We start from the raw sequence: 144,179 nt of genomic DNA, 5'->3' as shown, positions 1-144,179 counted from the left end.
GACAACTTTGCTACGATCAGTACCTCTGTTTTTGTTGGAAAAAGGTAAACTATATTATTCTTTTACAGTTTTTCCGTTTGGCCTGAGTTCAGCTCCGTTTAGTGCTTAAGGTCTCTTGACTGTCGCATGACGTCATTGTAACATTACGCAATATTTTACCGTTATCGGCTATAATATTAGTGTTCCGTGATGCAGGGTTTTGCCAACATTACTTGTGTTTAACACATTTTAAGCTATGTAAAGTGAAATGACACTAATGTTTAACAATTGAAATTGCTGAATTCAATGAAACACTTATAAAACCGTACATAGGCAAACTTGACAGAGACTACAATTCATTATTTTTTACCTGGCAAGGTAAACATTTGTTTCCAGATTTCGATAGGATATATCATGAACAAGATGTAATTATAATCGGGGCGATTATAAAGTCTCTCAAACGAACGAGGCCATCATTGGGAGTAGGGATGAACCACATGGGTCAAACTTTACAAACAAAAAGATTTAGAACTTGATTATTTTTATTTCTGAATTTTCATGATGTTCCCCAGGGGTCCTTTACTATACATCAGGTGAACCAACATGACCCAAAGAACAAGAATATATATGGTTAAGGGGTGGGGATCTTAACCAATGACCTACATACCATTTGATGCCCCTTAACAAATGGTTTAGGGGTCAGGGTTCTAACAGTTTCTGAGATATATAGTCATTTCCAATTCCTTGGGGGGTGGGGATGACCCAAGGGGTCGGATCAAATAAACCCTATATTTTGCCTGTTATAGTCAATATATGATTCTGAAAACCCTATATTATTATCTTTGTTCGTTTTCAAGTTATAACCATTTACAACAGTCTACAATTTTCCCCATAAGGTTAAATGTTAGGCCCCACGACCTTTTGACCCCCAGAAAAGTGGTTGGCCAACCCCAAATGAGAAAAATAACACCAGTTTGCACATCTAGATATGCAGGTCTATCGTATCCTACAGTTTTGTACAATTCTGTGTAGTCATCTCTTAGAAACGCGGCGGACAAGTTCAGAGCGGGAAAGAAGAAGAACCGTACAAAACAAGAAGTCTCCAATCTTTGTTTGGGAGACTTAATTACAAATGTACCAATTTTCAGTGAGTTTGACCCATTATTTTAAAAGTTATAGACGTTTAATTTATGTTGCAAAACTGTACTTATTCATTGTAGAAAAATTATATCAAAATGCACTTAACATGTGATAGCTTTCATACTAGCAAGTTTATATGGCCTTAAAATTTTTAAATACACAAAATACTAGTAAAGGTTGCAATAAATTTCTTCAAAACATTGCTTTATTATATAGAAATCGGGATATAGCGCAAGGTACAGTCAAGGGACATAATTATTCGCCACTTCAAAATGGCCACCGGACTTCGAATTTGCGCACCTTGATATTTGGGATGTATTAAAAATTTAAATACTAGTACTACGTTTTGTAGATCTAGGAATTTTTAATGTTCTTTCCAACTCTGATGTATTCCTGTTTTCTCTTTAAGCTTTTACAATCATATCTCTGACGTTTCTTACATAATTCTTTTCCAATTCGGCCCATCCTGTTTTCGTATAAATTAACTGGCAAGCAATACAGCATAAGTCAAAAATCGTGTGTATACGTCAACAATTTTAGTATTACATCACAAAGTTAAAATTAGAAAAGGTGCACATTTGAAATTGCGTCATTTTTAACTTGTTTTGACCCAAGAAATAGATAGCAATGTCCAACGGAAAGTACAAGGTCTTATTAAACGGTTCTAAAATGGCATTGTACCGTTCTTATATGCATACTTTTCAAACAAAATGACATGTTGGACTTCATTATTATCGCTTTTATATCTTTAGGCAACAATTTTGGACAGAAACAAACGAGTTCTAGAATTGTTTACATTCTTATACTTAATTGTACATGATGGCCGCACATCCCCCTAAACACAATAAAGTATTATACTTTAGCAACCTGTAAAGTGTTTTCAGGCAAACGATAAAACTTGAGATGTACTCTTATACCATGGCCTTGAAATGTTCCAAGAATATATATATTTTTATGATACACATTATTAAGGTCTTCCGTCTTCAGCGGAAGACCTTACTGTTTTTCTACGCGTTCTCATTCTTCTATATTATTATTTTTTTTCTTGGTAGTCACTCTTAATTTCTCAGCCATTTCTCAATCGATTTTAATGATTTTTACAGGGATGATGTCTTAGTTGAATGTCTCTTTGCATGTCACTTCCTGTCTGAAAATTCACTTCCGTTTCTGAATTATCTCCCTTTTTCATGAATTTTGGAACATGATATTGTCCACGCATCTCCTCAAAAACTGTTATAGTTAGGGACTTGAAATTTATATGCAAGATAGAGTGGGTATGGTAGATTTGCTTGCTTGTTTTAAATTTGACCAGAAGTCATTAACCTTGAAGCTCGCCTGGACCTGAAATTGTTGATGTTAACTTTTTGGACAATTTTTTTGGAAATTTGAGGTTTGATCACGAATATCTTTTTTCTCATCAATATTTTGTAAACACATATAGAGCAACAAAAATTTATCTATACAAGAGCTTTCAACTGACACGAAGCAAAAGGGGCTGACCTCTCATATTAGGGGCCAAGAGGGGTCTAAAGTCTTTTATCTATATCTCTTTAATAAGGAATATTTTGTAATGCAATATAGAAGCAAAAATGTTTATCTTCCAGTGATTTATCTATATATTGTAAACGTTTTCTGATATGTTATATAATTGGGGTTTTGTAGGGGCTAGAAGTCCAATATTTTGATCATTTATATCTTAAAAAAGAGAAATATTTTGATAAGCATTATAGATAAGAAGATGCTCAGAATAACGTCCATAATAACATTTCACCACTAAAGTTTCATTTAATGGCCCCTATAAGGAGATAAAGGGTCGGCCCTTAAAACAATATTTCCCTAGTATCTCAAGAATTTAACAAATTTCGAAATACTTAAGAAGCAAAATTATTTTAGAATAGAAAGTATTTTTATTTGATTTCAAGAAAAAGGGGCTGGTCCCTAAAATTAGGGACCAAGAGGGGTCTTTCACTCCTTGCTCTTTACCACTGTTTACTGCGGAATATCTGGTAATATGAAATAGATGCAAAAAATATTCATGTTCTGAATGATGCTCTTAAGAATATTTTACTAACAAAATATTTTAAAATGGTCTGTAGATGGAATGGCTTTAATGATAGATTATGAATAAAAACGAATTTAGGTGAGGTGACTGCCGTCTAAATACACGATTCCTCTGTATATCCTTATTTAACATGTTTAAAAGCTGTACACATTCTTTAAAATATAGGAACGAAACTTTAATTTAAGGGCAACATCGGCTTCTTTTTTTATAATTTTATTACAATTTATGAATGGTTTTTTTTTTTTTTTACCCCCAAAAAGGATGATCGAATCATTTAAGATGTTGTCGAGTATAGGGGTTTTAGTGTGACCGCATGTTTTGTTTATTTTCTATATATAGCTGTAACTGCACAGGCTTACTGCGTAGATCAAGAAAGATCTCAGAATCTGCTGCTTTTCGGGTCGATATTTGTTTGAAAGCGAGCAATACAGACGGTGACCGGTTGGTGTTTGTACAAACGATATCGTTCTGCACCGTTTGTTTTCAGCGTAAGTCAATTTCAGTCATGTAGGTCCGAAATGAAACAGGCAATATTCACAGAGTCCACGCTGCGCATCACATATGCATGCACAAATTCAGCACAGATTTATCAAATTAGTTAGAAATTCAGCTCATACTTAGAGTATGTCCGCGGTGGTAGTTATATTGAAGATGGCAACGTTATATCCAAATTCACATTGAATAACAACGTTACGGGAATGTGCCCCAATACAGTAGGCTATATTTTATTGTATCTTCAATTCGGAGTACATGTACAGGTTTCGATTTTATCTACACGGGACACCATCTTCCCAATTCAAGAGTGTCTGATCCGTAACTGTTCTGACAATTGGGAGATCAGAAACTGTCTACATGGGAAGATGTCCGTTTATAGATGCTAGCAATATATATCATATTTTTATATAATGCTATATTGAAAAATAATAGAATTTAATTTGAAATTAGCCAAAGGAATTTATGGGTCGTGACATCTTTTATCGGAAACCAAAGTTTTTTCAAAGAAATGTTAACCTTTTGACAGTAGACCTGAATAAGTTAAGTCCAAATATGTCCAGGTTTTTTTAATCAAATTTACATAATATTTCAACCCACTGTTTCTTTTATAAAAATGTCTTGTTTTTTATAAAATATTGACACTATTTGTGTGATCACAGTCTATTGACCGGCTGTCCAATAAATCACAGTTTTTGACCAGCAGTTCAATAGATCACTTTCAAACCTGAAAACGCATACAAAATAGATGAAAATATTTAATTTGTAATAGAACAACAAAATCCCTTTGATTAGATAATAAATATAAATAATACACATTTACTATACTGTCTATGACATTTATATATATATATTTTAAAAATACATGTATACTTCTAATATATATGTCATAGACAACAGAGCAGATAAGATGCCCCTGTGGTCAGAGGTTGCTCACAATTATGTGCTGTTCATGGTACGATTGGTATTTCTGTCATCAAATAGCAAACAGCAATAATCGACTTCCATGACATTGATTACTTCACAACATGCCAATTTTGCTATTTTAATCATGTTCAAACTACTGTAGTAGGAAAGGAGGAATGAGTATATAAATACAACGAAAACATATGGCTGGACCGGGAATCGAACCCGGGACCCCACAACTCTAGTCAGGAGCTCTACCACGGAGCTACCCAGGCCGATATATACGGTCCATATAGCCCCAACTACTACATTACCAACTAAAATATTGACCATTGTGATTTCATAAGCTAACTGAAAGGTCATGACCCTGCAGTCATTATTCTACTTTTTAAAAAAAGGGATCATTTTGGCTGAAGTCTAAGTTTCATTTTCACTCTATGTGAAGAAAAGTGTTTGCTGTAGAATAATGACCCCCATATAAATTATTTAGTATCATTTCATGTTGTATGTGAAATAGTCTCTACAATATTGTCATTTTTATTGATGTAAACAGAAAATAAGTTGACATTATATAATTCATATTATCACATGTTTATCCCAATATACGGTGGATATCACTCATGGGATAAATTTTTGATACGTAACTGTGTGTTCTTACGCCACGTGACGTCATAGTTAATCATTACGTAGGTTTAGACGATTGATTGACGTAGAATGAAAAAGTAAATAATTAATTCAGTTGAGGGGTGTTGAGATATAAATTTGAAACATTTAATGTTGTTTCAGTTATTTGTCATGAATTCATAAAAAAATGTTAGAAAATGAATGTCTGTTTGTTAAACTTCAATGAACTTTTTTTCCATGCGTAACGTTGTTGACGTGTTGTACATAATTTGTTGTGCGGCTCACAATCACAAGTTTTACAGAAAAAGTTGGGATTAACAAAACACTTGCTAAAACATGTGATAAAAAGAATCTCTCATGATTTGCGATGGTATATGATTTTTATCCAACTCGTTGTGTGTTTTCTATCCCCTCGCCAAGGCTCGGGGATAGAAAACACACAACTCGTTGGATAAAAATCATATACCATCGCAAATCATGAGAGATCCTATATTTATAATAGACTGAAACTAAAAAAAGGAGTATATTTTAGGAAATAAAAATTGTTTTGTTATAACAAGGTAAAGACATAATGTGTCAAGGTATATTCAGTTCTCATTACAACGAGGTACATGTTTCTCACTAAATTACGAATGAAAAGACTTTAAAATTATTTTGATACAAGTCACTTTGAAACAAAATTGTGTTTAGTCGTCTGAAAGAGTCGACTGTATATGATCTACCTATCAAATGTTAAGCTCTAAATTTTCTTGTTCGGATTAGACTTTTTTTTTCTGCTTCACTTAAAAATTATATAAAAGTCAGTTAAAATAAATGAAGCCTGATATTGGTCACTGTTTTGTGAAATGAGTTTTTAAGAAATTTTTTCTTTCGATCTACTAGATAAAATATTTGTGTTTCGAGGAACCTTGAATTGAAATATTAAGATCGAGGAATAGATGGATGTAGCCTTTTTTATACTATATAAATGTCCTAAAAAAGAGCTCTGTATATAGATTTAGGAAACTTATATACTAGATGTGCTTACTATCAGTAGGATTTTATCTTTTAGTTTGTATGGAGTTTTCCCTTATTTTTTATCTGAAATTTGCTCTGCATGCTGTCGATATGTTATCTGTCTGTTGACGATCAACTGTCCACGGCATATTCTGTCTCGGTTTGGTTCAAACTGGCTTGTACTTCACCCACATAGTGCTTTAAGGTAATAGGGGTGCAGTGAATTAAACTCTGTTTCTAGGTATATGGTAAAGGTCATAGCAGAATTATATATAAAATTTTTGTCCAGGTCATATCTTGCCTATGCTTGGTCAAATCTAGTTCATATCTTACTTGTTTACTGTTAAAGGTAGTGCAGTGATTTTGAATGATGGTTGTAGGTAAAGGATCAAGATCATAACGAATCACATACAAATCCTTTTTTCAGACCATTTATATTTTCCACTTAGCTCTATTTGGCTCATGCTTCAAACAAACAGAGCTTTTGAGAAAAGGGTGTGTAGTGACCCCTAATTAATTTGTTCTCATATAAAATTCTGTTGTGACAAACTTATTGTGAAATAAGGAAAATTTTGGATAAATTTGTAAATGCGTCATTATTTTTGAGGGTGACAGAATATGATTGTTGACCAATGAATATATATGGAATACGACAATATGCTGATATAATCTAGATGATAGATGTAAGGCATTAGATGATAGACGAATCAATAGACGTATGATGATTTAATACAAAAAAAAATAGAAAAAAAATAATGTAAATAAACTAATTCAAAAACACACACATACTAATTCATCCTAGCAAATATATGTTAACAATGATGAAATGTGTGACTATCAGATATATCAGTATAACCTAATTCAATTAATCATAATAAGATGCATCTAGTCATATAAATCTGAAATGCCCTAGCAAAGAAAATGTAAACAAAGAGGCATAACTCTTGACAACTAAATGATATTATACATGTTGCAAATGGAGTTACCTCCCATAATATATCAATTATAAACCTAACATAATCCAGCGAACTTGCCAATGAAGTTCCACACATGCCTCATAATTACATATAAATTTATCAATGTATCATTAATAATGACCTTGAAATATATATGCATTTGCATAAATAATAACTTTATATCTACACTAAATTATGAAAATTTTCTAATGTACTGTAATATAATTCTACTGCACAATGTACATATGCATTGGAAAACATTTTAACAATATACGTATTATATCATTCACCAATTAAGTAGTTTCCTCCAGTGAAAAGTACATTCAGTACAAAGTGATCTTTGACATGAGCCCGCTTTGAATAAGTTCATGGGCTCTACGTACAAAAATAATGAGCTCAAAAAGTGATGAAATCACAGCATAGATATGATTAACTGCAGTACCAGCATAGATATGACTAATTGCAGTATTGGCGGTAACAACTTGTTATATATTAATCTAAGGCAAGTGTTTTGTTAAGTTTTCATGTATCACAATATTAGTCAATCTGTGTTCTTGGTGATCTCGCTCTCGAAAGTTGTATTTCTCTCTCTCACCAGAGGTTGTGCTTTGCAAGCTAGTTCTATTCATCAAAACTAAAATTGTCCTTGCAATTGCCTTATGTTATTTATTCAACAGTTGTCAACTTAACTTCTACGTGTACTCTAAGTAAATATTCACTCATTGCGTAATTGTTCAATATCATTTGATTATAAGCTTAAATTTCCACTGTCTTGAATCTACCAGAGCGTATCTACTACCCTCACTCTGTTTTTTGAGTCGGCTTGCAAAGCAAGCGAGTCCTTGTTATCATAGTTGTTTCCACGAAATTTATGAACTACATTATTCATACGCTAAAGAGCACAGTGCATGCGTTAACAGCGTTTGTTTGAGTGATTGCCAATTTCAAGTGGTTAAACAATCTAGCTCATCTCTATTTACACATATATTTTTAAAGTATTTCTTTATGTTTAAAAAATAAAACAAATCATGATTAATCGTTGCTCATGAATTCCGCAACTTGCACGAGGCAAACCTTGTTCCTTATTAATGAACGTAACTGTGAGGTTCCGAATGGATATGTGCATAAAATCTATTTTTAGGAAAACCCAGTTTGTTTTTCAATTGAGCTTGCGAAGCAAGAAAAACCTTGTTGTCATTGGATCTCTTGGAGTAGATTTTGTGCACCAACGTGAATTGATAATGTGCAATAAATGCAAATACTCCTTATATCTTTGTCATTGAAATATACTGGTCCTTTGTCTCTATCCTACGATATGTGTATCGCTCGCGCAATTCAGACAGGCATTGCCAGTCCATCATTAAAATATCCACAGAACGTGTTAAAAGAAAGTAAAGAAAGTACTGACATGAGTTGATGATTCAGGAATTAGACATTTATTAATCCTTTTCTGCTTTCAACAAGCAGAATTTGAAAAGAATGATGAATTCAGTATACAAGTACATGTATCTTATTATTCTTGGCTACAACACATCAAAGATAAAAAAAATCATGAATCGTGAAAAATAATTTTTTAAGTAAAAAATTGTATTTAGGAAGATATCTAAATACTATTATCAAATAATATAATATGATAAAGGTGATCTCATAAAGTTGATGTCTGTAACAATGACCTCTGTAATCTTTGTTTACCTATGTTTATTTACAAAAAAAATTCCATCAAAATATTGACATGTTCAGAGCGAGTCGACTCTTAGGCCCTTTATGCCTTTGATTACTATTTCAGTCATATAAAAATATACAGTCAAAATTGCTGAAGCTCTCTTTAGAGCTCAGTTTAAGCAAATTAATGTTTGATCAAACTATTATTTTGCAGAAAAAAGTGGGATCACAAATGGGGATTTTTAAATTGTCAGGATTTTTAAAATTTGATGCTGTAATGATGACATGATCAGAATTATGGGTAATCTTGCTCAGGTGAATGATTTGGACTCTTAGCTTCCTTTTTTGGTAAACATATACATTTTCTTTTTATAGTAAAGATTGCAAATTAATGATTTAATTTCAATTGTTTAATACTAAAATGGTTTCATTACAATTTGTACAAAATTGAAGCCTCTCTGTTATTTATATAAAATAATTGTTTTTGTGCTTTGTGGGTTCAAATTGAGGTTATTTTCCTTGACCAGGGTATATACTGTTTTGAATTAAATATTGGTTTATCACTATCTTAATGTTTTTGAGACTCGGAAAACAATATTTTTAAGAGAGGGTTGAATCCTGGTAACTAAACATGCAAAGTGACAAATAATTTGAATAAATGTAATAAATGTAATCCTTTATTTGGCAATACTTTAAAAGGCTGTCGTTCCCACACTTTGAAAAGAGGGGTATATATGGATTTATCCTTGTATTTGCTGACAACTGTGTTTGTCTGTCCATATTAATTTTTTTTTTTTCAAAGATATCTTAGCAACTATTAATTGCCTAAAATTTTAACTGTCTTTGTTAATTAAGGCATGCATTATGGTGGATTATTTTTGTACCAAACAGACATCAAATTTCTGTGACAACTTTTTGTCCAGATTTCCTAAAATATTTAAGATGATAAAAATGGTAGCAAGTGGCTGCCAAAAGAGTACCCTGTTGTATGTATAACTCTTTGCAGTTTTCAAGATTGGATGTTAATGTTTTGCAGTTGAATTGTATATATATCAGAGATATGTAATTAATTGGATTTTGATATTTCATAATTTCTGAAAAGACTCCCAGGTCTTGAACTAAATCATTTTGTCGTAGAATAATGCAATTAGGGTATGTACTCCATATCTGTAGATAGGTTTATTTGAGATCAGGCTTGACATATGGAATATGTATACTGTCACAGTACATGTCCAAAAAAAGCCATGATTTGTTGTCACATAACAGCTTTTTAGTTGTTTTGTTAGGTCTAAGTTTTTTAACAAAATTTTGTAAAATTTCAAAACAAATAATTGCAGATGCTTGAAAGAGGCATAACATTTACCCCCATTATTTCACTTACAACTGTGTGCTGACAGAAAGTACCTAGTACTGTTACTGAATATAGATTCAAGTACCTGTTACAATATGATTTTCAAAACAGAGATACTGCTTTTGTAATGGTGTCTGTAACAACTGACTTCTCATAAATTTGGGAAACTTGCATGAAGAAATGAATAGAATTCTGTGTATAATGTTAGTTGGTGTTTTGAACTTTGATAAGTTCAAGCAAAATGCAATGAATCTAAGTATACTATTGTATATAGAATACATGTATGGTATTTTTGAAGAAATGTGTTAAATTATATTGGATATACCCATGCTCAGGCTGAATTAAACAAGATAATATGAAAAAAAAAGTCCAGTAGGGTAGATACATTGAAATTAACCAATTATAATCATGATTAATTTAAATGAAAAATAGTTATTTGTTGGTCGAATTGATCCAGCAACCACAAAAATAAAAAAAATGGTCTGCATTACCACTAGGCTTTCATCTAATGATTTTATTGGATGTCTTATATATATATATTTTTACAAATTTCAGTATAAATACCATGTGAAACCAAAATTAATTTAATGTTAATATTTAAAACTACAATATCTAGAACATAACTTTCATCTGATTTCTTTCGTATAAAATGGTTCAAATAGTCAAATATACCATTTTTCATCGCACACTCATTTTTTTCTATGCCTCCCTGACTATTTAATGATGTCGTGTAAGATAAGTAATGCTCTTGGAGAAGGGTAATTGTTTAATTTGTATTCCTTTGAATATATTTTAACTTAATATTGTATAATATTGAAAATGTCTAATATTTCAAAAGTGCCATTTCATAGGAAAAATCGTATATTAAGTGCGCTTTTCCTCTTTTATCTTATCCTGATTTGTCTACATTGCTTTTTTATATATACAGTTGAATTTCAAAATCTCGTACACTGATTTTTTGAATACAATGGATATGAAGAAGTGATTTGTAAGTCCCATCCCTTATTTTTAGGTCACCTGAAGCGTGTGTTCGTCGGTCTGTCTTTAAATTTTTCACATTTTTGACATCTTTTCAAGAACCACTAGGCTAAATTCAACCGAACTTAGTACAAAACATCCTTATGGGATGGGGATTTGAAATTTTAAAAATAAAGGGCAAATCCTTTTTTAAAAGGGAGATAATTGCAAAACAATGACAATAGGGTGCTCGTCTTAAAAAATCTTCTTTTTTAAGAACCACTACACCAGAAATGCCATACTTATACAAAATCTTGTATATATTGTGAAGGTTATAAATTGTTAAAATTGTGACCGCTGGGCCAATACTAGGGCTCCAAGAGAGGTTCAAAGTTTAACATAGAAATATATTGGAAAATGTCTGAAAATCTTCTCAAGAACTACAATGTTGTTATTTGTGATAACACTTTGCAAGCATTGCATTCCTCAAATAATGCAGATTCTAAATTGTTAAAATCCTGACCCCCAGACTAATACTGGGGCAGCAAGAGGGGTTTCAATTTTAACAAATAAAACATTTAAGTTAATATTTTAATTAGATAAAATGTTTTGCCCATTTCTTGACAGGGGGTGATTAAAATTGAACACAGATTGAATTAAATACTTTTAGTTTTGTTAATGAATGGCATTTACATGTATGTGATATTTGAAAAATCATAAATCTGTGCCAGAAACAGTCCATAATAACACTTGCAGATTTCTTTGTATGCACTACAGTATTCATGTTATCATTATTTTTGACGGGTGTCAATTTCAACTGTTGCCCTCCCAAACAGGGACTGTTTATTTTATCATACTTATAATCATTTAATTTTAGAGAAAATTTTACTGCTTTTATTTAGAAATGACATGAATTCTACAACAAACCATAAGCACAAAATTTAAATGCATGTAACAATTCGTTGTACTACCCCTTGCAAAGTTTGTTGGTAAGCTGAGGGTAATAGAACAAATTATCAACAGTCTCTAAACCAATCAGATTTCAGTATTTAAGATGAAACTATAATAATAATGCTTGTTATCTTTTTGATTATTTTTTACTGCATTATTCGAACTGGTGTTCAAAAATAATTCAATTTTGTAAACATGCTTCTATTTTGTGTTGGCCCCATGTTGGGTAAACCATGATTATTTGCCAAAATTAAAAGCAAACCTAAGCATAAATTTTAGCTTTAGATAAACAATGTTGTCAAAAAAACATTTTTTTTCTCCAAAGAATCAATTAGGGAAAGAACAAATAAGTTTGTTTTATTTGAACGAGTACTTAATAAAAATAAATAACTATAAATGAGTTAACCAATAACATGCTAATACAGCAGCTTATCTTATCATTCTGATAGGTTAGATTTGAGATATACATGAATATTAATAGAGTATAAACAAGTTATAAACGGTTTTATAAATGCGGGTTATCAGAATGATTTCTTTGATAATATAAATTAAATTTGTGGCAACTCTGGAACTTACATGTAAACAATGTTTTCTTTGACATCACCCATCTTATCCAACAACAGGAAAAATTATTCAATATAATTAGAATAGTGTGTTTATTAATATATTTTTAGATGCCAAAAAAGAAGTCAAAAAATCTCAGAGTGAAACGTGAGAAAGATAAACAAAGAAAGAGAGAGGAAAGACTCAAGAAAAGCACCTCCAAAGATTCACCACAAGATCAGTCATTGCCAAGTCATAGTCTTTCGTGTGGTTCAGTGGATGAGGCAGTTGCAGTTTCCACAACTATTTTCCCAGTAGAGGTTCCCATGGGGTTTCCTCTATTTGAAAAACCCCTGGCCAGAGTGCAGGCCTCTCTTTGTGAGAAAATGTACTCACCTGCCCCGAGGTTGCCATCTCCTCGGGGAAGTCGTCTGTTTGTCCGTGAACAGGACAAGGCACCGTCCCCTGACTCCCCACCGTGGGTTTGTGCTCCACCGAGGGCACCTGGACCGGACACTGTGCATGTGTCTGGACCAGCAGGTCAGGCGCAGCTGGAAACCTCCATGGATGGAGGGACCAGCAGAAAACTAAAAGATGAGGGCTACAAGAACGATTCTTTATCGGAAACTGAACGAAATATTAACAGGAACATTGTAAGAAAAAAAACAAATATTCATAATAATACAATTTTCAGAGCTATAGGAAATGAGACTGTTCATATAAATGCATCACAATCAAGAGAAGGTCAGCCACACTCGATGTCAATTTGTAACAGGTCAATTCAGGGATCTTTCCATCAGGGAGATATAATGTTTGGGGAAAATGCAGGAACACAATGTGTTGCAAACTGTTTAGGAGCTTTGGCATACCACAAAATTAAGAGTTCAAACTACTGGGATGAATCGGACATGAATAGAGTGTTAATAATGGGAAATGAACTTTATATGTATCTTCAACGTAGTTCTACCATTACCAGCAGATATTTGCTTGTTAGTGAGTTGCCCCAATTTATTGAATGTTTTGACAAAATGTATGAATTCAAATGCAATGAATCTTTGCCGAGTCTTATTGGTATTGGAAACGAGGAACCATGTTATGAAGATTTCAATGCCCATACATTACTAGATGCACTAGAGATTTCACTCTCAAATACAGATGGTTGTTTTGTATGCTTTGGAGGCAATACAATATTGGTGGGAAAAATGAAAGAGAATTATTTTATTTTTGATTCACATTCCAGAACTCAAGAAGGATATCAGACAGCTGATGGAAAGAGTATTCGAATTATACATAACAGTATTCTTGACATCCAGCAGCACATTTGGTCATTAGCCTTATCAATGGGGTATGATACTTTTGTTGACTGTGAAATAACAGGAGTTGATTGTTCAATGATGCACGTTGAACATGCTTCAAACAGAGAACTTGTGATGCAAGATGATGAGAATTATGATAGAGCACCATATGAATTACACAACGACTGCCAAAGAAATCTCATAGAGAATCCTGAAAGCAATGAATCAATTGTCTATATATCAGAGGAAGGAAATAAACTTGCTGATGAAATATCTGTTGAAACCTTAATGACAGAAACGAAGAAAAGTATTTGTCATGAGTTGAATGTAAAATTATTAGAAAAAGAACAGATTTTAAATTCAACCACTGTGGAAATTGCAGGAAAAAAACTGCAGTGTCAACAAATTAAAGGGGATGGCAATTGTTTCTTCAGAGCAGTTTCATACTGTGTCTCTGGTTCAGAAGAAAACCATGAGCAAATAAGGCAAGCAACATGTCGATATTTGTTAAAAAATGAATATCAGTTTAAAAGTTTCCAAAGAAATGTTGGAATATCAATGAATGATTATTTGATAATGTCAAAAATGACAGAAAGTGGAACTTGGGCAACGGAACTTGAAATTTTCGGCGTCGCAAGTTTGCTGAATATTGATTTGTATACCTTTTCATGTGGCCAATGGTTGCTTTATTCAGGAAGACAAGTATACGGGGAAAGTGCAATCAAAAGAGGGTCTATTTTTCTTCACCACTTAAATGATAACCACTACAATGTACTGTCTATGGTTTGCAAGGACAATTTAAATAAGGAAGTGCATTCTGAATGTAGGGGATTTCCCAAGATGGAAAATTACAGACGTCGACTGGTAGAAAGGAAGGAAAAGTACAGACAAAATCCTGAGTACAGAGAGAACGTGTTAGACAGGAAAAGACAAACATATCAGACAGATCCAAGGCTAAAGAAATATGCATTACAAAGTGAAAAGAAAAGATACGGAGTATACAGAACAAGAATATTGAATAAAAGGCGTGAAAAATATAGCACTTGTCTTCAATTCAAGGAAGAAACGATAGAAGCCGGTAAAAGGAATTACATGTTAAATTCATGTCACCGTGAGTCTATGAAGAGAAAAAGCATTTGCAAATACAAATCAAACTCAACTCACAGAAAGTCTGTGAAGGACGCAAGCATTTCCAAGTACAAGATAAACAAACAACATAGGCAGCATGTAAAGGAATTAAGCATGCAAAAATACAAATCTGATCCTGTGCACAAATCAGCAGTCAAGGAAAATAACAGAAACAGATATAAAAATGATACAAAGTATCAAATGCAGAAGAAACAATATGAAACAAATAGATACAAGACGAATGAATATTTCAGGAACGATAAAAAGACTACAAGTGCTAAAAGATATAGGGACGATGATCTAAGGGATGACATGTTAGAAACAAAGAGGGCCAAGTATGCATCTGACGAGCAAATCCGAATAAAAAAAAGAGAGCAGTCAAGGAACAAAAGAGCTGCATACTCGAAGCTTCTCGATGAAACTATGGTTGTGAGATTGTTTCAAGAAAAATCTAAGCATAGCCCTGAGTATATTTGTTGCTGTTGTCATCGTCTATTATTTTTTAACCAAGTTCAGACTTGCGATATAAATATGTATGAGAGCAGAAATAATAACTCGAAGGAAGTTGCAGAAATTTGCATTCAAAAAGACTGCGTCCATTGTTGTTCCACATCATGCCGTCCAGATTGCAACCGATCATCCTTATGGATTTGTAAGACATGTCATCGCAAGATTCTTTCTGGAAAAATTCCTGCAGAAGCTGTTGTAAACAAAATGAAGCTTGAAAGCATGCCAAATGAACTCAAAGACTTGAACAGTTTAGAGCGTCAATTGATTGCCTTGCATATTCCCTTCATGAAAGTCACAAACCTGCCTCAAGGGAAGCAGAAAAACATTCATGGCCCAGTTGTTTGCGTCCCTATAGATTTGAAGAAAACATCAAGTTTACCACGAACAACAGACGAATCAATGGTCTTAAGAGTAAAACTCAAAAGAAAACTTTCTTACAAAGGGTACCAGGAATATCAGTTTGTCAATCCTCACCATGTAGTGACTGCGTTAAATTTCCTGATAAAAAACAATGCGTGGTATAAAGATGTGCAGATAGACACTAACTGGGAATCAAAGACAAAATTTGATGACTGCTTAACTGAAAAAGACATAACAAAAAATATTCCTGAAGAACAGGACCCACCTGAAGATGATTTAAAGGATCTGAACACATCAGTAATTTTGGACTCATGTTTACAACCTGTTGATGTTGTTCAAGAAGTATTTTGTCACTATTTTGACGATGTGTTTAATTTAGCACCAGGCGAAGGAAAAAATCCAGTCAAAATGCTGCAGGATGAAGGAAATGAGGCAAAAACGTTCCCATGTTTATTTCCATCTGGTCATAATTCTTGGAATGAAAGTCGAGACATTAAAATCACACTGAGTAGATATTTCCATAATAGATTGATGAATGCTGACAACAGATTTGCCAAAGACTCGAATTACATCTTTTTTAGTCAGTACATGTCGGAACTTAATCAGGTGATAGAAAAGACACAAATTTCTGTTCGAAAATCATTTCAAAAAACATCAAGTGGTAAAAGTGTTACCCCAGGCATGCTTCAAGACCCAGATTTATTATCCAAGATGATAAATAATAACGAGGCAATACGTTTCATGCAACCAATACGAGGAACACCATCCTACTGGCAGACGGCACAAAAAGATCTTTTCGCCATGCTAAGACAAATAGGAATCCCGACATGGTTTTGTTCCTTCTCTGCCGCCGAATTCAGATGGCATACAACAATTGAAGCAATTTTAAGACAACAATCTGATAATAGGCCAATTGACGAAATGGACTGGACAGAAAAAAGCGAAATTCTGAGGAGCAATCCTGTTACGGTCGCAAGAATGTTTGAGCATAGGTTTCATATATTCATGCGAGATGTAATAATGGGTCCGTCTGAACCTATTGGGAAAGTAGTCGATTATTTTCAGAGAGTTGAATTCCAGCAGAGGGGATCACCGCATATGCACTGCTTGTTTTGGATTGATGGAGCTCCGAAGCTGGAACAAGATGGTGAAATTGCTGTTTGCAATTTTGTTGATAAGTATGTTACATGTGAGATACCATCAGAAAGTGAAGATGCCCACCTAAACAAAATTGTCTTGGATGTTCAGCAACATAGCAAAAAACACTCACAGTCATGTAGGAAAAAAGGAACAGAATGTCGCTTTAATTTCCCAAGACCACCGTCCGAAAAAACCTTCATTACAAAGCCGTTTGACAACCAAGATCTTAATGATGGACAAAACTCTAACTTGGGTGTTGGAAAAAATAATGCAAAAGAGATTTTACAGAAAGTATGGGATGAAATTCAAGACCCAGCAAATGAGATTTTCTCTTGTGAGCATATGTTCGATAAAATTGGATTAACACAGGAAACTTTTGAAGAGGCTTACAATGCTGTAACTTCAAAGCAGGCAATTGTCTTGCAAAGAAATCCAAACGAAATATGGACTAACCAATACAACCCTTGTCTCCTGAAGTGTTGGGATGCTAACCTTGATATTCAGTTTGTTTTAGACCCATTCAGTTGTATTGTATATATCATATCTTATATATCAAAATCAGAACGTGAAATGGGCTTGCTTTTAAAACAGACTGCTGTTGAGGCAGAAGAGGGAAATCTTAGTGCTCGTCAAACACTGAAAAAAGTAGGATCAGCATACCTGCACCACCGAGAAGTCAGTGCACAAGAAGCCGTGTATCGTGTATGCAATTTGAGGATGAAAGAATGCTCCAGGAAAACTGTTTTCATTCCTGTTGGTGAAAATCCTACACGACTCAGTAAACCCTTGCATAACGTAAGAAACAATGTGGAAGAGGATGACGAAGATGAAATGTGGATGACTAACATTGTTGAAAGATATGAGAATCGTCCAAACAAGAAGGAGTTTGCAAATATGTGCTTAGCACAATTTTGTTCAGAGTTTAGGGTTCTTGCAAAATCACAAGTACCAAATACTACCAAAGATGGAGTGTATGAGTTGAAAAATGGGAAAGGGTATGTTCAAAAAAGAGTAAAAACAAATCCTGCCATTATAAGATATCCAAGGTTTTCAAAGGAGAAAATGGCCGAAAAATATTATCAGTCCATACTCCAACTTTTCCTTCCATATTGGAATCAAGAACATTTGAAGCCTCCATCTTATGAACTCTATCAAACATTTTATGAATCTGGCCATGTTTGTTTAAAGTGGGACAAGACAGTTCATCCTGTAAGAGATATTGTCAATTCTAACCGTCAAATTTACTGTCAAAATGAAGACACGATTAAAGAAGCTGAAGAAACATTTGAGCGAATTGGAGAACCTGAGGATGCGTGGGCATTACTTTGTCCTGAAACAGAGACAAACAGAAGATCATGCTTAGAACACAAAATACAAGTGGTAGATGTTGAGGGTGAATCAGATGTCCCAGATTTGACGGAAGATGGACACAATGCCGATATTATATATCAAATTCAGCCTTTGACGCCTTTACGTAAGGATATGTTACCACTTCTTCGATCTCTAAACAAAACACAATCTGAGATATTTTATTTTATTCGTGACTGGTGTCTACAAAAGACAAATGGAGCTAAACCACAGCCGTTTCACATATTTGTAACAGGTGGAGCTGGTACAGGCAAAAGTCATCTAATAAAAACTGTTCATTATGAGGCAGAAAGGGTATTGTCGAAATCAGTACATGAACCAGGACATTTGACTGTTTTGTTGACAGCATTGACGGGCACAGCAGCATTTAATATAGGTGGAACCACAATTCACCATGCATTTGCGCTCAACAAATACATGCCATTTCCCTACGAACCACTTCAGGAACAGCGCCTTAACGCTATCAGGGTTAAGTTACAAAACTTGCAAATTCTTGTTATAGACGAAATATCGATGGTTTACAAGAGGTTGCTTTACTACGTGCATGAACGTCTAGTACAGATTAAGAAAAACAGGTTGCCATTTGGAGGTGTGTCTGTCATTGCGGTTGGAGACTTTTTTCAACTCCCACCAGTAAAGCAGAAAAAGACTGAAAGGCTGTACCATGACAATGTGTCATATCCTGAAGATTTTTGGACAGAATGTTTCAAGCTTGTTGAATTGACCGAAGTAATGCGACAGAGTGAAGATCTAAAGTTTTCTGAAATGCTCAATAGAATTAGAACCAGAACTAAGGAAGAAATATTTGAACCAGCACTAATAGAAGACTTTAGGGAATGCATAAGACAAGGGCCAGATGATGTACTTCATGTCTTTGCGACAAATGATGAAGTAAATGACTACAATTTGTCTATGTTGAAACGCAGCTGTGTCGATTTGATTGAAATAAATGCAAAAGACTATCAGAAGGATAAAACATCTGGAAAACTGCGCTCGCGTGAAAATCCATTGGTCACCAAAAAATCTGAAGGACTTTCTTCCTGCATTTTAATAGGACTAAATGCAAGGATAATGCTTACTCGCAATGTGGATGTAGAAGATGGTTTAGTGAATGGCGTTGTGGGAAGAATTACAAACATTAAATTGTCCACCAACCACACAAATGAAATAACAGGAATTTCAGTAGCATTTGATAACCAAAATGTTGGGAAAAAAAGTCGGAAAAAGAAATGAATCCGGCATTTTGGAGGTCACGATTGAAAGGGTAGAGGAAGAAATTAATGGTAAAGGAAAGCAAAAAATAATAAGACATCAATTTCCTTTACAACTCGCATGGGCATGCACGGCACATAAAGTGCAAGGTATGACAACTAATGAAGTTGTTGTAAATCTTGACAAAGTATTTGCACCTGGACAAGCGTATGTAGCTCTGTCTCGCGTTAAATCCAAAAATGGACTACACATCGAAACGTCATATGACGATATTTGTGATCTTTTTAAGAGAAAAGTTTATGCAGAACAAGATGTGCAATATGCTTTATCTCAAATGGAGAACTTGATTACAAATCAAATTTCGACGAATGATGTGCATTCTAAAACCATAATTTTACACAATATTCAAAGCTTACCAGCACATTTTGATGACCTTAAAACTGAAAGAAGATTTCAAAACGCAAATGTTATCTGTTTGACAGAAACCTGGCTCCAAAAACAAGAAAACAGGGGATTCCAATTAGAAAATTTCAGTTGTACTCGCAAGGATCGATTTGACTCTTATGACACCACTTTGGATATTCATTCAAATCTGAAACAGTCTAAAGGAGGGGGTGTTGTTATATACAGTGAGAAAAAGGAGCAAACAACTGAAATAGCAGTTCCTGTTAGGAATATTGAAATCAGTGCTATTCATTTTGAACAAAAAATTGCTATATTGACCGTCTATAGGCCAAGCTCTCAGCCTTGTGATTTGTTTCTCTCATCGTTGAAAGATGTGATACATTTCGTTAAGGAAAATTATGACAGAGTAATTGTTCTCGGAGATTTCAACGAAAACACAGATACTCTAGGACCCATTCAAAGATATATGTGCAAAAATGGCTTCACCCAATATGTATCCTTTCCTACAACTGAAGGAGGCACCAGTATTGATCATGTTTATGGTTACGGTTTACAACCGGACACAATTGATGTCTCACTCCTGCCCATTTATTACAGTTACCACGAAGCAGTAATTGTGAAGGTAAAATTCGACGATGACCATGTATAACAATGTGCAATAACACGCCTGTAGCGTACCCGTTTTGCAGTTGAGACAAAGGGTACATGTTTTGCAGTGTAAGACTATAATTATTGTTTCAAACAGGAAATTGGGGACAGTAGTTCCACAAATAAGGAATAGAGTGATCTCGGGGGGACAAACAAACAGATTAGAAGATATCTAACATTACAAAAAAAATCATTTTTTCTTTTGCAATGCTAGATTATACTGCAAGCACATACAAATTACCGAAAAAAGTATTTTACTGTTCATGTTTACAATAAACTCTAAAATATGCAATGAAGTATCCATTAAAATTTATTATTTATTGTAGATCACAATTTACACAGAATGCACGACTGATTTTTCACATGTTTAAAGGTTACCGCAGAAAGTTCAACTACTTGGAAGTCTGAGATCAGCCCGCGCACAAGTCTGTTCATTCAAAACTAATCCTCTCCTCGGTGTTTGTCGAGTGAGGATAATGATCAATAACCACTATATTTATTGTTATTTCTTCCCATTTCTCTAAATTTTTATTATGCAGGATCGACCGATAATGAAACAAGTAAATCGGTCAAATGTGTCATTTAAACTTTAGATTGACTGGTTTTATTTACCTTTTTCAGTTTTGTAGTAAATGTCGTGTCTCGTATTTATAGCCTATTTCAGAGAATCTAGGTAGTTGTTATCAAGAATAAAATCTGGACGTTAATTGATTTTAAACTTTAACTTCATTAATTGGTAGATAAAATTAGATCTTAAAAGAAATGTGACAAAAGAAAAAATAAGTTTTTTCCCTGCTGTTGCAAAAATTATCATGTTAAGAAGCGACGCCTCTAACGATTAAAGGGGCGTGGTCACGATTTTGGTCAAAAATTATTTTTTTCGAATTTAATGTTTACAATGCTTCAGTAAGACATTTTTAATAGACAACCAAATATTTGAGTGTGATTTGTTGAGTTACAAGGTATTTGCAGAGCATACAATTCTTCGCTTTTTAAACAAAGCTTATGTTTACATTTTGAATGTTGAAGTAAAAATTCAAGTTTGAGACCTATTATGAATGTGTTATTCGTTATGAACTGTTTACTTATACTTAAAATGAATAAGAAGATCTACAAATTAATTGGTTTGAAAAAGATTTTTTACTGGTATATTGAACCTATGTAATAAAAAAAGAGCACGACCCTTGTTTACATGACAAAAACTTGTGAGCCCTACATGTATCTTGCTAAAGAGTCATCGACAGGCATGCACCCAAATTTCCTTTGATCTTCCGATATCCATTCTTAAAGCATTGTAAATAATCAAAACAAAACATTTGACCAAAATAGTGACCATGCCCATTTACCACCTAGTACTAGTAATAGCACAGACTATACTATTTTATGCAAAACGTTCCTTGAAAATTGCTCGATATTATAAGTTTTTATACAAAACAGACACCTACTTTAAAAAAAAATAAACCATGAAATAAAAAGCCACCACCAAAGTGCTTCTGATTTTATTATGGTACTTCACTACATTGATACTTATACTTTTTAAGACACTACGTCACAAGATGGCGATTTAAATGTTTTGTTAAACTGTTTGTATCATTCGATTCAGATGTATATATTTATAGCTCAGTGGTTAAAGTATCAGGCTTGTGAGCCGCAGGTCATTAGTTCGAATCCGCCTGGTGCTTTTGTTCATGTTTACTGAATGAAATTTTTGAAAATATCATTTTTTATCTAAAATTACACATTTTTTCGCCTATTTGACATTTATACTTCTTATCCACCATACATTCTATCATAATCAAGTTATTTTCTCCTGATTTGAAATAATATTTCAAGGTGTAGTAAGGAACCTTAAGCACCAGCATGTTTCTATTTTCAACCACGTGGAGATTGTTTGAACACGAACGATAACTGAGTTCTGAATATCACCGTATAATTATATAACTAGATTTAGTGCGTACTTAGCACCGATAAAGAAAACATTACGAACACATTCGCACGGGTGATTTGACAACTGCTGAAAACTACAATATATTCGCCATAGTGGGGTCGTGATGGAATATAAGATATAACGAACTCACTAAACCGAACACATCATCAAATTCTTGATTAATTACAAACGGTAGACCAATTCCAGTTCATTTTAACATGAACAGATATAATTATATCAAATAACCCCTCAACACCGCTGAATTTTGTTTGTTGTAACTCTTGTGTTAAAATAAATCAAAACACGTCTTTACAAAATGATTCTGGCTATCTAAAAGACTTTGAACAATTTTTAATTGAAAGACGTAGAAAAAAACCCCCATATTTCTACATGTATAAACAAAATGATTCTAACGAATCTTCACAAGCCCTGCATGTGTTTTGTTTATAGTAAATATTAAAAAATATATGTAATATTATAAAAGACAAACCCCGTAAATAGTTGCGACCAAAAATATTTATAACCGGCCCAAAAATTAATTTATTTATTAATTTTATTGAAATAATTATATTGATTAAAGGACATACATGTATATGTAATTGTATTATAGTCTATATATTTATAAGTAATACAAAAATACCGAACCCGGTCAGAAATTTTCTTCAAGTGGGAATTTTAATAAGATGCAATACGCTGTCTCTTTCAATATATTGCAAACACACGAAATCTTTCTTCATTCCATTCCCTTAAGAAGGAACCATTAAAATATACTGTACAAAAGTTTAAAAAAAAAACAAAAAAAAAAACCCACATTGAAATGAATATTTTCGATATGTTAAAATGAAAAAATAAATTAAGGTTCTTAACAAAATGCAACATTAAACATTTAGCTAAAAAGCCCAAATAAGAACGTTATGGGTCAACCTCCAAAGCCAATTTATAACTTTTTAATCTTCAGCTGCTAATCTTTGTTCTGAATATAAGATCTCTGATCCTCTTAACGAATAATACGTCTAATTTCCTAGATACCATGTTCTTTTGTCCGATTATTTCAGACCCCGTGCCCAAACAAGATAAATAAGCTCATGCAGTTTTGATATCAGTCTCACTGTTACAAAAGAAATAAATTATGCAAAGGAAAATTAGACTGAAATCAAACGTGAGCTCGTCCAACGTTTTCTGCCTTGCGTCCAGAACTATAAATTTAAGTAAATATTTTTGTAAATAAATTTGTTCTTTACTATAATTTAACAATAATATTATAAATTTGTCTGCAGGGTTGGATGCTTGAAATTGAAATCCACTTTAAGTCAACCGAAAGCCCTTGGCTAGCGAACATGACACATATTTGAACAAAGAAGATGGGGAAATAAGATGGCGCAAATGCCCATTCGGTTTAGTAGTGAAATACAATTTTGAATTTATTTTTTTCCAATTAAATCTATTCAAATATATTATAATACAAGTTTGAAAAAGCACAATTTCTAACTATATTCAGTTTTTAATATATTTTGCACAAGATAAGAAAAAAAATATTGTTCATAATTTTGGTGGTATCGAACCTATAACATACAAACCCTAGATAGCTTATGACAGGTACTTTAACCACTGAGCCATTTCAGACACAATAAAGTGGGCTGTTTAAATATCATGTGTGACTTTGGCCACGAATTAACGGACTTGTATTATTTTTTCAAAACGTTCAATTGTTGGGATACAAAATGGTATTTTTAATGTACAGTGGGTCATCTCTCCACGTTTTTGTTGATTGAAATCGGTTTGTTTTCCAATAGCCCTTATTTAGACTATGAGAAAAAAATGGAGCACAGACCCACTCTATAAAAGAAAATGTTTTTAAGTTCTAAAAAATGACAGTATTTGCAGGTTTTGATACGTATATTCCTGTTTGAGTCAACTTATTCCAAGTATTGAACATATCCATAGGTTAAAAATAAATGATTTGTTAAATATATATTGTTTTAAATGATTTTTTTTTTAATATCAGATTTATTGATACTTTAATTTTTCAGTAGCTTGTCCGACTATGTATGGGCATTTTACACGCCTTATCCACCCATCTTCTTTAAATAAATTTAAAAGAAAAGACCTTTAAAACTTTAAAACTCGTGATAGTACAGATTTATCATTATTTTGGTCGCCGCATATAAAGTATATCTGAAAAATAACGAACCTAAAATGTGAAACAATCCATCATTAATTTTTTCATTGTTGCCGCGAAATACGTGTATATATATATATATATATAATGCATTATCAAATCACGATTTATTTCGTATTCCTTATAATATATTAGTTTTATTAAATTTGACCATCTCCCGGCCAAAATCATCACCAAATGAATACTCACATTATTATTCGACTCAGAGTCCATATCTATTCTGTGTTACCAGATCTCTCTAGTGTTAGCGGCACCCTATAATTGATTTTAGATTTTTCCCCCGAAATACATACGAATAAATCAACTTAATTTATCGCAATAAAAGTATCTTCTACTGTGCATATATATTTCACCACCCAAACACTACGTGTGAGCAGAGTCTCTGGTGTGAACAAACTATATTACCCGGCCATTCAACATTGATCCAAGAAAGATAACTCTAAAAAAATGATTCGACTTTCATAACGTCATACACCAGAGGGGTACCGGAACGACAAATTTTGGAAATTCTAGAGGTGTTCCGACTATCCTAAAACGGTGTAAACTTCATTCGTTGTTGTACAACATTGATTTCTTTTATCACAGGTTATTCTTTTGATCAGTTGGTCAGTATCTATAAACAAACAATTAATTTACATTATAAAACATTTTCTATAATAAATAAAAAACACAATTAAAAGTTATGATCTAAATACACAAACTTAAAACACGATTTTCATAAACATTTCGAAATTGGTATCGAATACATATAGCACCGCTTCCACACAGTTTCGCGCGCTTGTCATCCTGCAAAGCTCTTCTAAAATCAATTAAACTGTTACAAATTTGACGATCATGGCAGAAGGTCCCACAGCGAAAAGACTAAAGACAGTAAGAATACAGCAGTTATTAAACAAATATGCATTAATTTGTAAACCAAAACTTAAGAAAAACAGGAACACAAATTTTAAAATTCCCTTGGTTTAGCATTTAAATACGCGATACGTCCCTTTGCTCTCATCGAATATATAATAAGACGTTAAAGTAAAATTAAATTTCATAGATTTCAATTTTTAGTTAATCTTAAATTAACTAACACGAAGGACTAGCAAAACATATATTTATATTAATGTCTGTGTGTATCTCAGTTGGAACAATACAGTATTTTTATTGAACAAGAAAAGTTTTTAAACCATATGTGTTATTCTCAGTGCATTGATATCAGACCATATACACTAAATTAACAAATATATTTTCTTTCAAATATATTTTTTCTTTCGAAATTTAGACTTATGCTGCACAGCAAAAAATCTTCCTATTGGAGGAAACTGAACTCAGGACAACGTCAAGTGGGACGAAATTTGGTGCAACTACTGCCTTGGCAAGTTCAACCAAATTTGAGAGAGTCCATGATCTTTTCACAAATGAGGGAAACATCCCTAAATTGAACAACCTAGTCAAGAAATCAATTATGGTGAAGGGTTTCACCCAAAAAGAAGATGGAACAATTTCCATATCGGAAAACTCAAAGGTAAGTTTATTTTTAATAAGAAGAAGAAGCAAATGTTTCTAAAATATAACGTAAACCATAAAAGAAAATCAACAAAAATGTGAAGACAATGTGGCTGTTTATCATATATTTTTCATTAAAGACATAACTAACATATTATTTTATGCAACACAAATTTATTTATAACTGGATTCATTTCATTTGTTGAAAAAGTAAAAAAATTTTGTCACCCAATTTTAAAATCAACATGCTTTGTCATCACAGCACAAGATAATAGTGAAAACATCTCGTCAAGATAACGCAAGCACAGTTAATTGAAATATACAATCTTAATAAAATCCTAAGTCTTGTGTGCTATACAAATGTACAAGTCATGTTTGACTTTTTTTTCACTATTGCGCATTTTCAGTTTTCATCAGCTTTTTCCCGATTTGGATCCATACTGCTTATACTTTTCATTGCGCCATGACGTCTAGCAACTTCAATGTTTTAAGACTGTATGTCTTTAGTAACTGATAACTGTTCAACAAATCTATATATTCTCGTCATTTAATATTTGATAAATAGAATATCATAACAACTTTTAATTTTAGGTTTCAATATCCCTTAGATTTGAGACAAATTTATGGACTTATTACTTTCAACATAATATGGTTTTTGGTTTACAGAACATAAACTTTGACCTTGGTCCATGACCTCATTTTTGCAAGATTAGGTTCTAAATAATTCTTATTAGGTTCAAAATAATTCTTAGAAATAAAGAAATATGCACACTTTTTTGATTTTAAATTGTTTGAAACAATTTGTAAAACATGTCTATTAAATTTAGTAATAATTTAACATTAAAAGACCTTAAATAACATACCTAATACCAAAAGTCTTCGATTTTTTTTTAATGACCCTCGTATACTATCATACACATGATACAAAAAACTCACTCAATGATTTTCTATTTATAACTTTCCAAATAGAGATTTCCCTTTCTTATCTGCCTTGACTAAACATAAAATTCGTACTAAAATGCATGATATGTAACCTGACATTATCAGATGAAACTTTAATAAAGACAAGCATGAATAATATTGTCATGTAGTAAAAAAAGACCATTCTTGCAATTGGAAAAAAATGTTTGCTTTAAAAATTCATTCTCTTCAGAGAATGGCATGTCCGTAAAGAGGAACGAAAATCAAAAACATATTTCACCTATATTAATAAAAGAGATTAACTTATCACAAGGGATCTTTCTGTTTTGAAAATAGACTAAAAAATGAAGCTTCAGATTTTCTTTAATAAAAATACCCAAAAATTAATTTTTTTTGATGTCACACTATCTATTCCAGTTTCGTTTACATATACTATGTTAAGAGTGCTCTGAAATAAATGCTGATTTATACCTTTCTGATACTCAACTAATTGACTAAACATAATTGATAATGTTTAATTTCATACATCAAACCAAAAAAAAAACATACAAGTATGCATTTTTATATAAAAATTCACAGCTTCTTTCATTCTAACTTGAAAATCACACTGAGTAAATTTTTATTCCAAGTGGAGATCATAGCTAAATGAGAAAGTATGTTATAGTTGAAATCACGATGTTAAAAATGCATTCTTTTAAGTTAAAATAACCATGTCCAAATGACGACACCACACATGGCATTTGGTCACTATTTCCAGAACTACGCACAGATTAATCCTTAGACACTAATTTCTGCTTTACATTCCAATGTATATGTCTGTTGATATTGGTTTGTAATTTAGTAGAAAATCAAAGTTAAAACAACGGCCTCAAATCGATATTGCTTCAATTTTTCCAGAACTTGTCAATTACTGATTTACAATGAATATCATGATTTAATACCGAGACTATGTTCTCTTGATAAATCAAACCGTAATAGATAATACATGTATAACGTCATATATTAACAGGGTTGCCTTTAAGACCTAAGAGGCAAGAAATTACCCCACCTATAATGCCTTAATTACCCAGCTATTATTTCATTTCAACACAATGTAGTTATAAGCTAGACTCCAGACCCCCTTTCTACATTTTTATTTCTTCCTTCTACTTCAATTTTTAAAGACAAGCCTGTATTAAAGTTTAATGCCAGCTCCCAAGGCGAATGGAAATATATATTTTAACAATTGATTTTCTTGATTAATCATTGTTCCAGGGTTTGTAATGAAAATAGAAATGATTTACAGTTGTAGTACATGATAATCCATTCATTTATTATTCAATACATCTTTAGTTTTCTATCCCTTTGAATGCATTCATCCATTGATTATTAAATTTCTTATCTTGTGCTAAATTCCAAAAACTCGCCTTCATTTAAAGAAAATATAAAATTATAAATCATTGTTGTTCATACGATTAACAAAAAAAAATCATAACAAACAACATAATGATATATCAAAAGTTATGTCCCTTGGCCGCCATCTTTAGGGGAAAATCCATATATTCCACACGGTAGCCTTTGTAGTTTAGAGGGATGTAACTTCGTTATTTAACACTAGAAATACGTTTCCGCAGTGAATTTGAATTGCCCCAAGTTGATGCAACCCACACTTCGAAGGATTCTTTTTATAAATTAAATTCCAAGAGATTTCTTCACAGGACGCCCAAATATTTGGTTGCATAAAGAAGGAAAAAGTAATTTTATGTTAATAATATTTATTCATAACACATCATTGCCTAAGAAAATATTTATTGCATTGATAACTAAACTAATCAAGGATAATTTTCATCCATGCTGTCCATCTGCGCTTAGAAATCTTTAAAACGCTTTAATAAATGCTGTTTTCTATTGAATTGTTACAAGCATTTTTTAAACTCTGATTTGTCAAGACTATTGTTTAAACCAATTACTGTTGGTAATCTGGATTTGGAATAAAAAATGTTAGGGTCAATCAGGCTTTGACATTAAGTTTTTTAATTACTAGACCAGTCGAGCTACCTCAGCAATTTTTCACAAGCCCTGACTCTTTTACTACTAGCCCTGACCAATTTTGACAAAAATAAACTAAAAGTAATGACAAACATAAAATATTAAATACCTGTTTCTGTTTAATTGTATTGATTTATCTTTACCAATAATGAATCATTCAAACACTATTTAAGGTTTAATTCTATTCAAACTGTACTAATAATGATACAAGTATTCAATGGTTGACAAGGGACCAACAAAACTTTAGGGAGATCGACTTTATATTCTCCTTAACAGAGAAACATGAAGAAGTTTGAGAAATCTGAGAGACTTTTATTACTTGACAATGGCATAACAATAATGAAGATATACACAGATTTAAATTTTAATAATTTAAATTAGGTTAGAAACAAGTCAATATGATTAAAAAATAAAACAAATTCTAAAAATTGAAAAAAAAATTATCAAGTTTATTTAATTTAAATTATTTGATGTATTCATACATCTATAGATCAAATGTTTTGTAACTGTGTTAACTAAAATGACAAATAAAATCAACCTCTGTTTTTTAGTGTATTTTGGTGGCATTAGTCCAACCCAATAACCATTATCAATATGTTGAGGATTTAGATTTTTTACAACGATATTATAACTGTAAACAAAAGGTTTTGATTAGTTTAGCATACCTTTGGCAGTGTTATTAGTTAATTACACGTTACCAACAAATTCACTGTTATAGCAACACTAGCCTTAAAGTAACATCGTTTTGTACAGCATGTGGTTGCATCACCCATATTTATAACCCCAAAAGATAAGACAAACTAAATTAATCACAAGAGGCATAAACTGAGTTTTGAAGACGTCTTTAGACTGAAATAGTTATCATTTTATTGCCCTTGGGGTTAATTTACACAATTATATGAACTCCGTGTACAAGGCGACTTGGACTTTTCGTTCATAGGAAATTCCGGCGAAGTTACCGATCAAAAAGTATTTCCCCCATTTCATCCTCTAGGTTAGTCCTTGGGTTGTACCTAAATTACGGTTTGTAGAATTTAAGCCTGTTAGGAAAAGGTGCTTTTACTTCTATTGATATTAATATTACAGAAAAAGTATGTGCACACTTTTTTTTTCACATGCCCAGTCAAGCTAGTTCACAGACATTTAACCCAACCGGACCTATCATTTAGTAGACAATGTCGGTCGGACGTGCCTTAGTGTCGAACCCTGGTCAATGCATAAAAAATATGGTCGGTCGGGAAACAGGAAACACACATATTTTTTTTTTGGCCTAAGCACACATTAATTAAAAAAATAAAAGCCATCTTTACCATCAAAAGTAAACTTCAATTGCTCATAATTTATCAATTTACAATGTCATTTTCCAACAGATCATGGAAACTACAACTGACATTACAGTTGAACAAGTCAACAAATTCCTGCAACCAGAGATTACAGAAATTGCTGTCATTAAGACAAAACAAAAAAATGAAAGAGTGTCTGTCCAAGGCTCAATTGTTAAGGTAATTCATGTACTAAAAAAAATAATCTTAATTTTTGACAATACCCACAACATTATTCTCTAGAATTAAAAAATAAAATAGGATTAATGCAAAATAGAAAATAATAAATGCACTATAAATGAATTAATTCATAAAATATAAATAAAGAACAAACCAAAAGTATGTCCAATAATTACAGACTACAGGAGTTCTGGAAAGTCCAACATCAAGGAGGAAAATTATAACAGTCGCAGACAAATCTGGAGAAATTGATGTAAAGCTATGGGGTGAAAAGATAAATCTTCTTAGAGCCGACACTGGTCTAAGTATCACGATGAAAGGCCTCAAAGTTGATGTTTACAATGGACGATATTCCCTTAACTCAACGCCAACAACAACTGTTGAGGTAATTATATTGAAATTCAAATATTCCTATAATGCATCCACCTTGAATACCAAATTTGATATATTGAAAAGGTTAAGTACTTGAAAAAATATATGAGTTCAATTTTTACAAAATTCATTTGTTTAAGTCTACTTGAATTATAGCATAAATATAAATTTTATCCATTAATCATGTAGGCAGCTAACATTACCTGCAGGAATTCAGGGATGATAAAAATAGAAAAGACTTAAATATTCTTTAAGTCTAAAAATCATATCCTGCCAAAATAATTCAAATACAAAAACTAAACCAAATTACGAAAATTCAGTGTATAATTTAAATATTGATTGACATACCGTAACCATTTAATTTCAGATAAACCAACAGGTACAAGAAGTTAATGGGAAAATCGAGGCAGCCAGTTTTGATTAGTAAGTGATTATAAATTTATAGTAAGTAATTAAAGCTTTCAGGTCTCCCATTAATATCAGAAGACCATATTTGTGACCAGGAATATACTGTTAACAATTTCAAATTTTAAAACTCTTCATGAATCCTGCAGTGCAAAATGCTACATTTTAATTTGAAACATCTCTTTGAAATCAAAGCAACCTTAATTTTAAAAATTATTACCTTCAACTCCTAGGCCCTTATACATATGGCCAAATATTTATATAAAAAAATCCACACACCCCACTACCACACTTCTGACATCAATGCGCTTGCGTGACAAATTCTTGACCAATGGCAAACCCAGTATGCCCACAAAATGATCAGTTAAATCCCACAAACCTTCCTGATTTATCCTCATATAAATTTGATAAAAAAAAAAAAAGAAGAATATTTTATTCATACAAATAACATGCCCTACCTTCATTAGAATTCAGACCATAGACCAACCCGGTTAAGGTACAAAAACAATCACAGGTCAAAATTTTAAATAGGAATATACAGTCATACATTAAACTCTTTTTAGAAACTTATAATCACCCAGTAAAGCTGATCCATATGTCATAGCTTCCGTAGGTAGTGTAGATTCAGAGATTTTCAGTTAATGACCTCAACATGAATTTAAAGACCAAAAAATTCAGTTCTTTCAAAAAAGGATAACTTTGAATTAAAAATATGGTTGCAGTGTGATATTAAAAATGACATGAATTCATAAAACCATTTGGTCACCATATTAGTTTCGAGTGCTCCTCTTCTGCCACGAGGGAATATATACCGGTTGAGAAAGTTACAGTTGGTTCTTTAACAATGAGCCATTCAGGTTGCATAGACTTCTAAATACATGAACCTCCAATTAGTAAAATGTTCTAATAAAGAAAACAGCAATGAATACAAAATATATTTCTTCTTGGAAAATATTTCCACGGTATTTGTATTATTTTGCACAGACAGTGCTGCCTTACTTCGCATGCACATCAAACATGTCTATTTTTCATACAGAGTGCATACCGTCTACATCTTGTTTAAAACCCTGGCAACACTACATTCAACACAGTAACTACATAATAGTAAACCCAAGAAATTAACAATGTAACATCGTTTCCATTCGTTCCAACAAAAATGCTTGTTTCTAAAATCCATCCAAAAATTGACATTGCTCAGACTGCCACATGATTGTGCGGTTTTGCATTATTATAACATATACAGGAAAACGATCTACAATTATCACGGTCTACAATTATCAAGGAATTTTTTTAATATCTGCGCCTGGATTTCAGTCTGACTTCTTTCATCGATTATTAGAAATATACTGCCACTGCAGTGGTTGTCATGTTAATTTTCATCAAAACGCATTTCTTTAAGTTTTTGTCCAAGGTCTCATGTTCAGTTGTTTAAAATACCTAAACTCAGTGAAGCATGCATAGTGCTCTCAGCCTTATATAGGGCCTGAGTATGCATTAACTGGACAATAAAAATTAACTACTAATATGCTGGTAGTTAAAGATAAAACAAAAATAATCCATATCTATGAATTCATGTCAAATTTAAATTTCTTAAAAACACCACTAACCAATTAAACTTTGGACTTCTATCATAAAACTTAGCTTACACCTTATCAATGCAAAAAAACAACAATTTTAACAAAATAAATATTTCTTGTCAGCTATTAGTACTAAAAAACCTATTTATGTTTTAATTTACCATATTTGTGTATGATTTTTCAGCGATGACATGTCCATCATGATCAATGGGGACATATACACAATCACAGCAACAAAGATGGGACTCATCTATCCATCGATCCAATTTGTTCCAAACAAAATAGTCAAAATAACAGTGCAAGGGTTGAATGTCACCGACATGTAAGTAAATTCAGTCAGTGTTTCATATGTCAAAATTAAATATAAAATCACAGAAATCAAAACTACCTTTTAAAGTCATAATGTTTTTACCTATCAAAATCTTGTTTATTATGAAGAATTACTTACAAACATAAACCACATTATGTATGATCATACCCTTATTGAAAAAAAAAAAACATAAAAATTTCAAAAAAAATTGTCAAACAAATTGTTCCCATTTTCACAATTTAAAAATCAAAGTAACAGATGCATATGCAAAACTAATCACTTCTTCTAATTAAAAAAGACAAACAACCGCATTACAAAACTAAAACAAATTGAAAACCAAACTCTTCTGATATATTTACAGCTTGGATGTTTCCGATGAACAAGAACATCACTGAACAACACACAAAGACTGTCCATGTTTTGCATCAGAACTAAATGTAGTTGACATAGTTATAGTGTAGATAATCTTATTGGTACATTTTATGTTTACTAGAGTAAATAACTCTGAATCTAAATAATGTACCATAACTAGCTTGGACGTTCCTGTTAAACCTTATAGGTAGATTTTATGTTTAACTAGAGTAAGTAACTCAATTTGAATCAAAATCCATTTATTATTGATATTATTAAAATTCACTATTATGACTCTTTCCCTTTTAATTACAAACAGAAAAATCCTATAATTGTCTTATACAATATTGATTTCACAACTAATTTTGAATAACTAATACTTATTTCAATCAATATTATACTTCCGATACCACATTTTTTCCAAAATTGTTTGCAATAATATATCTTCTTCTATTAGGTAACTAATTTAATAAACTGTAACTTTTTTATTTAAGATGATATCATACCTTCACTTTATGTTCAATTAGACTAGATATTTTTTTTTATCTTATTGATGTATGATTGTTTATGTCTGTTTTCTCCGAAATTGTTAATCAGAAAATGTTCAATTTGAATATAAACAAGCTACTACTGTGACATTGAAATTTCATTTTTTGTCAATTTTTCCCTTTGAATTATAATCTAAATATCCTACAATTGTCTATCAATTCCTGTCATTTCAATACCAATTCTAGATACTGTATTTAATATTTATTATAAACTAAATTTATTGCCAATACCATATATCGTTCATTAACACACCATACAAATTATTTTTAAAAATATTTGATTCATATTTTGATAATGAAAAAATAGATGAACATAAACCTTTAATCACATTATAGTTATACTTATTGTTCAAATAAAGTAAGTAATTCTTATATTGATGTACCATTACCAATATCTGCTTTTACTCATTTCGTTTCTATCAAAAATGTTTGTTCTGAATATATACTATCCACTGATAATCTTATTAAAACTCCATTTTCATAAGGATTTCTGCATTTGAATTACAAACTAGAAAATCCAACAATTGTCATTTTATTTACTCTTCTAATTATAGATAAGTATTATTTATTATAAAATTTATAATATATCTATATCGCATACCATGTTCCTTTCATTGGCATTTGACAAGAATAAATACTGATTATAAATTGATATTTCCATTGTTACTTGTTTATAAAACTGAATGTTGTTACAATTTAGATGTAATAAAATAACCAGCAACAACAGGTTATGAATTTCTTCTGCATTGTTGCCACCTTTATATCATATAAAACTTTCCATCTCAGATATCTCAAGAAAAATATCAAATCTTTAAAAACTGTTTCAATAAAATGTATGTAGTTTAAAATCACCCTTCATTAAATATATAGAAAGAAGACTTGCCCTTTGAATTAGAGTCGTCAACGATCTACCTCTTTTTTAACTAAAACTCTTGCACATAAAAGAAAATGCACTCTAATATATAGTCTGAACACCCCCTTTTTCCTCTACTTTCAATCTAACTTTAGCAATTTCATAGCAAACTGAAGATCATACATGTATCTTGGTTTTTTTTTCTTGCACATTTTTGAGCAAACGATTTCTCAGAGATATCTCAATCAATTTTCATAAAACATTTAGATCCGATAGATATTTATTTGAACTAAAAACAATTTTTTTTATTTTGATGACGTCACTTCCGTTCTTGAGATAATGACGTTTTAGCGATTTTCAGAGGGTCTGCTATTCCAGGGATCCTAAACGGTAAAAGTTATTGAGTTCAAAATTTCAAGGATTGTAGACAAGAGATTGTAGATGTGCTATTTGGCATTCATATTTGTCATGCTCAAACGGCGTTAAAGCTCGCCTGTTCCCGAAAATTGAGACTAAAAAAACATCGTAATTTTTCATGGTTTTCTTAGCTTATCTCTTTTCTGAAAAATATTTTGTTAAGACATGTAATACAAAAAAAGTTTATATTTGCAAGAACTTTCATTTGATATCAAGAAAAAGGGACTGGTCCTTAAAATTAGGGGACCAAAGGGCTCAAAAGTCTTTCATCTGTACCCCTTTACTGAGGGATTATTTGTGAACAGATATAGAAGCAAATATGCTTTTTTTTTCACTTATGTATCCAAGCAATGTAATGATTTTATTATGTATTACGTAATTAGGGGTTTTTAGGGGCCAAAAGTCCAGAATTTTGATCAAATATATCTCAGAAAGGAAAAATATTTTGAAATGCAGTATAAAAGAAAAGATGCTCAGAATGATCTATAAAATCATATGCAATTTTCAAAATTTCATTAAATATCTTAGGGGCCGATCCCTAAACTCCTTATAAGGGCCTTATAAGGAGTTTAGGGATCGGCCCATAAAATATTCTTTGATCCCATATATCTCAAGAACGGTAACGAATTTTTAAACATTTGTTGAACAAAATAGGTTGGGGTTTAAATGACCTTTTATTTGATATCAAGAAAAACGAGCCGGCCCCTAAAATTAGGCGACCAAAGGGCTCTAAAGTCTTTTATATGTAGCCCTTTACTGAGGGATATTTTGTGAACGGTTATAGAAACAAATATGTTTATCTTACAGTTATGTATCCAAGCAATGTAATGATTTTATCATGTGTAACATAGTAAGGGCCTTTTAGGGTCCAAAATTATAGAATTTTGATCACCAATATCTCAGAAAGGAAAAATATTTTGAAATGCAGTAAAGAGAAAAAGATACTCAGAATGATGTACTAAATAATATGCAATTTTTAAAATTTCGTTAAACGGCCCCTATCAGGAGTTAAGGAATCACCCCTTAAACGTTCTTTCCCATATATCTCAAGAACGGTAACGAATTTCTAAACAGCTGTTGAACAAAATGTGTTGAAATTTAAATGACCTTTTATTTGATATCAAAAAAGGGGCTGGCCCTTAAAATTAGGGAACTAATGGGCTCTAAAATGTTTCATCTGAAGCTCTTTACTGAGAAAAATTTTATGAAAGGCCATAGCAGCAAATATGTTTTTCTTACAGTTCTGTATCCAAGTAATGTAATGATTTATTCATGTGTTATGGAATAAGAATTTTGTAGCGGTCAAGAGTCCATAAACTATGACCATCTATATCTCAAAAAGAAAAATATTTTGAAATGCAGTGTAGAAGAAAAGATGCTCAAAATGATTTACTTTACAAAATGCAACCATCAAAATTTGGATCAGCGGCTCCAATAAGGAGGTAAGAGACTGGCCCCTAAAACTTTTTTTTCTCAGATATCTCAAGAACAGTGACGAATTTCTAAACACATTGTTGAACAAAGCTCTTACCCCTGAAACAAAATATTATCTGGCCCTTAGAATGTAGACCCCGTTTTTCTTTTCTAAATCATGTTTAGCTGTTAAATAGCAAAATCAAGATCGAACATATATTTCAAATTCTAAAATCAGACGGAAGACCTCCTCGTTGCTCGCAACGAGATCGTGTCTAGTTCAATTTTACAATTCTTCAGATATTTTATTGTTGCGAAGCTACAGTACATTGCTTGACTTAAGAATTGCATCGGTTGACATTTTAAGCTAATTTTTCAGGTCACCTGAATCACTCTATAGACCTATTACTATCAGTCTTCGTGCGGTAATAATTTTACATTTTTAGTTTCATGAAAATTACAAAGCTAGTTGATTCCATTATAAGTTTGAAGTATCTCTAGAAAAAAGAGTAATATTTTGTTAAATATATGACCTTGCAGGACAAAATATGCAAACAAAACCCTATTTTTTCTTCTCTTTAGATTTCCCATATTCCACTGACTTTGAAGTAAACTCGTACTCTCTCATGATTTTCTTGACAATGTAATTATATGTGCTGGTGCTTCTTTAATGAAAAGCACTGTAGAAATTAGATGCAGTCAGTCTACCTTTCCTTTGATATTGCCGTATAAGATTTGCTAACTGGCCCGGTGTTAGATATGTAACATTTCGCCTTAATGAGTCCGTAAGATAGGATAAATTCGATCTGGTCTTTTATAATTAAATTCTGGTAGCGAATTTATACTTGTTGAACCTGGTAGCGGTTAATTTAAAGAAATCAACAAGATAATTAAGGTTTTATAATTATATTCTGATATTTAATTTCAATTAACAAATCAAAAAACAATAAATAACCAGTTAAACAGCGTCACTTGCTAGATTTTATAATAAATTCCCCAAAATTTAAATAAAGTTCAATTATAGTAAATTTTCCTATTAATATAATTTCTTAAAAAACACAAGTTTAATTACCTTGCCATATTTGGCTCGTCTGGTTACGACTTTGTAAAACATTGTCTGGTAACGACTTCTAACTGAATAATCTAACTTCAAAGCTTATTCCAACATCCCAACGTCGAAACTGACTTCTAAACTTCAAAAACTCAACTGACTAACTCGAAAACTAACTTAAACTGACTCAACGTCTAAAAATGCTCACGTTTATATATGACGTCAAACAACCTTACTTGACGTTGCTCAACCCATTTGGATGACTACTCTAGGTAAAACACCACGTATAACACAACATGCGGGGTGTATGCTATATTGTACACGGGGTGTAGGCTTCCGAAGCGAGAAAACGGTGCCGAAGGTACGATATTTGTCCAATTTATTAACTAAAGGACTTATTTTGCCAAAAAAGTATGCTTACGGAAGAAAGCATGAATTAAAGAATATACAGACACGTTTTATTCCATTGAACATGTTCTAGTTTTCTCAAACACCTCAACACAATTCCGACAGTCAGGGTGAGTTTGACCCTGACGTACGTTAATGAGCAAATATCTGCACAAAGGTTCCGTTTATCATCACTGTTTTGTTACTAACAATTACTTACCATCAGTGTTTGATTATACATAAATTGTTTGTGAATAAAATCAATCGAATACAGAAATATTTGCGAATTAGTGATGTTGTACACGAGGTGTATACAACGTGTTGTACAAGGGGTGTATACAATCGGTTTTTATAACGAATTAACGACATTCTAGAGTCTTGACAAATCTTAATGAAAAATTGCTGAAATATGAAATGGCAAACCTGTTTAAATAGTGTGTTTCTGACAATTGTTTACATCATAAAAAACCCAAGAAGCGATTATTGTGAGATCTCTTAGCAAATTATCGCAGTGATATAGTTTATGCACCCCTGATACAGAGTTTAACGTCACAACTGGCAGTTGGTGCATAAATTATCGATACCACGTAAGCAGACAGGGTAACGGCTCATTTAAAATAAAACACAATTTCATAAATTATTTAAATATATGTACAAAATAATTAGCAGCTATAATGCTTAAAATATCTGATAAAATTAAACTTAGTTCTCATACTGAAATCGACACATAGATAAACCATTGTCTGTAACACTGCATACCTAACAGAGTTATCGTTCCTTATCCGCTAGGGTCCCCGTGAGAAATACTCTTCCGGTCAGGACCGTAGCAATAGACCGTGGCTATTTATAGCCACCGTCTAAAGAGCAGTTCATATTCTTCAACAGATTATATATGTTGCTTTTATCATATTTATTATGTCTATCACTTCCATCATTGATACGATTGATCAATTAAAAATAGTAGAAGACGATATTATATATCACTATTTATAAACAAGCAATATATGGGTATGAATAAAGATTAAAACGTTATATTTTACACCTTGTAAGTTTACTTTTTAATATTCATGTTTCAGAAAACATGTATACAAATGTCTCGGTAAAAGAGAAGACTCTGGCTTAATAAACCAAAGCGCATATCTTTCAAGGCAACTAAAAACAAATATGCATTACTTACTGATTCACGTAACTTGCACTGCGATACACACCTTCTGGTAAAAAGCATCAGTGCACTCCTTCAAAAGTGGTTTCATGGGGTTTTTTAATGTGCACTTTCAGGCATCTTCTCAATACATATTTTTTGTCGCAATGATGGCAAGAATACGTCTGATCTGATTTCTCCTTTGTGCAATATTTCGAATGTTCTTATAAGTTTTAAAAGTTTTTATTGCAAATGGGGCAGTGCTGTGCCTTTTCTTCATGAAATGACAAATGCTGTTTTAAACCGTAATTGTCTTTGAATTTACATTCACATATGCTACATTCATTACCCCCACCCTTATGCTTAAACCTTATATGGTTTGACCATGCACATGAAGTGTGGAATGCTCGACCACAATGGGGACAGAGGAAGTTTCTTGGCTCTGTATGGACATTTCTAATATGAAGATTCAAATAATGTCGCGTGGCAAATATTTTGGGCATTGATTTGCATTTAAACAGTTCATTTTTGTGAGCATTCGGGTGTCTATACAAAGACGATCTGTGTTTAAATGACTTTGAGCAAAATTCGCATGTAAAGGATTCTTCTTCATGAACTTTCTCTGTATGATCAATTTAAATCTGTCTTCATCTACAAAGCAGTTTTGGACTAATTAAAAACATTTGATCAAAAGATTTATCAATATACACTGTTGATAGTCTATACCTACCGTGTGTTGTGCTAACCAAGCTCTATACATGATAATCTAAAATCCAAGACAATATAAAGAGCTACATTATCAAAATCAAAGTACTGAAGTACTGACGGGAGTTGATTTTATCGATTGTTATTCATTTTAAGGTATCCCACTCCTCAATGTTCTTGTATCAAGAATTTCTTGAGAAGTATTCTATTGAAATCTGTAGACAAAACACACTTAAATGATACAAAGATAATGGGAGGTCAGTGTTCATCCCTCTGAGTTATGGTCAATTAAATTTGACCTTTTTGTACCTAAAATGCGATTTCAGCCTGATTAGGATTTGTTGTAAGAAGTTTTGATTAAGCAAACTCTTTTCTTAAAATGTTGTTTTTAATTATGTACAATGGTCACACTAAATAGAGGGATTATGGAAAAAAAATTTGCATGAAGCTGCATAAATGTTTGTATGACCTTTTTGTACTTAAAATAGACAATTTTTATAATAGTTACAATTTGATTTGAAATAAAAACATTTTGAATATCAAGAATTTTAGAAGATTAATCCAGTTTGCTACATATGTATTCAGTATCATTTTGACATAATAAAACAGGGGGGTCAGTGATTTCAAATTTTAGATACATGGCTTCAAAGGTAAAATTATTGCAAAATTTGGCTTTAAAAAATTCAGACATTTTCTGAATATTTGCATGATTTCATGCTAAACGTCTATCATTCTCTCAAAATTTAGTTTAGTACAAGTCATAGAGAACCTATAGAACATGTCACAAACCTATCAAATGTTAAAAATGAGAACAATGAATAAAGTATAATAAAAAGAAAAGTATATTGAAAATTCATAAAATTGCTTGTTTCTGTCATTATCGACTAAAAAACCTTCCGCACGAGAAAATAGTTCCCCCCAAAACTTTTTCGTTTCTTGAATTCAAATAGATTTTCTTTACGAATGTTGTGTAATTATGAAATTATGATCTTTTTGTGAGGTTTAAATTAATAAAATCATATTCATTTAAAATATAATGAACATCTGCGCAATGAAATAAAAACATGAGGAGTGATATACCTTAAAATCAACGATATGTTATTTTGCATGGCAAGTAAATTCCTATAAGTATTTGAATTACGCACAATTTTATAATATGAATCCTACAGGAATTTCGTGAAAATCCAATATCAATCATGTTGTGTAATATTCAAAGAATTATTCCATCAAACTACGTATTAGTAATCGAAATACTTATGAGAAATTGTATGGATCCAAACAAAATTGAACTCTACTCTCGATCAACTGTATCCGTTAATCTCCGACAAGCAAGAGAGACTTTATGCTTGTCGGAGATTTACGATGACAGTCGAGCGTCTGGTTGAACGAGACTATATTGAACTCTGGCGTAGGAATACATAAAATGTACGACTTCAAAAAATATTGTTTGTATCATTTAAAATCTGACTATTTACAAGGTATCTATAAATGAGTTTCCTTGACTTTTTTAGAACAATGCTTAAGAACTCATTACATCGAATTTATTGATTAGAACTAAATATTGTCAGCGGTGTTGATTTTTGTGCTTAGGTCCAAACACTGTTTCACTTTCGGTTTGCCTGAGTAACTGCATAGGAGTTGATTAAAATCAACTCCCAATAAATGAGCATTAAACATTTTCCATTGATATTAAGCACTAGTCTCTGCAAGAAAAAGCGATTGTATACACCCCTTGTACAACACGTTGTATACACCCCGTGTACAACATCACTTTTTCGCAAATATTTCTAGCTGCGATTGATTTTATTCACAGAAAATTTATGTATAATCAAATACTGATGGTATGTAATTGTTAATAACAAAACAGTGATGATAAACGGAACCTTTGTGCAGATATTTGCTCATTAATGTACGTCAGGGTCAAACTCACCCTGACTGTCGGAATTGTGTTGAGGTGTTTGAGAAAACTAGAACATGTTCAATGGAATAAAACGTGTCTATATATTCCTTAATTCATGCTTTCTTCCGTAAGCATACTCTTTTTGGCAAAATAAGTCCTTTAGTTAATTAATTGGACACATATCGTACCTTCGACGCCGTTTTCTCGCTTCGGAAGCCTACACCCCGTGTACAATATAGCATACACCCCGCATGTTGTGTTATACGTGGTTTAAAAGCTACACATTAGTTCCCGCAACCGGAAGTATGAGAAAATGAAAGTACAAAACATACGATAAACATGGGATGAATTTCAAGGTAAAACAATGATATACAACAGATTAAATACATTTTAAACATATAATAATGATAAACAACGCTTCCGCTTGGTACTAATATACAATAATAAATACGAAATGCATTTTTATGTTTATGAATAAACAATCATACATCAAAAAATCGTTACTGTAACCCCCCCCCCCCCCCCCCGCTTTATAGATTCGTCCTCGAATCTTGCCAATGGGTATGCTCATCAAACATAAGCAAGATATACATACAACATATTTACACATTTAACTACGTTACAATTAACTCATCATTACTTACTACATGTATTCAAAACATTTCTAGAACCTGAAATTCATTTAACAGTTTCAAAGATTCTCTACAGTATTCTTTAAGAATATGTCTGTGTGAAGGCGGTGACTTTGTCTCTCGGCTCCTTGCACCAGGTGTCGAGACGATGATGTCTGGATCCATCCGGAAAGGTGACAGCTTCTTCTTTGGTGATTCCTAAGTAACCATCAGGGATGGATCTCCTTTTATAGTTCTCCAAATGCTGATGTGCAGAGATCCGGGTTGCTTTCAGGAGTTGTGTCGCTTCTCCAGGAAAGTAATGGCTTGGAGCACCGATGAGAAAGAAGAACGGATTTGATGACAGCTGGTTATACGCACTAGACGGGTATTCGTATCACTTGATGTCTCAACAAAATTTAATTGTAATCCATAGTGACAAATAAAATCAATCAAAAAATCAGCAATGGTACTAGCCTTTTGATCTACCATGAGGTAGGCTTCTGCCCATTTCTAAAATAGTCAGTAATGGCCAAAATATAGTTGTGTCCTTTCTGGGTTTGAGGCAATGGACCCATCATATCCAGAGCTATTCTCTCTAAGGTTGCACCAACATTGCATTGTGCCATAGCTTCTCTAATTGGTTTGGAAGGGGGTTTACGTTTTTGACACACTTTACATCGTTCATTCCATCTCCTGGTATGGGACATATAATCTGACCAATAGAATCGTTTTCGTATTTGTTTATGGTCTTGGTTACACCCAAGTGACCTGAAAGCAAAGAGTCATGTAACAAGGACCAGAATTTCATTTTGCCAACATTTTGGAACTAACAGTTGAAGCCCGTCAGAATTTTTGTCGACATTCCTGTATAAAACTCCAGTAACAATTCCAATTCTGATCCATTGAACCAATATGATTATAGAGATGGAGATAAGTGAGAAATTTCTTGCCACTTTGGGGGTTCATCTTTGTATTTTTCTTTCAGAGAGAAGAGATGTTTCAGAACAGGGTCCTGTTTCTTGGCTTGAAAGAGTTCATCGTTGGATTTTGATTGGAACCAAGAGAGATCACTTCCCTCTGGCACTGAACTGGGTTGTACTGTAGACACTTAACTTAAAAGACACTTAATTAATTTGCTGCTGAACATCACAGTCAAGACTAGAAGATTGGGTTGACACATGGGCCACATGTTCACAAGAAATGATGTCCTTGTCTTCCTGTCTGGAGCAAAATTTACAAGATTGGCAGGGTCTCCGAGACAAACCGTCAGCATTGCTATGCTGTTTTCCAGGACGATGGCGAATTTCAAAGTTGTATGTATCACGTATCACGAGGCCAGCTGAGAGCACCATGGTCTGTTCTAACAAGAAATCTAGTACCAAACAAATAGTAATGAAAGTGTTTGATGGCTTCAACCACAGCCAACATCTCTTTTCTAGTTATGCAATACTGTCGCTCATGTTTGGACAGACACCTGCTGAAATATGCAACAACATGTTCTCCATCTTCATGAACCTGGGACAAAACACCGCCGATGGCTGTTCTACTAGCATCAGTATCTAAGATAAAAGATTTTGACATGTCTGGGTAGGAAATTATAGGTTTGTTATTAAAGCAGTTTTAAGACGCTGAAAAGCGATGTCACACTCATTGGTCCAAAGAAAACTTGCTGCTTTCTCAGTAAATTTATGTAAAACCTTTGCAATGTCAGCAAAACCCTTAACAAAACGACGATAATATGAAATGGTCCCAAGAAAACTTCTTAGGTCGTTTACATTGCAAGGTATGAACCAATCTTTGATTGATTTTACTAGGACATGGTTCAATACCGTTTTCAGACACTATATGTCCTAAATATTTGACTTTCTTTAAAACAAATTGCATTTCTTTGGGAAAATCTTAAGTCCTCTCTGACTTATACGTTTCAAAACATCACTAAGACGATCTATATTATTGAGCTTCAAAGGAATCAGAAAAGATGATGATATTATCAATGTATACAAGGCAAGTCTCCTATTGTAGTCCAGCTAAAGCACTCTCCATAAGCCGTTCAAAGGTTGCGGAACTATTACAAAGACTGAAAGGCAGTTTGGTAAACTCATATTGTCCGCTATTTGTAACAAAAGCTGTTTTCTCTTGGTCTGCCGGATCCATTTTTACCTCCCAGAAACCTGACTGTAAATCTAAAACAGAGTACCACGAAGATTTGTGCAACACGTCAAGGGAGTCATTGATTCTGGGTAGAGGATACGAGTCTTTTATTGTGACCTCATTGACTTTACGATCGTCTACACAGAATCTTATGGAGCCGTCTGATTTACGCACAATGACGATAGGTGAACCCCAAAAAGATTTAGAGGGCTTAATAACACCAACATCTAACATCCGTTTCAATTCTTGTGAAACTTCCTCTTTCTGGTATATGGGTATTCGTCTTGGGGCTTGTTTTATGAAACGGGCCTGACCCGTATTTATTATGTGTAAAACACAATCGGTTTCTCCCAAATCATCTTTTTAGGTTGCAAACACACTTTGATATTGACGCAATAGATCGCACACTTTCGTCTATTCCGCCTCGCTAAGATTATTAATACAAGAATCAAGAACAACTTTGATATGGTCAAGAACACACATGTTTCTGTGGTACCTTTAACATGTCAATTTTATTCAAGGTTTGGGCATCCATCTCATCAAAAGATTGGTCTTGAAAAGATACTACACTACTGTCGAAAACTATCTCGCACTCGGTCGTAACCGTATTTTTGTATATGGTTTGGGGAGTATCAGAAACATTGAAAACACGCACAGGTATTTCACATTTATTAGGGTCAAAAACACTTTTACCCACTAAAATTCCTTTCTTCGACAAAGACGGACAATTATCCTTAACAACAGCCCTTTTACCAAGTGGCTGGTCACCCACAATTTTGGTTGGAATTATCATTTCACTCGACGGAGGGATAACAACATTTTCAGTCAACGACAGTTTGAACAAATTCTGAATTTGGCTGTAAAGTCTACAATTTACCGATTCACCATTAAACTTGAGCGTACTCTCACCAAGTCTCAATTCAGTTAACTATTGTCCCTCAAGAAATCATATCCAAGTACCGTGGGTACCTCAATATCGGCCACTAACATCCTAAAGCTATAGGGATTATCATCAATAACAAAATTCATCCGGGGTAATCTTTTCACCATCAGCCACTTTCAATTTTCCACAATTTCTATTCAAACTTGGTCTAACATCCTCCGAATTCTCATCAAAAACCTGTCTGTGCAGCACAGAAACTGAGGCCCCAGTATCAATCAAACGATTTATTTCTTTATCATTCAATTTTGCGACAACAAACAAACTATCACTGCAACCCTCTTTAATTTCAAAAATTTGCTCTTAAGGTCTATCAATGTCTTTCGATTCACAATTTTGGTTTCTAGTATCACAGGCTGAGACTTGACCTACAGGCTCAGCCTCTGGTAGCCTAGTACCCGAGGCCTTCCGAGTGCAAGCACGAAGGCCTGGAATCCCCCGTCCAATGGCTGCGCTCAATGATGAATCCAACATGGCGACTAGAAAGGTAAAATAACATATACACACTTGTAGTTAGACATGTTTGGCCTTTTCTTGCTGGTTCATATGCGAATCAATAACATGGTTAGACTTGATACAACATTTTCTTTTCTGATTTAGCTTTATACAGCCCTGAACCATCGACTGAATGTCCGAACGCGAGTATTAAGCGAGCCCTGTATATCGCACAATATAAACAGTGATACATATCGACACTTTTGCTCATATATCTCCTCATTTTTCAGGTAGAAAAACTTTTTAAAAGTTATTTACAGGTCATGATAACATACAAAACAACATACAATGCATAGATTCAATGGAATGCCTTGGTGTAATTGGTTAGCACACTTCATGCTTCAGAAGTTTATTATGGCATTTGAAGAGGTCCAGGTTCAAATCCTGGGGGTATTCCGCTTGCAATTTTATGTATTTTCAGTATTCATAATTATGATCATAATAAAATACTTGGATTGATTTTGGGTAATTGGTTAGTACACTGCATGCCAGCAGTTTTTAGATATAAAGTGAAGGGCTGCAGGTTCAAACCTTTAAATTATGAACTGGATTTCACAAATTCATAACAAATTTTACTCTAATTGGTATTCTTATGTATTTTAATTTTGTATAACAGCTTAATGAAGATGACATTAGCAAGGCACTTCTAAAATTTAATGAAAGAATTGGTTGCAAGATTGACAATCTGAAGCCTAAACAAAATAATGCCCTTCTGGATGTTGTGAATGGACATGATGTCATTGCAGCATTACCAACGGGTTATGGGAAGAGTTTGATTTATGAGCTTATTCCATTTGTGCTGGAGGACACTAAAGTTATAGTTGTTGAGCCACTCAATGTGATTATTAATCAGCAAATAAGCAAATTAGATGATATGGCTGTACAACTTAAAGAGCTGAATCTGGGCAAAGCAATTACAGATGGGCATTTCTCCTATAGCTTTATCTACAGCCACCCTGAGAACATATTAGGCAAACCATCAGTGAACAAATTTTTTCAGTGCAGATGTTTTGAAGAGAACAGAGTTGTGATAGTCATTGATGAAGCCCATTGTATTTTGGAATGGGGAGATGATTTTCGTCCGGAATACAGTAAACTAGTTGAACTTCGTGCTGTGCTTCCTGAGGCAACATTTCTTTGTCTTTCGGCAACACTTTCCATCAAAGGTCAGGCTGATATAAAAAAAAAATTGTTTATCTCTGAAGAACTGTAGGATCCATGGTGAGATTCCAGTGAAGCCTAATATTTCAATTACTGTGTTAAGAAGACCTGCAAGCTCTAAGGATACAACATTGTCCTACAGACATATTCTGGATGTCTTATTCAATGAACTGAAAGTTAAATTAGGTGCTTCTCCACTGACTATTGTATATTTCAATTCATCACTGAACTATATAGGATTTGCCTATGAACATGCTTGTCGAATCTTGGGGAACTTGCTGTACAATGGGGAGAAGAATCCAGAAAATGCCAGAGTTGTTATGTATCATGCATCTGTGGAATATGGGAGTGAAAAAGTAAGAATAAAGAAATTAACTCAATGTCTACCCAAGTTATATGAGTATAACCTTGGTTGGGGCAATTTACGCTTTATAATCCGCGTAGCAGATTATAAAAAAGCATAAATTGCTCCAACCCAGGTTATACGAGTACAACTTGGATAGATATTGAGTTCATTCCTTATAATTTTATTTTCTGTAATTTACTGTACAAATTGAGTCTGTTTTACTTTTATAAATGATATTAATCTGTTCAAATTCAAACGTAACGTCAAGGGGATTAGTACAATTTTGACGTTGGTGCATTGTGACGTGCAAACGATTTGCTAATAACACAAGAATCACACAAGAAATCCTTTGTTTAAACAGTTTCACATGAAAAATTAATATGTAAAGCTAAGCACTGTACAGGTTTGACTTGAAAGTAAACTAGAAGAATGACAAATTCAACAAGGTCCCCACAACATTTTGTAAATTTACATATGATTTGTTTATGAAGATGGTGTAAAAAGAATATTTAGAGATGGAAGTGCTATGAATTGTTTTTATAACATATAATGGTTGAACTTGATCGAATGATCCTAAATTTTCAAGATGTCCTATGCTATTGTAAATCAAAAATAGTGATACTGGGCTCAAACAAATGAATTTGATTTTCTACTATCAGCGACGGGAATTGATATTTCATCAGATTTCCTCAGAGGACAGCCCTCTAAGGATCATATTGGCTTCTTCTGCCCAAGGGATGGGAGCAGATTTTGGCCGTGTGGAAAAAATTGTGCATGCAGGTCCACCTAAGAGTATTGAAGGTAACTTTTCAATGAATTTTTGTCATCTTAATATGTCATCTTAATATAATGTATAGAAATAAGTATTATTCTTCATCAGAATTATCTGAATATAAAGGGAAGAAACAAGAACTATTTAATAAAAAGCATGCAAGATGAATGAAAGTCGTGCTTGTGTAATTGTAAAGCATGAATGGTTTAAGGCTTTGTACTGACTGGGTCTTTCACTTCTCTTTTTAATGCAATCAAAATTAAAAACATAATAAATGCAGTCTTCAGGTTTATTGCTAAAAATATTTATATCCTGAAAAAGGACAAACTACAAATTATTATGCAAATGTCATTCTCCTGCTACATATTTAATACTTCTATTTGACAAATGGCTCCAATTGGTTTTGAGTTCAATACTGATTCGATTGATAATTCCAACTTTAAATGATATCCCATGATAACACTTCAGTATCACAGTAGTCGAACAAGTTTTTAACAGCTTATATTCAGCAAGTGGGCAGGCCAGGGAAACAGGCAACAGCAATTTTGATTTTTAACAACAGTGATGTAGGCAGGCCTGAAATGAACAAGATCTTTCTGCCGAAATGAATCAACCTGTAGGAGAAAAATCCGTAATGATTACTTTGGATTTATGGGATGACACCAATGAGAGTGAAAATAAAGCACAGTTTTTCCAATATTCCTTGGAAATAGGGTAATCAGGAACTTTTTCCTGCACATAACTAGCCACATAATTTTTCTCTTCATCATTCCATCTGGAAGACTATTCAAAAGAGAACCTAATGAACATTGTGATATTCGCTGTGTGGCTAAGTGAATACTTTAAATCATTATATACCACAGTTTATTCTTTTCTTATCTGAAACTAGCAAGATAGCAGAAAGAAGAACACCTGACTAGAGATTCAAGTTGCCCTGATAAGAATCCTAATTGGGTTCGTCCTATTTTCTTTTCTTTCACAAGTGCATGAAATTTATATATATTGATTCATACATAACTAAGTATACATGCAGTATTTAAAATTTAAATATACTATATAGCAAATCATCCTACTATTGGGGCTTTTTTGGAAGCTTGAACGGGGGTCTTTCTGGTAGGTGTCCCTCTACATCTCTTTCTGCTGTTACTTGTGTAGGAATGTTCCATATGCATAAACGCGAGCATCTTTTCATGACAATGATGAAAGTAATTGTGTATTGTAATTGTAATTGTGTATTGTAATTAAACAGAAAAACTCTGCTGTATAAATTTGCTGCAGTGCTCAAAGAAACACAAGTGCATGAACTTGCATGTGTTAGTGTTTCTATCAGTATATGAGGTATTTAATATCAAAATATGTTACAACAGTCCTACCACTGGGGCTTTTTTTTATGCTTGACCGTAGGTCTTCCCCTTAGGTGTCCCTTTGCATCTGCTATTACATGTACTAGTGTATGAATTTTCCAGCGAGACTTCCACATGCATAAATGAGGGCAACGTTTCCTCACATTGGTGGATATAATTTTCCTCTGTCTAAGATTATAACACACAACAAACTACACTGTACAGCAATGCACATGGACATCATAACTAGCTAATCAGCCATATCGGGGGCTTGACATACGATAAGTAAGCTGGAATACCCCCAGGATTTGAACCTGGACCTCTTCAAATGCCATAATAAACTTCTGAAGCATGAAGTGTGCTAACCAATTACACCAAGGCATTCCATTGAATCTATGCATTGTATGTTGTTTTGTATGTTATCATCAGCCATAATCAGCCATATCGGGGGCTTGACATACACTAAGTAAAGCGGAATACCCCCAGGATTTGAACCTGGACCTCTTCAAATGCCATAATAAACTTCTGAAGCATGAAGTGTGCTAACCAATTACACCATGGCATTCCATTGAATCTATGCATTGTATGTTGTTTTGTATGTTATCATGACCTGTAAATAACTTTTTAAAAAAATGTCTGTCTGAAAAATAAGGAGATATATGAGCAAAAGTGTCGATATGTATCACTGTTTATATTGTGCGATATACAGGGCTCGCTTAATACTCGCATTCGGACATTCAGTCGATGGTTCAGGGCCGTATAAAGCTAAATCAGAAAAGGCCAAACAGGTCTAACTATAAGTGTGTATATGTTATTTTACCTTTCTAGTCGCCATGTTGGATTCAACATTGAGCGCAGCCATTGTACGGGGGATTCCAGGCCTTCGTGCTTGCACTCGGAAGGCCTCGGGTACTAGGCTAAGCCTCTGGTCGTTTAAAGTATCGCGAGCGCGATCACGCGATTTCTCAAAAGTCTCAGACCTTTCGACAAAATTTGGGTAGTCATTTATTTTATATCATGCATATTCACATCATTCTCACTCACTCTGTCATTATACCATGACGTTGCGCAACCCATTTGGTCGACTATTCTAAGTAAAAGCTACACATAAGTTCCCGCAACTGGAAGTATGAGAAAATGAAAGTGCAAAACATATGATAAACATGGGATGAATTTCAAGGTAAAACAATGATATACAACAGATTAAATACATTTTAGACATAAAATAATGATGAACAATGCTTCCGGTTGTTACTAATATACAAAATATAATATATAATAAATACGAAATGCCATATATGAATACAAATAAACAATCGTACATCAAAAATCTTTACAGATATTTAATTTCATTTATGTACTTTCCCAGTCATGGAAGATAAACTAAATGCTTAGTTATTATTTACAATGTCCTCTATCTGAGGTAAATACTCAGATAAGAGATATAACTTCTCTATATTTTTTTTGTGTATTTTGTGACACTTTTATATAAAGAATTGTTTTGGAAAATTATTTTCAGAAAGCCAAAAGTTCTGTAAAGAGAATTTAGTTTGTAGCATTTTAAACGTTACATAGAGTCCATATACCATGCACATGATCCTTTGAGTACTGCATGCGAAGTGTTGCAGCTGGTCGTAAAAAACAAACATTTAATAGTTTCAATTTTCTTACTCTTCAGCATGACTGGAAACTTCGATAAACCTTTGTCAAAAACATGGCAAATAAAATTTCATATTCATCATGTTTTTCTTTTCATAATTCAGAGGAAATATCAATTTGAAAGATAATAGTATTATTCTGAGAAAAAATGTCATATAACACCGTATAATGAATAAATAAAGGATCTCTCGTGGTTTGTGATAGCAAAGATCATATACCATCACAAACCATGAGAGATTCTTTTTATCACATGTTTTAACCAACTTCAGTACTTAAACTTCGTTATTTCTACACATTAGAACTTCGTGTTATCAAGCCGCACAACACATTTTTGTGATGTCATATTGATGAAATATTTCTGTGCCGGAGTTAATTTAAACTGCTGTTGTTGTTAATTGACTGGATATTTATGTGTCCTGTGATTTGCATAATCTGGTTGGCAGGTATGTTATTTTCGCTCAATTTTTTAACTAGTTGTTTGCGAGCACTCTGATTGGTTTCTCGCCAACAATTCCCGCTGAAGTTGTCATTCTTTTTATTATTGATCCTAATTTATTAACACCTGTCATTGAAGACTAGCGACTAGCTCAGACTTCACGAAAAAACTTAAGTTTTTATATAAGTTTAATCTTAAATCCTGAGAATGTACTCTGCTGATATATATTTATGAATTGTCATAATTATCTATGTATATATGTAAAATTTAATACATGTGATTCATAATAATGTCTACATCAAATTTAAACACTTAAGGCAAATATTTTAAATATAAAAGAAAAACTTTTAATTAATATCCTTTTGCTTGAGTTGAGTAAATATATATTACGGTACTTGTTTGATGTGAAAAGTTTTCAAACTTTCAGCTGCTCATTTTACCATGACGGTAAATTAAAATTACAATATTTAACCTTTAATCCGTGTTGATAAATATTTTTCATCAACAAAAGGGTCCATGAAATACCTGCACATTCAAGGAATGATACCCCTTTCTGTTTAGATAATCCGGCTCATTATTTGATGGCGCTTGTATCTTTATGAAAGTTCTATCAGTTCAGTTCATTTATTCTCTCAAAACCATTTCAAACATATGGTACATGAGGACAAAAATAACATTAAAATATACATATCAACTGGTCGGAGGTGTACATATATTAATATAAGGGTTATAAAGTTGGGAAAAGTTAAACAAAATGAACTTCATGGAGGACAGACTACCTCTTATATCTTTGTTATAAACATACACAATTTTCTCAACACAGTCATGTATGTTTGGAAAACCTAACAATAAGGACATGTAATATATTAATTACACCTCTCTTTAATTTTTTTTATTAATTTTGGTATGTTGTAATACATAGAAAACCTTTTAATAGGGTAAAAATGGTGGCATGGAATACATTTAATATAATAATGTGATGTTTGCAAAATAATTTAAAATTTGGTAAAGTAAGGTGAATGAATTTATCTAAATAATGACAATGAACTTTATTCTCATAACTGAATTTACAGTGTAGAGAAAATACTTATGTACCGTATGTACAAACTACAATACATACAATAGATGAAAATCATTGGTACAGGCATGATGAAGGGATAACAGATGTAATTTAACCAAGAGAGCTAACTCTCTCAAATATAGTATCTAATAGTTTACAAAATATTGGTAAGTCGGTTTATGTTTGTGACATTGAACAGTGTTTCAAATTTTACAACATTCCTTTAAAATCAAAGGTGAGGGATCAAACTTTGCCAATTGAAAGTACTACTTTAATTAACATTACCTGCAATATTGTAAAACTGAGATATCACTTCGTCTGATTCTACCCCAGATGACATCTTGATAAACTGCGGAACACACATCACGTACAACTCTGCAAACGGAGGAGGGAGATATTGAAGAGAAAGTGTCCGAAATCAAAGAATAAAAACTGCCACTCGCCAAATCCGTAAGGGTTATCAAAACTTGGAAAAAAAAGGATTCAGTGGAGAATTTCTTAAAGTGTCTCTCTGAATAAAGAGATTTAACAAAGCGACAATGTACAAAAATGTCTTGGGGCGAAATCTGAAATTTTGGAATACATCACACGGGTAAATTTTCCATTGGATTTTGTCTGTCAACAAGACGATAATGGCAAATTCTTTGCCGATGTCTACGCTGCCGTCTGTTGTTAACCGCCATATTTGAGAATTTATTTTTGATCTAAGTCTGCTATGAAGGTAACTTAAGTTTTTTAAAGATTTTTTTGTGAAATGCAGAAATTTTAGTTTTTGAGTTGAATTTAAGAAAAAAAATCAAATATTTCAGAAAATTCGGACTTACATTGTAAGTCTGAAATTTGACCTAATTTGTGGGGTTTTTTGTGTGAAATTGGAGCCTGATCTTTTCTTTACTAGACGTTTTTTATGAACACATTGAAATTTCAAGCTAAATTTGGGAAGTCGGTATTGGTTATACTGTAAGGTTCTTTTTCAAATTTTTCTCCGATTACTATTTCCTGATTCTGCCAACCGCTTATCAATAGTTTGTCTCTTCTTTGCATAATTGAACCACTCAGTTATCAAACTTCTGTATGTCTCATTGTAAAATTCATTTGAATGTTGTCTTGGCAACTGTTTAAGCATTTAAGCAAAATCTAAATGCTGTATGCTTCTCTACTCTTCGACTTCTCTGAAAACTCGTCTTATCCTCAATGGTAAAGCATCAATAGCAAGTTTTAGATGACATCAATATAAAAATTAATAATGTTTAATAAAAACGTCTTCTATCAATATCAGAGCATACAGTATCATGGCATTAGCAATTGATCACACAGTCATACGTTTTGATGGTAACTTCAAAATGGAAAGATCATGCAAACAGGGTCATCGTCTTCAGCCACGATACGGACTCTATCATACGGAATTAAACATACTTTCTGTTGTCTGTGACTTTGAACTGGACAGACTCTTCATTTTCAACATAGTACCATTGTTTTTATAGCTGTAACAAATATCGGGAAAACAAACACTTTTGAACTCGCCTTCTTTTCTGCTGGAGCTTTTACTTTAAGGAGACATGAACATAATATTATTTTTCTTTGTGTAAAAGAATACTTGTAATTTTAACTTTAAAGTGAACATCATTAATTTATAGATGTAGTGCCTTATTTTAGATTATTTTTACCTGTTCAGTAAGTGAAATTTTAATGAATCGCATGGTTTGAGAGGCAAACCTGAGATAATTTTGAAACACAAGGTAACAATTTAAATGCGTAAAAATGTTATATCAATTTAGGTTTTTTTGTACAATTTACATATCAAAAATCATTAATTCAAAATGCATTGAAAACTGTGGCTTGCACATCAATGTGTTCAGCTACAAGAAATGTACTGACAGTTTTCTGAAGGTCTTCATCGTCTTTTGGTTCTGCCCCTTCCATCTTTAATTTTTTTGCAAATTTGACAGGTTGTTTCTTTGTTGCAAAATTTGCAAACAATTCTTTATTTTGTCGTTAATGAGCGGCCAATCAGGTGGCATAAATACCCGATGTTAACTTTCATCCATTTTGTACAGTTTTCATCCATTTCGTACCACATGTTTTGAATACTTACTGGGAATGAAACTGGGTTTTTTTCAGTAGATTCATCTGGTTCAAGGACGTCTTTATCTTAAACTGAAAATTTTGTACCATTTTGTCGCCTTTTTCAGAGCATACCCAGCAGCTTCAGTGAATAAAATTGAAGAATCAATTAGTTCTGTGACAGTTAAATTCACATGTTGGGTGCCTTGATTTGAACATATTTTATTATGCAAATATACATTTACATAAATGGATTAGACAGCAGGCAATGCCTATGTAATCCTTCTCCATAAGGTGCAAGGTAATACATATAAAGAAAATAGTATGATGATGCATAAAAATATATATTCAGATGGGCAAAAGAAAAAAGGGTTGGGAAAACTAGGTTTGTGGAAAGAGAAAGAGAAAAAAAAAATCAAAACTTAAATAGTACAATTACAGCATAAGTATACTACTTTTATGTACATACTTTAAATATATATATACATGTACCTATAGTCATGATTATTTTAATATTAATATAATAAGATTTTACAATGTAGTTATGAACTAATTTAAATAGTACAGCATTTTCATCATATGATATGTCATCATCTCCAAATAACAACAAATCCAAAGTTACTGGTTTTTGCAAGTCAAAAATTGATATTTGATAAAATAGACTGTTCCTTTCCTCATTATATTTAGGACAGACAAAGAAAAAATGATATGCATTTTCAGTATGATATCCATAATTTTCACAGATTGAATTTTCACGAATAAAATCATCAAAAAGGTCACCATTTAAACTACTAGCATTGTTTCTTAATTGACAATGTATAATTTTTTTTCTCTGCGATTCCCAAAATTAAAAAGTTTATTTGGAGTTTCGAAAAATTGTTTTATAATGGAATTTGAAAAAAAAGACAATGATTGGAGACTTCTGATGTGCAAAGTTAGTTCATTCCACAGCTTAATTTTAGAGGGTATAAAACTTTTTTTTAAGTAAGATGTAGTTCTGGCTTGAGGATTGGTAAAAGTAAGACCATCATGATTCCTCAAGGGATAAATGGTTTCAGGTGGGATACAGGGTTCTAAAAGTTTTAGTAAGTAATCTGGCACCATACCATTAACCTTTAACAGATGCACTCTTTTCCGCCCTTAAACGATTTGTAGTTCTTCAGAGCTAGATGTTTTGTCTCAATCATACAGATGGTGATCTTTCACCAGGTGATCTAGGATATTTTTACTAGTACATTTTGGCACAATCGGGTTCTGTACATAAAAGAAGTTAAATAAAATAAAGTTTTCTTAACAAGTCTCTTGTCTTTATTGCCTTTATCTAAAAATAAAACCACATAATGAATATTCGTGTCTTCTTGTTCTCATCCACTGTACACATAACAGTTTTCGGTGATCTTCAGTGATTTTGCTGAATTCCTAAGTGTCAATTTTGCCTTTCTCTACAATTTAAGATGCATTTAGGATTACAATACTAGTAAAAGAAATTTTATAAATTATAGGATCTTATGATATAGATGTGTTCATAGCATAAGTCTGCAGGTATAAAGATTATATACAGTCAATACTATTTTGGATATATTTTATGAATTTGTACATGTACAGACTGCTGGAATTATCGGTATTTTTCATTTTGTCATTTAATTATTTGAAATAATTAACACTAAGCACAATGTTTGCAAATTGGTATTGAAAACCTTCATTTTCACTGAAGGAAAATTTTTACTCAGTGTTTGAGTTGACGTGTAAAGATCAATATCTTTGTCCGAGTTATATTATACTGTTGCAGTACCGATAAATGATTGCTTCTGTTCACGTATATATCGGCCGCGAAATCTTAAAGTGTTTGAGCTGAGGTCCTGCTCAACTCAAAGGATAACGTGCATTTTCTTTCTGGAAAAATAAGATATTTATTATTAAATGCTTAAAAGTTAAATATATTGTATATTATTTAACCAAGATACCTTTAGAAATATTAATACAACTGTATGCTTTCTATTATGTCGTATAACGCTTAAAATACGTTTATTTTTTAAAGTATATTGTAGAACTTAAGTTTAGTTATTTAGAACTGTAGTTAAAATATTTGCGCTATTATTTATTTTTTGATCATTCAAAAATGTGGAAATTAATCAAAGTCACGTGTTTTTTTTTTTTTCAATCAAAATTTCATATAGCAGGTTATGGAACAATGACAGTGCTATATAGTTCTGTCTTTTGATCATGAGTTACGTACTTTGTTTTTAATTAAAATGTTTATCAACAACAACAAAAACAATTAATTCAAATTATAGATAACGCAGTTTGACAGTTATAAGATTCACGTCGCTGCCATTTTCAATTAGGCTCATTTTTAATTAATTTAATTTTGAAATGGGTCATTTCCCTATCTCTATTTCCTTTCATATAATTCTTTTCCTGTCTATTACGTTTTGAGTAGCACGTGCTACGGAGAAAATTTGATTAATTAAAGGTTTCTGAGTTAATCGCATTTAAAAAATCATTTCAATTGTTTAACGCAATAACCCCGAAATGACGATGTAAACAAAACTCTAGTGACCGCGTGGTGATTTTGGCAGCCTGCCAACAACGTCATCTCTCTTAGAGACTGTCACTACAATAAATATTGATACCCACCTGATTCAGAGGTTGAGTCAATCCTGATTCATAGATGTCGATCTTCGCAGTACCATTGGTAAAGTATTGGCAGCAGCTCAAAATATATTTCTTGAATCACTTGTTTACATATAATTTGCGCAATTATAATTTATCCTTATAAAGTCTGAGACTGCCCAAAGTCCCCAACCATATGATTCCATTTCTTGAACGAGATACACATAACATTGGTCAGAGAGGTAAGTTCCAAAATATTTTGTTGACAGCTGATATGATTGATGAAGTTTTCTTTTCACATAATGATTTTCATACTCTCCGGTTCCAAGTCGATATTGCTGCAACAGATTCCGTGCACAGAGAATCGGCTATAAATACTTTGATAGCAAATGCACTGTTGAATATTGATCAACATTCGCCTCGAATACAAGGACATGAAATATTTCCTTGGGATGCCTATCTTCTTTGTGCTTCAAGGATTGTCTGATCATAAACGTTGGAGATATGGAAATGTTGCAGCATTTGAATTTTGATAAAAATATTTTTATTCCAAAACATATCATAGAGTAAAACAAAAGAATCGATTATTTATCACGCAAGTGTGATGATCTTTGAGTAGCTTTTCATCAATCTGGATTGATTAATTGAGAAGTTGGGTAAAAGATCGTGCTGGGTTTTTATATTTTATGTTATATCATGTTATAGTATGTGTGTCAGTCATACCAGAAGAAAATGAACATCGAGTAGCAAGTTTAAATCCAAACAAGGAATTGTAAAATCAATCTGAGGGAATACAACGAGGGGGATTCTTCCCAAGTCAAGAGTTTCTGATCCATTCCTCTCCTCACAGGCGAAGAGCGGATCCTAAACCCTTGATTTTGGAAGATGTTAACTACGATTCGAAGATACCAAAACAATAACTAATACATGTATGTAATCATAATGAATGAACTAGAAAAAAAATATAGTACATATATGCAATTAATAGACAAATTGCAAAGAGTTCGGAAATTTTAAGTTCGATGTTTTCTCTGACAACACTGATATAGTTGAAACTAGTTGGTGTATTATCACAGCGGATGAACAATATAATGCATGTATGTGAACAGTACAATGCATCCATGTATTGGAATTAGGAACCGTAAGTTCTGGCAACATTTGAATAGTTCGAACCGTTAATAATTTCAGTGTGATGCAGTAACTGACTTCTGGTACGTAGCACTGAATGATTCTAAAATAGTTAAAGAACTGATTGTTTCTGAAATATTGTATTTTTGTATTTTTTTTAATTCACGTATTTTTTCATTACTTCGCATACCATCACTTGTTTTATGGGTAAATGTACGTTTTTAAATTCTCTTCATGAGCGCACTAGTGTTAATTCTGAAATACCTTACAATTGCGTTGTCAATACAAGTAACTTCTGTAGTTTGGTTCCAGGCTAGGGTACATTTAATACATGTAGTAGAACAATCAATAGTGCAGTCGTCGCTTTAGTTAACCCTTGGGCAAGCAACCAAAACTAAAAACTAAGTTGTGTGTCGTTCGCCGAGGAATCCAGTTTTAAACGGCTTTCATAAACCATGAGTTCTGTTATTAAGTAAATTATTGCTATTAAATAAAAAAATATCGATGAATTGGGGGGAAAAATAGGGAATGTTAGGCTTTTGATTTCAAAATATTATCTTTGACCTGCACTCGTGTTAACCAAAACAACATCATGGAACGGCTAGAGTATAGGAGTTATTCCGCTTAGCTAGTTACAGTGGGAAATCAATAGTCACTGCAGAACGCCAACAGCACGTCTTTTGGCATTTGGTATGCTCTGCATGATGTTCAAGAAAACAGTTTATTTGGTCACAGTGACGAGAAGATAGTGGTTCGATAAAGAAGCACTTTTACGTGTTTTAAATTACGGGGGTTTTTTGTGGGGTGGGGGAGTTAGGGGTGGGTGATTATGAAAAATGTTCACGTTATTACGCTAAAAACACGAATAACTCTTAGTAACTCAGCTTAATGCATCTAAATTGAACTAAATTTTTCAAGGATAAATGTATTAATTTTTTCAAAGGAAAATGGAAATCTATAATTCTTTCAGGTTTTTAGCAAAAAAACCATGAGGATCCAAATTGAGGCTTATAATCAGCCTGTGATGTACATAGTTTGTGGTTTCTCAAAATATATACCAGGTGCATATTTCCCGATGTTTTAGAGGCTTTTTTCGGCCATCTAATAGGGCTCATCCTGTAAATCATCAATTAACATGTATTATCAAGCATTCCTGGGAGATTTACATCATTCATAGGTCTGAGAGGAAAAAGGAGTGGTATAGTCACCGCAAAATTCCATTAGGGCCTTATGCCGTCGTCTTTGTCAATTTTCGGCCCACAATTATTCGATTTAGTGAAATGTAAAGTAAACCATTTCTTTGTCTACATTCGTTCACTCGACATATGTTTAGGAAATGAGAGTTTTATGATTGGTAAGTTATTTCTATAACAATTCTTTGTCTGTTAATATTGATGTAATGTAAACTGGTGTCAATGTTGTTCTCATGAATTTTGCAACCCCAAGAATAAGATGCGACTTTTGTATTTTCATATTTCATTCCAACTTATCCGAAAATAAAGAAATAAGAAAATGAAGAGTTAAATTGTTTTTGCGGAAGATTTTAGTTTGTGGAGCATTTGTAACCAAGATTATTTTTCACGGCATGCACATTTTATTGTCAAAAAGACCCTATTTTCATGTTTGAAATTTGAATTCAAAAATAGAATTTATCTTAAAAAGAGGAAATACTTAAGTACTCAATCTGTATGTAAGCTATGAACACTGAAGTACTCAACTCCCTTAGTAATTTTACTACTAAGGCTTCCCGTAAAGAGGAAAAATATTCGAAAAATTTCAAAATATGATAGTTTTTCTAATACCATATGTCGACTTGACCGTTGGTAGAGTTTAGTAAAAATATTCTGAGGGCAAAAGCTTGGAATTTTATAATTCGTCAAGTTTGTAAAATTACGTGTAGTTGTGGTAGGTCAGAAACCAAAAGAAATAGTTCTACAATTGATGTAAATAATTAATTCAGGTATAATTGATCGAAGTACATGTACTTTCTATTAAATAATGTCATTTGTATTATTCATAAAGCATATGGTTTTGGGGTTTTGGGAGGGGGGTTTGGGGGGTTTTTTTTGGTTTATTGTAGAGTTTCCTATAAATCATCTTAAATTTTAAATGTACATACTCCTATTACTGTAGTGTAAATGTTGTGTTCTCAGGCTCGTTTGAATTCGAGACTCATTTTATATACATGTATAACTAGTTTTTATTTATAACACTTTGATCATTGTTTCTAAGTCGCATTTGCTTTTTTTTTTAAATAATATGAAATAATTATACCATATTTTTTATTTTTATGCATGGAATATTATTCTGGATGAGCTTATTTCTGATATTTCTTATCGATTATAATAAAAATTAACGTAATAATTTTTTTAAAATGATATTTACATGAAGCAATGATATTATTCTTCATTGAACAATAAGTGATTTTGAATCAAAGTTGTTCCATTTTGATATGCTATTCATTAGGATTTTAGGAAAAGAAACCATCGCTATTTGTTTTTTTATTCTTTCCTTCTTTTTTTCTTTATTTTTTTTTCCTTCTCTTTTGCTAGTTCGATGCACATCTGTAGATTTGGTCTTAAACTTTCTATAATCGTTTAGATGAATTATACATCAATAGATTTCAAACATCAATCTAAAAAGTATCATTAACTATCAACGAAATATCCTCTTTAAATATTCAAACAAAAACTCAAAATCGAATTTTTCGAACACAATGGGTTTTTTCAAAATCTAATTTGCATACAACAAAGGTAATTTGTGAAGTATTTTAATCAACTATATTAATGAATTGAAAAGGATTGAACAACAGAAAAAGGTATACAAAACATTGCTTTTTACACAAGATACATATATTACCATAAAATTTTTATTATATTGAAGTGAATAATGTTGTAAATAATGAGGGAAAAGGTGAAAACAAGAAAGAAAGTTAAGATTAATAATGAAGAAAAAATTAGTGGGTAACAAAATAACTACAAAAAATAAAATTTTGGTATTTTCGTTAATTTTTAGTAACTATCATTTTAGGAAGAAAAAAAAGATGGTTTTATTCATGTTTTTTCTATATTAAAGTTTTGGAAATGTTCCATTTGATTCTTTGAGGAAAAAAAATCAACAAAACCTTGTACACTACGAAATACTTCAAAAATAAAGTATGGTCATTATTTAGAATATTTTTTGGCGCTTGACCAGATTTTTATTTCAATTTTATGTAATAATTTTGAGTTTTTAAAAATTCCTCAAAAGATCTAGTGTTGTGCTGCATGTCTTTTTTCATGGTCATGGTTTGCGTTTTGTTTTTGTTTGTTTGTTGTTTTTCATTGATTTTTTTGTTTGATCGGTATTTTCTTTGTGGGGAATTTTTTAGTACCAACTTTTATCCCGAATTTAGACCACCCGATATATCAAAACGGAGTGACTAGATAGTTTGGTGTACTTTTGCAATATGCACTTGCAGGGGCGAACGATGGGTGATTTTACTTTATTTCGGTCAAAGTGCGAACCTGGGCCCCGTCAGCGATTATTCTTAGTAATTTACAATTTACTTTTGCCGGTGGTCCAAACCCCTTATTTCGCGGAGGAATTTCCTGTTTGTGACAAAGAATCCGTTTTTTTAGTTACTGCGCATGTCGATGCAAAAGGTACGCCCAAATAAATTCAAATGAAGAGGGGTTTTCAGTCCTATTCGATATAATGGCCAGGGAAAGAGAATGATGTATTTCCCGTTTACAGACCCAGGGAATACGTGGTTTGTATATTTACCTTTCTAACAGTTGTTTCTCATAAGGAATTGAACGTGCTGTACACTTAGTAAAGGACTAGTGTTCGTGGCAATCTTTAACATCATTTTGAAAATCATTACGCAGTTGTTATTATTATTATTACGTAACTTGAGACAATGGAGAAATCTGAAAATATTCTCTTTGGCGTTCAGTTTTCTTTGTGATCTTGAACAACTGCTTTCTTTGTTTTGGTTTTTTTTTTGGTGAGTTCGGTCGATTGTGTAAACATAAATCTTATACACAAACATGACCATAAAAAAGCTTATAATTTTTCGGGTTTTCTTCTTTCTTTCTTTTTTTGAAAAAATATAATTTCTACTCAATGTTTGGATTTTTTGCTAAATAAGATTAAATTGCTTATCATCAGGAATACACTTATAGGTGTGTGATAGCGGGTTGATAAGGATCATGTTGCTAACATTTAGAAGGTTGATAGGCAGAAAACGTTATATAGTCTGTGTACACGTTAAATGAAATATACATTTATATATATATATATATATATATATATATATATATATATATATATATATAGACAGGTTAAATCGCTCAATTAAAATTCTCTCTCTCTCTCTCTCTCTCTCTCTCTCTCTCTCTCTCTCACACACACACACACCCAGAAACAGAAACACACACTCATGCACCATTCCTTTTCGAAATTTACATGCAAGTCAGTCTGATACAGCAAATCGTTCATAATTATCAAAACGTCATAAAAGACATGAATGACAGCCGCTTATAATGCGAGCGGAAGAGGTTCACTACATGCATACCGCATCAGAGTACATAGATATGAAAATTCCTTGTGTTCAATCAATAATGCGAGACAGCTTTGTTTAGGGCAGGTTAGTTTTCTCGTCCTTGAAAGTCTGTCGTCTGCAAATGGATGAGAATGACTTAATTTTAGGCTTGGTTTTTTTAACTTCCCTTTTCTTTCTTAAATACGCCATGTTGTGTCCTCATTGACATCTGTATATAATAAGTTCCTTTGATCGTATTCTATAATATAAGTTGACTCTGAAGCTTTATGTGTATTATTTTTTATCAGCTGATCACGAATTTGACAAACCCATTTTTCTCGGAAAACAATTTTTCGCGCCGTATTAAGAACTCATAAAACCTAAAAAGGCAGAGTATGTTTGTTTATGATTAGATAGAATAAAAAATACCGACGATTTTTAAAGTGACTCATATTCAGAATTGCCTCCATGTTTTTACGTTATTCATTTTCTGATTTTTAAACTATTATTTTTAAAGTAAATACAAAATTTAGTTAAAAAGATATTTAAAATTTGATTTAGTGCTTAGAATATACTTACTTGACTATTGTTATACGCAACGAAGAATATTTTTCCCAATCCTATTTTGTTTTACATAATAAAATATTGTTGAAATTATTTAAAAAAAAAAAAAAAAAAAAGTATTTACACGTTCTTAAAAAAGAGAAAAATTGTTATGACGCGATCAACCTTACGATACATTAATCAACTAAGACTTAAAAGTCACCTTAATGAAAAAAAAATATCAAAACGTCTTATTGTTATTGTGGAACAAGTAAGTCTTTTGTATAGTCACGCAAATTGTAAGTTTAAAGTTACAATTTGCACCCAATAGGCACCTACCAAGGTTACGTGTGAACTTGTTTTGTATTTGTAATTACCAGCTGTGTTTGACATCCATATATCCCCCGTCAAGATATGTATGGATTTGCTGCCCACTCATCACGATATATAATGTGTCCGTATTGGCACAAAACCTACGATCGTTTTTTTTTAAAATATTTTTTACTAGCTAAAAAGCATAAACTAAAACAAAAAGGTCAAATGCATGTCGCAGAGTGAATTTACTATTGATGGAGCATGCTATATGTCGGAAGTAATTAGAACTAGTAATCTTGTTAAAGTCACTTTTTAAACCCTGTGGTATTATTGACCTAGTTTTAAAGGGACTTTTTTTTAAGAGCACTAGCCGGTCTATTGGTATAATTACAAACTTGTTAGAAATGCGGTGAGTCCCTTGCACTGATCGAGTTTCCAGAGATTATCGCTTCGATCTTTTCGGGTACAGCGATAATAATTCAAGGGTTGGCAATGAAAAAAAGACATCCGTGAAAAGTCTGCAAAATGAGCCTCCAGTCCAAAGTATAAAACATGCATTATTGCATGTCCCTGCAGCGAATCTGTAATTCAAGCCGCTGTACAGATGCATGTTCTTAATGGGGAGAAAACATAGCTCTTTCATATATTCCAGTTGGGGTAGAAACAATTTGAAATTGTAACCGCCAATTTTCCCCTTTAATAAATGTATTCAGGGGTTTTTTTTACAATATCCTTGTAAACTAATATTGATGCGCAAAATGTGTCCATCCAGCTCTTTGTGGCAAGATGACAAATATTTCTGCATTTCTGGCTTGAAATGTTTCTACTAAGAGCCCAATCATGTATTTTGATTTCAAAATAATCTCTCTGCGCGCAGTATTCAGCAACAATACTTTCCATCAAATTCATATCAAGCATCTAAGAATCGCATGTCGAAAAAAAATTATTAACCATCTATCAAATCTAGGAATAAATTGTATATACATTGTATAAATGATTAACAACATTGTCCAGTTGTTTAAGAATATGATGTTTATCGAACCGAGCGTAATAATTAGATAAAAGTGCGGTTCATACTGATATTATTACGTCATATTACAGAAATAATAGAAGTACCGTCGTTATAAACATTTAGATTCTTTAAAATCAAAATTTGCGCTTGTACGTACAAACTTTGATTTCTGAATTATCGAAATATTTTAAACGAGAGTATATGTAGCATTTTGCTTATATTACAAATAGTATATTCAGTAATTAACAATCTCCTTTTTAATGGAATTTTCAAAAAAAAAAATATTCCCGTATTTTCTCGAGTTTTGAACAAAAAACAACTTTTCTCGCTGGCATTGCCTTTCATTATTTGAGCGGTGTACTTTTAAGTAGTTAACAAATTCCTTGTTTCATTTTGAGGAAATAAAACCTGGATTCCGCCTTTCAGTGATTAAATTTCAGCTAGGGTCATGGTTTGTACCTACTAGAAGTGGGTTAAAGTTACCCTACAGATGACAGCAAGCGCAAAGGGTCTCTAAAACTATACGACTCTGACATGAAAACCTATTCATTAAATTTATGATACTTCCGACACCTGAACAAAAGACCCTTCGGTCGTGGTACTCTGTTAAAGAGAACCACCATAAAATTAAAGATTGAATTCTTCTTCTATCCTCCGATTGAAATTAAATTCCTTGAAAGGTATCAAGTACTTCTAAATATTTTTCATTCAAAGTCTGATTTTTAAATTTTGAGAGTATTTTTTTAAAATGTATTCTTCAAAGGAAATTAAACTTGAACCATTGCAATAAATGCTAAATATATAATAGAGTAAAAAGCTCACACAAGACAGATAACTCTCTTATTCTTTCGTTTTCAGCAAACATGGTCAGGCAGGCGGTTTTCTTTTTTCGCGCGCGCGCTGACTCAGACCAACCCTGAAGTAACCGCAAGTATGTGCACTCCTTAATGTAGATTCGGAAACCATGTGGCGATCGCTTATAACAAAATATCTAACAATCGCAATGTGCCAGGTTCGTTTGATTTTCTTTGTGTGGTTTAGTCGGAATGTCTCGCAGTCCTAATATTGGTCAAAACAACTTCATACAATCTTTGTTTGGTTACCTTCACTGGGGATTAGTTTTTCGCACCTTTTTGCCTTTGTCAAAGAATTAGGAGTGAAATGTTACTTAATCTGTTTCAAGGATACTTTTTGTCTACTTCACTTATTAATAATTCTTAATATAAGTCTCATTACAATGAATACACTAGAAATTAATATGTTTGGGTTCGAATATGATAACGTTTCTTTAATAAAGGCCCACCGAAAGATTTGATTGTAAAGTACACGTATTTATAAATAAAAACGTTAATAGTTAAAATTTAAAAACCGGATTATTCATTAACGACATGTATTCCACCCTTTGAATAAGACATGTATACCGTGCAACTAGCCCCCGGTTTGTTTGGTACTATCGGTGATAGCTTAAACATGTTTGAATTAGTCATTCGGTTTACAAAGCAACACTTTGCCATATGTCATTGCGGTTAGGCTAGCTCCAGAAAGGGTTCAGTCCATCCTTAATATCGACAAACTTGTCAAAATCTCCCTTTCTTGCGGTTTCACCCGTTCATTTGTAGAGATTGGGCGATCCCCACATCAGAAGCGTTTCTTATCATCTTTCATGTGGAAATGGGCTCTGATATCGAATTAAAAAGCATTTTCTTAAAACCTTATTCATCAACACAAATGTAATGATATTTAAAAAAAAAATGTTTTGATCAAAGTGTAAGATTTTTGCCGAAAAACTTGTAAACAAAATTAGCATGCTCGGCTTTATTAGACGAATGGGTCGCTACAAGGCCACCTGCAATGTTTGTTTCCTGTTTCTTCGTGAAATTTTCATTCATAGAAGTTTTGTTGAGGAATTTGTGTAATTTCACCCACTTTTTTTCATGTGGTTTATAGCAAGGGAATTATGCAGCTGTATTATAGTAAAACTGGTGAATGAATCGCACAGCGCTGCATACATTAACGAATATACACATCTGCCCTCCCACGGACCAAAATATCTTTTGTCATCACAAGCTCTTATTACGCAGTTGAAGAAAGAAACAAAAAAAAGATGTGTGTGAATAAAAAGAATTTGGTATTGCGCACTAGAACAATCGATGACCTTAGCAATCGACCACTTAATCGATTCTGTCATCACAAAAAAGGAGGAAGGTCGTGTCGTTTGAAAATTCCTTTATATATAGTCAGTTTGACAGTACAACACGAGCACATGATAATGGCTAATGTTACACGTATATTTTACGCGTGATTTCGAGGCACTGATTTGTCAATTATCACAAAAGAGTTATTTTTGAAAGACCGAATTTCTGCTCAGTGCTTCTTAATTTTTTTTTTCTGCTCCAAATCCTCCTACAGTTAATGTCAAAGTAATTAATTGGGTCATGCATAGGAAGTTACATGTGTAGGTTATTAACTATAATCTCCCTCTCCAAGTACTAACAGAAGCCGGTTAGAGTCTGTTTACGCATTATTACTATTAAATCTAGTTAGGGGGACTGAAATCTTTAAAATGAATTGAAAATTTTAATTGTTGAAGAAAAGAAAAGAACTGAAATGTAAGCAAAACTACTTTTACTCTTCCTTTTTGCACGACCTTCGAATTAGCTCTTATATAAAAACCACGCGTTATTTTGGTAAGTAGGTTATTCCTATAATAATTATCATAAACAATAAAGAATTACACACTAAGGTAAACAGCTCGCGCAGTTATTTCTTAGATTAATTCTATTCGCTTGCCAAGGGTCTCGCTTGGTGGTGAAAACATATTGCAAAATACTACGGAAAATTCTGGGGGAGTAGTTATTGTATGCATATAGGAGTTGCTCGGTTGAAAAGGGCTTTTACCTTCAGTGGGTCACAAGTCAACGACTTGGCAACCACAGGCGCGTGCGTGCACTCTCGCGCCAACCAATGACCGGAAATCGTCTGCATCGTCATCAGCTTGCTATACATGTATTACTAAGATAAAGATAAGAATTCGGCGAAAAGGAGAATATAAAATGTCAACAAAAATTATCTTTGAAGATAACTCTTACAGCCACTCTCACTCTCTCTCTCTCTCTCTCTCTCTCTCTCTCTCTCTCTCTCTCTCTCTCTCGTCATAAATAATAAGGCAGTGAACTTAAAAACATTGAATATGATATTCCATTGCTATTCGAGTCGATATTAAATGAATTTGACATATCATATATCAGATTCATCAACCTGTGAAGTCGAGAACCTGTAAACCGAGATTCGATATTTGTGTAGATTTTTTTGCTTTTCTGATTAAGACCAAAGAGTTATTTTAGATATATGCATTATACTTACAAGACAACGAAAATGTATGCAAGAAAATACTATATTGTAAGGTATTAGTTTGGTTAATTTTCTGTACTTATTTCATTGTTTCATATATTCTATATATTAGGCTTAAAACTGTGGTCCGGTGTGCCCAAGTCGAAGAAAATTTGTTACTATCTTATATAATGAAAAATGAACATTTTTCCCGGAAGTAATGGTCCTGTTTCATAAATTTAGTCTGTTATATCAGCAATTTCTCTTTCCCAGATCAATGATATTCATAAAGTTGTAACTAAATGACAAAGGAATTGAATGGACACCCACCATTTCATATGTGACGTGCTAAACATCAAATGCAAATACAATCAATTAAACAACCAACGTGTTCAAAACTGTTTATTGTTTTAGATGTATAACATTGTGATAATGTCATGTAATTTTCGAATTTACCGAGTGGCAGTAAATACAAAATTTACAACATGACATGTTGAAAAATTTGTACTTACTGCCACCCGGTTAATTCAAAATTTACAATATGACAATACACATGTACATGTACATTAAAACACTGTTAAGTTAAGCTTAAGGCACGGTTTTGTGAAATACAACTTTAAACATGTTAGAAGTACATTGTATTAGACACATAAACATTTCATAATTTCACGAGGATTTGCAATGTGTAATATCATAACCTTATCAAATTCTGAGATTAAGGGAAGGGAGATAGTTGGCTAAATGTATAAAAAATATATATACATGTATGATATCATTAATTATAGATTTTTAACAATGGGCGAAATCTACAGATTTCCTAATATGACTGTATTTTTTAATTAACAAAATTTTCTTTCATTAAATGACTTAAAAGTCTTCTAACACGCACAGTCTCTTTTGAAAGGAGATTTTTGCTCTTTGCAAAAATAAGAAGTCAACAATTCTGTGTCAGACATATGTGATCATGATCCGCTGTTTTGTTAAGAGACTTGAGTGCAGTTGATGTGGGAAGAGGATACATTGATTAAGACCTTTTTCTATCATTCAGATATTGCTGTACATCTCATAAATGTTCATACTTCCCATTCAATACATAATAAATAATGTATGAAGGAGATACACTATCCTCACAAAGGCCCTCATACAAAACTAATAAAATGCATACAAAAACAAAGAAACCCAAATCGGAAATGCATTGTTAAGTGAGAATATTCGTAGCTTTATAAGATATGCTTGAATGATGTTGCGTGCGATATCTTTCAAATGCAGTTACATAAAGGCTTAGCTAATTGCTTCAAGTGTTTCCACAAGTGTCCGGCGTATTTTGCTCAAATGATAATCGCTTCCTCCAATAAAATTCCCACTACTTCCGCGGTCATTTCAACTTTATGAATGAAAAATAATGGGCCAGTTGCAAACTTTTGCAGTGATTTTACTATTGGCTATAGTCATCGTTTTTGTGATGGAAACAGTACGTTAGGGATATCCTTCTCGCAGGACAACACATGTTCCTGTTAAGGCTCTTATCGGGCAAAATACGTCACAGGTGACGCAAGTAACTCCTTTGAACGGAAGAGGCAAGGGATGTATCCGTTTTCCAAATTCAGTTTCATTTGCTTGTTCAGTTTGTGCTGCACAAAGTCAAAAGTTAAGAGTTTTTTTTTTACTTTCCTGACGATTTAAATTTTTTTTTTCAAAGGATCAATTTGTCCATGCTAACATTGTGGATATTTTTCTAAGGAAGCGCCAGAGAACTTTACGTGGAAGGAATGTTGTTTATGCGTGTGGAAACCTATAAATCAAATATTGAAGAAAAATCCACATTAAAGCCTTGTGAAGTTTTGTTTAAAAAAATGATTGTGAAAAGCATTAATCAAAGAACCGTCGAATAGCTCTCTCATATTAATCGCAATATTACGTAAAGCAAGCGACCGTAAGAGTGAATACTATTTTTATTTTTTACAGGATTTGATTTAGTATAGAAAGAAAAAAGTTGTAAAAAAATATTATTGTTGAAGCTAGAAAATTGATCAAATGAATGATTATGAACTCAATACAGCTACAACGTGTGTATTTGTGATGATAACAGATTGTGAGGTCTTCCCCCTCACGTTCCAGTGTGTTACATTCTTTGTGTGTGATTTAACCGGCGGGGTAACAGATTTTTGTGTATTTTATTGTGATAGTGGGTGCGTAGTCTAGCTTATTTATATTGGGACATTAAACCTTGTTTACATCATATGGTAATAAGTCTTCAGATACGGCTTTACACTTTAAAGAAATTGGTTTATTTCGGGCTTATTTTCCATCTTTTAATAATTTTTTAAAGCTATTACTTACAAATATTTTTTTTCAAATGAAATATTGAATCAACAATCTTTTGTTTTGTTCTTTAAAGTGCATAGGAACTAACAAAACTTTTTTTGAATGAAAGGTGACTGAGTACGACGCATGCCTAGTCATCACTGGAGCATATCCGGGATCGATGAAAACCAGCAGACGACGAAAGGCCCACGTGAGGAGAACGCAGACAGGACTCAGGCGGAAAGGTAAGGGTCGATTTTATCACTCACAGGATTTTTTTCACAATGTTCATTTGAAGAATATGATTTAGTTGATTAATTTGTAAAATATTATAAAATAGCGATATATTATTTTTTTTTAAAAATATCAGTTTTAACGACTTAAAATTTTTAATTTCGTTATATTTCTGATGAAACATTTGGTGTATGTTTCATAATATTTGAATATGAGGATTGTTTAATATTTTGTGTTTTCAATGTATTCAACCAGTATTGCCTAATGCGGGGTCATATGTACACTCATTGACGATGATTCACTGGACCGTGCAATATAAATGACGTAGATTTAAGTCATGCTTATTATTAAGTGTTTCATGTACCAATAAAGTGCCTTTTTCGCGCTGTACAGTTTAATGTTGTGCTGTAAATTTATGGATAATAGTGTGTTTAATTAATTGAGAAATTTCTGTGAAATCGTGATTTTGGATGATGAAACTTTTCTCTATTTTTGAAGATGATGTATATAAATCGAAATTCTTGCCCAAAATAACCTTTAGTAAGGGCAACTACGCAGTTTTTATAGCGGGATGAGGTAAGATTGTAACACTTCTTTACTTCTCTCTGTTTGTTTTGAATACATTGGAGTCAATAGGGACATATGACGATCGATCCAAACATAGCTTGATATAAGTAGTTTATGAACAATCGAATCGACCAGACGGATTAATTATAGCTTTATGATTGAGCACGTTTCAAACCTTTCGGTGCAGACAAATTATCTGATCTGAGTTGGTCAATTTTGAGGTCAACGACATGCGAAGCGGTCGTTGAAACCGTCCGACCCATCCAATCGAAATAGCCCAGGATAGCATAAAGGAAAAAAAATCGGGACATCTAGTTTTCTTCTTTGTTGCCAAGAAATTGCATTATCATACACGCGACGAATAAAATAAAACAATGAAGAAATTTGTTCTTAAACACACTGGATGCTTCGTTTAAATGAATGAAGATTGTTCCTTGTGAAAAAAAATTGGATTGACGAAAAGGCAGTGACCGAATAAAGTTGGTTAACTCTTCAGGCAGAAGAAGAGAACAAAGCTCAGGATTCATGGCATTGAACCAGATCGGGAATTCCCCTCATAGCCCTTTTAACCGTTGGAGAATGGGTGTGACTTGAAGAGGGTCGTCGCCCCATATTCTCTCCAGACATATAGGTCAAACAGTTCTCGGAAGGGTAGTTCGATATTTTTCTTTCGGTTTTTGTTTCATACGAAACACGCCCCTGAAGACGATCAGTTGTCCAAGAGATTTCAATAAGAGAAAGGGGAAGAGAATAGAAGACATTTTCAAATAACAGCTGTAACATAATTAATAATATTTTAGATTTGGTGGATACAAGGGTTCGAAATAACAATCATCTTGATCTCAAATGGCACGAGGGAGATATTTGTCATTCTCTTGTTGCTACACGTATTAAATGAGGAGTGAAAAAGACCCGCGCAAATTCCAGTCATGCTTTGTGACAGATGTTTTCGTCTTAGGTTCTGTTTGACCAATACACTCCTCCTTTTTTTTTATTTGGTTATCGAAATACTCGTTTCTTTGTTTAGATAATCCTACACTAAAACGAACAGGCGGAAAATTGGTCAGATGTCGTAGGCTTCCGCTCCTCAAAACTAGAATGCCAACTTTTGGATAATAGTTTCATCGTATTGACAATTAAACACCCAAACCAGATAAAGTCAACAGTTCCCTGTTAAGAGCACGTGTAAATAGGTTTTTCTTCAGAATTTTATCAATGGTTTATATTTTTTAGGTCAGGAAGTACTATGAATTATTCATGTAATGACATTTGAAGTAAATAATAGGACTGTATTTTAAAATGGAGATATAATATATTTTTCTATCATGCAAGATTATACACGTAGTACAACTTTCTCTGAAGGTTTGTAAAAAGGAAAATGGTGTCGGGGGTAATCTAGAATCGAGACGAGCACGTGCATCCGCCGACGACAGTTAATTAGTGTGAGGGGGAAAATGTCGAATAGACTGTGATTTTTATATCGTTTGATTCAAGGGTGGGCTGGTATCAAGAATGGTCTTTGTCAGAGAGAAGTAGTCTGACATTCAGACACGATAACTGACTGCGTTTTCGGTGCTCCCGCTCGTCGGGCTATATGACCCCAGTCGGGGTCACCGTGCATTCATGTGTTCCAGTCGTGCAGGGTATTGTGTAAAGGATAATTAAAGTGACAACAGGGAATTAAAGATTTCCGAACACAGTCTATAGGGGATTTTTTTCTGAATGGGACTGGATTTGAAGGTTAATTGCATCGCTCCCAGACTAAGGGGTCTGTGTGTTGATTTGTTTTGTAAGGCCGCCATCGGTTAGTACCGATGCTGCACGTGGCGTGTTAACAGGTTTGAAAAGGGCACAACGGATGTTTCTCTCACTTTGTTTTTATTTCTGATAACAAGTTGATTGTAATACACATTAATTAAGAAATGAAACTAGACCAATAAATAATTCGCTGTTCATTCGGTTAATTGATGGAAACTGGGTGTAAACGACGTTACGTGCTCAGCATTCACTTTTTGTTTCGTATGTTTTAACAAAATTTTAAACTATATGACTGTTATTTTCGATGGACTAGACATCCTTTCTAAGTGATGAAAGTTTCATCAACGATTTAGGATGTGGCCTTTTTATTTTAGGTCCGAGAGACAATTAAAGGGACATCCAGTACATGTATCAGAAAAAGGAAGTTCGAACAGGTATACGATTTTTGATTGGTCCTTGTCCGGTATTGTTCGCTATATGTATTGTTTAGTTTACTACCTCCTTTGCTTAGAGATCGACGTTTTGAGCAAGTATTTGGCTATGTTGAGCACCCAGGCATAGTTGATTTGTGTACATATGTATTTAATCAGATCAAACCCCTCATTTGAATTCCAAAGTTGTGAATGTGTTAATGGACATAGTTGTGGTTTTTATGTTCTGAATTCCAACATAGATATGACTGTGTATTCAATCTTGACCTTGGTTGACCTTTGAAGGCGAGAGGGGTTTTTTATTAAAAGAGTTCAGTTCGATTAATTTATTGATTCGTTGCAGGCAGAATGACATGCCAAAGATTTGTTTGTTTTCAAAAACCTTTTTCGAGTCGATAACGGATAATTTATTTATTCTCATCGTGTGAAAGAAAGTTAGCAGTTTAATTTAACTGGTCATCCCCCGAGAGATCGTGAACATTCACCTCTCTTTTCACGATAAAAATCTGAAAACGTACAAGGTGTGGGCGTCAAGCCCGTCATGTCGATAAGAAATATGAATGAATGAGCTAAGCTCCATTCATCGGTTCAGGCCTTTACTATATTTACGTTTATACAATGTGTAGCAAAAGTCGACACCCATTCTGGTTTTCCTCTCCGTGATAACAAACATGGTTCAGTATGGATTAACCTGCTTTCATGGAATAGAGCCATTATAGGTAAGCCGACTTGTTGCTGCACTGGGGTTTTTTTTCTCTACTCCTTAATGACCCAACCATCATGCTTAATCACACAGTGACTAAGAATGAATTTACTCCGCCATTTTTTTTTGTTCAAGTTGTGTGCTTGATGCATTAGGTTATGGTTCAACAACTTATTTGTACGTATATAGAATCATAAATTTTTCAGAAATCAAAATCATAACCGGTTATTCCTATACGATTATTTGTTGAATGTTAAATCAATTTTGGATTATGAAATTTTGTAGTTTTTAGTCTTTGTAACTTCTTTTAATTAGTTAACATACTTATCAAATGAAATATATCATTAAATCGTCAGCATTAATGCCAAAATGTATTTTAGATTTAGTATTTTACATCTCGAAATTATGACGAATAAAAAAGGAAATTCGGCCTTGTTCGAATAATGAAGGTTAGTTTGTAGTGCGGAACCGTAACTGGATGTTAGTTTTGAGCAAACCTGTAGATCCACATTGTTGACATGGTTGGCGTTCCTCTCCCATGTGTGCACAAACATGTCGCAGTCCGTCATTGTGTGATCTCGCGATAGCTTTACAAAAGGTAAGTTAAGGTAAGTAAAGTATTGAGCCTAGATCAACATGTTGGAATGTTAGGCGTTTCAAATAACTTCATTTGTCGATGTGTCCCTTCACTTAAAAAAACATCGTGGGTGGTACGTATACCCTCGGTGCGTCATATTTATAATTTCTTTTTTCTTTTCATTCAATCCTTATTTTCGATTGTGACTGGAGACTTTTATTCAATAAGAAGTAAGTCACTTTTAAAAGGTATCAAAATGATATATACTTCTTCTACTATATTCTTGTCAATATCATTTTTTCATATCAAGTTTTTCAAAGGATAGGTCATTTTATCTTATTTATTTTTTAAAGATAAAATAAAAGGTTTTTAAAAGTGGTAGGTGAAGCAATAAAATCTGCTTACCACGGGATGTTAGCGGTTTCCGTTCCACACTTAGAAAGTGCGTAATACTATAAAAGTGGACAATCCTTTATAGAATTTCCTTGTAAATAAACTACCTTAATGATAAAACTACCGTGTTAGGAGTACAAAAAATGGCGCACCTTACGCTTCATCAATGAATTAATAGGCTTTACAGTAGTATTAATTTATTAGATTTTTAATCATGTATATGTAGCTTCAAAGTCAAAATGTTATTTTTTGAATTAGAGAGTTTCTTCCTACGCTTATTTTTTTCTTTCACGGTGACTGTGCACAGATGATATATTTCCTGGCTAGGTCACATGAAAACTACTCAGCTCTGCACGAAAATACCTCATGGGATTTTTTTATGTGCTGAGAAGGGGGTTTTACCCATGTGAACTTTGAACATTATAATCTCATGTGATGTATGGACATCTCTCTCTCTCTCTCTCTCTCTCTCTCTCTCTCTCTCTCTCTCTCTCTCTCTCTCTCTCTCTCTCTGCTGTTAGTATTTAGTTGCTTTTAACTCAACAGACTGGGTGATTTTAGAGTTCTCTATAGACAATTACATATAGTATATAACTATATATCAGCGACATCACCTGACTTTGCCATACTTTTCAAAAATCAATATGCTAACATGTTTCAGAATTTTCGATTTGTTTCACGTATCAATGATTTTGTGGTACATGTACGTATCATACTAACTAGTTCGCGGAATTTATCAGACTTTAACGCGTATTTTGATGTTTCTATCATGCTTTTTTGCAATGTAACCAGAAAACTGATATAATTTATAATCTGTATATCACTATCTTAATGCCTTGCTTTGATATTTCTTCTTCAGTCTCATTCCTCTTAATCGCTACATTCATGCAGTACATGTATGTATGTAGGCCTGACATTGGCATTTTCTTTCTTTGAAAACAATTGCCATCTCAACCCTTAGGTTATTTTCTATAGGTGAGCATGTCATTGGTTAAAAAATATTATTACGCGAAATGCTATAAACGTGCGTTAATTGTAGTTTTCTACGAAGGTATTGAGGAACAAACGATAGCGAAGAAGAAACATTAATAATGACGATTTTCCGCATCTTGTATTCTTCCTCATCTTGGCGTGGGGTATGCATAACATACAATGTAAAATGTCCGGTAGGGGTTTAAAATGCAATATTAGAAAGTTCCGGGAATCTGAATAATTAAAGATATCATCTCACATTAAATGACATGATTGACTCTTCTTTCACTCTTCCTTTTCATTTGTTACTTACACACGGGACGGCATGCCCTATCCGTCAGTCGCTGCCTCGTTTTGAATAGCAGAGACTGTCGAATGGGATTTGCTGTCTCGGGTCGCTCTTCAGTCGTATTTTCTAGAAAGGTACATTTATCTTATCGTTATTTACCATACTGCATTCATATATTCGAAACAGCTTGATCTTTTTGTTTATATAGACTGTTCTCTGTTTAATAAATGGGTCTTGGTTTGCTTTGAAACAGCGTGATATGTCACTTGATATTTATTCCTTTTTTTCCTATAGGTAATTCACGTAACACCGTTCGAAGTGTTTTTCTAGTATGTGTACTTGCAAAAGTTTTCAATTAAGGAAATTTACTATGTACTTCATTTCTTTTATTTTGCATGACATTACACGTTTTCATATTCTATTATCATCGTCTTTTTTTCCGTGCGGACACGTTCATTTGTGTTTACTTCCTGTATACCAACCCACGTGCATCATGCATTTTTAAAGTGGGTGGATTTTATTAAAACTTTTGTACGCGCTCTTAAATTCTCTGTGTTCGCTGATCGTTCATCAATACACACATCTCTGCACGTAGTTTACACCAGTTTTCAAGAAACAGTCATTCTTGCCGATCTTGGAAAGGGTAGATCGTCCTGCCATTTTTATCAGTCACTGTGTGTTTAGAAAATCGCAGGACAGATATGAATGGCATAATAGACTACCGACAGCTGCCAATAGAAAAAAATGACATAGTAAGAAATATTCCTTCAGATCAACGCAGAAATTAACTGTACATGGCCGCACATCGAAGCCAGAATTTCAAAGGAAAAAAGATTTAAGAGTCGATTGCGAGAGAACCTTACCCCATCATTTGGCAAAATATGACGTCACAGAAAAGTAAGTTGCAGTTTCATTGTTATCTTCAGCAAGTATTAAAAAGGGGGTAACTGTTTTTAATTATACGTGTAAATTGTCTTAATTGTACACAAAATTATCCGTCTAATTTATATTTTCTAAGCGGAAGAGTAAAATATTTGTTGGTATTTCCATTTAAAAAAAAGGAAATTATTAGGCTGGCGTGGGTGGATGATATTTGGGTGAAGTATTTCGGAGACTTATATATATTATTTTAAACATATTATATCGAATATGTTTGTCTAAGGCAATTAAATGATGGATTAACGTGATTAATGGAATGTCAATTTACGATTGAATATCGCTAGCGAGCTCATTGAAATATCCCGACAAAATGCATATGGTGAATATAACTGACACTTTTAACACATTGATTATAAAAACAATGTCGTATTTTTAGACTGTAAATAATTTTAGCTTTCCATAATTTTTATGTAAAATCGACATTTCTTAGAAAGGAAGAATGAACAGAAAGATTATTTTGGGTTTAGAAGATTGATGTGGGTGCGTTCCCGGCACGACATCCTTGTTAGGGCGACATGTAATAGAAACAATTACAGTTACTTAAATGTTACCCTTTCTATAGCGACAAATAAAGGTCTTTGGGGGGGGGGGGAACATTATATCGTTCATAACCCGCTCGAGATTTTGGTCAAAACTGTGTGTTGATTACGTACAATATACAATACAAACCATGTCATCTTTTTTTATATTATTGAAGAAATGAACAAAAAGCACGGAAATACGTATGTAATATAGATGACATATTTATAAAGAAAACACAACAACTGTACAACACAAATCGACAAACACTTCTTTGAGTAACAACACTCCAAGGAAGAAATTAACGTCACATTTTTAAACTCTTGAACTACCTTTTTCATAGTGTAGGGGATTGTTGTGTTATTTGGTTGATTTTTTTTTCCCGACACGACGTTTAAATTTTTTAAAAGGTTTACTCGTCCCGCAGGGCATGGTATTAAATATTAATTTCCATCTCGTCACAGGCGTGACGTAATTTCATTATAGTCTCGTGTGTCGTGACGTACATGTACGTGGATTGTTTGGTAAAGACATGACAGGCATTTACATAATTGTATTTGTCAATAAAAACAAAATTAATCATACTCAAAACAATTTTTAGAAAATCAAACTAAATTCGTGCTATGCACCTGTCTATTAGCATGCATTCTCATTTGTTAAACATATTTTGATATAGAATAGATATATTTCATGCCTTTTCACATTGGTAAACAAACTGATACATGTATCATGTTTAATTGTGAATTTATTGCATATTGATAATAAATATAGATTTAAAATTTCGCTTGAAAATATTCACCCGATACGGATGATAGCAGAAACAGTTTGTGTGTGGGTTGCACCGAAAATGACGGGATTGGCAATTGTTTTCTCTATTTTATTGATTTCGCTTTTTAAAAAATTGGGTTCACATTCAATCATTAATGGATAGACTACAATAAATATACCTATCTAAAATTCCATCGACTAGAATACAAGACTTTTGTTTCAAGTATATGTTGTTGGGTTTTTTTTTCAATTAAACTTTTATGGTCTTTCTTTTGTACCACTGGTTCAAGTTTGGAGGGGGTCCTTCTAAAAGAATGGATTCAAGTGTGTCTTGTCCAACCTAAAGTGGGGGGGGGGCATAAACTCGGTTAGTTTGGTTCTTGAAAAACATATTTAGAAATGTTATTTGCTATCTATCTTATTCGCTAACATTTAAAAAGATTTTCTCAAAATACATGTATCTATATTCGAACTAACCACAAGTTTTCCGTTTGAATGTAAACAAACATGCACAAAATGCCTGCTCTTTGAAAACTGTAGTCCCTTGAAAAAATGGTTATCAGAAGAAAACAAAGTTTATAAAATATCCTTGGCAGTTGCAACGAAACACTGAAAGAGCCCAGAGGATAAGTAATTAGACTGGTCAGTCACAGAGGATAAGGAATTAGATCTGGTCAGTCACAGAGGATAAGGAATTTGACTGGTCAGTCACAGAGGATAAGGAATTTGACTAGTCAGTTTCGGGTGTGATACCTTGAACGATTACCTTTGTATCTTGATAAGTACGAAGAAAGATAACTCGATGGCCTGTACACGCGTTGCCAGTGATGGTGCAATCAAGAATTACCGTAGTACTATAAATAGTTTGTTTATGGGTATATTAAACTTGAGCATATACAGAATAAGCAAAGAGCTTGAGTGAATATTTCCATCGTAAAATGGCTTCTGGTTCAGAAAATCAAGGGAACACGTCTTTTGACGGGTATGTTTTTACATGTTTTATTCTATGTTTGTCAGAATTATATTTATATATATGCAACATGAACCCAATATTGAAGAAAGGGGCACAAGTTTACTTTTTGTTTGGTCCGCTGACCTAGTCACCTGCTTACTTACTTATGAGATATACATGTTAAACTAAAAGTCATCAACCAACAACTAGGCAGAGAACAAGGGTATGTACTGGGAAAGACTCATACATATATAATCATGCAAATTGCTGGTGTCGTATATACATGTATAGTAAACTTCCACCATGGTCAATTATCTCCGGAAGATTTACTTTATATTTGATTGTAAACTTTCCCCCATACACGGGAAGTTTACTATACAATGTTTTATTCCGCATAGTAAACATTCGCATTTTATCCTATTTGGTTGAAATTTTACGTCTCCTTTTTTTCTTGGGGGGATGATAAATAATTTATTTTACTCAGTGAGAAAGCAACGTGATTTGTTGTCCGAGACCGAAGGCTGAGAGTGCCATATTTATCTTTCAAGAGCCAACAAATCATACTCCATCATACCATGTACTGTGTCCGAATCGTCGTCAACAGTTACATTTTTATACCATTCACTAAAATCATATTTTAGTCTAGCCACACAAAATTCGGGGTGGAAATGGGATGGGGATCGGTTTTTAAATTGATATTTGATCAGGTTTAGTTCAAACATAATATCCAGGTAGAGATTTTCTATGCATATAAAGGAAATATTTGCTTTACTAATTTAAAATTCTCCATATATGAAAATATCTTTGCAATTGACTTCATGGTAATAAACTACAAAGTAATAAAGTAGCCGGCTGGAATGTTTACTATATTGCAGTTATTCATGTGGAAAGGTTTAAAAAAAATCGTTCAGTATTCTGGTATATCATCATATTATCATAAGTCAGTGGTTATTAAAAAGGAATACTCGTTGACGTATATATTTTGTGGGTCTGAGATGAAAATATGTACAGTAACTATTAAGTGAAATTTATTTGTCACTTTATTGTGTAAATGAGTTTTTTGTTGCAAAATTTTGTCTATGTTTAGTAATGTATGATTTTGACGAAAAAATAAAATTACAAAATTATGCATTTGTTGATGTGAAAATAATCAAAATGATTTATAATTTTAAAAATTGATATTATAATTACAAACACACAATAAACCATGTTTTGGTCAGTACGATGAGTGTAATAGAGAGGGAGAGAAAAAATAGGAAGTGGTGTTTGTTGATGCAGAACACAACACTACCGAAGCGTGATATACTTTGTCCATGGATGAGTTAACAGGGAAGTACTCGTATAATTTCCCGGTAAATTTCAGTACGCTTTGCTGTTCTTTAAAAAAAAAACTTTTCGAATATTTTTTATGAAAGACCATGTACGACGTCTGGAATTTCATACGTTATTTAATATTTGATCATTTAATGTGACCAAACACTTAATTTCTGGCTTAGATGATGCCAGCAATTAATAATGTCACAGGACTAAATGCACATTGTTGCATTGACATGTTGTGACGGAAGATGGAGGCATAGCCTGTCCGTAACTGGAGATAAATACGTTATTTTTGCAAGCCTATATTTAAAAAATTGGAATTCTTTTGAATTCATTAATCATTTAATAATTCAATTTATTTGTAATTTTTGATTAAATACTGATCTTAGTAATTAGTGTTCGAGGTTGTTCGAGCAGGCACACAAAAAAGAAATATGCCAATTCAAGGCATATTCTAGTTTGAAAATAGTCTGTTCAAATAAAAACATGATCTGATGGTGTCTTCTAGAGAACAGTTGCGTCAGGAGCTGTATGACAAAGGTTACGCAGTTGTCCCTGACCTTTTGACCCTGAAGGAATGCGACGCGCTGACGTCACAGTTCAGGGACTGGGTAGGCAAGTTTGAAGAGGGCCAGATTCCCCTCCAAAAGAAGAGCTCTGTCATACAATCTTACAGAGTCGGTCATTTTCAACAGAGCTGGGAGGTGCGTCTAAGGGCCAAGGCTGTTTTCCAAGCAGTGTGGGGAACGGAGAAACTGCTCTCTAGTGTTGACGGAATAGCCATCTCCAAACCACCTCTAAATGGTACACAGAAATAATCTCTTTAAATTTTATAATAAATCACTTGTATTCTCTAATTCTTTTGAGTTTTGATATGGTTTTTGTTTTGGTGTGCATTATTCTACCAAATTTTTAACTTGCTTTAGTAATATTTTGGATGCAAATGAAAGTCAAATACATATACATACATGTAATTATAGCAATTTACAAATCATAGCGTCCCGTCTCAAAACAATAGAAAGATTTGACAACATTTATTCTATGTTTCAAATACACCGCTGAATATTTCTGTCCTGATAAGATATCTATAAATTATTACAGCTGATGACTATCGTGACCCACATACTGACTGGTTACACCTAGACCAAGGGGTGAGACGAGAGGGTCTTCACGCATACCAAGGGGCCGTCTATCTGGAGGAGCAGACCCAAGACGATTATTGCTTTAGGGTGCTACCAAAGTCACATTTATATCATGCTGAGTTTTATCAAACGTTTTCAGATGCTACAAAGAGAACAGAACGTAGTGATTTTTGTAAATTGTCTAAAACACAGAAGGATTTCTTTTATCGAAAGGGATGCAACTTGGTGAATGTTCCGGTGCCCAAGGGCGGCATTGTTCTATGGGACTCTAGGACCGTTCACGACAACACACCTCCGATCGCAAAAAGATCGAATCCCGATAGATGGCGCTTCGTCGTCTTTGTCAGTATGACGCCTGCCATCTGGGCGAGTGAAAAGGACATGGAATTCAAGAAGGACGCCTATCGGCGAATGCTTCTCACTACGCATTGGTCATCCCAAGGACTTAAAACGTTCAAAGAGTACATAGAAAATAAACGGAAGCGGAACTACGTCAACGTCAGCATCGACCATTTACCGGACGTAGCTAAGACACAGGAAGCCAGGCTGTTGGCGGGAGACGAACATTACGACTTCGAGGACGGACGACCGAACGGTCCCGCTGCACCGAAATGGAGATTCGGTATTTATTAAATCTTCGGTACCTCTCGGTACCTTTGACAGAGTAAACTCAGGGATTTTTCTTCCACGTAAACACCGACATCACTGAGAATTGTAAGATATATACGAAATCATGTTAAACTCCAATTCAAACAATTATTCTTTTCCTATAGAATGCAAAAGGATGAAAGGTGTCTAAATTATAGACAGACCTTTGTCTACCCCGAAATAATGGTTCATCTGCATGTATAATGAATAAACTAAATTTAAAGTAAATATATTTTATTCATATTTCCGTGGTATTTGTCTATGTGCATGTCGTGATACCCCCTGGAGATGATAGATATTGTTCGACTTCATGATAGTTTAACTTTGGAAAATTATTATTTGTACAGGCATGTGTCGTGCCTTTTTTAACCATTTTTTTTTTGGAGTTGTTTTGTATTGAGAAATTTTCAAAGAACATTATTTCATTATTTCAGGTAAATACATGTACAAGTATACCAGCATTATTTATTTATTTATTTTTTCATTTTTGTATGACTTGTTAATATCCATATAAAGTGTCCAAATAAAGTGGTGCTGTTTTTAACCAGTTGGTATTCAAGTATTGTGTTAATTAAATCACCGTTGACTTGGTACATGTAGTGCGGTTACATTGTACAGTTATCTGATCCTAAATTTCCGCCTTTGGACGTTAAGAATAACCTTATGATACTGGCTTAATTCTAACTATAGGATACGAAGGTTTGTCCCTCTGGATCAAGTCCTACCTTAGACGACATGCTTGCAGACCCAAGTCATTGTTAGCGAACCCGCGCTTTTCATTGGCTACGGGTGTCATGCTAGTTTCTCGTCAGTAGATGGATTATAAGGAAGTACATTAAAAAAAATTGAGCTTTTAACATAGCATGTACCTGGTTTAACATAAATATTTATGGTTTTATCGCTAAATATGTTGAAATGGTCACGAAATGTGTATTAAATCTTCCTTGTTTAGTGATCAAGGTAAATGTATAAATCAACAACAAATATCAAATTACTTCATTCAATCTAAACGTTTTATTCTATATGCAAGAACCGGGGATAGGTGACACCTTTTCAATAAATCAAACTGTTTTCTGAATATCAGAGAAAGGGAAATCCTCACCAATATAATTAAACCTCTCTTCATTTCGTGTTTATCTTTAAAAAGGTTAATTTCAGAACAAATTGTGAAGAAATATAAATAGTGTTGTTGATATTCGACACTAGCTGTAGTACTGTTGCTTCAGGGGGAATTCGGGTTAACGGTCCGTCAACCCGAATTTCCAGTGACGCTACGGTTCTGCAGCTAATTCGTCAACTACATCGTATCTTGACCAAAGCAAAATCAAAAAAAACAAAAACAAAGCAGTAGAACTTTTTGGCATTACATACGTTTATTGTGCCTTTTTGTTAAGCGCACTTTCTATGGCTGAAATAAAACCGAGTTGTGAGAATCATGTGGTTTTATCTAATTGCCCTTTAAAACTTCAAATTATATTTTTATAATAAGAAATTATGTTTTGATAAAGTATCTATAGAGGTACTCAGATTTCAATGCATCGCAGTTTACGCAATGATCTGTGTAAATAAAGCAGTACCTCTTAAAAGTACATCGGAAGTTCAAGCTAGTTATTTCTCTTTTAAATGAAACAGAAGTCCATTGAATTAGGCGCGCAAAACTTGTTTTGACCGATTTTTTCACCCAAGACGATCAACTTCCCATTGAAAAGTTTATTTAATTGCACTGAATTTCTTTGTGGTTTTCTGCACTATATGTTCTGGAAAGAGAAGTATTGAATTGAAGTTTGCGGTCTTAAATACGTTGTACATTCTTGTATATACTCGCTGGATTAAATTTACACCCACAGTGTTTGTAAATTTTAAATACCGGTCAGTTAATACAAAGGAGAAAACCAAAATTAACCAAATCAAAACTGATGAATTCATTCAAATGGTGCAATATGGACTTAAGCTATTTAATACATCGCTGGAAATCACAAGCTTCTTATATCTGCAAAGCTTATTTTCCTTAAAATAAAACATAAAAAGTTCAAGGAATTTTCAGAATAATAAGTAATAAACTCGCTTTGATCGACGAGTCAAGGTTCAGCCAAAACCCCACAAGACACATAGAATATTTAGGAGAAGCTGGCCGACCTTTTGAACCAATACGATTAACCGACTTCCTTTGGCTTGATAAAGTAAACTTAAAAAACACCGTCACAGACCACAAAGAGGTTCGACTAGGTGCATGAAAGCTACTTATCTTTAGCTCTAAGACATTCTGTGACAATTGTATATTTATCGATGCTGGCGAAGCCTATCACTTGGAAATAAACAGCGCTACTGAAATTTAATCCGTTTCCGTCACCACATCCGCCGAGTGTATCATCTCAATATCACGTGATATAAGTACGTTTAATGAGTAAAAAACAACAAAGAGAAACATCAGTTTTACTGATCATAAGATAGATAATATGCACAAAACAACCTAAACCCAAATTTCTCGAAATAAATCGCATTTTGGAGAGAAAAAATATTTACTTAAAAATTATTTTGTATTCCAGAATTTTGAAATTTCTTGTGTATAAGGATTGAGAAGATAAAGTAATTAATAGGCATAATGATACAGTTAGTTAAAAATTGATTCATGCATGTAGTAATTTATACTTTAATTCCTTTAACAAAAATCAACAGTCGTAATTTAAAGATATTAAATATGCTTGTGCCTTGTTATATGTTTAGAGAAATGTGATTAAAAATATCTAAGTAATATTCATCAAAATGATTTTTCAATATCTAAATTAAGGAATGTAATCGTTTGGTAACACAACAAGGATCCACCAATGCAGTGAATATTGGGCTTGGTTTTAGAGAATGCACCGACACTGAAATAAACCACAAATAGGGATTGACATTCGGATTCTTCTTTCTGTGAGTTGGGACGAGTAACAATATATCATGTAAGTTTCTTTTAGCGAATAAACTTATTTTGTGACTTCCTTTCCGTCATGGTATAATTTGCCGTCATAAGTATTCGTCACTTTGACAATATGTGAAATTATTGTGTATCAGATCTTTTCTTTTTCTTTTTCTTTATCGTGTATCGAAATAATATTTTCTTTTTTTAACAGATAACTTTCTCTCATAGTCAAACGATTGTACATACAATTTGAACATGCATAAATAATAAATAAATGATTTTAGTATTTATGATTTGATATACAAAATTACAGGGTAAATAAATACATTTTTATTATTTAAATATATGCGTATAATTTCTTCCTACCTAAAACTTTTAATTCTAAAAAGACCTTTTAATTTTTTGAATATTTCTCACTAAATTAATTTTATAAATAAGATCAAACTTTTCAGTAATTTTTTTTTTTTTGAAAACTTTTATTCAGTATTTCTCAGTGAATAAATTGTGTAAATATTATTAAACTTTTTAGTAAATTCTTTCTGAAACGGACTTAATAGTGGAATAAAAATACATCTGTATTAGATATATGAATTATGTATATATACATGTATTGGCATTTTTCAAGCAATATGAAAATGTTGTATAGAAGAAAAAAAATTAACCCAGTCGGTTATTTATCTTCGTATTCAAAGTATAGGTTGATTTTACTTTACAATTCGTTCATTCATTCATTCATTCATTCATTCATTCATTCATTCATTCATTCTTAGTTATGAAAATTACATATCAAAATCACACAAAGCCTTACATAGTAATACGGAAATGACACAGTCGATAAATCGTTATTATTGCAACGGTCCCAAACGCTCAACTAATTTGGAATTATTCATTAAAGCCTATTATTAGTCTAGAGAGTTGGAAGAATTAATAAAAGTGGTAGACTGTAAAAATAAAGAATAAAACCCAAACAGGAAGCATTGTTTGGGAATAATGGGAAGTTTTAATTAAAAATGTTTAATTTAATGAATATACACTCAGTGTAGTTTTTGAAATACCAAGGTTAAATGTACATAAATTTCTATCGTTTGAAAAAATATAGTGTTTTCAATTTCCGCGACTAGTTTTCATGCTTATTCAATGTATTTTCTTAGTGTAGTTCAAGTTGAATTAAATTGTTTTTCGTATATAATTTGATAAACCGTGAGTATTTACAAAAGATTCTGCATGGTATTTCCAATGACATAAAATACATGTTACATTTTTTTTAAAAAAATGATTCTTTTCAAATAATAATACATTTTCTAACATATAGCGTTGTATAAATAAATATAGTCTTTCCTCTTTCAACCTTCAGTAAGTAAGTAAGTAAGCTAGTAAGTAAGTAAGTAAGTAAGTAAGTAAGTAAGTAAATGATTTATTATAGTGTCATGTGTTCTATAAACAAATATAAAGACATGTATATTATATAATAACTTGATGAATAAACACCCGGCCCATCGGACCTATATGTTACTTTATAATCATGAATATACAAATAATAATAAGTTTACGCATACAGATATCTCGCAATGCTTAATAAGTAGAGTACAATATAATACTTTGGCCAATGATAAAAGTAAATTTATGGACTAAATCAATTTTATTTTATTATTTTCATATATATAACTTTTAATTTTGAACATGGCCGTGCCATAGTTTCTTGTTGGCGTTGATACTCGACACTTAAAAAAAAAAGATTAACTTGCAAACAAAAAAAAAAAAAAACCAAGGAAACAAATGAAAGAAAAAATTGATAATCTCTTCATAATTTTCTTCATGAAATCCCCAAATCTGAACTAATGTACTTTTAACTCATAATTAAAAAAAGAATCTTTATCTCAATTTATATATATTTTTAAATAAACTTTTAATTTTTTTTTATCTATGCAGCAAAAGCTATATGGCAGCTAATTTTATTATTTTATTTTTAAATGTTCGGTATTTTATTTGATATAAAATTAATGAAAATAGGAGAAGGACCCAGTATACGAACTTGAAGGTGGGAGGGGGGAGATGGTGACAAGCTGACATATGTACATGTAATTAAGCCGGGGTACATGTATGCAAGCCGCCCTATGGTCTCGCTTTGGTTCGGGGATGGGGTAGGAGAATTTCTCCGAAGTTCCTGAACTTTACAGATTTTATTTTATGTTACCGCAATCATCAATTAACGTGTTTCTTAAACACCTTGCATTCAAGCCACTTGGGGAAAAGAAACCTGCAAATGACGAAACAAAACCCTTTAATGGCATTTAAGTCGTTGTAGGAAAAACTGTCTGTTATTATGTAATTCGACCAGGAATTATATAAAGTGTATTTTATTTAACATCATCCATCAAGCGGGGAGATCTGGGACAAAGTCCAAACATTCTTTTTTTTAATGGTAAAAAATTGGGCCTTGACAACAGACATACATTTGTTATCTCAATTTACCAAAACCATGATTCATCTAAAATTTGTGAAGAAAAAAAATTAGGAGACACCCCTAAATCTTCCACTGGTATTTGAAAAATTCGCTACATTCAATTCATTTATAGTGAGAAGAAAAAAACAGGTACATGACAAGTACAAATCTGATTCCCAATAATCTAAATTTTTGTAAAGGACATTGGTAAAAAAAAATATATGTTGAATATTGTCCTGTATTCCCTAGACCAAGTAATCTTTCTTCTAATGAAATTTGAAAAATTAATACAATCTTACTTGTCATAAAGGTTTAGGTTACATGCAGAATTAATAAAATAGCAGGTTTTGTAGCAAAATAAAATTTTCAAAAATACAGCTCGTCAAAAGAGACAAGATCAAATTTAAAAAATTCTTTTTACAAATCCGAATCAAAACATAAGGATAGTAATTACAGAAATATACAGTGTATGTTCTTATAATTATCAAAAGAAAGTAAATAAAAAAATGAATCAAAAGGGACAAAATATTCTGACTTCAAAATATTTGCCCGAGAAAAAGGGTATATTTTATTTTAATAAAAAAATGGTTTTAATAAAATCTTATTTTCTCATGAATAGCTCAAAACCATCCCCTATCTACATACCTGTACATTCCTACAGGTAAATACCTTGAAAATATTCTTAAAATTCTTCTGAAGGAGGTTGGCACCTGAAATACTAGTAATGCCAATCATCCAAAAACATCTTGGATATAAAGATGAGCACCTAACATGTTCATTTATTTGATTTGTGACTAATTTCACATACCATTTTTAGGAAATGTAGGGCTCCAAACAGAAATGATAATTTTTCTGAAATTATTGCTTCAATTTTGCATGAAAATTAATTGATTAAAGAAATCAAACAAATATTTATAGTTTGAACTATTATTAAGTTATGATTTCAAGTAGTGACTATAAAAGTAATATTTAAGTCAGAGTTTAAAAACCTTGCTTATACTGATGGCTTCAAATGCCAATACAGAATGAACACAACAGCAGCTGTTAAAATTGTTACAAAATGTTGGAGTAATCAAACTATAACGCGAATAAAAATAAAATAAAAGTAATGTCATTTTTTCCAAAACTTTGCATACAAATAGACATACATTTAATATCTCATTTAAAAGTAAAGCAAGTAGGGGTCACATTTAAAAAATTGAGATATGACATGAAATAAGCTAATTTTAGGCAAAAATTGGAGGTAATTGTATTTAATTGTATTCTATTAAATATAAGCTAAATATGCCAAAATATATCGATAGAAATATCAAAATATTGTTCAAAAATGATTTTTAGAACAACATGAACCTTTCGTAATACACAAATTATATCTGGAAGTTTAGTCTGCGCTGAAAATTAGGAGGCTAAAGTAACAGTACTCTAAAAGTATTGAGTTATGAAAATTGTTCATTTTCTTCTTGAAAACCCCCCATCACAAAATATAGTCCCTTACTAAACTCTGTAAATATATAATTTTCTTTCAACAATTTTATTAAATACGGTTTATTTGGCATTGTTAAATATAAATATACAAATAGAATAAGATAAGAAGTGACATAAAATAGTTACCCAAAAAGAGATAAAGGCATATGATTTCCTCTCCCACAATTGGAAAGCTACATTGCCTTTTTTTTTTAAATGATGAGTTTTTATCAATATCAGAATGGTTTGGTAAAGAAAAGATACCGTGGTGAATTTGAATCCTTGTCACTGTTCGTTAATATTTTCTGCATTGTATATATGAGATTACTATCAATTGTGTCATAATTTGTTGCCTCGTTAATTGTTTTTAGATATCATTAATGTGTAAAAATACTGCAAAAGTTATCTCCAGTTAACCAGTCTGAACTTCGAAACTGAATTAAAAATGGGCATAATGTCTTATGATTTAATCATGCATATGCAGGGATGGGGTAATGGTAATTTGCAACGGCAATGGAGTGTATTTAATTACAAATTTTGATGTAATTGAAAGTAATATGCAATTTACCAAATTTTCAATTACATGTAATTGTAATTTAATGAATTACTTTCAAGAAGGCATGTAATTCAAATTACTTTTCAATTACACACTGACGTATAAATGAAGAAGAAAGAGGTTTAACTATCCATAGTCCCCTATACTTCCAATAGTACATATAAATTGCATTTAACAATTTTTTTTTACCAATTATACATATAGTTTTTAATATGAACTGTTTCAATGATTCACTATTTAATCATAAAGTTCCAAAATTTATGAATATCAAATTTGTAATATTTATCAATTAGTTAGGGACCAAATTATGTCGATGGTATGCTAATAACTTATTTTTTTATTGCAAAACATGTAGTTTATGTTATCTATTAATGTTAATTATTATTAAGTTAGATTAAAAAAATAATATGTTTATTTCACATTGAAATGTATAAAGTATTAAGTCATGTTTTTTAATTGAGAGTTTGACTTAAAGCTATGGCTTCAATTTGGGTTTTCAGTTTTTGTTGCCAAATCTGTTCACATGGTTTGTTCTCGTAATGACCAATAGACCAATAGGTGTAAATTGTGTTTAAGCGTCCCTGAAAAGACTTGCAGGCATGTAGGTCTAAGTTAGGAGAAATGGAGTCTGAACAGTTAATGAACATTAATAGCAACCGTAAACATGTGTTAGTGCTGTAGCTAAAACATTAGTAAACTTTCATAACAAAGTTTGTAAATTCGATTAATTTATTATTCTCAAATGTAATCGTAATTTAATAAATTACATTTAAAAATTCTTGTAATGTTGATGGTTATTTAATTGAACGTTTGAAGCAAGTAATTGTAATTTAATTAACTACTGTTGAATGTAATTGACCCCATCCCTGGCAATATGAGAGATCGCTTTTCATCTGTTTCTCTTTGAATTCAAGTATGCACAATGCATGTACATGTAGATCTAGAAGTTAATGTGGAAAAGAGAGGACACGACGAATAGATATGTGTTGAGTTGAACATATTTTATTGACTAATGCCAAAAGGATTGGACACAAGTTCCAAAAACTTAGAATGTCCTCTCCTTGTACATAATATATTACAATTATAATGCCATACAATGCCAGTTAACATTTATAACAGTTATAGTACATTTAATGAAATGCAAATAAATCATTAGTTTTAAATCTAGAATTAGAATTAGGATGGATAAGAAAGTTATGCAAATAATTTAAAAACTTGGATAAATCTACCACACTTTTGTATAAATGTATGAACTTCTTTAAATATTTTCATGTTTTCATCATAAGATAAAGTTTTGTCTCCCCAAAGTATCAAATGTACATCAATTGTATTCAAGAAGTTCAACGATAAAAGATTATACATAAAATGATTGTCTTAATAATGAATATTTTTTACAAACGAAGAACAAGTGATGTGCATATTCTAAACTTTCACATGAACACATTGGGTTGGCTATTATGTTACATAGATAAAGATCATAATTGAGAACACAATTATTCAAAATTAAACCTTGAATTAAACCTTTCTACAGAAATTTACAAATACAAATTATTAAAGTTATAATGTTAAAAAAGTAGAAAAGATTTCTTTGCTGCTAATGTTTCGCATATACATGTATAAGTAGATGCAAGGAAGGAAGAACGAAGTTGGTTAGATTGTCCTTACTTAAATGCTGTTATGAGATACATGTAGGCCACATCTCAAGATGTTCCTAACTTTTTTCCTGCAGTGTAAAATCTTATGACAATGCTAGGTCATATCTGAGTAAAGTTTCGTGAACATGCCTGTTGATATCTTGTCCCATGTCTCAACTGTTGTTCATCTATTGCTCTATTTTGTAGCAACTTATCTTAATTAAATTAACAAAGAAGTCAACGTCATAGGAAAAGTTAAGGTCAGAAGATTATGTTACAATTAAAGTTCTTTTTACCCATATGTATCTTTCAGTGAAGGTGGATAATAAAATTTGATAATAGTTTAATTTATTAAGGTAAATGCAAAATCAGGAATAGTTTCTGCTGGGTCAAAAGGAAAAAGAAGGTCAGAAATTAGTGTACAAAGTAATTCCACTTACCAAAAAGAATTAATTTGATGAAAAAATATTGAACATCGTTTAACCATTTGCAATAAAAGAAATAGTGAATTTAAGGTCATAAAGAAGGTCAAGGTTACAAATGTGTGACTGTTTCATGATATCACTCATACGGGACTTCGTTTGAAGTTTTATGAAAATACTTTTAGCAGTGTCTTTGATACAATCGAAACACTGAGCTAAACGCAGTGTGACGAATAGACAGAAGACATAAGGACGAAAAACATTCACAACAGGTACTATATGCCCAGGCTATATATATGGCGGGACATATCAGATGTAATGCTACACCAAAATCTAATTTTATGGATCGTTAAAGTATCATTTCTGAAACATGATTTCGTTGTTCAAAGAAGGATATGTATCCTTAATTCTTTTATACTAACTTTATTCCTTTTTTATGAAGAAGTGGGAAATCTGTTTGGATGCAAGTATATAACACACTGTAGAGTTTAAAATTTTGGTGTGAATTAATGTATGCTATTAAATTCTAATAAATCATATCCAGCAATGTCAATAAGACGTTTTATTTTTTTAAATGAAAAATTATTTATGAAAATAAAAAAGCATATTTTGTTTACATTTTTCAAACCTATGGATAAAATCTTATATAGAAGAAATAAAAGACAATCATTTTTTAGAGAAATTGAATCAAATTAGCGAAATTTTAGAAATACATGTATTGACAATAAAGACAACCAAAAAGTCCGTCGTCAGTCCGTTGTTGTAAATTTGCTTATAGTTAAATCGAATGATATAGAAATTGTTCACGAAGAAATTACTTAAAATAGTGTTATGAAATTGTATAATTTAACAATATCAGCATTATAAGTTATGCATATTCAAATACACAGTTAAAAACATGGCGCATTTTTTTTTTATAAAATCAGGGTTTCAAAAGAAGTCTAGTCCAAAACATCTGGCGTTTTCCTTGCTTTTTTAACGATTTTGATATTTTAATTTTTCAATATAATATCAAATCGGTAAAAAAGCAAGGAAAACGTATGATATTTCGGACTAAAAGAAGTCACACGGAGGTTCATTTTGCTCGGCTTGTTGTTTCTTTGAGTCTTGTAATTTAACGAGATAATAAATGTGAATTGCAACATTTCATCGAAAATCAATTAGGTTACCTTTTTAGAAAAAAAAAATATAGTTTAATCCGAAATTTCTTCCGATTAACCGGTATTATAAAAGCAAAAAAATCAAGTTCGTGATTTATTATGATGTAGCTGTATAGATATTAGGAAATAAGAATTATAAGAGTTGAGCTTCGTCAGATTAAATTCGCAAGAATGGTTTTATATACATGTATTTAAAAATATAAAAGCACGTTTGAACTTGATTTTTTTTTTCTTTTGTGTATAGAATTTCGAGAATTGTACATCTTTTTTTCGGATGATTATTTAAAGTATATTGTATATTTTTATGTTCTTTAATTAATTTAAGTTTGTATTGGTTAAGAAAATGTTACAATTAATAGAAAACTTTATAGATACCTAACCTTCACATATCCATTTACATTTGTGCATTATGACTTTCAGTTTATTTCAAGTCATTTTCAATTTCTTATTTTAAATTAATTTAATTTAATTAATGCTATTCAGTGTCATGTTATTGAAACACTGTAAAATTTAAAGCAAATTGAAGTGTATTTTGAAGAATTTATTTTGTTGCAAAAACTTAGTATTATTATAACTTTGTATTTAATTCCTGTTTTAAACCTTTTGGTTTGATGAATAAGACTAAGATGAAGTGATTTTTGGGTGAGAAGAACTTAGTACATGTACAATGGAATATAATGAACAAAACATTGTTAATTATTTTGATATATGTACCGAATTACTTTCGATACTAATATGAAAAATAGAAGTTAATGAATTTTACTTATTTATTTATTTATTGCATTTGACATATTAACAACATTTTGAATTGTAATCGCTCAAATAGCTCACTAAAAATTCCCTTAAATCGCACGCACCCGACGTTATAAATTTTTCTCATAATAAAAATAGATACCTATTATTAGGTAGAGAGCATATATTTAATATATAACGTCAGGTGCTTCAAATGTAACAAAAAAGAAGCAACAATATTAATCATACATGACATATATATTTCCGTCACACATTTCGTTTTTCGCACGTGCTATTTAATGTATTTTCGTAGGTTTTTTTCTTCGAAATCTTTTTGCAAAACATTTATATCTTCAGTATCATAGACCAATGGATTGTGAAATCTCATTACTAACTAGTTCATATTGATTTGATTAAACTGCTTCATGTCAGTTCAAAGACAATTTATGTCGAATTTGAAGAATGAAATACCTTTTTTCCTTCAGGAAAAGTGGAGAATGGGCAAACGATAAGTGCTATCCCTTCTTTAAGATTTCAGAAGACAGAATGTCGCAAACAAATAGATTTTGTTTTCTTTTCTTAAGAATTTTAAAACCAAAATAATATTAAAACAAAACATCTAATGAAATTTTTTAAAATGGTATATGATCATGTACTATACTGTTTTATTACCCGTACACGTCTCCGCATATTATCCCATCATTAGCTGTAGATTAATCAAACTATACGAAAGCATTAATATAAATTAATTTTAATCGATTTAAGTAAACATTATATAATTTTAAAAAAAATTAATATTATGAAATAAAACATACACCCACTTTAATTTGTTTTTGGCCCAACTTGACTGAATGTGCAAAATACATTTGGGTCAAGCACTTAGATTTATTTTAATTACATACATTTTTGAGATGACTGATCCTCGCTCAACATGCATCTTCAAATCTGAAACTACTTTTGTTGAAAAACAATCTAATTATGTCCACATACAACTTATCAATGTAGAAATGCACTGCCTGGTGCCGACATGCATTGTTATATTTTGTGGAAAGATGCAACTTAAAATTAAAATTGACTTGACAGATACTTGGTGACTCTTTTTCTGATTTTTTTCTCCTACTTTTCTCCATTGCATTTAAAATCAGAGAAAAAAAGTAAAAGTTAGATTGTAGTTTGTGACAGTTGCTCAACAATTTTACGAAACCACGAAACCAACATAGTTCCAAAAATACGCGTAAACTGAAATTCGTTTTCAAGCCTAACTCATTTTGGTTTGCTGACTCATCTAACCATATTTCCTGCTACAAAAATTCAACACAAACTAATACTATTAGAGTCGACTTTTATTGCATCATAAAACAAACACACAATACAAATATTTGCTGATAACATAAGCATTGCGCTGGGTGAGTCATGGGTTCTTGTTGAGATCCCTGTAACTGAACACTCCCTTTAGCATTCTACAGAACTGTAAGTGTTGAGAGTCTGTGGGCATGGTGTAGGGTCCGTGGTCACCCATGTAGATATGTCTGAACAACTCATTAAGGCACATCTAAATGAATCCATTCCTTTCATAGCAACGATAGCATCTTAGATTATCAAAGATGCATTTTGTGATAAAATATCACATTTTATAATAAAATTTGGGTCAAAATCATACGCCAAAGTAAGATACAAAAGCCTTCACTTTAGTGCTAGCCGGCTGTTCCGATAGATATCACATTTTTTAGACATTCTGCACAAAATAAAAGCTAATTATATACTTTTTGGAACCTCAAAAGGGTGTCAGGATAGATCTCAGATGATCGTATTGCTATTTTCCATTACTAGAGCTACATGAAAGCCAAATTTTACTAGATTAAAAATCATAAAAGGCATTTATAAGTGGTCCGTTTCCCCTGCAACTCCCCAAGCACATAAGGAAAGGCTTTATTAAAGTTCTAGATTGTGTTCTAATACATTGTGGGATGGGATTTTAGTAAGTGAACCAAGATAACTTAGACTTAAAAGTTATCAATCCAGACATAAATGTTATCTGGGTACTGAATGTAATACCAGTATAAACTATGCTTAATATAGCCTTACACTCTAGTATGGTCAAGTCACGTTGCCTATTTTTGAAAGAAAAAAAATTATCTTGATTTTACCAATGGCTGAAAGCAAATATTTTTGACAGAGTTACATACACGTATTATTTGCAAAGTTATCAATACCTGTACTGATATACATAAAAGGATACGGCATTCGTACAACCCACACTGACCCTGCCGGCAGCTCTACAGGGTTTTCTGTGCCCAGGGAGAAAACAGGGCAGGGTGGGGCTGAGGGCTGGATGTGAGGGTCCAAGGTCACCGTCACTGGTCCCTCAGGGGTACACACATACAGCCTCATCAGCTGGGCCACATAACCCTTAGTGCTTCTGCAAATACATAATGAAGAGCTCTGTTTCATATTTTCAGTTCATCAACATAAAATACTAGTAGATCAGAGGGGAATTTAATCATGTGACATCATAGGGGAAATAGGGTTTGATATTTTGAAGGAAACTTTAAAACATTTCGATGATTCAGAATATCACATTTCATTCCCATCTCTACAAAAACGCAAGTTTTACATGTCTTAGTATTTTCCCTAATATAATTAAATAGAATTATAATTTATACATAACTTCTCTAAATAATATTCATGTACCCATGAATGAAAAAATATAAACCAACCAATTTCTAACCAGTAAAAACTCACCGGCACTGAGGACAGGGGCAATACAATGGCATATCTAGACTGACTAGCTTTGTAGCATTATCCTGAAAATAATCAAATAAATATCAAGACATCATTTCAAACAAGCTGATTTTTTGCATCATATCATTAAAAACATCAACTAGAGCAGAGAAAGGCAAACATTTACTTACCTTGACTGTGCTGGAACTAGAGACCTTGATGACTTTCTCTGGACCGCTACAGAAAAACCTGTGACCCCTGGGACACTCGTACTCATCACCCAGGTAAATTCTCAAGTTCACCTCTCCCACTTCTGCAAAGCAAATTTATATAAAGTATAGTGATCCTATTTCAATGTAAAGTGTTGCATCAGGTAGGAAGGTAAAAACCAATTCCATTCACTAATCAAAATCAATAATTATGAATTTTATTTTAAAAGATGGTAAAAAACATATTCTAGATGTATGTACATATTCATATGCTGCTTTCTGTATGAGTATGATGTGCAATTGGTTTATGAATTAATTCTTGTCACATATTAAAATAATTTAATTCTGGTTGTAACACGCTTTCTGATTGGTTGAAAAATTTATTTTATATCGTATAAAGAATGTTGCCTACGTCATAGTATGACAAACGTCAAAAACGTATCAATCCGCCTGACGTTACGTTTGAATTTTGTACAATTTGATGTCTTTTATAGATCAAATGACCGTTTTTATCAACAATTGATCGCAAATAAATTAAATTATAAGGAATGAATTCAATATTTATTAGTTTTATACGATATAAAATGTTTTGGAACAGTTTACGCTTTTTTATAAACCGCTTCGCGGTTTATAAAGCGTAAACTGCCCCAAACCATTTTATATCGTATAAAACTAAAAAATATTGAATTCATTCCTTAATAAAATGGATTCAAGCATACATTTTCATGTACTACATGGAAAAATAATAGAAATGACCCACATTGTTACTGGATAAATTACGGTACAGGACTGAGAGTTTGTCATTATTGGGTAGACCTGTTAAAAAACTTTGCTACCTTTACTACTTTTTTTCTGCTTTCCTTTACGGGAGGTTGTTTCTCCTATGGACGGCCACTTGTCTTTCTCAGCCTTCACTGTGATGTCCCAAGGCAGAAGGAAGTTACTGCCATGCAGGAATCCTGGTAAATCCAGTCCTAAACATTTATTATGAAAGATTACAACATATTCAATCTGCTTATTAGTGAACACAAAGATTTATCTTAATGATTCTCTACTTCCTTTGTACATCAATATTTAATAATTTAAAAATGCTTGTTAGTAATTTAATCTGTAATTATATTGTGTATAAAAGACATAATACAATATAAACTGAATTATGAGGGAATCTCTCCTTTATATTCAGACCAACTCAAAAGTAATAATAATTTTTATCACCTGCAGAGTGGTTGTACATGGTTGACTTTCCCAAACAACAGATGTTCCAGGAGGGGAACCTGGGTAGCAGATGTGGAGGGGACTCAGAGTGGATCATTCCATACAGGTACTCTGTGGTGGAGTGTTGCCTCATAGTGCCTGCTTCATCAAGCTCCACCACTGACAAAAAGTGGAGAAAATGCTTGGCCATTAATATACACTACAGAGATGTCTCTATATAAATGTTCAACTGTTTAAATACAAAAATATAAATGTAAATTTTAACTTTCATACAATAGTAAACAGTACACAAATGCATCTAAATTTCATTTTGACCCAACAATTGCATAATACAGTAAACAAAACATGTTTATGAATGAAGTTTTTTTTTCATTTAGTACCCTTTTTAAGAACTGATTTTTCAAGAGGCACTTCATCTTTGTGTGGAATCTCCACATCAGCCTTTTGTGAATTAATCATGATTTCTGGCTCTATCCTTTGAGAACTCAGATCCTGTTTAGGTGAGCTGGGCATCATGTCCACTTCCTGTTTAGGTGACCCTACTTCCTGCTTAAGTGGCTCTTCTTCCTGTTTCAGAGATTCAGTATCTTCCTGTTTGTGTCCACTTCCTTCTTCCTTGTCAGGACTGTGCTCCTCCTCTTCCAGTTGATCCTCATCCTCCTCTTCCACTACATCTACACTGTGCCCAGCCTCTATTGGTCCGTCTGAACCTTCTTCGTGTTCATCAGTCTCTGGTCCGTGGTCACTCTGGTGGCTTGTGTAGTGTTCTGTGGTGCTGATCACACTGTGGTGGTCATGGTGCGGTAGATACTCACTTCCTCCTGACTGACCTGTACAAGATAAACACGGGAGATAGATGTGTACTAGTTATAACAAGCAAATCTTCAGTACTGTTTGTATCATATCAAACCAGTTTCTTACTTTGAACAAAAGTCAGAATAAAGAAGTAATTACATATGCTACATGTGCTGGTAACTTGACAAATTTCAAAATATATTAATTTCATAATTGCAAATTTAAGTTTTTGACAATTACCTTTTAGAAAGCTTTGGATGTAAAATCAGCAGGAGGATAAACATTAATGTAGACAGGAAATTTAGGGAAATATGTTCCTTTTTTCAAATTATGTATGTGCATAAATCTAAACATATACTAAACAAACAATACCTACCTAAACTCAGTGCAAGACTGAGGCTTCCCATCCCTGTGACAATATCATGTTTCAGTGTGTCCTTCTGGGTGGGGTTCTCTCCCCTTTCTTCCATGCTGGGTACCCTCCCTATTTGACTAGCCTTCACATCAGAGGTGCTGGGTTTAAACACCAGGAGATCCAAGTGTTCCAGCTCCCCACAACAAGTCGGCTCCAAGGAGTTGTAGAAATCAAAGTTAGCATACTGAAAAAGATAATATTATGTTGGTTCATGGATTTGGCAAATTTTAGAACTGAAATACATGTTTATTTTTCGAGACTTTTTCAAAAGTTTTACACAGAAACAAAACAATTTAAAAAATACTCAGCAACATGTAATGTGTTTACAGTATATGTAACATGTTTACAGTAAATGTAATGTATTTACAGTATATGTAACATTTACAGTAAATGTAATTTGTCTACAGTCTATGTAATATGTTTACAGTAAATTTAATGTATATTAGTGTATATGTAACATGTTTACAGTATATGTAATGTTTACAGTATATGTAACATGTTTACAGTAAATGTAATATGTTTACAGTAAAAACATAATACTATTACAATAATACTCTATAATCCTACCTTATGATCAAATGGGTCCTCTTTGTCTGCCTGCTTTCTGCCACAGTTACAGGAAGCTTTAGTCTTTAATTGACTTGAGTGAGGCATGATGGGTAGATGGCAGTTTGCATCCGTTTCTGGGTCATCTGGCAATCTGTGAAGCTATGTGTATAGGAGTAAAATTCATATAAATATAATGATGAACACACACAAAAAATCTGCAAGTAAAAATTTGAAATATTTTAACCAGAAAAATCTTCTAATATCATTTGTCTTGAAAGGGTAAAAAAGATCAACAATTTTTTAAAGCCAAACTTAAGATATTTTCAATGGCATCTGCAGACTATTCACCCAAATTCATATCATTTTTTTCAAAATAAAAGAGAAAACTTATTTCAACCTTTGAATAACTGTAGTTCTGACTTACAGGGTTAACACAGTGATTTGACAAGATGCTGACTTCCTCACACAATTGTCGGCCATTTCTCCAGAACTTCTCACAGGACTGTTCCAGCTGTTTCAGGTACTTCTCACAAGCTGGTCCCCGGGCAAACTGGTGAAACACCCTCTGAGCCTGGGCTAGCTGAGAATGATAATTTTTTATAATTAAATGAAAATTCCTTAGATGCATTAAAAGATTTGTTTGTACATGCATGGAAGAAAATGTAAGACTTTTCAAATCTACCTTTATATTTAATAATATAAAAATCTACTGGAAAAAACAGTAATATGTTATAAATACATCAAGAATCTTATTAATCTTGAACTCAATTTACTGTTTAAAAAAATATTACAAGAATAAAACTTACCTTTGACAAGTGAAAATTTGTGACATAATGAGTGGGTAGATTTTCTTGGTATGCAGCTTCCGCAAGGGGGAGAACTTTGTTACAGCGACTGGTGAAAAACAAATCAATGCAGTCAGACATTGCCAGACAATGTCAACAAATTCAAATCAATATTAAGCAGGAAATAAAACCATAATGTTAGTTACTTTTATGGCTACAATCTTACTTCTCAGAAAATCTGATGTCTGTTTCCAGGAGGGACTTCAGGGTATTTAGGTGAGCCTGGGCTTTCCCGTCAATTACATCCCCAAAATAGAACTGATAGAGCTTGCTGGCCACCACAAACCAGGTCTGTGCTGATACATTCTGATTACCAAAAAATGAAAAAAATCAGCTTTACAAGTTGACTTACACTCATATCTACTTCTTAAAAAACATATAGATGGATATTTATATTCCAAGTCTTTTTTGGACCATGGACTGCGAACCTCAAATAACGAAGGAACTGGATTTCTGCCAACATTGTCATCAAAGCCTCTTCCTAGGGCCATCTCAATGTGTTGCCATAGAAACTCCTTAAAGCTGTTGCCTCCCTTTGAGCGCGCAGTGGTGGATGATGACCTAGATTCAGACGGTCCGTTGCCCTGGTTCACCTTTCTGTTACTTTGATAGCTCCGACTTCTCGGGGAATCTGAATTATTGAGAAAAGAGTTGCATGTCATTTGGATTAACATGATGTATAATTCAATAACATACTCAAAAAACGTTAATGAAATCAACTTTTGCTAAGTAGGTACTGGTATATCCCAGCATTAGTGGAGAACCCTTACTCAATTCGATTAAAAAAAAAAATTCTACTTTCAAGATATCCTTACCTAACTAACCTTTTTTTTCTACTACCTCATTGAAGCATACTCTACTTTTTAAAAATTATACTGGTGTACATCATGCTAAGAGTGAGAGAGTGGTTGAAAGGGAAAAAAAAGGCTTATTGCAGTTTCAGTAATATTTGTTGGCATCAAATAATTTTTGTGGACTACCGGTAAGTGAAAATTAGGTTTCAGGTTATGCAAGTTGAAGCAAATGATATTATCAATACAATAAATTATGTAAGTAGAAACTGGACTTTAATAAACATTTAATTTCCTAGATCAGCTCAACTATTTTTTTTTATTTTTTTTTTTTTATTTTTTTTTTTTTTGCTCAACTATGATACCCATGAAAATTAGCATTCAACAAATGTTGGTGAAACCACAGTAACTATTCCATTTGTCAATTTATATTCAATATCAAATGAAAGCATTCTACTCTACTACATTTGTAAAAACATGGGTTTTACCATTCAAAGCTTATGTGAGCACAAAATTCACAGAATAGAGGGTTGCCTATTGCCCTCTACTTTTGTCAAAACAATTCATAACTACGCAAAAGTAAACTAGGAAATTCAAAATGTTTAGAATTGAATTGATAATCAGGGTTCGACACTAAGGCACGTCCGACCGACATTGTCTAGTAAACGATGGGTCCGGTCGGGTTAATGTTAAATGTCTGTGTACTAGCCCGACTGGTCGTGTGGAAAAAAAAGCTGTGCACATACTTTTTCTGTAATATTAATATCAATAGAAGTAAAAGCATTTTTTCCTAACAGGCTTAAATTCTTCAAACCGTTATTTAAGTACAACCCAAGGATTAACCTAGAGGATGAAGTGGGGGATTTTATTTTATTAAAAATACCCACTTTTTGATCGGTAACTTCGCCGGAATTTCCTCCGGACAAAAAGTCCAAGTCGCACTGTACATGGAGTTCATGAAATCGTGCAAATTAACACCAAGGGCAATAAAATGATAATTATTTAATTCTAAAGACGTCTTCACAAACTCAGTTTATGCCTCTTGTAGTCTGTCTTATCTTTAAGGGTTATAAATACGGGTGATGCAACCACATGCTGTACAAAACGATGTTTATTACTTTAAGGCTAGTGTTGATATATAACAGTGAATTTGTTGGTAACTTATAATTAGCTAATAACACTGCCAAATTTATGCTAAAATAATCATAAACCCTTTGTTTACAGTTATAATATCTTTTTTTTAAAATCTAATCCTCAACATAATGGCTGGGTTGGACTAATGCCACCAAAATACACTAAAAACAGAGACTGATTTTATATGTCATTTTAGTTAACACAATTACAAAACATTTGATCTATAAAATGTATGAATACATCAAATAATTTAAATTAAATAAACTGATAATTTTTTTTTCAATTTTTAGAATTAGTTTTATTTTCTAATCATATATAATGACTTGTTTCTAATCTATTGTCAAGTAATGAAAGTCTCCCCGATTTCTCAAACTTCTCCATGTTTCTCTGTTAAGGAGAAGTAAGGGAAGTCTCCCAAAAGTTTTGTTGGTCCCTGGTCAACCATTACTTGTATCATTATTAGTACAGTTTGAATAAAATTAAATCTTAAATAGTGTTTGAATGATTCATTATTGGTAAAGATAAACCAATACAATTAAACAGAAACAGGTATTTAATATTTTATGTTTTTCATTACGTTTAGTTTATTTTTGTGAAAAATTGGTCAGGGCTAGTAGTTAAAGAGTCAGGGCTAGTGAAAAACTTCTGAGGTAGCTCGACTGGTCTAGTAATTCAAAAACTTAATGTCAAACCCTGATAATCCACTTAATTCAATGAGTTTGCAGATAATATATCCCCTGGAAAATAACTACATACAAAATAATCCAATTGGTCAAAGGAACTACTGTTACACTTTTGCATGAAATATTTGCTAAATTTCTACTTGTAAATGTTATAACTAAAAAATAAATTCAAAGAACATAACTACATGCTATTTTTGTATACCGGTATGTATATTCAGTTCTGACTCTTTCCCTTCATTGATTTACAGGTAATTAAACTGAATCTATAGCAATTTAACAAATGTAACATTTCTAATCTCATTACATGATAAAAATCAGATATAACCTTAATAATCAAATTGAACAACAGCAAAATGATAATTTGTTTCATGCACACAACAATCAGTTTAGGAACATGGGTGCTTATTATTGCCGCTGCCTCAAAATTAGGCAAAATTAACAGAAAATGAAAGGCTACATTTATCCATGAAAAAAATCCCATCACCAAGTCAAACAAAAATACTCTCTCTCTCTCTCTCTCTCTCTCTCTCTCTCTCTCTCTCTCTCTCTCTCTCTCTCTCTCTCTCTCTCTCTCTCTCTCTCGTAAACTGTAACTGTACCATCAGTGGGGTAATTTTATACAATCAATGCAAATAAAAACAATACCAATACAATTTTTTTATCATCCCAATGAATGAAAATACAAATATGTGGTCCAACAAAGTTCTGTGCAACAATACAAGATTTACCTGTCTCTCTGACGTTAACTACAATCATACCATACAGCTATTATCATTACTTCAGTTCTTTTTTTTTAATTCTCCCTAAACCAAAAATTTTTAAATGTATTCACGCAATTAAGAAATGAATGACTTTCAAGGTTGAATCCATATACATGTTTATTACATATTCTCTCACACTAATTTTGCTAATTTCTCGTCATAATTTTTATGTTTTCTTTTTTATCTCAGTACAACATTAAACGTTAAGTAAATCTTACCAGAATCTTTCACAATTGTGCTGTTCTGTCTCAGCTGTTCCAGATAATAAGCAACAGGGTCAACCCCCTCTGACCTTTCAGTGTGGATGTAAACAAACTCCTGATTGGCTGGCACAGCAAATAAGGAATTGTTGCTGCAAAATATTTTTTACAATTAGAACTATGCAAATAGTATTACATGCCTAACTGCCATTAAACCTCAGTAAACCAACAACCCCTGTAGACTGGTCATTTTGTCTTAAATGAAGACTACTGATTTAGAGAAGTTTCGCTGAATCCCCAATTTTATTAATTTCTTTTGCCACCCACCTAACCAAAAACAATGATAAAAGCAATTTAAAGCATATACTTTTATGTAGTCAAAATTTCCCTGTTTACCAAATGATAGTGCTAATACTGTTAGTAAAAACAATTTCCACTTTAAACATAAATCTACATGAGATACACATGTACATGCATGTACATAAAATCAAGGTTAGAGCCTGAACCTGATGTTGGTTATGACCCTGGATTTTCTGAGTATTCTGTATATCTGGTCCTCCATAGCATGTTGTAATCTCTTGATTGGAGACCCTTTCTGGAGTACAAAATCAATAATAAAGAGTTATTTTTAATGCATGAGTGAATATAATTGCAACAGATACTGAAACAATGTTCAAATAACTTCTATTTTTCCACAAAATGCATATTTAATATACAAGATAACAACTGTCTTAAACTTTGAAATCACTATTTGAGCTCATGCATAATTAATGAACGCATACTGGTGATCTTGACTTTGATCCCAATTCTGAATCTTCAACACTGACGTCAAGAGGATTGGACTCAAACACAAAGAGAACTCGGGGGGAGCAGGGCCGGCCATTGTACGACCAATCCTTGGAGATGGGTAGTCCATGGAGCTGATCTGACACACTGTGTTGTAGCTTCAATCTGAAACATAGAAAACTTTACATGTAATAAATGTCATAATCTGACATATACTGTGCTGTACCTTCAATCTTAAACAGAAAATATTTAATTCAATTACTTTCAACGAATGTGCCACATGTATTCTTCCAAACACGAATCAAAAGACACAATTATAGATGTTTTACAATTCAAAAATGGACAGCTTTATTATGAATTTATGGCTAGATATATAATTTGTGTCCAAATTGTTTCCAGTAGTTAAATCAAATGTTAGCTAATTTGATGAAAAATATGACAACATTATTGCAAAAGAAACATTTATGTTCGAATCATTGTCAACAATTACAGTGTCAGTTCAGCTCATTTTGCATTTTGGTTTATTTGCTAAAAACAATGGTATGGAACATATGAAGTACACAAAACATATTTGAAATAATTATACCATAAAAACAAAAGGAAATTGGTTAAACACAAAGAGGGCAATCAACAGAATCAATGGACGACTCATAAAAAAATCTATGATGTCTGGATTTTTAATTACATATAAATTTTTTCCTGTATACAGTTATCAAGATGGAGCTTTACAATGATTGATAAAATCACTTAGTTTTTATTTTGTTCTTTGAAAAACTATATATGTATATATATTTATATTTAAATTACCTGATGTTGTCCAAAGTTCTGAAGAGTCGAACAAAACTGATATCAAAAGAACTTCCTGGGTGAGACAACTGAAAAAAAGCCAGCAATTAATCATGATCAAAATAAAATATGATAATATGATCAAGATGCCACACAAAAGGTGGAAATCTAGAAATGGAGAAAATTTGATTTAAGTAAATCTTGATTATCCAATTTGGGTTCAGATTTGAGGAAAAATATGTTAGAGAAAAATCCTGATAACTGTTATATACATTAAAATTGTAAAAATGTGAGATAACTCAAAGCCTTACTTGGGGAGCTATTCATTCATATTCAAACATGCACTGTATATTCTATCACATTACCAGTAACAGATGAGAAACTCCAAACATCCATAGAAGTGTTTTAGCTACTCTGTATTCCTCCTTCTGCCAAATGAAGAAAAAATCCTGCAAGAAAAATCGGATTATTAGTTGCACTGGCAAATAGAAAATCTTCAACATAATTATTATTGTAAAGATACATATGTGTACCTTGTATTACTTGACATAGTACATGTATCAACATCAATCAGTGAAACCTACCTTCGAAGATTTTTCTGCAACAAGTCTCTGACAAAGGGCAGCAACCCTATGAACATCACTTAATGACCGTAGGTGTAAATATATGACTTGACTCTCCGCATCATAGAAACACTCAACATCTCCCTGAAAAATAAAATTGAACACAATTCTAATTGTTATATGGTCAAACACGTATAATATTTTTTAATTTCCTAATTCCCTGAATATTTTTCAGAGTCAACCACTAATTGGCTTACACACTTTTGGCTTCTAAGAATTGCAGATCATATGTTTTATTACCGGTAATAACAAAACATTGAAATTAATGACTACCACATATCTGCGATTGTAGGATAATTTAATAAGTCAATTAATTAATTTGTATTGCATGAAATCGATTTTTACCTTATTAATGGAATCCTCCACAGACTCAGGTATGCACTGAAAATTTGTCAATAACAAACTGTGTTAATTATTCACTACATATTTTGATCTGTATAAAGAAAGATTAATTGACCATGCATTATTGACTACATACAATGAACTTTAGAGATCTAATCACAGTTCTAGTAAATATCGTTGTCAAATGAATCATTTGGTTTAAGAACAAAGCAGTGATGTGCACTGTTTTATTATAAAATACTGCATATTTATGCATTTTAATATATACCTTGAAAACATCCCTGTCTAGAATGTGATTAAGAGGTGATGCCTTGGAGGCATTTGTATGGTATGCACTCTTTCCAATCAAAGATATTACGCAGACTTTATTATCTGGATTAGGAACACTCCTAAAAGACAAAAATCAAATGCCAGACATGCATTTTAGATCAATACATGTACCTTAGATTTCATTTGATTTTTAGATTTCCAAAAAGGAATAATTTCCATCAATATTAAAAGAGGACTACATACATTGTATATGATAAGAGTCAATCTTAGCCCAAACAAATAGAACTTTTTAAACGTTTTTTATGGATATAACCGTATATTGTAAGATGGTTTTTTTTCACATAGAATATGTTCCATTCATATTTCCACTCACTGGCAGCATTTGAAACATCCAGACACTATAGATTTGCTTATAATTTCCCTAAGGGCATAACATTTGCTGTAGACTAACATTGTCTAAATAGAAATCAGGATCATTTAAGTGTACGTCTTTGAACCTACATGTAAAAAAAACACTCAGTGACTTCGAATTTATTATGAAAATAAAATGAAAAAAAATAATCTGTAATTCTGTTCTACAACATGTACTTAAGAACGAGACCGAACGACTTTGTGTACACAGTATAATAAGTAGTTTTATGGGAAAAAATACAAATCTATATTAGCAAATGAATATATATGATTAAAAAATCATTAACACACTTACAAGGCATCAATGTCGGGTGGGAACAAAAATTTGTCTGTAAAAGTGAAAGCTGACATTTTAATTTGTATTTTTAGAATGCCGATCCCGAGATAAACACAACACGGCCAAGAATTATCACTCATGAATTTAGCATCTAATATAATATAACAGGAACGTATTATACTAACGTCCCTGAATATAACGATAAACGTTAACTGACTGATAATGATCAATTTGTAAACTTTTTTGAATGCATGTAGAAGATATTTATACAGCGAATAAGAGAATGGTAATTTAAGAAATTATGGTTAAAAATTCAGAATAGAATATATTTTGTTATAGTCTAAGGACGGGCTGGGAAGGTGCGGGTATCAAAATTTGTCATTATTTTGCTTTTTCCCCCTTTAGCTGAAGTAGCCATGTTTACATGTAACGTTTTTATAATGCATGTAGATGTAATGTTGTAAATAGAAAATTTTGTATATGAAAATGATGAGAGAAAAATCAACAACTTACCATGGAAATTTTAGAAAATCAGAAGAGGGTCGGTTTGAAAAACAAATTTATTTTGATAATTCGTCCCAAAAATTGATTTTACATATATGACACACCTTTGCATTATCTTTTAAAGAGACTTGGACACGATTTGAGCTCAAAATTTTATATTTTATTTTTCAATTTTTAATGTACGTTCTGAAAAGTTATTATGGGTATTTCATATGCTTTGTCAAAATTTGAAAGTCAAATACATGTAATGAGTTATAAGCAAGATACAGAGTTTGACATTCTTTGTTTTGTAAACAAAGCTCGAGCCTTGTTAATGTTTACATATGTGGTTTATTGGTATAGAATTCAAATAAATGTTGCTTTCTTCTGTTGATAATATTATCTATGAACACATTGAATCAGTTTACATTGTTTGGCACGAGTCATATTGTCAAAGAAATGGTAACTCCATACTTTACGTATTCATTATTTGTAAACAAATACAAGACTCGAGCTTTGTTTACATATAACAATGAATTCTTCCCCCCAAACAAAATAGCTCCTGAGTAAAAGAAAAAAAATAAAGATTTCACCCTCTCCCCCTCCTAGTTTACCTCTGTATCTCACTTATAACTTCACTTCAAACATTCAAGTTTTGGTCAATTGCTCAAAATGCGCAAGTTAACCATTTAATAATAAAAATCAAAAAATAAAATTTTGATCTAAAATCGTGTCCAGGTCCCTTTAATATACAAAAAGGAAAGTGATGGATGGGGTGGGGTGCGAGTTTATTAGACACCAACCCTCTTCATCCCATTCAGAAAAGAGATTTTACAAACCTAAACAAACAATAATATGCTTTACTTTGTGGTTCAAAGGGTTATGAGGTAGCGACCATAACAGAAAAAAAAACTGTGTACATTGCGCTGACATGATTTTTTTTTTCCCGCACAACTCGCTACCTTCATACCCATATGATTACATTTACACACTAAAAAACACACACAAAACCCCGGAATCAGTATACAAATACAATGTAGGTAACACTTAGCAAAATAATACAAAAACATATTTTCGAACGATATACGCTGTAAAAGCATTTGTATCCGTTACCATGGCAATACTAACAACTCTTCACCAAATTTGCGCACTTAACGACTTGACGTCTATTAGAAATAATTTGGACGGTTTAGGACTGAGGGTGCTATCAGATCGATGCAGTAGCATGTACCAAATACGTTATGAAACCCAATCGAAACTGGATTTGCATCAAAGTAGGTAAGAAACTTCAAAGTCTTCCGTAAATAAAATTAAAAATGTGCTATTTCATTAGTTTCATAATTGCTCATTTGTCTAGCGGTAATTACTGTCCATAGTTTTATAAATGAATATTCCTCCACGTTAAGTAAAATGAATTAATAATTGTTCTTGTTGATTTTTGGAATTTTGAGGTATTATATAAATATTTTTTCTTAATAAAATGGATTCAAGAAAACTAATAAAAATCAATGAATAATTGTTAAAATAGTATCACCTCAATCATCTTTAAAGCGGTAACATGCATATACATATATGAAAATACTGTTAGTGCATCGTTCAGAATATTTATTCTTTTTAATACGAGATACCTTCATGTTCTGATCATAATCTACAATAGATTTTAGAAAAAAATATATGAATGAATTTGACTGTCTACCTCAAAAACTGTCGTGTGCGAAAATTTCAATTCAAATTTGTTTTAGGTGATTTTAGCGTCAATGCTCTTTTTCGCAAACTTCACGAGACACAATTGGTCGCGACGGCGATATAATACTTTACCTACATTGCTAGATTTAACATACAAAATTAAAAAATGCGAGGGTAATCAGCATCAGCTTCATACTCATTTGTTGTTGTTTCTTTAAATTAATTTCAGTGAATTAATACTCAGAAAAATGAGCAACTTGGAAGTGAAGCTGGAGAAACAGGATTCGCGGACGGAGAAGAAGGAGGCATTGTTCCGCCGGATGCCCTCGCTGAGGGACTTGGCCAGTGAATGTAGCAGCGCTGACGTACAGGACGTTATTCTACCGTCTGCCATTGGTCGAGGTAAAGGATCCAGAGGAGTTTATAAAAAAAAAAATACACATGTAACTAGACGAAACTAGCCTTTGCTTAACCAATTGGCTTCATTTACTTGATTTCTAATATTTATAGCATGAAACCTATTACTTCATATTATAAAATATAAAATCAAGTTGTGTGGGTTTTTTGTTATTGTTATTATTTTGTTTGGTTTGTTTTGGAGGGGGGGGGGGTGCTTTATAAAGAGCAATAAATTAATATGCGGTGGTTGACAGAAATATGAATGCAAAATTACAAAACCATTATTCTGATAGAGTATATGTAATACTATGCTTAGTCTATACAATATATTCTTAAAAGTAGAATATCCTTCTTTTTTTCTAATCACTTGTGTGTGCAAGAGTCAACTTTAAAAATATCTGAGAAATTTTTAGTTCCATAAAACCTATTGGCTGTATTTGTGTCTTTTAGGATTGTGCCGGGATGAGCCGCTTACTGACTCTGGGAAGAAGCTCCAGCTGATGAAAATGTTGTGTTTGACCGTGCTCCCCGTTTTAGGGGTGTGGTCCTATAGTGTGTATATGTTGTCTGACACCATCACCATCAGAAGTGAAAATGAAATGGCAAGTACTGACCTATACAGGGTGTTTCATAATATCTGTCCCCACTGCAACCCCAAGTAAAATCTTTAATTCTTAATACATGTATGTCCTGGAAAATAAAACGTTTATCTAGTGAAGAAATTAATAAATTTCCTATTTAAAATAAAAATATAGGATAAGATTAATTTTCCTGTCATGATGACATATATGACGTCATAAATGAGGTGGTAATACATGTATTTCAATGTCTCTGTCCAAAGAATTGAGAAACATAGCTTAAGATAATATTATCGATTGTTGTATATACATGTACAATTTAAAAAAAAATATTCAATTGTTTGCAATATTTTGCCATTATTTGAATCAATTTATCATGCAATTTTTCTTAAGTCCTACGTTAGTTTGAATCAAACCTAGAACATGTAGCATTTAGAACCATCGAAGTAGTCATTGTATTTTGAACAAAGTGCAAAATCCTTAAAGAAGCAATTCACGATGCCGTATATCAAGCCAATTTTTATAATGAGCATTCTAATATATTGTAATACTGTTTTTCTTTTCTGTTTTTCAGACTAGAAAAGCTCTCGAATTTAGCGTGGAGTTAGGTAAACTTGTGCATCATTTACAAAAAGAACGGGACATGAGTGTTTTATATCTGAGTGCATTGAAACCAGAAACAAAAACATTTCTTTTGACTGAATACATCGAGACAGATCGAGCAATCAATCGTCTGCAAGTCTGGCCCGGGAATTTGGACAAACTTGATAGATTACGTTTCGAAACTAAAACCAACATGATTCAATATTTGGCCAGAAGACGACAAGCACTGACGCCTTCCGATGGGTTCAACATTCAAGATGAGATCAATTTTTATACGGATATTATTAAGGTGGTTATAAAATGGATGTATGACTCCATCAACGAAACAGAGTTCGCTGTGGTATGGAAACCTCTAGTTGCCTATCAGAAGCTGACAAGTGCCAAAGAAGACGTCGGGGTCGAACGAGCGTTGGGAACGGTGTTCTACGCTAATGGAGGGTTCGAATCGCATTCCTTTTTTGAAATGTATAATACCAAAGTTCACAATTTTAGAGCTTATTACAAAACAGCTAAGCTCTATTCAGAGAGAGTGGATATGATCTACGCTAGCACCGTCCAGGAAGTAGGAAACAACCTTACAGAAATTATTGACCAGTTTCGATTTGACATACAACACCACGTGGAGGGGAGCAATGCTAGCGCCTTTGCTGATTTGGCCAAGGCCCGGCATTGGTTTGATAACATGACGATTTATCTGGACGCCCTTCTGAACATCCAGCAGGATTTAGGTTCTGAGATTTTGGCCATCTTGGACACTGTGGTTGAAAATGTGACCAGTAATCTTACGATCAGTGCGGCGTTTCTCGTGATCGTCATTCTCATGTGTCCGTTCGTGATCTGGACGACGGAAAACCTTACCAGTAGCATCCAGAAGTACGCTCTCACGCTGGTTGACAAAACAAGAGAACTGACTCGAGAAAAAAGACGTATTGATTCTCTCCTTTACCAGCTAGTACCTAAGCCAGTTGCAGAACAACTGAAACAGAGCAAAACCATCGAAGCCCAATACTTCAAATCGGCCACAATTCTTTTCTCGGACGTATTTAAGTTTAACAACATTATGGACGAATTCAAAGCTGGGGATGTCGTTGAGCTCTTGAATGAGCTTTATTATATCATAGATAGTATCATCGACACATACGATATATACAAAGTCAACGCTACCAATGACGCATACATGGTAGCATCAGGTAATGCATCTTGAACCTATAACGATATTAACGGTTTTCACTTATATGATGAAAACATTAGTACAAGTCAATATAGAATAAAATAGAATGAATCTATCTATCTATCTATCTATATATCTATCTATCTATCTATCTATCTATCTATCTATCTATCTATCTATCTATCTATCGAGAGAGAGAGAGAGAGAGAGAGAGAGGGAGATTTTTTTTTAAAAATATATAATATCGTACTCTGAAATTTCCTGATTCTCATTTGTTTAAACTTTCGTCATTAAATTGCACTAAAAACAAGACAAGTTGTCTTTCGTAGGCTCAAATAATTCATGCCCGGGGTGAATGTCCTTGTTATGGTTTTATTGCAAGATAATTCCGTATTGAAAGCATGTCTTTGAAAATTCAATTGCAGGCTTACCAAACAGAAAAAATGACATGCACGCGCGGGACATCGCCATGTTTGCCCTGAATCTTCTGACTGTTATCAATCAAACAAGGTTTAGTACTTGTAATGACAAGATGATACAGCTCAGAATTGGAATCAACACAGGTAAAAGATGGGGGCTTCCGGTTTGTTTTAATAGAAGGCGTCAATGACTTAATGCCTTCCCAGTCGGGATAGTGTTAAGAATTTTGTCATATAAAGTTTGTACTAATACCGAGAGGACAGAAACATTAAGATTCAGTAAAATAAGAACTCTTTGCCTTCTATGTTGTCTACAGCAATAAGCTGTAAATTAATTCTGAATTTGATACGCTTCCGAGGCAGATCATATGTTGCATTATATTCTCTTTAAAATCTAATTCCGATATCAAAACTGACCAAAGAAAGCTGTCCGTTAAATACTACTACTAGAGTACCATATCAGCTTTAGATTTTTTAGCATCAAACATTGTCCGAAGAAGTCTGTCGACTGCAATAAATGATTTCTTTGTTGACAAACACCACACATATTGTACTTTCCTTCTGTTTTTTTTTTCTAGGTCCTTGCATGGCTGGTATAGTGGGTTCCATCTTACCAAGATACGGGGTCTTTGGAGAAACCTTGGATATCGCGTACATAATGAAGTCCAGTTGTCACCGTGAGTATTGGGAACAATTTCGTTCTTTCCTAACTACTCTTTAGTGAACTTGTTCAGGCTTTTTATAACCATTCTTTTAACTTCATCATTTCTAATTAACTTAATATATTTTAGCTGCAGGTCTGTAGCTCCTGATATGAAAAAAAATCGGCTGGACTTGATGACTCCTAGGTCGTCCATCCGATTTTCAGACCGGGAGCTACAGAACTACAGCTAAACATATTTAAACTTTTGATAAACATTTATATCGATTACTGCATAAAACACCAAAAGACCAAAAAAAAATTGAGAGATTCTTGACATATTTGATAATATTAATTCTTGATGACATTTGTCAAAAATAAAATTTATCCCACAAAAGGACGGCCATTGCTTAAGTTTTTGTCAAATATGGCATCGTCAAATTAGTATAATAGATTTCGCCAATAATATTTCCCCGACACTTTCATTGTTTCAGCAAACAAGATTCACATCACCCAATCAACATGCAAAGCACTGGAGTCAACGGGAAAGTTCATCATGAAGAAACGCGGGACTATTAGCGCAATGGTGAGAAATTTATAAATTTATATGACTGGACTAGCCTGGTCGTTAATTTCCGCATTATTATATTTATACATTCCAATAAAACCTTGACACAATTCACGAAGGAAGTAGTTGACACATTTTTTCTAGGCAATATACTGATTTTCTTTAATGACAGGCATATGTTTAATCTGTCACAATATTATGCCAGAAGATCGGAAGATTAGAATGCTGTCATCAAATGAAACTTTAAAAGCATTCATTTGGTCTAGCTCTTCCTGCATATTTGTATGTGCAAATATATGAATGACAGTTAAGAAGGCTGATGAATGGTGAAAAAAAACTTACCAATTAGATCTGCCTTAAAAATTTTCAAAATATGATAGTTTTGACCATAAACAATAATTTAGTAAAGAAAAATCCATATATTTTAGCTTTGAGGTTCTAACATTTTCTATATCTTTATATGCATAGCTCTTTATCTCGAGAAGATTAATAAAGTCAAAAAATGGCAACTACCAGCCAGTACGTGTTTTAAACTAGTGCTCTGTCTTTATTTGTAGAATAAAGGTGACGTCACTGCGTACTGGTTGGTAGGAATGGTAGAAGATGGACACACGGCTCCAGGAAAAGATGACGAGTATAACTTCTGTGTGGACAACATTTCCGAGGACATGCCCGGAGAAATAGCCCCCATTGATCACTACAAACGAGGCCTGGCGATGCCCATCGTCAAAATGCCGGAAATTATCATACCAAGCAAAAAGGACATGCCACAAGAGAAGCAGCCGCCAACTACAGGGGTCAAGGACATTCGAAATGATTAACTGATGCTGAGATGAGGACACATCAAAACACATATTTTAATGCTTTGTTGTGTTTTTTAAATATAAGATCTGTAGCTCTGCGGGAAAATTCGGGTTGACATGTTAGAGCTCAGTGCCTCGCATGAAAAACTTAACAATTTAAAGCGCGCAAAAATTTGCGCTGGACAGCGTGTTAAAAGAAAGTCTGAGACAAAATTAAGTTGTCAGTAGTTTATTGTCTGAAAATTTAATTGTTATAATTATTTCCACAGAATTGATGTGACAATAAGGTTAATCCGTTCAGAATTAGCGCAAGTTTTTGTGCTTCTAAATTGCAATTTTTAGCACTGTATAGCTCAACGGTTGCTCATTCTTGCCATATATAGTGATGAATTTGTTTTTGTAAATTTCGTTGATAGACAAGCATTTCGAATTTGACTTTTACAGAAAAATATACAACGTGTGTTTATAGGTTATTGACTGAGTATGAGTTTATATGTGGGCAACGTAATTATTATTTTTTTAACTTAACTATAGTAATAAAAAAAAGGAATTATGGTCTATTCATATTGGGTTTTTTTTATGAATGTCTTGTGGGTAAACATCTGAATTTAAAACAGCTCTACTTACTTATGATTAATATTCAAACAAGCTTAGAACGAAATATGATTAATAATTGATTAACACTGTCAACAACTTTCTATACAATGTATTTACTATAGATCAATACATATTTGTTAAAGCTTCAAATTTATCCTAACGTACTGATTTATCGCTGTATTGTTCGTCTGATCCAATTGTACTTTGTTTAGTCCTGGTGAAATTATATGAATGAATAACTGTGTGAAGTGCTTCCGTATGTATAATAGTTAGAATCAGAAAGCCTCTGTTTTTCCCTCTAACCCTTACAGAATCGCCAAAACCCCGTTTCTTCGTCTTAATGTTAGACTATTTAGAACTAGTACATGTACATACGAACAGAACATTATTTATAATGTAATATATAGCAACTGACAATCATTAATTAAAGAAGAAAATCCCTATGTAATAGCTTATATACATAAACTCAGATTTTTTCCCAAAAGAGCAGCATTCTTTCACAGGAGGTTGCTATTAACAGCATGCTTGATCAAATTGAGGAATTGAAGAAAATTCAATACCCGGAAATCATCGATGATATTCACCTTCAATATCTGAGATTAATTTCAGTTTTATTTCTTCCTGCCTTGAAAAATGGTGCCGCATTTGGCGACAAGAAACCATGCAAAAACCATTGAAATTGAAACCGATCGCTGTCGAATTCTGCTCTAGTTACTAGATGTTGGCAGTAAGAACTGACAGCTTCCAGTTTTAATTACATCGCGCGGAAATAATCTTTTCAATTGCCTGTTTGAACTTGACAAAACATAATACTATCTCTTTATTCATTCTTTATTTGCACAAGGCATACATCTTATGGCATATAATTGTTACATATACATGTATTTAAAATGCAATGTTGCCATAACGGTATAGTACATATACATATATAAAGTACATTGACAATGTAAATTTAACATTTTTTTACTAATAGGTGAAAAAAAAACCCAGAATTTTTCTTAATTATCATAAGTTTTTAAAGCAAGGTGGAGATACTTCCCATAATTTCACAGTTCTTTAAAATTTTGAACACTTTGATTATAAAAAAAAAATTGTATACAGAAAGTTTTTTCCAATGATACTTAATAGATACCAACTTATTACTTTGGAGTAATGAAAATTTGCCTTAACTGTAAAATTGTTGCTATTGTTCACAAATTCATAAAACAGGTTTAAAATGTGTAAAATTTAAAATGTGTCCAAATGTTGGCATTGAACAACAGTTATTTGTATAACTGCATGCATCACTGTATGATTGTATTTATTTATCTATACTTAGTTATCCTACTGTATGCATTAATAATATTTCTAATACTTCAAATATTACGTTAGATTTAGAATTTTATCACTTTATGTACACTTTATAAGTTTTTAAAAGTAAGTATGACTACTATTGTTACTTGCGGAGAGGAACTAGTAAGTTGAGACCTGTTTTCCATCCATTCAATTAAATATGCTCAAACCAATCGCGAAGTCGGCTCTGGTTTCTAGATGATGACATTAAGATCCAACAACATCAAGTTTACACTGAACGAATTCTCGATCTACGGAAGACGTATAGAAACTGTAGACGACAGACGATTCGAGACAAACTATATTTTATTTTGCATTTGCACGTATGGTAGATTTCTTATGGGTTTAAGATGGAGTTTTTTCGAATACGTAAAGCTTCAAGTGTCTAGTTAATGGTGATAAAAAAATAACATGACCTGATAAAAAAATGCTGACATCTTCAACTTTTGAAAATACTGCGTTCTTTTAATATCAGTGCACAAATAGGACAAAATATGTATAGATAAAATTCTCTCTAAGACAAAACACATGTTTATTCGTCAAAATTTACACAAAGTTGGATTATTGCACTTATTGGCAGTGGTGGAAAAGAAATTAAAACTTAAGGATTTTGTGTGGATTTTGCAGATTATTTGATCAGAAATGTTCATTTGTTTTCACTCAAACCACATAATCTCATCTATAGCCTAGTGCTCTAATATAGGATCAATTTCATTAAGGGGAAATGTTATAATTGTACAGAATTTCTACGGTTTCAATAACATGTCATGATTTTTTTCATTACTTGTCATATTATGTAGATCATTTGCAATAAAATTAAACAGAAAAAAACAATTCAAAGTACATTTTGAAGATAAAATAAATATTACAGAGATGTAGTGTTCTAAAAAGATGGATTCCGGTTCTCAAAGCAATAAACCTGCAATTCAGCTAAAAATATAGAATTATTGCTAAATTTTAGGTGTGGCTTTGTCGGACACACGTAACTTTGGAAAAAATAAAGGAACAATCTGAAAGAACGGCGATTAACCTATGATTATATTGTCACGGCACACATAAAAGTTTTAAGCTTTGTTTATCAGCGTAATTGAGGGTCCTTCCTGCCCGATGCTGTAAAACTTCATTTATTTTATGACGACATTTATTTCCGTGCATTCAATTATTTTGAAATATTTTCTTAAATTGGTCATCACTAGCTATCGATCCATATAAATATATATAAACCAAGCCCACATGCTTCTATAATTTCAGCCTAATTCGCGGGCATTATCTACAGACCCGCCAATGGTGCAAATTGATCTTGATAACGAGACACAATCAATATTCCAGGAAAAGATGTGTTCATTTTCCCGGATAATCCGATATAACTGTTCAAGTTTCTACAATAGATCGTGTTAAGAATAAAAATTGTGCAAATAACATCTGATAATTAATGATAAGATATGGTCTACATCAAGCAAGACAGCCACACAGGCACAGCCACACAGGTCAATTACTGGCGTGTCTTGATGAGTGGATGATCGTACATGTAGATTAAAGTTCAAGTCATGAGAACGTTAAAGATCGTACATGTAGATTTAGGTTCAAGTCATGATCACATTAATGATCGTACATGTAGATTTAGGTTCAAGTCATGACCATCTTGATGATCGTACATGTAGATTTAGGTTCAAGTCATGACCATCTTGATGATCGTACATGTAGATTAATTTCAAGTCATGAAAACCTTGATGATCCTACATGTAGATTTAGGTTCAAGTCACGAACACCTTGATGATCCTACATGTAGATTTAGGTTCAAGTCATGACCATCTTGATGATCGTACATGTAGATTTAGGTTCAAGTCATGAACACCTTGATGATCCTACATGTAGATTTAGGTTCAAGTCATGAACACCTTGATGATCCTACATGTAGATTTAGATTTATGAACACCTTGTCACTTGTGAGCTTCAGCAAAGAAGTTTTCACAGGAGTATGACCCGTGATACATATGTCCTTTGTTACTATCAGCTTGCGCACGAACAGTATAATACATATACATGTACCTTATACTGGTGCAAGGATAACTTTTATTCTGCCTTACACTTTAAGCGTCTATCGGTCTCTTTGTTAAGTCCTTCTGACACATTTTAAATCTAACGATTAAAATGTGAATTATGACGACATGTTCATGCATATTTTTATTGTTAAAAATAAAATATGTCAATTAATTAGATCACAGATCTGTTAAATTGTACAATGCTCAAATAAGAGCTAACATGAAAGTATATGAAGTCAACATAAAGAAAATCCCTCAAAATGGTTTTTAGCAATTATATAATAGCCAATCTTCGTGTGTGAAATACAGATATAGTTTTGTATGGATATAAATAACTAAACCTTAATCTATAATTATGTCTATGTCTGTTTCTCTCTTGTACCTCTGAACCTTCAATCTTTCTCAGTTCTAAAAAAAAATAGCTTAAGAATCTCATCAAATGGAATCTTGCTGACGTGACACTGTATTACTAAGCCGAAAATAGTTCTGTAACAATTTACTTTCATGGTTGTAAAAGCTTCCACGTTTCAATACGATGAAGAAAACGTATACTTGTAATTGGAGATCCATTCTTTGACATTACTCATCCCGTCCCCTAACAATGTGCTTCCAGTGAAGTTCATTAACAATGGTAAACGACGTATTGTAACCGAAACATTCCATAACAGTGTTCATCCCTCACGAAGATGTTGCTATTATCGCCATTAAGACATCAAAATAGAGAATAAGGAAAAAACAGCTGACAATCAAATTACAGCATTTGTGAAACCTTTCTAATGTGGCTTAGTACAAACAATAATGGGAATAATTATTTTGTTTTTTTTAAATCTGGCATGGAGGAAATGCTAAATGATAGTGTTTGGGGCTTACAATTGAATTCATTAAGTGAACTATTCTCTCAAAGTTATCAAAGCAATTTTGTTTTAAGACCAAACTATCGGTACCTGCAAGACGCCATTTCATATAAACGTGCAATATTGTATAACAAACATGGCCTCAATTAAACTAAAAAAAAATGGTTTCATTGCCACAGAAAAAAATCCATTGTAGAATAATAATGAGTTTTCAAGATTTTTCTTTTTTGGCATCATGTACGTGTATATACAGTGTGGTGCAAACCATAAACGTTTTCAAACTGCAAAGGAAGGAACTTCCAGTTGAAATTAACCTGGTTTATTTTTTTTTTTGATAGCTGCTTATACAATTTATGCTGATCATAATCACGTTACAGTGCTCTGTTTTGATTGACATTCACGTTTAATAAAAACAAAACCATCTTACTAATAGGGTCTAATTGGTATCACTGTAACACTGTTTTGCAGTGTGTATCCATTTTGAAAATCCTAACAGTGTATGAATCTAGCAAAATGCATATGAATGATCGACTTTCCCATTTAATATTCTTGTAAAGACCCTTCTTTATAGGACACAGAAAAATCTAAACAGGTCTCAGTAGAATTAAAATTATGTAATGCATTTTATGATTGCTAAGCATTTTAATAGTTTTACGATGGCTGTGATTCATTCTTGCCGCTTATGTCAAGATTACAAGATGCATGAAACCATTCTTTTATAATGCATGATTATATAAATGGTACGTTACCGTCGGGATTGAGCCATTTTTTGGTTCCTTAGGTTCGTTTTGTTAGGGGCTCGGAGAAACAGAGATGGTCGGATTGTTGTTCTTTTTTATGGAAGAGGATTGGAGCCGCATGTGGTGCGAAGAAAAAAAATCAATTCTTAGAGAGCGTTTAAAGTTTTTATACCCAGTCTGGTTAGACTGTCTAAAAGAACGATTGACATCATGCTGAAATCATAATCACCTAATCTGATGGGAGAACACTTTTTTCAGACACTCAAAACCTCTCAAGTGTGTCTCGTTGACACGCTGGCAAAATTGCAATGTGTAAAGCTCACCCAATGAAGACATTGGAATACAAATAAATAGACAATGATCGACTTGGTGTCAGATGCATTTCGCATTCACTGTTATCGCCTAAAAATACGTGGACTTTAACAATGTTTATTGGAAGACTATATGAACAACCAAAGTTAATCTCTAAATATTTCATTAACTCTATTATCCAAACAGTTTGAGGAAATGCATATCATAAAACAAGATAATAGCATTTCAGAGAGCAATAAAGTATGTAGTTTTTCCACAATATTGATACAAATAAAACCTGAAAGGCTGAACAAAGAAATCTTTATGTGTAAATAATTGCTAAAACCTGAATAAATGTTTTAGCAGCACACACAAAGTTGGTTAATTCTGATAACAAAAAAATCTTGCTAAAAATGGTCTGCTTGATCCTTTCTTTTTTTATATATTATTTTTTGTGCAATCCTGCAATAATTTTAATATTAATGAAATTCATATGAGTTTATAAAGACTGGAAACACCTTTAAGAAGAACACTTTAAACATTGAAGTCTTCAAGCATATCATATACATGTATAAATATATGAAGAAAAGATTGTTTGCAAAATCCATATGTAAGAATATGTCCGTCAAAATAGTTCGAAATAACCCGGATAGTCATTTTAATTAACACAGCCCAAAAGTCCAAAAGCCCAAAAGAAAATAGTCATAAAACATCTTTGTACTGCGTACATTCGCCATATCAGGGGTTTTGTTTTACAATACAAGAATATCAACGTTAATACATATACTTAGTTTTACAACTTATTTCATCTTAAATTAGAATTACCAACACCACAAAGTAATTACAAATGAAAATACAATGAGAGAGTTTCAATACATGAGCAATTCAAGATAGTGTTGACGTATTCTGTCAAAAACCAATTACGATGATGACATTTATACAAATCAAGGTCTCTATTGGTGGTTCTGTATCCCCAGAGTCAATGGAAAAGGCTCTCTCTGTGATTAACAATATCAAAGACTTTGGCAGCCATTTTTAATAGAAATTTTAAACAAAAATCATTATAATAGCAGGGACAATTATTGTCAGATGTTACACTCAAGGTCAATTAAACGGAATAATTCCATAACATGAAGTGTATATATTCAACCTGAAGCAGAAAACCAGTTAAATATAAATAAAGCTATTAGTTTCAGGCAAATTCGTATCTTTATTTTTTTAAAGGACACTGTAATATTTCAGTCTAAATCCTCTTAGCAAGCAGAATTTGACTACATTTCCTCTTTCAGAATTGCATTTGAATGCAGTTGATTTCTGTAAAGACATACCTGTAGTTCATTCAGAAACGCAGCATCTTTTTTTCATAGTAATGGGGCCAGACAAAAAATTGGAGGACCATTTGGCTTCTATCTTGTCATCGTTTTATAACTATGAACATGATAAAAGGGAACATCTAAAATTAAAAAAAAAGTCTGAGGGACCAGCCCCTTCCCTCTCCCTGCTGCTTCATGTGGCTGGCTGTAATTGGGAAAGGGGAAGGGGTGGGAAAATGATTTTCCAAGCTGAAACAAGACTAGACTAAGTTTTAAAGTTTCCTATTCTACAGAAAGATGACACAAGAACGACCATTTGTCTGGAAAGTTTGTATGGTATAAGATATCATTTTAAAGCAACTTGAAGACTAGTTTATGTACACATTTATTTACATGTATAGTTCTATTAATCGACGGCAACAATCCCGGCTTGTGTCTTTTCTATGCATTATCTGTTCTTACTGGAACCTTAGGTTACCCGGAGCATTTGATCAACATAAAGAGTGGACAGTTCACTGATTTTCACTCACCTCGGGAAGCTCATGCATAATTTACACAAACCCCAGTGTGTTACATGTAACAGTAGCTTCTCTGTAGGCTGTGGAAAAGGACCGATGAAGAAAATGAACTGCACCGGTTATCAATCTGAATATTGGTGTCTATATATATCCCATAACATAGTCTAGCAACTTTTTGCATATCCAAAAAGATTTTATAAACGCATTTTTTTCACCTATACTCGGCCATAATATTCATTTATCATTTATATGCAAATTCTCTTTCTGATAAGGCTTTTCTGCTGTTACTTCCAGTTCTGTTACAAATACCAAGCGGCTTAACCAAATTGTTGTAAACTAAAGTGCACTGTACAGGTACCGGTATTGCAACCTCATCTGATTGTGAAAACAATTGTCCGTGAAACTGCTTTAATATGAATTTCAAGTGCCTGATAAATGATGACAGGAAAACCCAGTGCATTACGATACGCATAACGATCGTACGCACACTTTTTGGTGTCTATAATCGTTGAACTTATTGGTGATTTAGGCAGCATGCATCGCATGAATAACAGGAGCGCACTCTTACGTTTGGCAAAGGAAATTGATTTTTTTTATTCAAAGCCCACTTTTTTATTCTTCCAAGAATACCGCGTGTTTTCTTCTCATGTCCAACCTGCCTTCTACTGATTTAACTTTGCAATGTTCAATTCTTTCTCGAGATTCCGCGAGAAGCGCGGTATAGATTTAATACTTAATGATTTAAAGAGTCTCCTTGGATAATTCACTTATCCTTTTTTAATTAAATCGACTGAAAATATAAATCGGATTATAAGGCAATCTTGGTAAAGTTTACACGAGTGGATTAACTTTAATCCATCTTCCATTTGGCAGGGATATTTTGTGTTTTTCATCAGATGTGCAACAGTAACATTCAGTAGAAATTATCAAAGCATGTGATTAAAGCAAATAATCTTCTCATCAAAATTCAAACATCTTGATCAGAAAACTGGAGAAAGTTCATTATGCTATTGCCTTTTAAAAGTAAACTTGCAAATATATACATGCATGATGGACCCTTTAACTTTAAGTGCAAAGCGAACAGAACTAAACGCTTATTGTCACTAAGTAATCTTATCACATTTTTTCATTTTATACAGAATTATTTACATCTGACCGTTGTTGTTTCATTAAAGCCATAATGTCATATATCCATACGATAAATAATAGGTACAGCTACATGTACATGTATTATCGCATTAATTACGCATTTGTAGCCTAAAGTCCAAATCAGAGTACTGAGAGGATGAAATTGTATGAAGCAAGCGATCCTTCAATACTTGTTGTAGATTATCGTCGATAACTCCCAAACATAGTCAGGGGAAGAGTTTACCTAAATATATAATGTATATTTATATGTATAGGAAACAATCAGACACGTTAAATTGACGTTGCTTCGGGTTACTGGACGTAAGCAGGTTTTTCAGCTTACTATACTCTGTCCCAAGATATCCTGGATTCACATTTTGCTTTTAAAATTGCTTGATATTTATAAATACCTCAGGGTTCAAACGATGTTCATTCAAAAGTTTGAAAAATTTCCAAGATTTCTGTCAAACCGCTCCTGTTAGCTTATCAGATTCCAATACAATGCTAAAATATGTGATGTCTACGGGAATTTTGTATCGCAGCAAGCTCGGATGATAACGTTGAAAAATTGCGCGATGTATTCCGAGTGTATTCCGAATGTAGAAAAGATGTAAACATTCCCCATTATAAATCTCCGTAAAGGAATATGTTTTCGTGCCTGTGAATTTTTCCGAGGGAAAGATAATAATATGTCAATGAAATTGTCTTGAAAATTATCCCTTTCAACTATTTCAATTGCACTTCTTTCACAGGTAAGTGTATTTTTGATCAAAAATCGTCCAAATGTGCTGTATGAATATCTTGGGACAGACTATAGGCATGATTTAGGGATGCCATGGATTAGAAAAATTTTCCATATAGGATCTTTTTTCTGGTTTATTTTTTCAATAGCTACCCAATTTATACGAATATAAAATACGCTTTAAAACCTCCAAAGCCCTTCGGTCTTCGCAGGATTTGATCACGTGACCCAGCCAAGTTCATATCCCGGTGAACTTTCTAACTTGCTGTTAAGTTTTTGATTCAACAAAACATCGGTTGAAGCGAAGAACGTCACCGATTGTGACATACAATCAACAAGGGACTTAAATTCAATAATTTTACTGTTATTTTCATCACTATAATTTTTTACGGCATTAAAAATAGGAAGAAAATTGTATGCGATTTATTTATGTTATTGGTAATGAAATAATCAATGTCTAGCATCTTGGAGAGAACTGCCTAAAGTGCAAAGGATAGCCGAAGTGTGTTGGGTTCTCAAGAGACTAATTCATGTCAGTAATTATAGAAAAAGACCGGATAAATACATAACTTAGAGTACTGGATCAACAAAACCTTTTGTTTATATGGTCTTCCTGTTCCGTTTTGTAAGTGAATGCAAAAGTACACTGAAACCTTTGTTCAAAACTAAACTAATTGTTACCACCTCCCCTCTAACTATAATAATCATTTAATTTTCATAAACTATACATACTTCCAAGACTGTTGTACTCAACACAATATGTCAGATTTTTTTCATATAGGTGAATTATTTGAGTGATATGGGAAGAATTGTTTACTTTTGCGATAAAAACGAATGAATTACAAGGGGAACCCAACATATGAACATAGAATATGAATTCCGTATTTCCAGTCAGGAAATGTCGATTTGTACTTGGTACAATATGTTTTATCTTAATCACAAAGTGACTTGGAATAGCTGTAAGTGTAATCGATAAAAAGATAAGGAATACAGAGTTTATATTGAACATCAGGAAAATGAATAAACTCTGGAAAAATGAAAAATTAAAAGGAAAATCTTTCATGGAATCAACAATTTCATAAAATGTTTGAAAATCTAGGTATTATAGTTAAGCAAAAAACCGGGATTTTGTGGCTATCTGTGGAATTCTTCATTGATTGTTTGACTCAATACCTATCAGAACCAATGCAAACACTTTACATCTTTCTCATATGCCAATTCAGGCATTGTTCCACTTTATCATCCTCCACCGCAGGTATTGTCTGGCTTTCTTCTTATTTGCTCTGCTTGATTCTCAAGGTTATCTTAATGGCGGAGTTTGCTTGCTTTTGAATGGCATTGCAGGAAATGGTGGTCTCGTCCAATGCATGTATTAAAACACTTTCAAAGTCGCTTAAAATTCACTTTTCATTATATTTTGTCTTTTTATTATACAATGTACATGTATTTGTCATGTGTATCTTTTTTGTAGGGGGGGGGGGGGGTGAAACCATTATTCCATTCATGGAAAAAAAAGACATGAAACAAATATTTGGACATATACAATTTTCGAGCACTTCACTATCCGTTTAGCAACAAATGACTTTAACTCAGAGAGACTATAAAATGGTGTAATGACACCCAGTGAACTCTGCCAATGGCCAAATTTGTTTCTTCGTTGCCTTTAAGTTGATAAAACCCCCAGGGGCTGAGGCGACGGAGTAATTGCCAAAATGTATCAAGTGACGAAAGAATCCAAAAGACAGAATATAAATGTACATCTGCATATTGCTGGTTTCTTAGAGCTACAAAGGACAAAAAAGGTAATTGCAAAAAAGGTCATTCCTTAGCAAGTTTCTTGTCGTTTAACGCTTATGAGTGTGCCGCTGGGAATTCGTCTTCAACACCCACACCTTGGTACGTATGATGGGCGAGTAATAATAGATCTATTTCTTGATCATCTTTTTAATTTGCGAGTAGGATTGTTAAGGTTTTTTTTTCCTTTCTTTTTTTTTTCTTTTTTTTTCGCAGCATGGTATTTTCCCTACCCATTTACATATAATTTTATAGGTTACATCCGGATTTACACGGCTTCAGAAACCTACCTTTTTCCTGACTGGGTCTCGTTACAATTAGATAGAGCGCTGTGAACGGTAGTAAGAATGCTCCTCAATTGTTTTATCAGCCACTTCCTTCAAGGCGCAGACGGTAATAACAAGCTCCTTTTAGACAGGACTTCTATGACTAATCAGATCTATTACAGACGTATTTAAAAGGTTTATAGAACATAGAAAAGTAACTATCACGGTTAAACATTTTCACAAACTGATACTAATTGTGCAAAGACAGACATACGAGTACATAAAAGGATTATTATACAAATGTAGAACCATTTTAACAAGAGCTTGGAATTTGGGTGTGGTTGTGTCAAACAGCAATGTGACGTAGGCCTGTCTATTTCATTGCTGGCCACTCAGCCATTGCTCTTACAAATCAACAAGATTTGTCTGGCTTTTCAGCTAAGACTACGCAATCGGTGTATATTTCACTTGAACCCGCGTCATTTTTACTTTGTTTTGACGCAAGAAATAAATAGCTAAGCCCAACCGAAAGTCCAAGGTCTTGTTAAAATGATCGCTCCTCAAAACTTTACAGAGTGTTTTTTACTGTGTTTAGTGATAATAATGACAAATAACATTGTGAATGACAATAATCATATGCAGCATCTAATGATACATTTTCATCCTACTCTCATGAAAATGTAATTTCATTCTGTATAAATGTTATCAACATGGACACGAATCTGTGCCATTTAAAAAAAAATCATTCCGCGATAGTTCGGTCAGTTGCAGGTAAAATCACTCCATTTTGATGATTGTTAAACCAAAAAGTCCTGATAATGTCTCTGGAATGTGAATGTCGTAATCCCCCTCACAATAGAGTTGGGGGTATTCTGTCTGTTTATGAAGTGAGTGGGAAAAGTAGCGCTTGTGTAACGGAAGCAATAAGGTACGGAATTAATACCTTAAGCCGGGATCAATCGCACTTTTGGGTTCCTATTTATGTCAGCACAGAGAGTCTATATTCAAATAACGACCAAAAGTGTTAACACGGAACTATATGGAAAAAACCCAATTTTTTTTTATATCGAAAACTCTGTGAATGAGGATGATGATAGTATCGGTATACACAATATTGATAATTATCTTGTATAAGAATACCTTCTAGAAACATATTGGACAAATGACGGTAATATCATTGACAACATTATTAAACATTTAAGGTACATCGACCTCCTGATAAGGGAGGTAACACTTTCAAGAGATTAATGACTATCAATCACTTGCAAATTTGTCAGGTTCCCCTTTAGTCAATTGTCGACATTCCGAATTTGTAGATAAAGAGTAGAAAATTGTTTTCAATAAATTACAATTACATAAATAATGCAGTTTTTTTGTTAGTATTTTGCATCTCGCATGTATAATGTTATAAACTTGCGTTTGTAAGTAAATTTTCCAATATCAAAATCAGATCTGTGATTTGCATATTGACATTATTCATCTTGTATGAAAGTAAAAAATATGCCACTTTAGTGTAGGTGCTAAATCAACATTTTGCAGGAGCAACCGCAAGAGCAAGAGACAATACAAAATATATAACGTCAGGTGCCTGTGGTAAGGACGTATGAAATTTCAAACCGTCTGTATAGTCGTCTATTAAACTCTTGCATTAACAGTATACAATTAATACTTGGTGCAGTCCCGGCTAAAGAAAGAGGTATATTATTATTATGAGTCCTCTTTCAAAGACTGATAAAGCTAATTATCATCAGATCTTTTCCAGAAGTGGTTATCCTTTTTAATGTGAATAAACGGAAATATCTAAAGGACCATGATATCGGGTTTACTTCCTGATGCTAAACCTGAATCCATCAGAGTTATAGAAAACATTTGTCATTAACAAAATTACCAGACATTTTCCTTAGTGGCACCTTTCATGCATACAAATTTCTTTCTATCCAGTCTTCCGGGTTTCTTATGTTGAGAAATTGATTTGATGAAGAAATCGGTTGCTTAATGCTGTGAAAGGAGAGAGAGAGAGAGAGAGAGAGAGAGAGAGAGAGAGAGAGAGAGAGAGAGAGAGAGAGAGAGAGAGAGAGAGAGAGAGAGAGAGAGAGAGAGAGAGAGAGAGAGAGAGAGAGAGAGAGAGCGCATTTCAACTATAATAATGAAAGCAACGAAGTTAATTTAATGTTAATCGTGTTACTCTTAATTAAAAGTTTCATAATAAGTCACCGAAAGCCGAAAGTTAACTGTTATTAAATCAGCTATATATCGATATCATAAGGGAGGATTTTTGCATTAACCTTGTACTGTATTTCAGATCGTTGAAAATTGTTATCGTTGAAATAAAGTATGAAGGATATCTATTTTGAGTTTGCAAGCGCATTATTTATGACGTTGAGTAATGACACAACTTGTCCCGTAGCACCTTAGATGCCCTTGTACAATGTACGATATGACATTTGTTTGATCAAGCTTATTTTTTGTCAAATTTCACGTTATGTAAGTTTACGGATAAGATTGACATTTATCGATTATGTTCTGCGTCATGAACAACGCAAATGGCTATTTAAATGAGTTTTAAAAATTTATACATACATTATAAATTCAGCTTCGTATCTTTATTTGTTGGTAATTGAGATAAGTGTGTCACTTTCCAAAAGTTTTTAATAAAGTTGCTTTTATTAGACCCTGTCGGTTTTATTTATTTTAATCACTTACATCGTTTATTCCATTTGAACTCTCTACATTGAAAACAAAAATGGTAGAACTATTTGATTGTAGGAACTCCAAGGATAGAGATTGTTAACTGAAGTGACGTCACCTCTATACACCATGACAAATTTTCATCTTATGCAACTGACGTGACTACGCATTAAAGTAGGTCGTTCACCCATGACTTCGTGTTTGAAGTTACTGCAGTATTACATTGGATATATCTAGATTTATAAATAATTATCTGTTGGTTATATATGTCTAATTGTATTGATTTCTTAAAGGGACTGGATCTTTCTTTATAAAATATTAAAGAGAAGGTACGTAACTGTGATTTCCCTTTCATCTTTACAGTGACGCTTCCATGGTGATTTTAGCTACTTGAGATCTAAATAAAGTTTAAACATTTAATAGAACAATTTGGTCAAGAGTTTGCTCTACTGTGAATATTAAGATAATTTCCAGTGTAGTATAAATGGAATTTGATTTCCATTCCTTAAGCCTATAGCCAATAAACTATAGCCTTTCTGTCTTTACCGAAAAGTACGTGTATTTATTTAGTCTGTTGACAGAGTGATCCGTCTGTAAAAATTGAGACTAAACTGAGAGATATATTACGTATAATTGCCAGCTCCTTCGTCTGTTTAGTACCATCATTTCTGATCAGTCTAATATTTTTTTGCTTGAAATATGCATGTTCAGAATCATAAGGAGGAATTCTGGGAAAAGCTTACTCATACTTTCATAATGGCCAAATCGACTGAGTCCACACGAATAACCTGACGCGCCATGGCCAGTTGTAGGAATTCCTTTCCATTGCAGCTGACCAGAGCAGGATAAGCTTCAACTGAATAAGAATAAGTCAAGACAAAGAAAATTTATATTTACAGCATAAAACCAGATAGGAAAAAGTTTTATGAGGATGTTACTTCACTATTTGAAATGAGATCGAGAATATTTGTACGATGCAATTTGCATGTTACCAATCAGTACTAAAATGCAGATGAAAATTCTCATATTCAAAAGACTCAATAACCACTTTTTACTGTCAAAATCTACTTTTAAGAGAAACATATTTTTAAAAATGAAACAATTCTCAAAATTCATGACTAGTTATAATCTGTAAATCAATATGGAAATAAAGGTAGTATATTATCGGCTTATAACAAAATTTCTCACCTATAATAAACTTTTACATTGGAAAAGTAATTGTATTTTGCATATTAGAATAGACAAAATATTATTTTTTAGTAGGTTATTGTTTTCTGAATTTACTAGTTCCATTTTGTCTAACAATTACAACAATTTTTTTTATTTGTATGACATCTTCTAATCTTGTGAACATCTTTAAGCAAACCATATATAGAATTCGATTCTAGAGCAAGTCTGTTGAACCCAGCCATAAAATGCATTTAATCAGACAAAATATTTGTCTTCTTAACCAAGCGGTATCATTACCCAATCACCGATGACAGTTCGACTTCACGTAAGTTTTTGAGCCAATGAATATCGATGTGGTCATTTCCCTTCACACGACTTCTTCAGAGTTAACAAATGAATGGCAAACCTTCTATCTTGTTGTATGGGATATTTGTCTCGTATGTTGTTAAATCGATGTTTTCTATCAGTGATGTGATTCGTCCATTCAGCTATATACGGCAGAAGGAGAGTTATGTGATTTTTATACAATTGGAAAACGTCTCATTTCAACTTAAGCCTGCTAGATTAAGAATTGAATATGGAAATCATTTCGGATCGTCACCTTTTCAGCATAAATGTGTTTAAATTTTAAGATTTGGCATTTTAAAATAAGTGAGTATACGATTCTTTTTGGTGGCTAGATGTTGGAATAAATTGTTAAAGTAAAATGAACACAAAGGATTATGAAGATATTTTAATGAAGTATGAGTCGTTTCGAGTTAAAAAGTTTATTTCGGTGTACATTTCACCTGTCATTCTTATTGTCGGAACTACTGGAAATATCATTTCCTTCTTTATTTTACGGAGGAATATGTTTCGGATATCTACCTATTTTTACCTAGCTATTCTCGCTATTGCGGATCTAGTCGTGTTACAATTCGGACTTCTTCGGGAATGGATAGGAGAATTATCCGGATATGATATCCGAAATGCCAGCAATTTATCCTGTAAGTTGTTTGTTTCTTTAACATACTTAGGAAGTGATTTCTCAGTATGGTTAATAGTAGCGGTAACAACCGAACGTTTCATTGCTGTGTGTTTTCCCCTCAAAGCAAGTGTGTTATGTAGTGTTAACAAAGCTCGGAGCGTCACCCTTTCTTTGCTCTGCATGGCCTTTTGCCTCAACGTCCACTTCCTGTGGACAACTGAGCTTTCTGAGGTGCATCTAAACACTAGCGATGTTGCAAAGTGTACTGCTGGTCCCGAGTTCGACTTTCTTCTGACGGATGTTTGGCCTTTAGTAGACGCCTTTACTTATTCATTCATTCCGACTTTTATTTGCTCGGTTTTAAACACATTGATAATCCGACGTGTGATAATTGCCCGGAAATACAGAGGTCAGTTACAGAAGTGCAATACGGGAAGAAACCATTTGCTCAAGAAATCGTTGCCATCTGAGAGCACCATAAAACTAACTAAGATGCTTTTAGCAGTGTCCTTAACTTTCATATTAACAACTCTCCCCAATAGTATTTACATCGTTGTTCAGAATTACTGGAATTTCGATCACGGCGAAAACCTCCTTTTGGAAATTTCAAACTTTGCTTTAGCCAGAACTGTGACCGATCACCTTATGTTTATCAATCATTCCGTGAATTTCTTTCTTTACTGTGCTACAGGAAAAAAATTTCGCAAAAGTATGGACCGGGCTCTTTGTAAATTCCGACAACCATCGAACCGTTCGTGCTCAGATAGCAACATTCCCCATTTGATGAGTAGGGTGAGTTATACAACAGGTAGACTAAGTGTTAATTTAGTCGTGTTCGACTCCAAACTTTTGAACAGGAGGACCACAAGATTTTAATTTTGAATTCAGTTTATAAGTGTATATTCACTTACAGTGAAGTTTTTTTACGGGGCGATATTTTGCATTGAATATCTGTGTGGTGAACATTTAAATGATCGAAAGAATGAAAGGAGGGATGGACCACAAGATTTTAATTTTGAATTCAGTTTATAAGTGTATATTCACTTACAGTGAAGGTTTTTTTTTATACGGGCCAATATTTTGCATTGTATATCTGTGTGGTGAAGAACATTTAAATGATCGAAAGAATGAAAGCAGGAATGGAGCACCTCCAAGTTTTGATGTCCTCTCTATCGAAAATAACAACAATAGAATCAAGTCAATCACTATTAATTTTAACGCTCAAATGCAGTTTTCCAAAAGGCGCTAAAATTTGTTGCGCGCGATACTTTTTCTTTTTACTGTATTTTTTTTTCTTAGCGTTGTTTATGATCAGTTTGTTTAAGCGTCACTTGATTATTTAGGTCAAAGGTTCGATACAAATCAGAATTTTGATATTATTATCTTGGAAAAATTCAACAACGGTTTTTAATATTTTGAATATGGTGTTCCTTTAGCCATATCAGTATATCAAAGAGCCCCACACCACCTTAAAAATTGTACATTCCTTAAGATTTTTTAACATTCATTGCTCTTTTTTACATTGCCTTAACTTGATGAGTTTTAAAAAAAAAACCAATTTTTCGGTAGAGTTTGGATAATCAAGGTTTTACTCTACTTGTTACGTGTTTTCACAAAGCATGTTTTATTAAAACGATTTGAATCATATACATTTCGTCTCTTTATTTTTTTTATGTTCACAAATATAGCATGATGTAGAACATGAAACCAATGCGTTCTCTATTCATGCTATCAAATGCAACATTGTTCATTTTTAATCCCATTTCCGGGATGAATTCAATCTTGGATTTGGTTGAAAATGATACCAAAGAAATTAAAAATCTTTACAATTAGTTTGATAAAGGAGAAAACTAATGTGGAGTTTCTACATTCACTAAATTAGGTTTTTTTTAAACTAAGTATTTCTATATATACCGGGTTAAATGACCTTTTAGTAACAATTTGCACTCACAAAATAAATACCAAATACGTCCGAGAACCAAACCTCTCATCACGTTTTGGTGAGACCGGCAATACCACACTCGGAACACATCGGACTCGCTTCACAATAAAGGCAATTTGAAACGCATATTGCATAAAAATGCATTTCAATATTTGGCAAAGGATGAAAATGATTCTGGTTAAATACTATAGTCTGTTCCAGGATACTGTTTTCGTCACTTTTTGACGAATTTTAATACATGTCAAAAAAGTACAATTTAAATCGATACAAGGGAAAAAATTAAGATTTCTTATTTGACACTTCATTTTTTTTTTATATAAAATAAAATAAGAAATAAACATGAACGAAAACACATTTCTAATGGAGATTTATAATGGAAAATGTTTACATCTATTCTTCGAAATACTTGGGACACCTCAGTCGCACAATTTTTCAACGTTGTCTTCCGGGTACCCTAATGTCTTCTGCAAGCAATGCAAATCCCTGTATACTTTATATTTTTGATTGTGTATTGAAACTTATAGCGGTTGAGGGTGCGTTTCAAAACAGAAAATCTGGACTTTTCATTTTAGTTGAACGCAGTTTGGGCACAAATGTATTTATGATTATTGAAATGTTAAATGTACATACAGGCTTCAAGATATACTATACTGGTATAATTGCATTTGTGATGAAATTTGTTATTTCAGATACCAGGAATTGTGAACTTTTGCTGACTTCAGAATTTTAATTTCAATCATACTAAATTCGATTGATACATGTATTAACGATAGGTATTTGTATACATGGAATACCAATGTAATATCCATGCACTCTGGCACTGCGTTCATTTCGACATAAACAGCATAATATAATCAGCCTTTTTCGAACGCTTTAGTCCCATTATCTTAATGATGGTAGTACTATTATATTTATCAAATACCTGTCACATTTTAAAGCTTAATAATATGTTATATTTAGATAAGACACATAAAACTGCAACAAAAGTCATGATATATCAGAATTAAAGTTGTTTTTTGCCAAAATGAAAAAAAAGACATTAATGTATTTACGTCTTTTAAAGACTCATTAATATATTAATTAATGAAGGTCAACGTACATGTATATCATTAAGTTAGGAATAGAATTTCTGAGATTATTTATAATCTTTATTGGGGTTTATTTTCTTTTTTGACTTCCTTTTCCTTTTAATATTAAACCTCGATTCTCATAATGTAACTTGTATTTCATGTAACAGCCATTTATTGACAATGTATTGTCGAAATGCGTTCTGAAGGCCTCCCAAAAATGCAATTATAGGATTTATCAGATCTGACCAAAACATGTATTTGATAAAGTGAAAACTCCCCTGTTTTGTGACAATTTGCTGCACTGTTACACCTATTCAAACTGGGTGGTTTTAATCGGTTACAAGTTCGTGGAACAGTAGGCTGCGCTCTTTTATTGAACAGGAAAAAAGGTCTTTCCTCATATTATAGGGTTTTTTGTACAGAAATTGTCGTCATTACACCTGCGCTCTAAAACACGAAGTTAAGAGGATAAAAATCAGCCAATGCAGTATATGTAACAATGCAATATAACTGATTTTATGGCATGCGTGTTACATGTTATAAGCGTTTCCAATTAACGACCTCCGTTTTTGTTAACAAAGTGTGTGGGATTTTTCATCAAACAATGAAAAAATAGAAAAAAAAACACCAGTTATTTCTTTGCGTTTTAAAATTGCATGCTAGAAGGTTGAGAAAGCCAACTAATCAAGTTGTAGCTTAATTTTTCGTCATATCAAAGTACCGAAAGTACTGACAGTCGATCTCTTTGTAATTCTGATTTATATGTTGTTGATATAGGACTTCAGAAGGGATTGTCATCTCATATTACAGTTTACGCGATGGAAGTTCAGAAAGTTTCGATTTCCTTGATTTTATACGCAATTTCATTTATTATAGTCACATGACTTGCTTCAACAAAGCTCGAATCGAAGATACTACTTATAAATCGATATGAATGTGTGGACAGAATTTGTGATACCAAGAACCTTTAGAAATGTTAAAAAAATTAGCAGAATCTACAAACACATTTCATATAAAAATACTGCATTGTTTATATGAGCAAATGTGTCATTGCTGTAGGGAATGAATGATTTCAATTACATTAAATACGCAAATATTTAATTTTAAAACAATCATTGAATTCGTGAAAAATTATAGAAAAGGATCAAACCTCCTTCCTACTTTATGCAAACACATTTCTATAAACATATTTAATTCCAATACAATGAAGCTTTAAAGTAAAAAAAAGTAAAAACCGCACTGTCAGCTAAATCAAAATAAATATACATGATTTGTTGTCATAAATTGATTCACCTAAAAGATAAAGCGCAAGGGCAAGCATTTACCTCTTCATTTTATAATTCTATTGCGTTTTTACCTAGAATAAGTTGACGGTTGTTCAGACAACATCAGTGCGTCGAAGCTATTATAGCCAGATCACTATATATTCAAAGAACAATGCTCAAAAGTAACCACCTCGATATATGCAGGGAAGCGCGCTAACGCTATAATAAATATAGTTTATATCTATTGAATTACATTCGCATAGTGTATGTGCCCAAAATCTGCGACCTTCTTATTTGAACATGAAAATGAAATCATAAAATACTTTCAACTATTTTTCATTCCTATATTTATTCTTCAGCAAAAAAAATCGCAACAATTCTTTGCATGGCCAGTTTGTATGTCGGAAGCTATTATGTTGTTGACGTTTTGGGGTTTTTTGGGGTTTTTTTTTGGGGGGGGGGGGGTTGGGGTTACATTTGCAGGTATATTATTTTTGTCGTATCGGTAGTTTGTTTTTGTGACCTCAGCATCTTACTTCACACAACTATCCTAATAAAAGATTCATAATGTGACATGGTTACGATATTATATGAAGAAATGGGTGTCTTTTAGAAGTATGATAGTATTAAAAAATGGAAGCAAATATGCCCTTTGATTTGCAATTGCGCAGATTATCAGATTATGCACATGTAGCCTTTAGCAAACTTTTATGTTGATAAAGTGTCTTTCTCTCGGCTTTTATGGTTTGCTCAAATAGGATTGGATATATTGAGAAGAGGAGTCATCTCGAACAAAATAATTTGCAATTCGCACAGTGGGATAATATACCTGTTGCACCACAACAAACAAGAAAGTATGGCGGGTTTTTTTTTCGTGCCATAAATCTGCCTTTTATATAGACAAATTTAGTTAGTCTTGTAGTGTTAATATAACATTGAACTAGTCAACGAACTGCTATGCTAGTGGCTCCACAGAGTTATTACATAAAGGTAAATGGGTTTGAGCCACCGATGCACCGGTACAACCGATTTTTTCTCTTTAATTTGATCTTAATTAACTTATATATTTATATCCATCGTGGCAAAATTGCAATAACTTCGAAAAATACAGGGATACAATAAAAAGGATTTCTTTCTATTTTATTTCATTTATAAGGGTTGAAGTATAAATAACATTTTTATGATGAAAAAAATACCTTGAGGCTGAGGATTGGAGAACCTTATATTCGTTTTTAACAAGATTATATCATGGATACAACAAGGCACAGACTCGAACGTCTCGTTATTCCAATGTTATACGTTATCTGATGTCGATTCCAATTTGTTTGACAAGCTTAGAAAAGTCAGAAGAATGGAGTGATAACATTCTTATCTTTGCTTGTCTATCTAGTTCATTGAATAAAAAGCAACTTCTTGTAAAATCAAGACCGATGACTAATGCTATAATTTTTGTCATTAAGTAGACTATTATTATTATTATATGGTTTGTACCACTGTAGGCTAGATTTAACTACATATATAAAACATATAAATTACTATTTAAGAATGTCGCTGAATAGATAGATTGCTAATTCTATTAATGTATATCAAGTGAAGTCTGTCGATCCATCGGCAAAGAGTTTAAAATAGAAAACGTTTTTCTTTGTAAATGGTTCTTAGATTATTAAATGCAAAAACAGCTGACTGAAGACTTGGTCCTAAGCAATTTCCCGGTTGTTATTTCTTACATCATTGCACTGTCATCGATAAAAAAAAATAAGTGCAGGGAAACAACACAAGACCATGTCTTGGCAACAGAGAAATTATAAGAGAGAGAGAGAGAGAGAGAGAGAGAGAGAGAGAGAGAGAGAGAGAGAGAGAGAGATTATATTACTAGTATAAATAATATGAATATAAAAATGAAAATTTTTATAAATTTCGACAGTAAGACATTTGTATCTATGATGGTACATGTATGCGCATGCATATTGTAATATGCATCTATATACGTTTATGTTTATTTGCATATTTAATCAAATTGTTTATCTATATGAATGTTTTCCATAAAATTATAATAAATAAATAATAAACTGCTCTTAAAAACAAGTAACGACATATCAATTACTTGTATTCAATTTCAATTTCCTACAGAATTGATAAAACCTACAAGACCATAAGAAAATGGTTTTTTTTAGAATGTATATATCTAAAAACAGAGGGCAATGTTTTCGTTAGAAAAAAAACAACAGTGTTGTGGTTCCAATTATATCAGTTTGGTTTTTAATTCACTAAACTAAGAAAAACTTCTGACAGGTCAATTACCCGCACATTGCAATTTCAAAGAAAATATACTGGCCCCAACCCTCTCCCCCAAACCTACTCATCAACATTGTTTCAAAACAGCATTTCATTTGTGCAGTATTGTCTGCAGGATTGATTTTGCGACATTGTATACTATGGCTTCATTTATTAGAAAAAAGTAAGGAAATGCATGTAGATAGTTCGGTCTTTAAAGAGACAGTACATGTGTGAATAACTTCAGATTTACCTATTGTGTCGTTAGGAAATAAGAAATAACGGTGATTGTAATAGTTGAAATACATCAAAATCCCTTTTACGAGGGTTGTTCGAAAAGCTAGTTCGCGGATAAGGTTATTTACGGCAAAATTACTGTGTACTTTGTAGGATGACGTATGTTTTACTAAATGACTACCAATTGAAAATAAATATGCAAAAATCATATGATTTTGAAGTTGTTTTCAAAAGATACAGCGATTTTTATTTTGCATGGATTGGATTTACGGAGCACCATTTCATATTTCCACGACGTCAGGCGACGTCAAACTACTGAAAGGCAACGTCACTCTTTTTCAAAGTAAACACCCTTTTCATGCCATTAACCCATTTATAAAACGCATGTTCACACTATTATTTGTCAATTTTTTGTATAATGTTTTTTGTGTCGTATCGTAGATCATTTAGGTCCGAAAATCTCTGTCCGCGCAGTTTCGACTTCAGTAAAGGAAATAAAGCAAAATCCATTGGTGCAAGATCCGTGCTGTATGGGGGATCGGGGTGCTGCAAGAGCTCAATATATCAGTATTTTCAATTTTAAACCTTCAATTCCAATTGTGGTTCCAATTGTAAACCTTTGTCCTATAAAAATAGCAGCATCTAAGAACCTTTTGGTCTCCATCGGAGAATTTTCCTCGTGCACACAAAATTTAATAACGACCCAGTGCTCCAAGGTATCCATTTACGTTAACGTTTTTGACTCATTTTTCTAGCGTTGGTCGTCCACATTTGGCGATAAAACGGTCAGAAATTCTTCAATTTAATTGAAAGGTTCACCAAATGACCTTCAGAACTAATTGTGATCTCATATGAAATATCGTTTATTTTTATGCGCTTAAAGTGTACATTTTCTTAATAAGGAAAAATTCGTACAAAATATAAAATAATTAAAAACTGACATGCTCCGTGAAGCACATCATATCAAAATAATTAATCTGTATATTTTTGAAGTTGCATTTAAAATAAACAAATCTTTACATATTTCTGAGAAAAAACGTCAAGATTAAATATGAAAAGTTTCGCTGGTATCTTGCGAATAGTCCGCTCACAATCTAACTTGTCCGCGAACTTTTCTGACAACCCTCGTGCATACTTAATTAACGTAATTGTGAGCTTCCGGAAATTTAAGGGGCGTACAAACCGGAATAATCTTATATCGTTTATTTGTACCACGTGGAGTTTGATTGACAGTAATTGACACGTGCTGAAAACTACAAGATCTTCGTCCGACTGTGGTCATCATGCTATACGAGGTTAAAGGGACTCTCTAAACGGAACACACCCTCACTTGCTCGATAATTTATAAATGTTTTACCAATTTCGGGTCATTTTAAAAATGAACATACATAAATACATGTATGTCAAATAATCCCTCAAGGGGCCTCATTTACAAAAAAATGAATTTAGGTTGTAGCAACTCCTACGATAAACACGAAAAATACATGCTTACAAAATAATAATTGTGAACTTTGCTCGGAAAGTTCTCTTTATCGTTGCTAAGTATGTAATAAGTCCAGAGGTGCTCGAATTAATAAAGTTCACGAGACTTCACCGAGATTTGTTTAGTTCCTGTGAAATTTCGAGCGGAAGTAAAATTGTTCGGATAATATTCTCAAAATACGCGAGTACTGTCGTTTTCCATATCAAATCCTTCTTTGATTTATGTTAAAACTAATCTTTTAAGATGCATTCTTAATTCACCATCTAGCGGTCATTTATATTAAACGATAATATTCAGAACAGAGTTATCGTTCGTGTTCAACCACGTGTAGAGTGGTTGAAAATATAAACATTGGGTTGCTTAATAAAATCATAGCCAGGTTTGATGCTTGTGGTGAGCGATAGCATGTTTTTAAAAAAATAATGCATAAATTTAGTATATTGAGCCATTTTCAAGGAACATTCTGCATAGAATAGTATAGTCTGTTTCACTATTGATGCTATTACTAGGTCAGGCGCGGATCGAAAATTAATCCTCAGGGGGATCTCTACTAAGCATGTTAATTGTTGCAACAGCAGACAAAAACTACTTTTTGTATTGTCACATTTATTTCTATAACACATTATATCCACCATTTAATGAAGATAAAGTTTAAAATCAATAAACCTTTAGATTTTTTATTTGACTAAAAGTACCTAGATTCTATATATTAGACTATAAACACGAGGCGCGATTTTTACTGCGAAACTGAAAGGGTCAAATAAAACCACGTGTTCTAAAATTTAAATGTTAGGGTAGTAAAGCTTGGTCAGCGAGCTGGTAGCAGGCTAAAGCAGTCGTACACGAAAAAGAGGGGGGGAGGGGGGTGTTGAGTCGAGGAGTCCCCGAAAGGGGTAATACTGAAGTTCTGTTTTATTTAATCTCTGATTACTTCTGAAATAAAAGAAGAATGTTTATTCTAAGGAAAGAATTAAATTTTTTGGCTGTGATACTTTACCTAGCAACTAAAAAGTTGTAAGTAAAAGCATGTGGATTAACGTTTTCCAAAATTTCAACGTGCAATTTTTACTTAATTGAATAAACAAATACTAGCAATTAATAACCAATATTCTATTATAAAAGTCTTGAGTCTCTGTTTATGCGTTATAACGAAAATGCAAACGTTATGATTATTATTGAGATTATTACAAAAGGAAACAGCCTTATACAGAGTACAGCCTGGTAGGAAAAAATTATAAGGATAAAAAATGAAATTAAAATGAAAATGATTAATCACGCTATTTATTAAACAAAAAAGAATGGCAATCAAAAACCCATAACGACATTATATCCAGAAACCATTGTTTAGTGTGCAGGCGATCTTGCTACAATGGACTTTCGTAGAAAAAAAAAGGTTCACAGCAGGCACAAGACATATTAAAGGCAATCAACTTGCCTGAAGCTACAAGATCCAAATTGTAAGTTAGCGATTGTCTGGTAACAAAACAAATGCAAAGAAAGTACTTTTTGTGAGCAGACGACATGTGATAATACCTTAATTATCCTTAACGGAATTCTCATAAGCCTTTAGTTATGAAAATTGCCGGAGATGACAAGAATATCACTACTCCCTTTGCTGATCCCACATGCAGTGATCAACATTAGGCCCTGTCCTGTAGAAAAATAACGAAGCTATCCATTGTGATGGCCTTGATAGATGGTCCTCCAATTGTTGTATCCCCATACAAACAGCGGTGCTATTTGGTATGTACTTTTACTTCAAAGAATTATCTAAAGAAACCTGTTTACCAGGGAATTAAAACCTTTTCTACTTTTGTAATGTAGACTGGGATTACTTAGACTGAACAATGATAGGCTTTTGCAAATCAAACGTGCATTTTAAACCAAAACCATTTCATAACATTGAGTGATATGCTATTCAAAGCCGCTTTTTATTAAATTGGCGCTTTTCATTCTAGAACTGCAGACGACTGGAAAAAAATTGATTCCTCACCCCACCTTTCCCCCAATTTTACTTTAACGACAGTCCCACTTCCTCATTTGGGACTTCATCAACTTTGCCTTTCGGGATTGAATACAATTAGTTTCTTGGCCAGTATTACAAGAAGTGAAGGCTTTTGGTATTTAAGATATTAACTAAAATACATACATTATATATTTATATATTTTCAAGGCTTCTTTACAAGCAATGAGATCTAGAGTTCCGTAGTTTTCTCATTTATCCAAAAAGAGTATTAAAAGGGGGCATTGCAGTGTATGTGGTCTGTGCACATGAACGTTATTTCTTTTTGTTAATATTAAATCTGATATCGTTAAGCTTATTGACTAAATAGGTCAGAGATAGGTCACAGTGACAGCTCAGGTGAGCAATGTGGCCCGCGGGCCTATTCTATTTGCTTTTGGGTTTTTTTCCAAAACAAGATTCGAATACCGAATATCTTTATGATAACTACGAGTATTTATCAGCGTATTGTCACATACTGGAAAAAACATATTTACTGATCGAGTGATATTAAACAAAATCATTTATTTATACGTTGATGAAAATCCGTCCACCCACCTTATCAGTTCGAAATGGAAAATTTTGGCCTTTTAGATCAGGGAATTTCATTAAATATCGTACTTATTCAAAAACAAGTTTTTTGCTTATAAGGTACTTAAATGATATTTTTATTCCCACTGGCAGTTCAATGTCAGCTAGGATTTCATTTATTTTGTCCTTAATGTACCGAGAAATGCTAAGATACCGACTCAAATGCTTTTGAACTATTCTTACAATGAAGCTCTGACAATCCTAGATTGGAGAATGTAATTGGATGCTTCGAAACTTTCATTCCAGTTAAGGCTGGATTACAAATCGATTCACGATGGTCATCTTAAGAGGCATGATTAAAATGTGGCACAAGAAAATAATGATCTGGATTTTTTTAGGGGGGGGGGGGGGGCTGAAGGGGGGGGGGGGTGGGAGTCTTGTTTTGTTTCTTTGTTTTTTGCTTTGTTTGGGGTTTTTTTTTTTGGGGGGGGGGGGGGGTTCATGTTTTTTTTATTTGATTTGATCTATTGAAATGAATATGAATTATCTGTTTTCAAAGTCTCAACAAAAAATTCACTGCGTACTCTAGAATACGTACATATAGCTAACTGTTACATGTAAGTCTCGGCAACAAGAATAGACAGCACGTATTTTTTTTAAAAGTAAATACATATAGGTAAGAGCTCTCAACCTGTTCTCGGCGTTGATGTAAGAACCTGATTAAATTGACTGTACGTAACTAAACATAGAACTATTTCTAACTAGTTAATATATGATATATCGCGTCGCTTTAACAATATTTAGAGCCCCGCGTTGCTTTAACCATATTATGAGTCCCCTTGGACATGGAAAAATCAATGTTTGTCAAAAGAACCATACTAAACACAAAATATAGAATCTCAAGTTTGCTTTTATCACTAGAACTGAAAAAAAGCAATTTGTGCAATTGAAGTATCGGTACGCTGAGAAAGTAGGCTGACATAAAGGCACATAGAGAACTTAATGTAATTACAGGAACCCATTTTAGTCCTGTTGGTTGTTGTGTTATTTTTTTCACCATAAAAACTAATGTGATGTTCTGTTAAAATTATTTAAAAATTTAATTTAAATTAAATTTAAAAATGATTGAATTTCAGCTTTATTCCCCCCCCCCCCAAAAAAAAATGATTCATATAATGTAAACTTCTACACTTTGAGACTTTCATTTGATACTGCTTTCAGCTTTTTTGTTTACGATTTTTTATATCGTATGACAAAATATTTTTTACATAAAT

General features: G+C 32.8%; 6 protein-coding genes and 3 long non-coding RNA genes across 14 annotated transcripts; 6 read left to right on the top strand and 3 right to left on the bottom strand.

Moving 5' to 3' along the window:
- The first annotated feature begins 15,756 nt into the window (after positions 1 to 15,756).
- On the top strand, positions 15,757 to 20,156 carry LOC136273311 (uncharacterized). Its single transcript, XM_066077736.1, has 4 exons — positions 15,757 to 18,526; positions 18,767 to 19,522; positions 19,638 to 19,945; positions 20,115 to 20,156. The coding sequence occupies exons 1-4, from the start codon at positions 15,757 to 15,759 to the stop codon at positions 20,154 to 20,156; spliced, it is 3,876 nt and encodes a 1,291-aa protein (XP_065933808.1).
- Positions 20,157 to 26,102: 5,946 nt separating this feature from the next.
- Positions 26,103 to 34,056, top strand: LOC136273343 (uncharacterized). The gene is made up of 6 exons (XM_066077771.1): positions 26,103 to 26,301; positions 30,602 to 30,733; positions 30,912 to 31,118; positions 31,473 to 31,528; positions 33,272 to 33,409; positions 33,759 to 34,056. The coding sequence occupies exons 1-6, from the start codon at positions 26,242 to 26,244 to the stop codon at positions 33,790 to 33,792; spliced, it is 627 nt and encodes a 208-aa protein (XP_065933843.1). The 5' UTR covers positions 26,103 to 26,241; the 3' UTR covers positions 33,793 to 34,056.
- A 15,085-nt stretch (positions 34,057 to 49,141) lies between these two features.
- On the bottom strand, positions 49,142 to 50,857 carry LOC136273342 (uncharacterized). The gene is made up of 2 exons (XR_010711525.1): positions 50,806 to 50,857; positions 49,142 to 49,256 (listed from the first exon to the last, which is right to left on the bottom strand). It is a non-coding gene; the product is annotated as an uncharacterized lncRNA (long non-coding RNA).
- A 4,549-nt stretch (positions 50,858 to 55,406) lies between these two features.
- On the bottom strand, positions 55,407 to 58,295 carry LOC136273672 (uncharacterized). The gene is made up of 3 exons (XR_010711878.1): positions 57,842 to 58,295; positions 56,997 to 57,097; positions 55,407 to 56,646 (listed from the first exon to the last, which is right to left on the bottom strand). It is a non-coding gene; the product is annotated as an uncharacterized lncRNA (long non-coding RNA).
- A 7,276-nt stretch (positions 58,296 to 65,571) lies between these two features.
- Positions 65,572 to 77,552, top strand: LOC136273671 (uncharacterized). Of its 2 annotated transcripts, none has more exons than XR_010711877.1 (2): positions 65,572 to 66,271; positions 71,105 to 77,552. It is a non-coding gene; the product is annotated as an uncharacterized lncRNA (long non-coding RNA). The 2 variants fall into 2 exon arrangements; XR_010711876.1 differs by lacking the exon at positions 65,572 to 66,271 and adding an exon at positions 70,459 to 70,859.
- A 1,945-nt stretch (positions 77,553 to 79,497) lies between these two features.
- Positions 79,498 to 83,644, top strand: LOC105322807 (uncharacterized). The gene is made up of 3 exons (XM_011421699.4): positions 79,498 to 80,106; positions 81,902 to 82,197; positions 82,495 to 83,644. The coding sequence occupies exons 1-3, from the start codon at positions 80,063 to 80,065 to the stop codon at positions 83,166 to 83,168; spliced, it is 1,014 nt and encodes a 337-aa protein (XP_011420001.1). The 5' UTR covers positions 79,498 to 80,062; the 3' UTR covers positions 83,169 to 83,644.
- Positions 83,645 to 95,824: 12,180 nt separating this feature from the next.
- Positions 95,825 to 108,402, bottom strand: LOC105322808 (nonsense-mediated mRNA decay factor SMG8). Of its 4 annotated transcripts, none has more exons than XM_066078703.1 (23): positions 108,328 to 108,402; positions 107,620 to 107,740; positions 107,355 to 107,390; positions 106,971 to 107,093; positions 106,752 to 106,835; positions 106,408 to 106,475; positions 105,597 to 105,765; positions 105,321 to 105,409; positions 104,833 to 104,966; positions 104,582 to 104,599; positions 101,674 to 101,876; positions 101,412 to 101,551; positions 101,207 to 101,294; positions 100,825 to 100,980; positions 100,419 to 100,559; positions 99,813 to 100,035; positions 99,022 to 99,471; positions 98,642 to 98,800; positions 98,263 to 98,400; positions 97,409 to 97,530; positions 97,239 to 97,300; positions 96,710 to 96,915; positions 95,825 to 96,085 (listed from the first exon to the last, which is right to left on the bottom strand). In XM_066078703.1, exons 1-23 carry the CDS (start codon positions 108,381 to 108,383, stop codon positions 95,949 to 95,951), a joined length of 3,123 nt encoding a protein of 1,040 aa, XP_065934775.1. In that variant the 5' UTR covers positions 108,384 to 108,402; the 3' UTR covers positions 95,825 to 95,948. The 4 variants fall into 4 exon arrangements, with proteins under 4 accessions (XP_065934775.1, XP_019920623.2, XP_065934776.1 ...); XM_020065064.3 differs by having other exon boundaries at positions 95,825 to 96,025; positions 96,736 to 96,915; XM_066078704.1 differs by lacking the exon at positions 104,582 to 104,599.
- A 1,546-nt stretch (positions 108,403 to 109,948) lies between these two features.
- LOC117686510 (uncharacterized) lies at positions 109,949 to 118,069 on the top strand. 2 transcript variants are annotated; one of them, XM_066078701.1, is made up of 8 exons: positions 109,949 to 110,070; positions 110,708 to 110,880; positions 111,328 to 111,479; positions 112,030 to 113,248; positions 113,655 to 113,792; positions 114,227 to 114,325; positions 114,783 to 114,874; positions 115,414 to 118,069. In XM_066078701.1, the coding sequence occupies exons 1-8, from the start codon at positions 110,018 to 110,020 to the stop codon at positions 115,675 to 115,677; spliced, it is 2,190 nt and encodes a 729-aa protein (XP_065934773.1). In that variant the 5' UTR covers positions 109,949 to 110,017; the 3' UTR covers positions 115,678 to 118,069. The 2 variants fall into 2 exon arrangements, with proteins under 2 accessions (XP_065934773.1, XP_065934774.1); XM_066078702.1 differs by having other exon boundaries at positions 109,980 to 110,066.
- Positions 118,070 to 131,311: 13,242 nt separating this feature from the next.
- On the top strand, positions 131,312 to 133,706 carry LOC109617966 (probable G-protein coupled receptor 139). Its single transcript, XM_020065063.3, has one exon. It carries the CDS (start codon positions 131,841 to 131,843, stop codon positions 132,975 to 132,977), a length of 1,137 nt encoding a protein of 378 aa, XP_019920622.1. The 5' UTR covers positions 131,312 to 131,840; the 3' UTR covers positions 132,978 to 133,706.
- Positions 133,707 to 144,179: the final 10,473 nt, after the last annotated feature.

Source organism: Magallana gigas, chromosome 3, assembly GCF_963853765.1.
Source record: "Magallana gigas chromosome 3, xbMagGiga1.1, whole genome shotgun sequence".
Lineage (NCBI taxonomy): Eukaryota > Metazoa > Mollusca > Bivalvia > Ostreida > Ostreidae > Magallana > Magallana gigas.
Note: the sequence above shows the minus strand (reverse complement) of the source record. Positions and strands in the feature narration are given on the sequence as shown.

Excerpts from the sequence above, each read along its gene's own strand:
- LOC136273311 (XM_066077736.1), top strand. The coding sequence starts at position 15,757 with ATGAAGCTTGAAAGCATGCCAAATGAACTCAAAGACTTGAACAGTTTA. Across the intron at positions 19,523-19,637 it reads CAATGTGGATGTAGAAGATG|TCGGAAAAAGAAATGAATCC; the intron begins GTTTAGTGAATG and ends TGGGAAAAAAAG. Across the intron at positions 19,946-20,114 it reads AAGTTTATGCAGAACAAGAT|AAACCTGGCTCCAAAAACAA; the intron begins GTGCAATATGCT and ends TCTGTTTGACAG.
- LOC136273343 (XM_066077771.1), top strand. The coding sequence starts at position 26,242 with ATGGTGAAGGGTTTCACCCAAAAAGAAGATGGAACAATTTCCATATCG. Across the intron at positions 26,302-30,601 it reads CCATATCGGAAAACTCAAAG|ATCATGGAAACTACAACTGA; the intron begins GTAAGTTTATTT and ends ATTTTCCAACAG. Across the intron at positions 31,119-31,472 it reads CGCCAACAACAACTGTTGAG|ATAAACCAACAGGTACAAGA; the intron begins GTAATTATATTG and ends ATTTAATTTCAG.
- LOC105322807 (XM_011421699.4), top strand. The coding sequence starts at position 80,063 with ATGGCTTCTGGTTCAGAAAATCAAGGGAACACGTCTTTTGACGG. Across the intron at positions 80,107-81,901 it reads GGGAACACGTCTTTTGACGG|AGAACAGTTGCGTCAGGAGC; the intron begins GTATGTTTTTAC and ends GGTGTCTTCTAG. Across the intron at positions 82,198-82,494 it reads CTCCAAACCACCTCTAAATG|CTGATGACTATCGTGACCCA; the intron begins GTACACAGAAAT and ends AAATTATTACAG.
- LOC105322808 (XM_066078703.1), bottom strand. The coding sequence starts at position 108,383 with ATGTCAGCTTTCACTTTTACAGACAAATTTTTGTTCCCACCCGACATT. Across the intron at positions 101,295-101,411 it reads GACATCAGATTTTCTGAGAA|TCGCTGTAACAAAGTTCTCC; the intron begins GTAAGATTGTAG and ends GTTTTTCACCAG. Across the intron at positions 96,916-97,238 it reads TGCCCCTGTCCTCAGTGCCG|AAGCACTAAGGGTTATGTGG; the intron begins GTGAGTTTTTAC and ends ATGTATTTGCAG.
- LOC117686510 (XM_066078701.1), top strand. The coding sequence starts at position 110,018 with ATGTACCAAATACGTTATGAAACCCAATCGAAACTGGATTTGCATCAA. Across the intron at positions 110,881-111,327 it reads ACCGTCTGCCATTGGTCGAG|GATTGTGCCGGGATGAGCCG; the intron begins GTAAAGGATCCA and ends TGTGTCTTTTAG. Across the intron at positions 114,326-114,782 it reads AATGAAGTCCAGTTGTCACC|CAAACAAGATTCACATCACC; the intron begins GTGAGTATTGGG and ends TCATTGTTTCAG.
- LOC109617966 (XM_020065063.3), top strand. The coding sequence starts at position 131,841 with ATGAACACAAAGGATTATGAAGATATTTTAATGAAGTATGAGTCGTTT.